Source organism: Macrosteles quadrilineatus, unplaced genomic scaffold (assembly GCF_028750875.1).
Source record: "Macrosteles quadrilineatus isolate MER2022 unplaced genomic scaffold, UCM_ALF_1.0 Scaffold_5__1_contigs__length_97177068, whole genome shotgun sequence".
NCBI lineage: Eukaryota > Metazoa > Arthropoda > Insecta > Hemiptera > Cicadellidae > Macrosteles > Macrosteles quadrilineatus.
Genome location: NW_026542598.1, coordinates 54348991 through 54493169, shown reverse-complemented (window position 1 = coordinate 54493169; position 144179 = coordinate 54348991). Strand labels below are relative to the sequence as shown.

The 144179-nt window shown below is 33.0% G+C and overlaps 3 protein-coding genes across 3 annotated transcripts; 1 reads left to right on the top strand and 2 right to left on the bottom strand.

Moving 5' to 3' along the window:
- Positions 1–32991: 32991 nt before the first annotated feature.
- LOC128993774 (uncharacterized) lies at positions 32992–35727 on the bottom strand. Its single transcript, XM_054417757.1, has 3 exons — positions 35678–35727; positions 34638–34868; positions 32992–33380 (listed from the first exon to the last, which is right to left on the bottom strand). The coding sequence occupies exons 1-3, from the start codon at positions 35717–35719 to the stop codon at positions 33066–33068; spliced, it is 588 nt and encodes a 195-aa protein (XP_054273732.1). The 5' UTR covers positions 35720–35727; the 3' UTR covers positions 32992–33065.
- A 6094-nt stretch (positions 35728–41821) lies between these two features.
- LOC128994930 (uncharacterized) lies at positions 41822–90659 on the top strand. The gene is made up of 13 exons (XM_054419764.1): positions 41822–41882; positions 45044–45073; positions 46128–46238; positions 48573–48608; positions 49430–49453; positions 62033–62062; positions 65146–65172; positions 72292–72390; positions 73046–73186; positions 76713–76739; positions 78004–78123; positions 79107–79265; positions 90494–90659. Exons 1-13 carry the CDS (start codon positions 41844–41846, stop codon positions 90572–90574), a joined length of 924 nt encoding a protein of 307 aa, XP_054275739.1. The 5' UTR covers positions 41822–41843; the 3' UTR covers positions 90575–90659.
- A 21680-nt stretch (positions 90660–112339) lies between these two features.
- Positions 112340–113086, bottom strand: LOC128995615 (proline-rich protein 36-like). Its single transcript, XM_054420633.1, has one exon. It carries the CDS (start codon positions 113084–113086, stop codon positions 112340–112342), a length of 747 nt encoding a protein of 248 aa, XP_054276608.1.
- Between the last annotated feature and the right edge of the window lie 31093 nt (positions 113087–144179).

Here is a 144179-nt window from a genome sequence, read left to right as displayed (position 1 = left end):
AAAATGGGCAATTTCCGAAAGAACTGATCGTTGTAGTTTGCATTAAATACAAAGTTTCGTAGTTAATAAAAATAAGTTAATATTGATAAAATAAGCTATTAATACAACTCATTAATACAAAACATAATTGTTATGATTTGTTTTCACGCAGAATCGTTTTACTTACTCTAAGAAGTTAAGGAGCATTTATAAGGAAGCTAACTAAGTTTTTTTTTTTTTTTTTTTTTTACATTTAGTCAACAGTTAAATTATATAATATAAGGTGGTCTCATCATATAATTTTCCTTTTGGACTATCATTTTTCAAAACGTTTAAAGAATTCGATCTAGAACGAAAACAACGTGTAGATGGTATTGATAACATTTATAATACTAGCATACACTACTAAAATATGTGTTAATTGTGTTTAATAACATTGAATGCTTTTTTCAAGACTTTGAGATAAGTAACGTAAGTATCAGTATAAAATTCAGTTCTTAATCTATAAAATTCTAAAATAAAACCTATCTAGTTAGACACTACGAAAATCGTGACTCATTCGAGAATGAAAGTGGATTTATTTTACCAAGGAATGTTCTACTTAATTACATTACATGGGCAATTGAACGAAGCACTTTAGTAATAACTCAAATGATTCTTATAAAATGGCCTTCGTTAGTAACGACAGACATAGTTAAGGAAGTTCATTAGTCATTTGACATTTTTAATTGAATCTCTTTGTGTTTACATTTGAATCAAACTTTTAAGCTTGACTTTTAAAAACCTATTAGCTTTTTTCAAAGTTAGTTTACGAAATCATCAATTGATGACTATATTTTGGCAAATTAACATGGAGTAAAAGTAATATAACTAAGTACTAAGTAAAGAAGTAAAAGTATGATTATTTAAAAACAATTTTTGAAACAATAGGTTTATGTGAAGGAAACTAAAAGAAATATACTACAATGTAGGCTATATGCATATTATATTTTTTACTATCAACAATGATATTTTGGTTATTTTCGTGATTTCACGCAGAGATATGCCAGAGTCTTGATCGCTTTTGCTAAACCGTTCTATTATTGTGTGAGTCCTGGAAGGACATATTTTATTCAGTAGGCCTGCGTTCCTAATAGTTTCTTGGATGTAGCAGAGGTGCAATAAATACTTAGGTTGTCTTATGTTTTACGTATTGTTTTGGTATGTAATTTTGCACTCCATTTGTTGGTTGTGGTGAAGTCAAATATGATTGTATCATAATCATTAGCAGGAAGTTGCGGTAGGAAAGCTGAGGGCTAGTTCTCTTGACATCTAATGCTGTCTTAATCCTTCCTCTCTAATGGGCTGGTTCTACTAAATCCAAGGAGGCTGCTTAGTGGTAAGCCAATACTGGCATAGAGGGCCAGGTACAAATCTAGCACACATTATACACACGTGATGGTACACACGTGATATGCCTCTACAAAATGTAGTTAGATGAAAGTTAAATAGCGGTTTCCCGAGCTGTCAAAAAAGTAATACTGGAGAAAACCAATGAAACTGTAAAAAACTAAATATATAAACCCAACTATGTTTTTTTCTTAAAGTCTCCATCTATATATTGTCAAATATCGTTACAAGAAAGAACACAATTAATTACTACAATCTGTCCGACACTTCAAAACTATCATAGAGCAATTACAGCTAAGACAGTTTATGCTGTATTATGATAAATGTCCAGTAACGTTATTAATTCTAAGCTTATACCATTGACGATAGTCAAAGTTTATACCTTTTACTCTGAACAAGGGTAATATCTTACGATTCATTAAGTTCTCAAAATCTGGCCTCAATGAGCTGAGAAATCCATCTTGAAACAAGAGCCAACTTGGTTAATTACAACTTTCACAAACTTACACATTCAATATTTAAATTAAATATGCACTACCAAAATATGGTTCTTTTTTTATTCGACGCACTTTTTCCTCTAATTAAAACACATAAATTATCCTTGCTATAGGATATAAATATTTAAAAGTGTAGTTATTTACCTTTATATGTTGATTTAAACTCAATCCTACAAATTAATCTTTCTTTAAGCTAAGGAGATATTTTCAAAATATTTTAATAAACACCATTTAAGATAAGTTTTACAGTTTTAAATTTGTTGCCTTATTGTACAAATAAACTCAATAACACAAAAATCTAATGCTTTTCACCGACGACAATGTTTGAAATAGATTTATTTGACTCTTTGCAGCTCTTATCTTTCGATTCATTAGGTTCTCAGGCTCCTGCTTCAATGAACTGAGACATCCATCTTCATACAGCAGCCAACTTGGCCAATTACAACTTTCACAAGCCTATTTGTGCCGTATTAAACTTAGGCCCAGCTACTTTGATACACTCTTTATTACAAAAAAAAAATCTTCGCTACAAGTAGGCATTAGTTGTAATGTTTGTACATAATTAATACAGTTATTATAATAAACACGAACTCTATTAGTAGACACAATTTTAATTCATTAGCTAATCTTAAATACAAACGTCACTTTATAAGTAAAATAAAAAAAATAAATAGAAAATATTTTACAATGCCAGCTGAGCTTTTTTCTCTCTAGTATAGTTATAGGTGGAGTTATGGTGTAATGACTTTCTTTATATATATTAACAAGATTATAGACTATGTCTATAACCATAAAATCACTTATCTTTTCTAGTATATTGTTGTAAGATAGCCATTACTACACCTAATGGTATACATCTACGATCATCACCTATCCCTTGAGGTAGTACAGTTCACAGAGACTGATGTAGATGTGATGCTTAGTGCTAAGTATGAATTAAGAGCAGTTACCTTACACAATCATCGAGTGCTTCAATCGGGAAAGACAAAAAATTCCTAGGCTTTTGTATCTTCCATGATCCGTTAAGTGTATGACAGATCTAAGCCTGAAATTATCCGACAAAATCTCTGTCTGGTTCCCTCCAACCCTGTAGGATTTCAGTGAATGTGATTAGCACTCTTTCCATCTACATTTGTGCATTGTGCACTTTTGCTATGAAAAACGTTTTATATACGCTGTAAAATTTTTATGACTTCATAATTATGTAAACTTGTTTTACCTCAATGCGATCGTTGAAAAATGTCAAAGCATCTCTTGAAGAGTAATGTATATTTAACTTTCAATTTGTTTATTTACCTTGTCTTGAATGCCACTTTTTATGTTTGTTCACAAAACACTTAATATTTTGTGACTACAGAACCTCATAATTTGATTTTATCAAAGGTTCTTTTCCATGCAAAGTCTGCGCTCACACTTCATGAAATTCTAAACCTATTTGAATTGATAAAAGTGTCCGTCTATGTAGCAAACAATTTCCCAAGAAAATATCCGTTTCTCAATATTTTTATATTTACACCTGAAGTGTAAATATAAACATATTTTTACACCTGAAGTTAAAAGCCGGTAGGATGTTTTCAAGTCAGGAGCCTGAAGTGTCAAGCAAACCACCCAAGTTTTGATTACCTCTTTACAGCTCTTTTGACAATGCTCACAAAATACAAGGAGTTGCTTTTACTCTAATGGACAAATATTTGACTGTACTTTGAATGTTTACTTTGTAATGGGTAATTTCTTTAATTTTTTTTTATTGAACGTTAAGCTTCTTTTATGTTTTGTTTCCCAAATTGACTTTTAAGGTATATTAGCCATCTGTTTACGTACCTTTATTTTTTGTAGTGTTGAAATCAAGCATGGATTTAATCCACAAGTAGTCTAAATACCCCCGCTGCAGCAAACCTGCAGACTAAGCGAATTTCCATTTGCCTGATTGGATTTACACTAAAATGTCTCCTTAAAAATATCACATTTATCCCTATTTAAATAGAATCAGTTTAACACATACTTAGGTTTGCTGCAACAGGGAGGGTAAAAGTGTTTTTTATGTAAAATGTTAATTGTTAGTAAGGAATAAAAACATTTTCCAAATTTGGGCAAAATATGTTAATAAACAAGCAAACTACAAGTTTGCTTATTCTCCATAAGAATAACATGGTAATTTTAAATTTACAATTTTTTTGAATTTTCTCCGTAACCATTAGGAGCATTATAACGCTTCAATATACTAAATTATTTGTTTTTTTAAGCTCTACAAAATAGTTTAGAAAGAAATTGCTAAATTTGATGTTTTTTGGGTCAAAAATGGGAAAAACCCATTTTTACCCCATAAAACCCCCCATAAACCCCCGTTCCCATGGTTCGATCATGCTGGTTCGCGAACTCGTTCGAATAAACGTAGGTTTACACGTTTGTACCAAATTTCATCAAAATCGGATCATTTTTACTCGAGTTATCGCGCTAACGGACACACATATATATAAATATATATATATATATATATGTATATATATGAATATGAACGGATGGTGTTTTTGGCCTCTAGGGACCTCAAAACGAAAAAAAAATCGGTCCCGGGTCCAGGTCTTACCATGAGTACTACGGTAATAGCTTATTCCCTATGTGGGGAATTCGCTAAAACAAGTTTCGGACAATTCATTCAGGTTTATTAACTATAGATTAATTTGTATCCAACCAGCCATGAGACTATTTTAGTTAAGTATGGTATAATGTTCTGTATAATCAACACAGAAAACTAAATATAAGTACAGACATTTTTTTTTTAATTGACTGTAAAATTTGAAATTATTCCGACAATTTTAGCACACGTTACCAAAGATGAAAAACACATAAAAGTGGGGCTCATATTTTACAATATGACGAAAGTCTACTTAACTATTTAAATTCAAGGTTTCAACATAATTCAGCATGAGTATTCAAACTACGTGTTTAGTAACGTAAGCTAAGACTTAAAAATCATTATAAAATTGTTTTTTTTTTCAATGGTGATTTAAAGTTTACTAACTAAAAAACACTTAAGTTTTTGGCAGTAATTTGAAATATCCTTTTTAAAAAGTTGAAGATAATTTAACAACTTTATGTAATAAGTTACTCAGCTACCATATAAAACTACCATTTAAAGGTGTAAAAACATCCATGGATGGACCACACGAAAGAAAGTGCCATTTTTACAGATTTTGCAAAATTTTGATTACCTTACTGATTTATACTTTTTTAACAGAAAAAAAACACTTTATTGTATTATTTTATTAAACATTATTGCAGCTAATACTAGTTAAGAAATCATTTTATTTCAATAAATATAATAAGTTTGGATACAAAAGTTCCAAGCAAACAAAGTATTTCACCGAATGCAAAGGAACTTATCCGTCCACAAAGTGCATAGCAACTTGCTCCATTGAACAGAAATGTTGATATAAGATCCAACTAAACCAATCAAAACTCTCTACAAACCTGAATTAAATTCATCTCTTCTTTAGTTAAAGTACTGCATTGATACCTTGAGCGTTTTGTGTATTTCAGCTTTTAACGATACGGAATTCTTATTCAAGTCATTCAAACTACTATACTAAAGACTACTTAAGGGGGAATCTTAAACTTGGAGCACTTAGGTTATAACTTCCTTTGAAATAAAAAAATGTGTAAACCGTTAAATTCATGAAGAAGAAAAATGAATATAGTATATGATGTACCAAAAATATTTCTTAGAGGAATATTACTAACGGCCCTATTGTTTATTTGTAATTAGTAATTACCTTGCAGCCAGCAGTAGTGGACTTTTAATTTAACACTGTAGTTTGTGGCTTAAGAAGTCAGTCACAGAGTGCTACTGTAAAGAATTACAGTTATCTTTGTGGTTAAGTTCAAACATAAATTCTAATTGCTTTAATTGACATTTTGATAACTAGTGTAATAGAAAATACTAATATAGCCTACATTGAACATTCCTTTCAGTTTCCATTGATTAAAAATTCCAAGGATACAACAAAAGTCCGTAATTTACAGCAGCTAACTCTGTTAGTGACTCGTTTTAACTACATTTGATTTTGTTTTAAACAGACTACAATATGGAAATGAGAAGAGCATTTATTTCACACAGCTGACCAAACAAACAGTGTAATTTTTCCCATTCAATATTAAACAAAAATCATATGACTCTTTACGTGCTTATCTACTAAATTTTTTTTCTCGACAACTTCAAAAGGTAAAAGAAATTGATAGGTTTTTAATACCTAACTTTTGCCTCATTCAGTGGTATCCTAAAAGAATTTGTTCAAAGTTTTTTTTTAGTAGCCTCCCTTGGTAACTGCTCTACTAAGATCAACTATAGTACTGTATAGGTATTAAATGGGTTTTTTTTGTTAAATTTAGTTTTAGTAAGGGGACATTTGAGTGCATATATAACTAATAAGTAAGAAATATTTTTAAGCGCAGACATATATTAAATTTTTTTATTGTATACTAAAAATATTGGATGGAATAGCAACTTCCTAGGCAGTTTTTTTTCACGTCCAACGAAAATGTTGTTCTGTTAGGTTTAGTGTGCATTTCATTCGTTTGTAAAAAGGTTTAAACTATTTTTTGTGAATAAAGAGTTTTTATCGTCTGGTGGATATATTGTATGATTTACAAATTATATACCTTGGTCATCAGAATGATTCGTGCACTGCTTCATTTTAAAGAATGTGTATATACAATTATCAAATACAAGTTTGTGCAAACAAATTGTATTGCATGTTATAATATAAAACAACCTTTTAATACAGAAAGCAATTTGTGAAAATGTTTACCTTCAAAATATACGTATATCTAAATCAACCCTTGAATGTTGGTTTAGTTGTAAATATTGCACTACTGAAAATTTTTTTAGGACCATTTTAAACCCGAAACGTGTTAGTGAAAACAAACACAAGAAGAAACAAAGATATTTCGATGTTAAAGGTATAAAGCCCATGTCTGAGTCAGCTCGGCCAGCCATGATGTGTCGAAACATCATCTGACGTGTTCACTTCCATTATGGATGTTTCCTTTATTTTGTATATATATCTTGTATTCGCTAAATTTGTACCACTGTTTTTATACGTTTAAACAAACCTTTCCTTAAATAATTGCTTAATTTACTAACGTCATTTACTCTTCGCTTTGATGAATGGAACCCGAAGCAAAAGATGAATCCTTTGAAGCTACCGTGGTAAAATAAGTGTATTTTATATTTAAAATGTTTACATAAATACTGACGCTCTTATTTCATTAAAATAAAAGTTGTAGTTTTATAAAATATTTAATGTATTGATTTTGGTATTAAATTTTTAAGCGTATTATGCTTATGTAAATAATTATGAGTTCTCATTTCGCGAAAAATAAAACCTCCAGTCATTATGCCTTATTGTGTTTAACTAAAAAATACTCAGTACAGGATACAGTATAAACTTCATCATTTAAACTATTCTTAATAAAATAATATCTACGAGTAAAAGAAAATACACTTGAATACTTAGTCTGTACATACCTTTTTGAAGATCTGTGGCCATTCTCCAGATTACATTAATTGGTAAGTTATGGTTATAGTTTTGTTTCTATTGTAATATGCACACTTATATTAAAGATGTTCCCTATACCAATCTTAATTTTTAAGCTAACCTAACAAAAAATAAATAAATCCCTTTCGACAAACCTGCAGACTAGGTTCACGTCTCTGATCCGATTTTAACTTAAATCTTTTCTTAATCCTGTCAGATTTGTTCGCTATTTTAGTAAAATTATATTTTACGAGTTCTTAGGATTGCTGTTACAAAAAAAAATCTTAATCTTAAATGTTTTTAAAATATTTAAAAAGAAAATTTGCAAATTTTGATAAATTTATACAAACACAAACAAACAAACTGCTACTGACTACACGCAAGAACATCATGAGAATTTAAAATATACAGTTTTATTAACTTTTTAACCATAGCGATATGCTTGTGAAGTAACGGTTTAATACTCAAGACTTTGATTCAAGTTGTGTTCAAGAGTGTTTTAAGTTGTTTGTGTTCAATACTATGGCTGTAAGAATAAGAATAATAATAGTATTGATAAATGCCATTTATATAATGACAGAGTTGTTGCTATAAGGTATTGTCTTAATGTTTTATTGACAATCTAACTGGATTTTGGGGTATGTAATATTTAAAATTGTTTTTAATACGAATTAGAAAATATTTTATTGTATACAAAATTACAACTCTCCACATGTGAAAATAAAAAATTCCGTTTTGTCTTAATTAAGAACTTAATAATATAATAATATGGTGAGTGCAAAAGATAGGCATTGTGCAGTGGAACTATTTGGCTTCAGATGCTAACAAATATAATACATATTGAATATAGAAAAAATACACAAACACATAGAATTGCACTGTTACGATATGTATAATAGTTTTTTCGTCATTATTTGCATTATTTAAAGGATAATGAGCAACACTAATCTATGCATATTTTAATTTCTAACACAATTCACACAAAATATTGGAGCTTTTAAGTCTCTAAAAATAGTAAATAAGTGTCATTTATGTAATTACAACTAATACTGCGTTTTCAAATGGAAATTGTATTATGTGTTATGCTTATTAATAAAACGTTTGTAAACTAAATATTAAATATACTTTTAAAACGAAAATTTGTATCTTCCATTTTAACATTGGTAACTATTGCTAGATACGTGTATTTGGTACACTATACTTGACGAAACATATCATTTGCTATATTTTACTGCAAGTATTCCTTTAGTAAGGCTTGAATATAAAGCTGGTTGATACACTGGCTAGTTTTTACGTGGGATGGGATGTCTACTTCAATTAATACCACAAGGTTCGACTAATAACAATCAACGTGTTAAGTAAACATATAAGATATATGTTAGTGTTTATATTTTATACAATCAATGCATAAACTATGACATTCGCAGACCATATTCAATGTGTGTCATTGATCTAGTCACATGTTTGCATGTAGACGATTTATTTGGGATAGTGACAATAATTAAAATCCGTAGTTTGCTTTATTTTCTTTCAGTTCTACAATTACATGCATGGAAATGAGTTCACGCCACGCTTGTTGTTGTTGTAAATGGATAAGGTATGTGTTGTTGCTACTGATTTAATTCCCTTGCAGTTAATAAATAAAACATAAACATCACACAATGATAATGGTTTTCATTGACCTGGAAACCCTAATCTAGAGCTTGCGTGTAGACTATCTGTTGCGAATGAGGCTAGCAGATTTTAACTTTTATTATGATTGAAAAGTAATTGTGGGCATTTTGTCCCTAATATAATATTTTTTAATATGGCAATTACATGATTAATTGCATGATTAAGATATGGCAGCCGTTTATAAGATTTTAGTTAGTTTAGAATTGTTTGGACTTGTAATTTGGGAATGCGATGGTCTAGTGGTATAGTCGTAGTACTTTGGTCCACATGTACCTTGTTCAAATCCAGCCAATCACTAATATAATTTTCAAAAACTCAAAGGTATCAAATAGCTGTTTGTTACACCAATGGAAGCATGTGTCTATAAGTTTGGGAGTGTTGCTGAAGGTCTAAGTCCCGGAAGGTCTAATTAGACCTTCGACACACATTTTGCAGTTTGTACTTGTTGCTGAGGGTCTAATCTGGTAGTATGTCGAAGGTCTAAGTCCCTGAAGGTCTAAGAGTACAGTCAATGCAAAAAACTCATCCACTGATACTGTTTTAGACCTTGCGGGATTAGACCTTTCTTTTATTCTTTATTAGACCACTTTAATTCTTCCCAATTAAATGTCATTGACAATCTATACAGATCTTAATTAGTAATATGTTCACGTCATTATTATTTATTAATTACAAGGGTTTATTAATTAATTCATAAATTTATTCACAGGGAACTTATATGCCCTAAGTTTAACCTCTATTTTTTTGGTATTATATATTTTACTAATTGAGATGTCGCAATCCCTAATTAGACCGAATCCAATGTCTAGATCTAATTTCATGGTGGACTGTCTTAAACAAGGAACTTCTTTGTTTGGTCATGGGTTATACTTATCAAATTTTGAAGTTGAATAAAAAAAAAGTCATTTTCATGGAACAGACAAACGATAAATTGAAAGATAGACTTTCTACTTCGGTACTCTTAAACAGTCATTTGATCGTAAAAATATTTTCCCCGTGGAATAGAAACGTTATTCATAATTTCAAATCATATACTGAAGTTGTTACTAAATGTGTGTCTCCTGAATTTACTGTTAATCAATATATTCAAAGAAAAATACGTCTTTCAAGATACAGGATGAACTTTTGTTTTATTAGTGGTGATGTATGTTTAGTTTTACAATCACTGAACCTGAAGGCCTTTCGACCTTTAGATGGTTGCTAATGAATAATCAAAATCAAATATTCTAAAGAAAAAGAAAAATGTCTTTTAGAATTTTAAAACCTTTAAAATAAAAATATAGTTTAGGAAAGGTTGTAATTTCAATGTAAATTAGAGACCTAAACATCAGATAAATTCAGTAGGCCTACCAAACAGACTAACATCATTTGTAGGCCTAGGAAACAGAGTTGAATTTGGTTTGTTAATGCTGTATATTCCCGACGTTTTAAAACCAATTATAGTCTTTAAAAGTACAAAACAAATTCACCAATTCCAAAATTAACATTCCTTAGTAAATATTGCAACACTAGTATACTAAATTCAATTTAATACATCGCACATTTGTTTGTTCATTTGAATGACAAACTAAGACATCTCATGAAAAACATAAATATATCATTTGCAATCAAAGAAGTTATTTGCCAATGCCAAAGGCCATACCATAACCGCTTCTAGTTATAACAATTCAACTGCAATGTGCAGCATTTAGTGGACAGTTTGATCAGTTAATCTTTCCTGTGGACGACATAATCTCCTCTTAACTGTCAAATGATGGTTTATACAGTGGTATTATGGCTAGCCTAATAAGGTAAATTTAAACAACAAAAAAACGAGCGTAAAATCTTTTAGAGGGATTCAATCTATCAATACCATTGATACAAAGTAGTCTATACTTTAGCATGACGTTAGAAATAGGACATTTGCAATGTGTGTGATAAACCAATTAAAATATTGCAATATTTGCTCGATTTTACTTAAAAAAAAAATTCCAACATAAAAAAAATAAAATGCCGAAACGTTGAATCAGCTAAAACGGTTCATTTCTAACATTTAATCTAAAATATCCGGATGAAAATTCAATTTTTATGGGTAAACAGATAAACCATTTACATTAGATTGAAAAATAATGTTAACATAGTCATAATAATAATAACTATTTAAATAATAAGCAAATTGTGTTAAAGAGTTTGTAAAGAACAATTGTATCAAAACGTACCCAACCAAACATAGTATATTGTTAACAAATAATAAGTTTTTGTACTCAATTACTACTATATTGTAATCATAATATATATCAGTATTTAAAAACCAAAATCTGTTCATAAACTAACTCGTTTTGAAGAATTCGGAAAAAACATTATTTCACTAAAAATTTATTTTACTACCCTGAGAGTTGGTTTTGGTTTATTTTACCATAAATAGTCCCCTTAAAAGGATAAAAAGTGGTGAAAAACGGTTTGCTAACTCAACTGTTTTTAAAAATTAACTCATACTCTTCAGACATTTCATGTAGATTAAAATTAAAAAGAACGCATTAACTTCAAATGTGTATAATATAAGTTAACTATTTTATACGATGAAAGGTCGTTTGATAGAGATCATTTAGGTCTTCTGTTTAATAGAATATATTTTATTACAAAAAGAACGTTAGATTATTACAGCACCATCAGACCACGATATAGGGTTACTAAAGCCAATCAATAGTTTAAATAATCAATCCTCAAAGAAGCTTAAACGATTAAACCACTTAGATCAGCAGACTATGAATGGACATGACGTCGTGTCTAACAAGGGACAAAGCGGGTGGGCCGCTTTTCAAATTATAATCTCAAAATACGAAGTTCTGCTATAATTACTCTTAAGTTTTTTTTTATTTATAGTATAAACTCAGTTAAAATATGTGTTTTTAGTATGCAAAATGCATTTAAATACTCTTAAGATACAAGCAATATGGATTTATATTTAGCTAAACAACTTTCCATAATTTCTTTTTTATGTCTACGAAATTAAGAAACGCTTGGGTCGTCAGTGTAATCAAATTTAAATATAATTCAACTATCACGCACATGTTGTTCAAAGGTTTATTGTGGACATTTTCCATCACGATTGTAAAAAAAAATACACAACGTTTCGGGATCTGTAATCTGATCCCGTCCTCAGGTGAAAAACTTAACTAACACATTACAACTAACAATACACAAAGGCCCAACCTAAATTGGAATACACTACAGATGGTAGCAGTCAAAAATATGCACCGTATAGCAGTCCATGATACATCACGCAAAAACTGCATGTTGTTTTTTTGTTTTGTTTTTTTTGCATGTTGTATCATGACTTGATTGCTATATTTTTTGACTGCTACCCTCTGTAGTGTATTCCAACTTAGGTTAGCGTTTGTGTATTGTTAGTTGTAATGTGTTAGTTAAGTTTTTCACCTGAGGACGGTATCAGATTCCAGATCACGAAACGTTGTGTATTGTTTTTTACATTCGTGATGGAAAATGTCCGCAATAAACCTTTGAACAGCATTAACTCACCATCACCAACAATGAACTTCAAACAAAGTATTACGTACAAACCTTTTAGAATAGTTGTGTATATTCGTATGAGAAGTAAAATTAATTAACATAATATATGTTTTTTCACATTGTATATATAATATATTTGGATTTAGAATCATCAAGAAATAAAAGCAATACTGTGTTGAATATATGTCACAAGTTGAGGAGGAAACGATTTGATGGTAGAATCAGGGAAATCATAAAAGACTCAGCATTACATCCGCCAGTGTGTGGAAATGTTTTTCCAACTCGAAAACTAAGAAATATGGTCTTCGTGTGTCAAACGTAACATATTGCAGCATATTGAATTATTGTTTTTAAGGAAACCAGTGAGAGGAAAAATAATAATTTCGTTGTACTGTAAATATGTATAAACTGTTATATATTTCTTTTTTATTTTAAGCCAGTTTGTTTGATACTTGATGATTATGCTATTATCACTTAAATAAAATATGACCAAGCTATACAAAATGTATCGTGTTTCTACTAAACATGTGATGTTTCATCATCTAATAGATTATTTCGAACATTTTAATAAAAAATGGTAAAAAACAAACAAAAGAACAAAGATTTCAAGACTTATCAAAATCTACAATGTTATTCCATCCTCAGGTAAGAAAGTATAAAAAACAACCCAAAAATGTACTTTTGAAGCAATAATTAATTTATCATCAAGTTTAAACATTACATTCAAACATAAATAGTTTTTGTGCACTTATTTACTAAATTCATTCTTCGTAGAGTTTTAAGAAATACCTGCCACCTTTTATAATAACAAATATTAAGACAAGATTATTACCTATACAGTTTTAATAACAATCTGCCACCTTACCTTTTATGGCTAATATTCAAGACAAGACTATTGCATTTCTTAGGTTTAAAATGCTGTTTTATTTTTTTTATGAATCGCGGATGGAACACTATTTAATGTACTAGCTTAACAGAACCAATATTTTCTCTCCCGTGTCCCCTACCAATACAAAGTACGGTTGTAGTGAGTTACATGAATAACACGAAATAAGAAAAAACTTATTTTATGTAATAACTACACATGCAAAGAAATATGCCACGTATCTTCTAACAAGCAAATAAACATCAAATCAAATCAGATATACTAAAAAATATAACATAAAAGTGCTATTAAATACAAGGAAATTGAGATTACATTAAAAATTCACAATTTCGTCACGTCATAAATGCAGAAGTTCGTCCATTTCACTCTAAATGACTGTAGCATCTTTCTATTCATTAGGTTCTCAAAAGCCTGCTTCAATGAGCTGAAAAATCTATCTTGATACAAGAGCAAACTTGGCCAATTACAACTTTCTCAAACTTACTTATTCAATCTCAGCTTGAATTCAACTACTTTCATACACTTCTTACTTTGAGTAAGAATAGACCGACTGATTTTATTTGTCAATTTAAATAGATGTTCTTCTAGTTATAACTGTGAATTATATAAATATTTATTAGGTAGATATGTATACAAAAATACTTATAAAACACAGTATATAAAGCAAAAAAGTTTACTTACGCTTTCAAATAAATTGGGTTATGTAGTTTTTAAAAATGTTTAGTTTTTTATTTAATATAGTTTATTTATTTACTTTACTTCATTATTGGTGTAGTTGTATAGTTCATTTAATTCGAATTTACAATATTTATGTAATGGTTTTATAAACGTTTAATAAACTAAAATTCAATTTAATCCTTGTTAAAACAGTTAAAACCATGATTACAAGACAACACTTTTATCTTAGTCTTATACAACCAAACTCAACAAGCTTTCTAACATCAGTTTTAAGATCTCTGTTTATAAATATTATGCGTATTTTTTTATTAATATTTTCTCCAATTTACTTTATGAATAAAGTGATTACATGTCATTACAACGGTTAAAATAAAAATAAAATTAAACAATATATTTTAGTCATTAAAGAAAACTATCACGCTTCATAGGATTACATTAAAGCACAATAAGTTTCACTAAATCCTTTGATAAAATAAATTCGAAACATTTTTTTGTTCCTCGTTTAAAAAAGAACCTGTAAACTCTATAAAAATTTACTTCCATCTTACCTTAGTGTCCATGTATATTTATTGGGTGCTTTTCAAAGGTCACTTTATTTTTATGAATAAAATTCAGGTAGGCGTTTTACTAAACTTGTTTTTTTATTACCGAGTTTCAGTAATATATTGACCAAGAGCTCAACAAATACGACACCTGAAAAATTTTGTTTTAAACAAAATCAAAGCTGGTGAAAAACTGCTTTATAAAAAGCAGAGGCGCATGTTCATGTAAATGATATGTCCTGAACATGTAATGCTAGTCAACACGACAAAACGTTTCTTATGAACGTTTTTCAGGGCAACATTTTTTCCCTTTATTAATTTAAACGTTCTAAATTATTATCATGTTACTATTTCAAGTTTTTATTTTGTTAAATATAATTTATAATAGGCCACTTACCAAATTATATCTAGGTTCATAGTCAAATTAGAATGAGAAAAATGACCTGTAGATTTTAATATTAGGGCTGCACATATTATTACTTGTAAAGCTACAATTCACACTTACTTTCCTATAATTTTAGTTAACTAATAAATATTATATGGCTCTCATAAGCCACCAAAATTTAATTAGGTATGCATTTTTTATTGATCAATCGAGTATAAAAAGTAGAGTCTGTGTCAAAAGTTTTTTGAGCCAATGCAAGATATTTAAAGTATTTCTCTTTATTCTTCTGGCGTTTACAGAAAATCTTTCAATCAAGTTCCAAAGATTAATCCTACCTAAAGTTTTCCACTGTTTCCAACTCACCATCCTTAAGTGTCAAGCAAGCCACAAAAGTTTTGATTACCTCTTTGCAGCTCTTTCAACAATGCTCATATAGCGCGAACGATGCTTTTACTCCAAGAGACGGATAGGTATCACACGTAATTATCTCTTTAAAAAAGGGAATGCATTACTCTTTAATAAATTAGTTGAACGCTCTACAACATTGAGCACAACGATTAAAATTCAATTATAAATTTTCCAATGGCAGAATTAAATTATTACTAAAACACATTCAAGGTTTTTCGTAATTTAGAATCCTATGTAAAAAATAAATGGAATAGTATTAAAACATTTCGTGATTTGTTTCCTACTGCTTCAATTAAAGTGATAATGTGTGGGTATCTAATGATCGGATCCATTTGTAATTTAAGTTAAACTAAACAATCATCGCATTCAGGTCAGAATAGTAGACATCTGATCTGAAAATGTACCATTCCTTTCGGCTTAAAATGTTTTATTTTTGGGTTTTATTGTAAAGCTTCGCAACAATTGTGTAATCAATCTCAAATGATTGTCTAAAATATTCGTTCACACGATTATTAAATACGTTATGTTACACTATAATGTATTACCTTACCCTAAAACATAATATAATAAACTATGGAAAATATATAAGTTTAAATTGAGATCAAAGTAATGTTGGTTCTTATTGCTTAAAATTTACCAAAAAGTTTCATAGGAAAGATTTGAAATCGGAAAACAACATTTGGCCAAATGTTTTTTATTCGAAGGAACAAAGAAATGTTGGATTTGAAAGGTGCAAAGCCCTTGTCTGTCTGTGTCGTATCGGCCAGGCGTGGTGTGTAAAACAATCATCTTACGTGTTTTTCTGTAATCTTTACCGATTTTTCCTGATGCAGATATTTTGTAGAACGACTTTTTCACTACTTATTTGCATACTGAACTTTAATTTAAACATTTTCAAAGCATATAATATGTTTACTTTACTTATAAACAGCGAATTACAAATGAAATGTGTCCGATGATGAATTATTTATTACTTGTTAGTTAAAACCGACTACTAAAGATCCATTGCATTTTGTTTTTATGTTAAATTAATTATCAAACTACTTGCTATTTCTGATAAAAACCAGTCAATTAGCTTAATACTCTTTTATTTTGGAAAGCTAGAAACCCTTTATAATGAAAACCAAGAATTATTTCGTACTGCAATACAAAATTTACATCTTTTAATATGACCGCACAATATAAACGAAGAGGATAAGCCATGTTGTTACTGACGATTAAAGATTCTACGAAAAACCATTCCTACTTTTAAATATTGGTATACAATGAAAATATTTACTGAGAAAATAATATTTACAAGTACAAGTACTTATCAGGAAGTACAATATACAACCAATAGTCTGCAATCTACACCTCGTCTGCAAATGATTGAGAGCGCAAATGAATGGTAATTGCGTCGGCAATGCTCTTCACAGTCAACCGGTTGAGGAAATATTGTTAAAACAAAAACATATACTGCAATTGAGCATGCTTCACATTAATTACAGCTATGGACCCCAAATATTACTAATAAAAAAACTTATGGGTTTTTACTTATTTTTATTTACTATTAACGATAACAGAAATCTAAAAGGTTTTTTGTATAAAAAAGTAAATAACCTCTTGATAGTAGTGCATATTTTACATCACCGCATCATTATCATTGATTTCATTTTAGGTTTAGTTTATATATTGTGCATAATACATCGCTGAAAGCTATTATCGATTGTAAATTTAAATCACTGTTTTAACACTATAACTTACAGACTATTTTATGATTATATACAATCATGTAGTGCATATGTAGCGTGTACCCCTGTGACAGTTCCTCTGTCTGATTAATCATATATCTCTCCGATTAAGTGTTCTATTGTTACAAATATTCAGTTGATCATTTTGTTCAATACATGAATATATTTATGTACAGGTTAAGTGTAAGAAAGGGCCATGTGGCCCTAACTAGTATAAAAAATAATTGTTATTTCATTTCAAAATACCATACAGCTTTACCTTCAAATATTGGCATCATATTTCTTGCAGTTAATATTTTGATACTTCTACTGTACGTTTTAGACGCCCAAAATTTTTCTAATTAATAAATCAATTTGATTAAAATTCTAGTTTATAAGAAATGTTCATCAGTTTTTCCTTACAAAATCAATCATATATTTTCAATGACCAGGTTTGTAGCTTTTTTCTAAAAGCCAAAGCTTTACAAACCTAAAAATGCATTAGTATTCTTAAAGAAAAATGTATGAATATTATCCTTTAAATTTTAGGATTACTATATCCAACAAACAGTAAAAATAAGGTTTTATTCAACTGTCTAAGTTTTTTACTAATGTAATCTTAGTTTTTATATATGATGCTCAGCTAGAAAACAGGCCAATTAATAAAAACCTCTTTCTACAAATAATTGACACTGGTGGTACAGTCACTGGTTTTCACTACGTCCATGTTCATCACAGTCTACCGATCGAGTGGATATCGTTTCCAACAAAAACAGTTGCTTGTTAAAATGGTTGGAATTTCCAACATCAATAAAAAACCTCTTGACTTTGACGGGAGTTTAAAGATCCTTCAGCTTATCAACTAAGATATTTCCGTTGCTGGTCTCATAATGATATTAATATGGTGAGGGACAATCATGTGTATAAAAACTGAACGATAAATATTAGGGATTCATCAATAAAGATGATAAAAGGTACTGTGTATTTATTGTCCTTTATTATTTCAACATTCCAAAAAACAATTCTACTCAATAATTTTACACTTAATTGTTTATTGATAATTTATTCTACCAAACATGCAGTAGTACTTAACTTATTGTACTATTTTTAGACACTCCTTCATTGAAACCCACTCAAAAGATGTGTTTTAAATCAAACAACTAAAAGAATCGCAAGGTTACAATATAATTTAAATTTGTATAAAGAGAGTTAGTAAATATACATTTGAGTATGTCTTATGAGGATATTAAGACATAAACATAAATAAGATATCCATATGAGTTGAGAAACTCAATATCAGACGTTACGATGGAACCTACCTGCCTCAGTGAAAGATTGCCAAAACTTCATTCTATAAGGTGTACAGGATCATAAAAGCATTAGAGGGTACACATTATACATTTAACACATTAAACTGCAAATTATCACATAACTTTCTGTTATTCATACAGTAAGAAGTAATTCCTTAATATATGTATAGCCTACAAAAGTTGATAAGACATTACTAATTATTAAAATAGAAATCTAGATAATTTCAATGTTATAAACATGATAACATTTGTTTTACTATTAATTTCTTTTATAGTAATTCTTCAAGCCTCACTGCGTCTTACGTTAGTGCATTACTATAATGTAACGAATTAATATAAAAGTATTAAATACAAATTTGGTAATAGTACAATAGCCTAAATTGTCATGAATACTTACTGTATCTCAAATCGTTCCCTCCTTTTTCAAGTAGGTATGCTCCTAAAAACTATCCAGTAATTGTCTCGTAGTAATTTACTATAATACACAATAATACATAATACATGTATGACTACAGGTTCAAGTAAAGTAAATAGGCTATTACTAATAGTAATAAACTTAGGTTAAGTTTTATACTATAATAATTAACCACTATAGTTAATTGATTTGTTACTATTGTCCACTACATTGGCCATTAGGATACATTGGGGGTATAAATAAGCTATAAAGGTCTGATTTACCAGTTTAGTAAGCCTTAAGGTAAACAATTATTGAACAACTTAAGCCCAACCTTAACAAGTCTCTAGAGCGTTGTTTGTCTTAGAAATTAACAGCGAGGCTTTAGAGTCCAATACCCTTGCTTTAGCAATACGCAAACTTTTAAGTTAATTGTAAGTTAGTTATGGGCTATTATTCGTGCAGGTATATTAAAAGTTTTTATTTTGAAATATGAATAAATATACAGTAGAACATTTCACAAGCTCCTATCTATATTAACATGTAAAGCTGGCGTGTTCCTCTAGAAAATGGGCAATTCTGAAAGAACTGTTCGTTGTAGTTTGCATTAAATACATTAATTTAGTAGTTAATAATAAAAATAAGTTAATATTGATAAAATAAGCTATTAATAAAACTCATTAATACAAAACATAATTGTTATGATGTGTTTTCACGCAGAATCGTTTTACTTACTCTAAGAAGTTAAGGAGCATTTTTTTTAGCAAGTGAAGGTAACTAAGTTTTTTTACATTTAGTTAACAGTTAAGTTACATAATGTAAGGTGGCCTTATTATATAATTTTCCTTTTGGACTATAATTTTTCAAAAAGTTTAAAGAATTTGATCTGGAAAGAAGACAACATGTACATGGTAGTGATGATATTTATAATACCATCATAGCATTATTAATTTCGTTGACTAAAATATGTGTTAATTGTGTTTAATAACATTGAATGCTTTTTTTCAAGACTTTGAAATAAGTAACGTAATTATTATTATAAAATTCAGTTTTTAATCTATAAAATTCTAAAATAAAACCTATCTAGTTAACACTACGAAAATCGTGACTCATTCGAGAATGAAAGTGGATTTATTTTACCAAGGAATGGTCTACTTAATTACATTACATGGGCAATTGAACGAAGCACTTCAGTAATAACTCAAATGATCCTTATGAAATGGCCTTCGTTAGTAACGACAGACATAGTTAAGGAATTTCATTAGTCATTTGACATTTTTAATTGAATCTCTTTGTGTTTACATTTGAATCAAACTTTTAAGCTTGACTTTTATAAATCTATTAGCTTTTTTTCGAAGGTAGTCTATGAAATCATCAATTAATGACTATATTTTGGCAAATTAAACATGGAGTAAAAGCAATAAGACTAAGTACTAAGTAAAGAAGTAAAATTATGATTATTTAAAAATAATTTTTGAAACAATTGGTTTATATGAAGGAAACTAAAAGAAATATACTACAATATCAGCTATATGCATTCTATATTTTTTACTATCAACAATGCTATTTTGGTTATTTTCGTGTTTTGATGCTAAGATATGTCAGAGTCTTATATTGCCAAACCGTTCTATTACTGCGGGACTCCTGGATGGACATATTTTTTCTGTAGGTTTTAGAGGTGCAAAAAATACTTAGGTTGTCTTATGTTTTACGTAATGTTAGGCTATGTAATTTTGCACTCCCTTTGTTGGTTGTGGTGAAGTCAAATATGATTGTATCATAATCATCAGCAGGAGGCTGCGGTAGGAAAGCTGAGGGCTAGTTCTCTTGACATGTAATGCTGTCTTAATCCTTCCTGTCTAATGGGCTGGTTCTACTAAATCAAAGGAGGCTGCTTAGTGATACGCCAATCCTGTCATAGAAGGCTAGGTACAAATCTAGAGTAACACACGTGATATGCCTCTACAAATTTTTGTCAGATGCAAGTTAAATAAAGGTTCCCCGAGCTTTCTAAAAAGAAATACTGAAGAAATCAAATAAAACTTTTTTTTTAATTTTAAACATATAAATCAAACTATATTTGTTTTTTAAAGACTCCGTCTATATATTGTTGAATATCATTACAGGAAAGTTAAAAGTTACTACAATCTGTCCGACACTCCTCAAAATATCATAGAGCAATTACAGCTAAGAAGGTTTATGCTGTATTATGATAAATGTCCAGTAACGTTATTTATCCTAAGCTTATACATTTTACTCTAAGCAAGGGTAATATCTTACGATTCATTAAGTTCTCAAAATCTTGCCTCAATGAGCTGAGAAATCCATCTTGACACAAGAGCAAACTTGGTTAATTACAAAATCACAAACTTACTCATATAATATTCAACTTAAATTTAACACTACCTAAATATCCAATTTTTTTTGTTAAATCTAAACGCATTTTTTCCTCTAATTAAAACAAATCAACTATCCTTGCTATGTAACATAAATATTTTGAAGTATAGTTATATACCTTTATAATATGTTGATTTAAACTCAATCCTACAAATTAATCTTTTTTTAAGCTAAGGAGATACTAAAAAAATATATTTTAATAATTAATATAATAAGTTAAGTTTTCAGTTTTAAATTTGTTGCCTTATTAAACAAAAACACTCAATAACACAAAAATCTAATGCTTTTCACCGACGACAATGTTTGAAATAGATTTACTTGACTCTTTGCAGCTCTTATCTTTCGATTCATTAGGTTCTCAGGCTCCTGCTTCAATGAACTGAGGCATCCATCTTCATACAGCAGCCAACTTGGCCAATTACAACTTTCACAAGCCTATTTGTGCCGTATTAAACTTGGGCCCAGCTACTTAAATACACTTTTTATTGAAAAAAAAATATCTACTGATATAATGTATCACTCTCAATACATCAATTCCCTCGTTATAGGATATGCCTGTTGCAAACTGTTACTGGTATAGTAGTGTAAATACTTAGAACAATAATATTTTTTATAATTAAATAGGTATTGATATATTTATGGATTTCTCTTAATAGTCAATCAAGAATGCAACAAAAGACAATCATTATGTTGCATTTTTGTGTTAAAAATCTTGGCTACACGTAGGCATTAGTTGTAATATTTGTACATAATTAAAAAAGTTATTATAATAAACACGAACACTATTAGTATGTTTGTCTTCAGAAAATATTTTACAACGCCAGCTGAGCTTTTTTCTCTCTAGTATAGTTATAGGTGGAGTTATGGTGTAATGACTTTCTTTATATATATGAACAAGATTATAGACTATGTCTTTAACCATAAAACCACTTATCTATCCTAGGATATTGTTGTAAAATAGCCATTACTACACCTAATGGTATGTAATACACTAATTGTATACATCTACGATCATCACATATTCCTTGAGGTAGTACAGTTCACAGAGACTGATGTAGATGTGATGCTTAGTGCTAAGTATGGATTAAAAGCAGTTACCTTCCACAATCATAGAGTGCTTCAATCGGGAAAGACAAAAAATTCTTAGATGATTAGGCTTTTGTATCTTCCATGATCCGTTAAGTGTATGACAGGACTAAGCCTAAAATTATCCGACATAAGCTCTGTCTGGTTTCCTTCAACCTTATAGGATTTCAGTGAATGTGATTAGCACTCTTTCCATCTACAATTGTGTATTGTGCACTTTTGCTATGAAAAACGTTTTATTTTCGCTGTAAATTTTTATGACTTCATAATTATGTAAACTTGTTTGACCTCAATGCGATCGTTGAAAAATGTCAAAGCATCTCTTGAAGGGTAATGTATATTAAACTTTCAATTTGTTTATTTACCTTTTCTTGAATGACATTTTTTTATGTTTGTTCACAAAACACTTAATATTTTGTGACTACAGAACCTCATAATTTGATTTTACCAAAGGTTCTTTTTCCGAGCAAAGTCTGTGCTCACTCTTCATAATATTCTAAGCCTATTGATTAAAGTGTCCGTGTATGTAGCAAACAATTTCCCAAGAAAATATCCGTTTCTCAATATTTTTATATTCACACCTGAAGTGTAAATATAAACATATTTTTACACCTGAAGTTAAAAGCCGGTAGGATGTTTTCAAGTCAGGAGCCCGAAGTGTCAAGCAAACCACCCAAGTTTTGATTACCTCTTTACAGCTCTTTTGACAATACTCACGAAATACAAGGAGTTGCTTTTACTCTAATGGACAAATATTTGACTGTACTTTGAATGTTTACTTTGTAATGGGTAATTTTTTATTTTTTTTTATTGAACGTTAAGCTTCTTTTATGCTTTGTTTTCCAAATTGACTTTGGTGGTATATTAGCCATTTGTTTACATACCTTTATTTTTTGTAGTGTTGAAATCAAGCATGGATTTTATCCACAAGTAGTCTGAAAACGGGTTTCGGATAATTTATTCATGTTTATTAACTATAGATTAATTTGTATCCAACCAGCCATGAGACTATTTTAGTTAAGTATAATGTTCTGTATAATCAACACAGAAAATTAAATATAAGTACAGACATTTTTTAGAAATTGACTGTAAAATTTGAAATATTCCGACAATATTAGCACACGTTACCAATATGAAAAACACATTAAAGTGGGGCTTATATTTTACAATATGTCCACTTAACTATTTAAATTCAAGGTTTCAACATAATGCAGCATGAGTATTCAAACTACGTGTTTAGTAACGTAAGCTAACACTTAAAAATCATTATAAAATTGTTTTTTTTTTCAATGTTGATTTAAAGTTTACTAACTAAAAAACACTTAAGTTTTTGGCAGTTATGTGAAATATCCTTTTTTTAAAGTTGAAGATAATTTAACAACTTTATGTATTAAGTTACTCAGCTACCATATAAAACTACCATTTAAATTTGTAAAAACATCCATGGATGGACCACACTTAAGAAAGTGCCATTTTTGCAGTCTTTGCAAAATATGGATTACCTTATCAACTAATTTATACTTTTTTAACAGGAACAAAATACACTTTATTGTATTATTATATTGAACATTATTGCAGCTAATACTAGTTAAGAAATTATTAATAAATCATTTTATTTCAATAAATATAATAAGTTTGGATACAAAAGTTCCAAGCAAACAAAGTATTTCACCGAATGCAAAGGAACTTATCCGTCCACAAAGTGCATAGCAACTTGCTCCATTGAACAGAAATGTTGATATAAGATCCAACTTAACCAATCAAAACTGATCTACAAACCTGAATTAAATTTATCTCTTCTTTAGTTAAAGAACTCCATTGATACCTTGAGCGCTTTGTGTATTTCAGTTTTTAACGATACGGAATTTGTATTAACGTCATTCAAACTATTTTACTAAAGACTATGTAAGGGGGGATCTTTAACTTGGAGCACTTAGTTTGTCCTTCCTTTGAAATAAAAAAAGTGTAAAGCGTTAAATTCATAAAGAAAAAGAAATATATAGTATATGATGTAGTATTTGACCATGGATATTTCTTAGAGGCATATTACTAACAAACATTAAAAAAATATTGCTTAGTTGTAATCAGGAATTACTTTGTTTTGCAAACCAGCAGTAGTTGACTTTTAATTTAATACTGTAGTTTGTGGTTTAATAAGTCAGTCACAGATTGCTACTGTAAAGAATTACAGTTATCTCTGTGGTTATTAAGTTCAAACATAAATCTAATTGCTTTAATTGACATTTTGATAACGGGTTTAATAAAAAATAATACTATAGCATACATTGAACATTCCTTTCAGTTTCCATTGATTAAAAATTCCAAGGATACAACAAAAGTCCGTAATTTACAGCAGCTAACTCTGTTAGTGACTCATTTTATCTACATTTGATTTTGTTGAAAACCGACTACAATATGGAAATGAGAAGAGCATTTATGTCCATAGGCAAAGACACAGCTGACTAAACAAACGGGGTAATTTCTTCCCCTTAAATATATATATTTTTTATCATGTGACTCTTTACGTGCTTATCAAAAAAAATTTTGTTCTCAACACCTTTAAAAGGTAAAGAAAATTGATAGGTTTTTTAATACGTAACTTTTGCCTCATTCGGGGCTATCCTAAAAAAAAATTTTCAACATTTTTCATTAGTAGCCTCCTTTGGTAACTGCTCTACTAAGATCAACTATAGTACTGTAAAGGTATTAAATGGTTTTTTGATAAATTTCGTTTTAGTAAGTGGCCATTTGAGTGCATATATAACTAATAAGTAACAAATATTTTTAAGCGCAGACATATATTAACTGTTTAATACTAAAAATATTGGATAGAATAGCAACTTCCTAGGCAGTTTATTTCTCGTCCAACGAAAATATTGTTCTGTTAGGTTTAGTGTGCATTTTATTCGTTTGTAAAAAGGTTTAAACTATTTTTTATGAATAAAGAGTTTTTATCGTCTGGTGGATATAAAAATTATATACCTTGGTCATCAGAACGATTCGTGTACTGTTTCGTTTTGAAGAAAGTTTATATACAATTACCCAATACATGTTTGTGTAAACAAATTGTATCACATGTTATAATATAAAAACATACTTTTCAATACGGTACATAAAGCAATTTTTTTTTAATTTTTACCTTAAAATATACGTAAAACTAAATCAACCCTTAAATGTTGGTTTCGATGTAAATATTGCACCACTAAAGATTTTTGGGCCATTTCAAACCCGAAACGCGTTAGTGAATACAAACACAAGAAGAAACAAAGATATTTTGATGTTACAGCCCTTGTCTGAGTCAGCTCGGCCAGCCATGATGTGTCGAAACATCATCTGACGTGTTCACTTCCATAATGGATGTTTCCTTTATTTTGTATTTATATCTTGTTGCTAACTTTTACGACTATTTTTATACTTTTAAACAAAATACTCCTAAAGTGAACCTAGTGTTGGTAGGCTGCATAATTTAGTTACTGTAAAAAGCTTTTTTATCGACTAGATAACTAAATCAGCTATGCTTTTAAAACAAAATACCTGCGAGAGGCGTGATAAAAATGGGTACGCTTGTTATGGTGAGTGCAAAAGCCAGTGTGCAGTCGAAAAATTCGGCTTCAGATGCTAACAAATATGATACATATTGAATATAGAAAAAACACACATATAGAATTGAACTTTTTAACCTACATACAATACATAGTATATAGTATGTACATAGTATAGTAGTTTTTTCGTCAGTATTTGCATTTATTTAAAGGATAATGCGCTACACTAATCTATGCATATTTTAATTTCTAACACAATTCACACAAAACATATTGGAGCTTTTAAGTTTCTAAAAATAGTAAATTAGTGTAATCTAGAATCTAGGCAATCACGATCAATACTGCTTCTTCAAATGTATATTTTATTTCGTTTTATCCTTATTAATAAAACGTTTGTAAATTAAATATCAATGATACTTTTTAAATGAAACTTTTTATCCTCCATTTTAACTTTTGGTAACTATTGCTAGATACGTGTATTTGGTACACTTCATGAAACATAACATTTATTATGTTTTAACTGTAAGTATTCCTTTCGTTAGGCTTAGATATAAAGCTGGTTGATGATACACTGGCTAGAGTTTTTACGTGGAATAGGATGTCTACTTAATTAATACCAGAAGGTTCGACTAATGACATTCAACTTGTTAAGTAAACATATAAGATATATGTTAGTGTTTATATTTTATACAATCAATGCATAAACTATGACATTCACAGACCATATTCAATGCGTGTCATTGGCCTAGTCACATGTTTGCATGTAGACGATTCATTTGGTATAGTGACAATAAATTCTTATCCGTAGTTTGCTTTATTTTCTTTCAGTTCTACATGCATGGAAATGAGTTCACGCCACGCTGTTGTTGTTGTTGTAAATGGATAAGGTATGTGTTGTTGCTACTGATTTAATTCCCATGCAGTTTATAAATAAAACATAAACATCACACAATGATAATGGTTTTCATTGACCTGGAAACCCTAATCTAGAGCTTGCGTGTAGACGACCTGTTGCGAATGAGGCTAGCAGATTTTAACTTTAGTTATGATTGAAAAGTGATTGTGGGCATTTTGTCCCCAATATAATTTGTTCAATATGGCAATTACATGATTTTACCTGCCAATAAAATGTTAGAATATCAACAAGAGTCAAAGCTATCGTAGCAAAAATCTGTGTTCTGTCTTGTCATTAAGCTTCAATGCTTGTAATAACTACAGTTTTACTGGTTTTGTCTCAAACGCTTGCGTAAAATCGTGCAATGCGGTATGTGAAGTCCCATACCAACTTTGACTAACGGGGTTCGATTCTCATTACATGATATGACGAAGTCTGAGGACGGCCCGAACTCTTCCCGTTTTCTTGAGTTGTCTTGAATTGCCTCGGCCAACGAGCTAGGCAGTTCCGATGAATAACAAAATACCATATAAATACCACATGGATCATAAACATAAACAAATGAAGTTTTTTGTCCATATCTAAAAATAATTTTACATTGCTTAAACTGAACTGCCAAAACATATGTTCAATGCTATTAGTATAGGATTCGTTTCAACAACGTCATATTTTGTTTATGTTTACGGTCCATACCGGGTTTTATTCTAGTATTCGTTACATATACTGAATACTAAATTTGGTCCGAAAGTTTTGCTAAAAAAACAACAATAGCATTAGCACTAGCAAATTCTTAAACATTAAATGCGTATTTCCGTGATTTCAAACAGCTGAGTGTTACACCAATGAAAGGGTGTGTTTATAAGTTTGTTTAGACAAGGTTTGACTTGTCCTAGTTGCTTATTTTTTGAATTCGTCTCATTTATTATTTCATTGTGAGTTTCATACATGGCCTAATACATATAGACCCTAGTTTGAAAGGCTGAATCACGCCTTATAAGGTATACGATCATTATTTTCCTAAATCTTTAAACGCAGTTTAACTAAGCAAAATACCTAGTTTGAGGTACTTAATTTACAATTAACAATCTTATACAATCGATTACTAACTATGATAATGTGTAATCAGTGATTTAGGTTTGTTTAGCGAAAATTATTATTGACTTTTTTGAATTTGAATATTAACTACTCTACATATTGCATTGTTGATTATTGTAAGATTGATTATTGACTTGCTAAGCTATCTTCACCTAAACTCTTAAAACCTTACAATGTATATGTGTTTTTCGAAAATATGGATATCATATATTATGGTGTGAAAAACTAGTTCTAGAGTAAATGTGCTGGAAACTCTAAAAGCATAACCATGTTACGAATAAATTGCAAGTTATGAAGCTGGACGAGATGGTATTGTATAATAAACAACGGTCCGGCCCTTTTACGTATTTTTGTCCTAATTAAAAATAATGGTGCTCTCCTCAAGAGGATTTTTAGCACATGCACTCTTCAATAAGTAAAAAATCTTGTCTTACTTTTACCATGTCTTTGTGTGTGTGTGTGTTTGTGTGTCTGTTAACGCGGTAACTTGAGTGAATCTTTGTAGGGAGGGTTCAACATAGCGGTGTTTTGTGGGTCAAAAATTAGTTTTTCCGATTTTTAACTCTAAAGTCATACAATATCTCTATTTATTTCCAAACAATTTTGTAGAGTTTAATTTAAAATCAAATCAGGCAAATTGAAATCCGCTTATTCTGCAGGTTTGCTGCGGTGGGGGTATTTTTTATAAGGATCTTGGTTAAAACACAAACTACCTATTTCGAATTGTGTTTGTAGAGGCAAATAACGGTGTTCAAGTGGCTATTTAGTCATTCAGCAGAACGTTACCCGAGAAGGATTCTGTACATAACTAATATAGGTTCATATTATTTGTTTATGGGTTATTGAGTAGTTGTAGTACTCCCTTGTTTAAAACAGAAGGTTGCTGGTTTGATTCTGAGTCGGTAGCTTTTGGTAACCTTAAACCTTACGCTGAGTATTTTGCATTTAACTAGTTGTTACATAGATGTTAAGACCAAATAGGTGACTTAATCCGTAGCACTTATGTTATTGATGATTAAAAACACGTCTTAAAATCAACTTGGCATTAATACGTACTTTGGTGTGAACCATGTGGGCTTGTTACTTCGTGTTTAAGAAGAAATATGATCTAAACCATCTAAGAACTGTTATTAATTATACTGGTTTCCTTTACTAATTAATTTATGTATACCTAATTTTTTCTAAACACTACCTAACTTTTGTCTAAATGTACCTACCACTACAGAAAAATATATAAAAAAGGTAATATAAATTAAGTTTTGAATCAATTAAAGATACAATAATGTGGATTACAAAATGAAATAATATATAATATCGGTAAAAAAAATACTACATTAACCATAAAGACCAACCATATGTTTAACGGTCTACACGATAGTAGGGGTTTTCAAACATGTCATGCAATATTTTTTTCAGGCGCAACGTATCCCGTCTCACGACTGGTTCTATTGAATTGTCTACATCGATGGCTTCGTCATTTCACCCTCCATGACTTCTCATCTCTTTTTACCTGGGATGTCGTAGGAATAATAGTCTCTTACTTAGAAATTGAAACCTCTACAAGTATAAGACATCGTTATAGTATATAAAACCTCTGTGAGCATTATTATTTTTTTAATAAGCTGGTTTTACATGATGTTGCATGCACATTAAATCAGAATTGTGTGTAATCAGTTGATCAATGTAAAAAGAAAAAGTTTTAAAACATCGTCTTTTAGCTTAGATAAGGACCCTGTACAAGTTTATTTAAATTTATAAACATGACTGATTAATTTGGGTTCGATCTTGTTTACTAATAAAATTTGCATACTCTCGTAGTCCATTTATTTTTCAGCATTCAAAGCTTCGAATTCCAAAGGCAAATAAATTAGATAAATTTATTAATAATAGTATTAGGCGTTTCAATTATTTTAATAAACAATAGTTTAAAGTTTATTATAATTAATTAAGTTTATTATTAATTAGTTTATTATTTTCATTTATCTTAACAAAATAGTTTATGGATACTAATTCACTATAATATACATTACATAACTACTAGAATATATGGATAATCATATATAGAATATAGAATAATCACTTGAATATATGGATATACATTGCAGCTGATTAACATACACTAGTATATGCTAATACCTTGTTTGTACGCTTGTCTATCTCCATGTTACATTATGCACTCTAGTAATTCAATATACCATCTTTATAGTGATTGGAAGAATATCACTTTTAGCTCAAGGTTCAACACAAGTGTTTTAGAATGTATAACAAAACTGAATTTTGTAACTAAAGCACAACTTTGTGTTCGATGAGAAAACAAATCGTTAGTAAATTTTTATCGGAATAATATATTTTATGTGTAAATTGACTTTGTAGCCTTTTGTTATGATATTAATCCGGCTTTAAAATTTACTAGCTCTTACCCCGTTTGACTTAAAGGTATTAATAAACCTATTGATTGGTTAAGTTAATCTGCAATAACAGAATACAGTAGTACGAACAAATAATAACACCTGATTTTAATAAGGTAATAAATTGAAAGAATAACATACAAATAACTACACAGCTGAGGTACTTTTAACATTAGGTATATGGAAAGTTCCCTTTAGAAAGAAATTACGACCTTAAAGGGCAATTTATGAAAAAATGGATGGTTTTGCGCAAGGTTTCTCGTCATGACGAACATTTTAAGTGTATGGGGGTGTGACTTGTAGTTTTCTCAAAAGTGCATGGGTACTTTGGGCTTTATATATATGGATATTAATGTGAACTGTATCATTTCAATATACTTGCCTTAGCCTTACTAGGGACTCCACCGCGAATCCCCATAAATCCCCCTAGCTTGCTAGGGTAACAAAAATATTTATAACTTCGTATTTTGTTTTTTATAAATAAATTACTTTAATAGAGTTATAGCATTTTAGAAAGGTTAGGGTATCAAGGAGTAGTAGTTAGTTTGCTTTTACGTAGAGCATTGTTAAGGAGGTTTCTACAATCTACAAACCTTTGCTAACTTGACAGCTTAGCTGGACACCAAAATTAGTCATAGACTCTTGCAGTGCCATTCCATTTGCTCTAAGCTCATATTAAGCTATTGTTTAGCCAAAGATATTTTTTTAGAATTTTGGTTCACGTGAAATAGTTCATTTGGCAAGGGGGTTTCATGCAAAGACATAGTTAGGACGATTCTGTATCATCAGCCTCATTATAACCTGACGAATGTGTTTAGTATAACCCGCAGATATTTTTCAGCGTAACTTGAATGTTTCTATGTGGTGGAAGAGTCCTCGAGGGAGCCTTTGGGTAGTTTAGTTGGGAGGGGGTGTTGTGATTGTCATCCACCTCAAAAGAGACAAAATACCCCTCCATAATTAACCCTAAATATATCTTGGTGATGGCAACGTTTAAATCATATTTATTTTATATTTTTTTGTTAAAATGTCTGGAGAAATGGCTTTGGACAAGAGCTTTTCCATTGGAGAAGAGCGATGAGCGTTTTTAGAGAGGGGAGAGGTTTTCTCTCCACTGTATCGAATGCCTGTTAGTCTGCGTTGAAACTATGATTTAATCCTGGCTTTGATGAGTTTGACAGGTCTGAGCGCTTAACTAACTACTGGGATCAGTGAGGGGATTGTGTGATTTGAAAGTGAGAAACGTGGCTCGAATAAACTAATACCGGTACCTGAACTGCAGACTATCCAGATATAGTGAATATTCCTGAAAGCCCAGCACACAAGGATGTTTTAATGTGAGGTTAAGTAATTCACTAGGTGACCGATAAGTGAAATAATTTCAAGAGCTCATTTGTTTTTAAGTATAAAACTAATTAAAACATTGGAACCAAATCCAAGGCAAAGTTTAGCTATTCAAAATTCAATCTAAATTATCTTTCTCAAAGGTGTGTTGTAATACAGGAACACCATTACGTTTACAAACTAAATTTTCAAACTAAAGTTGTGGTACACAACTAACTGGTACGAACAGCTATTAACAGATTTAATGCTTTAAATATTTTACCTAAGATCGTTTTTTAAAGTAACTGTTTCATTACAGTTTTTACCTACGACCGTTTTTTAAAGTAGCCATTTCAGTACAGTTCTTAGAATTGAAAAATATCTCATAACAGCATTGTTTACATTCATAACAGCATAGTTTTACTCATAACATCACGGGTAACGGACCAATGAGGTTCGAGGATTGATAGAGAAGAAGTAAAATTATAATGATTCGAACTTCAACTTATCAGCTATTCAGGCCGATTTAATTGTTGGGTGGTGCAATTTATGTTTGGTACAATGTTTCGTTGCATCACGGTCAGTGGCAATAAGAGGTAAAAGTAAACGAAATTATCAGTTACACTAACAACAGGGCAATATCCCTGCTCAGTCAACACTGAGTAGGTAACAATCAGTAAACGAAAACATAACCTCTCTTAGAAGTTATGAGTAGTGATTTTCAGTAATTAAAACACTATCGTAGTTAAAGTAGTGTACTCAATTTGATTAAATAGTGTTAACGACACTCGTAGAAGTTTTTAAGGCACTTGTGTCGTCAACACCATCTTTACGCAATCGTTGCGTAAACTTTTGTTTAAAGTATCTAATCGTAGGATGTTATTCACAAGTGTTAAAAAAACTTTTTAAATTGACATAATGAAAATAGACTAAATTATTAAAAGGTTTCAAAAACAAGAGACGTGGTACATAGTACAAAACCACCACCTGTTTATTACCTGGATATCTGGCTCGTCATAGGGCCCTAGTAGTCAGAAGGTCCAGTTTATATTTTTGGGGAAATCAGTGTATTTGAATATCGAAAATGATATACAGTGTTTCATAATTGGGCTACTACTGTAATAATGGTTATTACTAATGAAACACTTAATCTACACAATGCTATACTCTAATCCATAGAACTATAATATTGAATAAACTTTTCCGTTAAAAATAATTGAGGTATGAAGTGTCAAAATGTCTATTAGATAAATTTAGATTAATTTTAACGCATTTATAATATATCAATAGACAAGAAACGAGTATATTTTAGTCAAGCTTTAATCACAACAAACAGTAAAACCTCAATAGTTTAAGAAAATATGCATCCGACGCCTGCTCTGTGTTTCACTCGAGCATTTTTCAAATCCACAGATGCATACTTCTCATGGTCCCTGGGTGGTGGCTGAGGGAGCCACTGGGGTGGTGGTTGAGGGAGCCACTGGGGTGGTGGTTGAGGGAGCCACTGGGGTAGTGGTTGAGGGAGCCACTGGGGTGGAGCCACCCACCAGCCCAGACCTAGCCGTGGCGACCACCTTGGCCAGTTGTTGCTCAGTGTTGTTGATCAGTCGCTTGACTGTCTCCTCTATGTTGTTGTTGTGGGTTCTCAGCGAAGACTCGACGCGGGTGTAGATGTTGTCCACTTGTTTCATGGCCTCCTCTACTTGCTTGGTAAGGTTGGTTTGGAAAGTCGTTCCGATCTAGGAAGTTTGGATAAGGATTAGCACTATAGAAATTAGACAATAGTTTATAACTCGTGCCAAAACGTTTGATGCATGCAACAATTCATTAGGTACTACGTGGTGATGCAATAGGTCTGTCCTAAATCTGCTAGACATGTGTTTTGTTTGACATAAGAAAAAAATATTTTAAGGTTATGAAATTAATTGAGCAAATTGAACATTCATAGATGGCTTGGGTGAGATTGGTTCAAACATCAATAATGAGAATGTAGTTAGATTTGTAAGGGTTGACAACTGTATATAGTTTCTAATCAAGGTTGGATGTTAAAAAAATCCAAAGTTGAAAATGGAATGCACATTTAACGCAGTCTTGTTCAGTTTTTGACCGTAAGTATTAATTTAAGTTAGATTGGACAGGACAGGAAAGAAGCCCAGTCTCTAAGAATAGATTGTCTATAAATCAACAGGACATGCTGTTTCTTTGAGAGGGAATAGCTAAATGTCAGGGGATACGCCTCCTCTTGAACATTTCTTTCCTATTTTTTTTTTTTTTTTATTTAAACCATAAATAGTATTTTATTTTACTTTGTTATAATGAAATATGAAAAAAAATAATCGAAAAAATAATTTCCTAACCTTGGTGTTTATAGCATTTAACTATTTCATCTCTTTTATAGGTTTAAAAAAAAATTTAATAACTTGTATGTTTTTTTTTACAGTTTTGCCTAAAATTAAAAATACTAATTCTACATATATATAATACAGGTTTTCAACTATGGAAATAGTCTAGCTATTATGTTACTTAAATTATTTTTTTTCAAATCTTTTAAAAGTTTAAATTTTAAAATTTTCATTTAACAACTTTTATAAAAAAATAATATACATGTAAAACGATTCCCATGATTAAAAAAAGCTACTAAATGTTATAAAGATAAAGTAGTAAAAATGTCATCACTCTCTCTTATATGGGTCAAAAGCTATTCAAAGTCTTGTGTTCGAAAACGGGAAACATTATAAGCGGCAAATGGCGTTTAAAATGTTATTATGAACAACTATCACGATTCGCGCGAGCGTACTAGAACAACAACAAAATAGGAAATAATTTTCAAAATGGTTTGAAATTTCACCCAAATATTTTTAAGAACATGTACATTAATTTAAAATTAAAAAAAAATATTCAAAACTAAACAAAACTAACCATTGCAGGAGGCGTATCCCCCTATTATCATAACGTAACTTTGAACTCAGTAAGCATTATTTTCAGAATCAACATACCTGACTGGCTTTGATCTGGGCATCGGATATACCCTTATTGATGTCATTTTTCAGATTTGTCAACAACAAACTCGCATTTCTTTCTGCATTCTGTGTCAAGATAGTAGCATTTGTCATCAGCTGATTAGTCAGAATCGCCAGCTGAACCCGCGCCTCTTGCACAACTCCGCTCGCCTTCGAGTCAAACTCTTGCAGTCTGGCGTTGTGTTGACCTGCGGCCGTGCTGATAGCCTGTCAGTGATGCAGTGGACACAATAAGAAACTAGGAAATGCTAACCTCTTCTAAAAGCATCCAATTTAGAATTTGCTATTCGAAAATAAAATCAAGGATAAAGTTAGCTGGTTTGATGGTCAAGAATGATTGTCTACGCAACATTTTTGAATTGGAAGATAATGATTTTTACCAAGCTATTCAAAGCACTTTATTTTATCAAAGCATGTCATAAGACTTTTACTGAACCACAAAAAGGAACCAGCTAGATTTTCAAGTGATGAATTTTGCATGCTGTAAAGTATTATCAATGTACGACATTACATTTTAAAAATAAAATTTGATTAGATTACTCTAAAAGGAAACGAGACGCGTTCAAAGACATCGACTTTCTTAGTCATATTACATAAAAAAGCAAATAATTACAAATTCAATTCGGCGTTTCACATTTTATTGCCTTTTGGATTTTCAATTCATTTTCTTTAGATTTAATTGAAATACTAAAGTTTTTTTTTAGTTTGTAACTGCATTTATTATACAATACAAAGTACGTTTCGTTATAGGACACTCAACATTGGATCTCTGTGACAATATTGCGGGTTACATAAATGCAGTTACTCACATCAATATGTTTGTAATTAATTATATTTCCCGACTAATACACACACAATGTAAACAGACACATTGTGTGGATTAATTACTGAGCTATGATTTAACTGTGTGTTTGTTAGGCCATCGTTAGTTAAAAAATGGACCTCGAGTTTTAATAGTTTGTTAAAAAATTCAAACATTTTAGCAAATACTAAATTACAATATGAAATACAAATACCTGGAGTATACAGGTGAGCATTAAGAGCGAAGCTATCGCCATCGCAGCTACTGTGTTACTACGTTGACAACATAGACCTCAACATTAAATCACCCATATCGATTTCCTCTTGTCCTTCGTGTTTCCATTGATTGTCTGTACACAATTATTCTCGATACCTATTAGGATAATCTGATTGAATAATACGTAAAGATATTCTGATCAAAAAATTTAGGTGGTTTGAGTGGACGTTCTCTCACTACATTTTTTGCTTAATGTACATGGTGCAACTGATCGACGTTTTGAAAAACCTCAGCTTTATTATTTTTAAGGGTCAAGTGAAATGGATAGATTTCCTACCACTAAACAGTTTAATTTGTTTAGATTCATGCGTATTATTATTTGTTAATCTAATATACCCTAATCAAAATTCAGAATTGATCTAAGGATAGTGTAATTTCGTATTAAGTCATATAGTCATAACGATTGAGATTACAGGGAAAACCTTATAATAAGCTATCGAGTATCAACAATATTTTTTATATACTCCTAAAAAAAACAGGTAAAGAACGTTTACTCTAGTACCAACCAATATTATCAGTAAAACGTGAACCAAAATTTTAAAAGGTGTAAAAATTGTTTTTGCAATAATGGTTGTCCAAACCAAAGAATCCTTTAATTAATGGTACCACGGTAGCAACACAAATATAATCTGACATTTGCTTTAATTTCTTGAAACCCCATCCAATGATTTAACTTTGGAAAAGCCTTGACAAAACATTCTTAGAAAAATAAAGACCTATGATTTTAGCCAAGTCACATATCGTATATTGCTAGCTTGATTTTTTTCAAACATTTTTAAAATCCCTTTTACTTTCTCCCCCTATACCATAGTATATGGAGAAAGTATTGTTTTCGTCAAAATTTTCGAGTTTGGGTTTTGAGTAGATATATTCGTTTTGGGTCCCACTGGACCCAAAAAAGTGGTTTTCGAAGTGATGTCTGTGCGTGTGTGTGTGTGCGTGGGTGTGTGTGTGTGTGGTTGTGTGAGAAAGTATATGTCAGAATGCTGATTCCGTTTATTTTCGTATTGATGTCCCCAGAGGCCAATAACACCATCCGTTTAAATTCATATATATACAGTGTGATTGGTACTCAGTGCGACAAAATTTGTTTTGGTGTACAGTAAGTACAAAGTAAATGAAGTGTGATGATACATATAAGAGGTTCCAAGTCTATAAATTAGCTTCTTAAAGAATTGTTATATGTTATTAAAAATAACTATAATAATACAGCGGTTGCTCAATTACCTGTATATGGATTTGAGTAGATAATGTCATTTTCTTGTTCTATATTAAATTTCAAAAAAAGAATAATAGAAAACAACGGAGGATCAGTAGTAAATACTCCATTGTAAATAGACTCAAAGAAAAAAAATTAGGTGTTTGATAACAATTTAAAAAACATTGGTCTATTGCATTTTTCTACACCCTGTATACAATAAGGTGGCCAAATATGTTAAAAACTGTACCATGTTATAAGCTTTCCAACCATATGCTACACTCTTGAGGTTTAGATATGCTTTTGTTTGTTATAGTGGTTTGAATACCAGAAAACAAGGAACCTTTTTGTTTTCACTGTTCAATCTGAAACAAAAATACAATTTATGTTTTAACTGTTAAAGACACCTTGTTTTGTAGTCTTCAAACCCCTAAAGCGTACATTAACAGAAATAAAGACCGATAGCACAGACAATATAATGCCGATAGTGTGGCATACGGTTGGAAAGCTTATAAAATGGCGCAGTTTTTTAACATATTCGGCCACCTTCTTGTATACAAGGTGTAGAAAAATGCAATAGACCAATGTTTTTTAAAATCTTTTATCAAACATCTTAATTTTTATCTTTGAATCTATTTACAATGGGGTTTTTAATACTGATCCTACGTCATTTCCTATTATTTATATTCGAAATTTAATGTAGAAGACGAAAATGACATTATCTACTCGAATTCATTTACAGGTAATTGATAAATTGCTTTATTAAGTTGAAAAACATGGTTATTTTCGAAAAGCTTAAAATAATTCATTAGGAAGCTAATTTTTAGACTTGGAACCTCTTATATGCATTATCCCACTTAATTTACTTTGTACTTACACGAAAAAAAATTTGTCACACTTAGTACCAATCACCCTGTATACAGGGTGTCCATAAAAAACGTTTCAGGACTTTGGGAAATGAATCCTCATACTAAAAGGAAGAAAAAAGTTTGTCTGGAGGTATGTCCGAAAATGCATATTTACCCAGTTATCCGCCATGTTGTTTTTTATACATAAATATTTTTATCTGTGAAGTTTTTCATTCGATGATTATGAAATTTGGCAACCATGTTAACATACATAAGACCTATTATAGAAAAAATAATAAAGTTGTTCCGATTGCAAATATTTTAAATGGCGGCCGTTTGAATTTTTATAACTTAAATAACTGAAAAACGGCTAATTCTATAAAAGAATTTTAAGATTAATTTTTTTAGAATTTTTAATTCCCTATCAAATGATACCAAAGTTAAAAAAAATCGGACAAAAGATAACTGAAATATAACGTTTTTTGTATAAAAATAAGGCAAAGTTAGTCGGGGAACCCTTAATTTTGCCTTATTTTTACACGAAAAACATTATATTTCAGTTATCTTTTGTCTGATATTTTTTATCTTGTTATCGTTTGATAGGGAATTAAACGTGCTAAAAGAAAGTATCATTGGCATTATTTTATGGAATTAGCCGTTTTTGAGTAATTTATGTCATAAAAACTCAAACGGCCGCCATTTTGAAATTTACAATCGAAACAACTTTATTATTTTTTCTATAATAGGTCTTGTGTATTTTAACATGGTTAATAAATTTCATAATCATCAAATGAGAAACTTCACAGATAAAATTATTTTTTTATAAAAACAAAATGGCAAATAACTGGGTAAATATGCATTTTGGACATACCTTTACGTAAACTTTTTCTTCCTTTTAGTATGAGGATTCATTTCCCAAAGTCCTGAAACGTTTTTTTTATGGACACCCTTTAAAAGCTATCTGTCTTCGGTTACTAAGATATGCCTTCAGCAGTTTTAAAGCAATAATTTGAACAGCATAAAACTCCAACTTATGGAGAAGGACATCATGATCGACACAGTCAAACGCTTTGCTGAGATCAATGAAGAGAGATGTAGAAGATGTTAGAGAAAGAAAAACTTTTTGAAATAAGATAAAAAGTGGGTAGTTTTGTCAGAGAAAGAAGCACCAAAGAAAAGAAGCCAGGAAATAAATGGACAGAAGAGAGGAAAAGAAGTCATGGAGAAATTATGAAAGAAGTATGGAAGAAACGATGTCAGAGTGCTTTGCGGGATCCGTCTGGGTCCATTCGCGATAAATAAATAAATAATATAGGAATTTGAATGGATGGTGTTTTTGTCCTCTGGGGACCTCAAAACGCAAAAGCAAATCGATCCCGGGTCCAGGTCATGCCATGAGTACTACGGTAATAGTTTATTCTCTATAAGGGAAATTTGCTATAACGGCCGCCATTTTGAATCGAAAAAAATATTTCTTGGTAATATTTTTTTTGAAACAACTTACTTTATTTCAAAAGCACACATTAAATTGAATATGGATTTTATAAATAGTTTTAATTAATGATTTAAAAATACCTTAACGAAATGGTGGATATCTCCCTAACTAAAAGTTTTTGGAAAAAACTTAATTCTTCATTTTCGTTTTATGTGTTAAAAGTTTAACTTGTTATAAAAGTTATTTTACTTACCTACGGGACATTCTGTGTATTTAGTAAATATATTTATGAAAAATACAATTAATTTTTCCAATCGTACCAGTAAATTTGCTTTTAGCGAATTTCCCATATAGGGAATAAGCTATTACCGTAGGTCTCATGGTAAGTCCTGGACCCGGGACCGATTTCCTTTCCATTTTGAGGTCCCCAGAGGCCATAAACACCATCAGTTCTAATCCATATATATATATATATATATATATATATATATATACAGGGTGGTGCAGAGAAACGGGAAATTTTGAAATAATCATAATAAACCAAGAAAAGTGTCCAAAAAAATCTTCAAAGGGGAAAATGTGTTGGTCAAGTGTGGAAAATTTATAAGAAATGTTGGAGGTAGGAATAATGTTAAAAATCTAATTTTAAAAATCACATCAGTTAAGTGCTGTCTTTTGGGCCTATTCGTTCAATCGATTTTGAAGACTTAGACAAACGTGTTACGTGTTCTTCGATCTGAGTCTTAAGCTCAATAAGATATCTTGGCCTAGTCAGGTACACCACGCTCTTTAGATGTCCCCATAGAAAGAAGTCGCACACTGAGAGGTCTGGAGACCGTGGAGGCCAAATGACGTTAGCGTTCTTTGAAAAGATGCGCTCCCCAAACGTCTCCATGCAGCCATTGACAGATTGGCAGTGTATGAGGTGGCTCCGTCTGGTTGAAACCTGGTTTGCTGGATTTCAATATCTGGAAAAGCATGAAGCCGTGGAGCAAAAAATGTCTCCAGCATATGAATGTAACGTTGAGATGTAACAGTTACAGTGGAAAATTAGGTTTTTTGTTATTTACGCAAAAACTAAAAGAGATACAAAGCAAGTGTATATTACAAAGTTGTTAGGAATTAAAAAACCGATAAAATGATGTGCCACTTGACATATGTTGCTATTTGACATTTTTGAAAAATGAGCATTTGCAAATTTTCAAAAATAAACATTTTTGGAATTTTTATAATTTCAAAAAACCGTTACTTGTAGCATATCAAAGTAAAGCTAATTTCATAACGAGTAAGAAAATTCAACCGTAGAAGGGATAAATGCATTGGTATAGGAAACACAGAGTATTAAAAAAATATAGATTTAAAAAAAAAAACTGCCGCCATTTTGAAACGGAAAAAGATAACTTATTTCTGTTTTCGCCAAAATGTTTGTCTATCAAATGCCTTTAAAATGATGTTTAACATAACATATGTTTACATTTGATAATTCCGAGATTTGAACTAGTGACCCTCAGTTTTCGGCACACCCTGTATTGCGAAAAAGTTAAAAATATTTTTACGTTATTCCTTGGGGTCAATTTAGCGGGAAATAATTTTATTTCATCCTTGTACGTTAAGCCGTTTTTCCGTAATCAATTTGAGACACCTCTCCTGAGACACCCTGTATATATATATGTGTGTGTGTGTGTGTGTGCCCGTTAGCACAATAACTCGAACAAAAATAATCCGATTTTGATGAAAATTTGTATAAACGTGTTAAACTACATTTATTCGAACGAGTTCGCGAACCAGCATGATCGGACCATGGGAACGGGGGTTTATGGGGGGTTTTATGGGATAAAAATGCTTTTTTTCCATTTTTGACCCTAAAAACACACAATTTTGGAATTTCTTTCCCAAACCATTTTGTAGAGCTTAAAAAAAGAAATAATTTAGTATGTTGAAGCATGATTGTATGCCTAATGGTTACGGAGAAAATTCAAAAAAGTGCAAATTTTACATTCCCATGTTATTCTTATGGAGAAATAAAAACTGTTGTAGTTTATTTGTTTATAGATACTGTATATTTTGATAAAATTTGGCAAATTTATTTATTTCATCCTATACTATTGACGTTTGATCAAAAAACACTGTTCACCTTCCCCGTAGCAGCAAACCTAAGCACTCATTAAATCTAATGTTATTTAAATTGGGAATAAATATGTCTTATTTATGGAAATATTTTGTAATCAGACAAGTTGAAATTCGCTTAGTCTGCAGGTTTGCTGCGGCGGGGTTATTATTATTTTCTATCTAATAAAATAATTGGATTTGCAATTTAAATTGTCGGTAGCAAATCCATGACGGGTTGTGCTCTGTGTTTTAAAAGCAGAAGAAAATTTTCAGATTTCATTATTATATATTTTGCGCATGTTTTACACCATGTTTTTCAACACCAACACCATGTTTTCAAGCACACTTGTCGACTTGTTTACTGCTAAGCTGATGGCGTCGATCATTAAATGGAATCATTAACTCATCAATCATGCATTTAAAGTTATTTGCGAGTGTGATAAATCGAAAATTGTCAATAATTCTAACGGGTATAAATTCGCGTGCAACTCAGTCAAGTTCCACTGTCTTCAACATGAGGGTCTTCCATCATGTTCTCGGGGTGACTGTACTGGTAAGTTTGGCCATTCTCATGCTTTATATTGCTCAACTTATGAAGACTGCTGTAAAGTATCTTTATCCCCGTGATTTATTTTATAATAACATAAAACATATCTTGAAGTCATTAGGCCAAATCTGCTCGAATACGATTAATAATATGACTTGTAAAAAATAATAAACTTACCAGACCTTATTTGTAAAGGCTAAACTCCAACAGTTATTTGCTAACAGGTGTTTGTATTATTCTGAAAATTATATTGTAGAAAACAAATTTTATTTTATTATCAATATTGCAGCTTAGAAGTAGAAGTGATAAAAGGTTATTGATATAATAAAAAGTTATATAGTTGACCCCCCCCCATTCTTCTAATCCAGTAAAGTTGAAAGATTCCAAATATTTGTCATATCTTTTAAATCTTTAAAATACATATTTGATTGTTTAAAAACCTTGCACAGAAATGGTGGAATTGTCATCACCTACAATTAGGGCTAATTGTTTATATTGTTATCAATAGTATTCACATATCGTTAATATTTTGTTCACTGGCTCTTATAATGCATACTACATTCTATACAAAACATACTATTGCTTTAGTGGTTTGTTCAAGTCACCTTGTATTACAAAATAACACTGCTTTTGTTGTATAGGAAATTATGTGTTTCCACGGAGTATTTTCATGGTATCTATTTTACACGAATACTCTAATATTACTTCAGGTTAGATACAACAAATTTTTCAAAGGTGGTTTGTAGCGTTGCGTTGTGCGCTTTGTAATTTAATATACTGGGAAGCAGATATTTATCACTTTACAATTTTTAAATTTACAGTAAAGTTTTTCAACTAGGTCTTATGATTCCGGCTGACTCAAATTCACCGTGACAAGATAAAATAGCATGATTCAACTCAATGATACATTGAATGTAATGGAACCTCTAAATGAAAATTATTACAATTTGGAAAAAAACATATCTATAACAATGGTTGTAAAACAAAAATAATAGAAAAACGAACCAATAAATTGAAAAAAGCCAGATTTTAGACAAACCAACAAAAGATTATAGGCTATGTTTTCTCTTCTGTGCTGTTCAGTGTGTGTGTGTGTGTGTGTTTGTGCGTGTGTTTGTGTGTGTCTAAATAAGAATTTTTTATTGTCGATACAAACAACAGTACAATGGATAACGAAAGAATGAATATTTACAGAACGGATCTTTTATATAAAAGCGAATTTCCGACTGTCGTAAAAGATTGTGATAAATAAAACATGAAACTACGTACCAGGTTTCAGACATAAAATGAAAGTTCTTCCACAGAACAAAATATCTGTCAAGAAGCCTCTCAGCCAAACATTTTTTTTATTTGACAAAGTGTTACTCTTTAAACAATCTTAAGCTTTGATGATCTTGCAATTGGAATATCTAGTTAGTGGTATTTTCCAGTATTTTAACTGAAATTTGTTACGTTTTGTCAATGGGAAAGGATTTACTTTAGAATATAACATTTTGTAAAATAAATGCATGGTAAGCTCATTATTCTATGGCTGATAAAAAGAGTCTTGATAGCCATTCATTCTACTTGGCATATCAAATAGTATTCTCAGTGTATTTCTCATTCACGTAAAAATCTTATTGGTACGCATTAATTTCTCCTTACATTTGTGGTAGAATTAGATTGTTCACAAAGTCTGGTACGCTGCTCAGTAAATAAATTTGTATACTTATAAACGAGGGAAAACTTTAGATGCAGTGTTAATATTATATAGCACATCAGAAAATATTTTTAAAATTAGAAATTTTATATAAATAGGCTATTTTAAATCTTAAAATATAATTAATAATATTACATAATGCCATTTAAAAAATATTAATCTCAATTTAAAACTTTTAATTTTAAACGCATTGACATTAAACCATAAATCTTTGACGGTCTCTATTGTTTAAAGGTACATCAATCAAATCATTGATTGTAACTTTTAAAAATTTAGAAAACTCAGACGTGTTTTCGAAAATAATTTAGAGGAGGCGTCCTTAGTCCTTCATATTTTCTAAATTGAACTAATACGCAAAAGTCTTATCTCACTGTCTAGCAATACATAGTTAACCATTGCTAAGCCCTCTTAAGTAAAGGACTAATATTATATGACCATCAATAATGTATAAGTCAAAAAATGGTTTGATAACATGGCAATTGGCTATTGGTTTTAAGGTGATTATGTCATCGAAAAGAGTTTGAGGTTAGATCTTAAGAGACCAAAGTCTAAATATATTTTTTAAAGAGCTAAAATAATTAGCATACATACATAACATTAAAAATATATATACAGGGTGTTTTTTTAAAAAACTTGCATCTTTATTTATGTAAAAACCGCAATAGATAGAAATATGCAGTTTGCAGGAATCATCTATTGACGTAGGGGGCCCAATTGTTTTGAATTCAACGTTACATTCACATTCCCCCCCTGCCCCCAACTATTTTTTTTAATACCGAGGTACCCCTTGTGACATATCAAATGAAAGAGCATGAAAAAAGAAAATGTTTTATGAAAAAAATGTTTAATCGGTTCATAAATTTGCGAGATATTTCCCCCCCCCCCTCCCCGGAACTTGATTTTTTTAAATAGCAAGTTACCCCTTGTGACATATCAAATGAAAGAGCATGAAAAAAGAAAATGTTTGGTGAAATTTATTTTTCATTTGATATGTCACAAGGGTGGGTACCTTGCTATTAAAAAACAAGTTATGGGTAGGGGAAAAGGGAGGTGATTATCTCACAAATTCATGAGCCGATTTTAAATTTTTTTCACAAAATATTTTCTTTTTCATACTCTTTTATTTGATATGTCACAAGGGGTACCTTGCTATTAATAAAAAATTATTTTTTTACATCAGACATTTTATTTTTTCATGCTCTTTTATTTGATATGTCACAAGGGGTACCTTGCTATTTAAAAAAATTAAGTTGGGGGCAGGGGGGGGGGAAAAGGGGGGAATGTGAATGTAACGTTGAATTCAAAACAATTGGGCCCCCTACGTCAATAGATGATTCCCGCAAACTGCATATTTCTATCTATTGCGGTTTTTACATAAATGAAGATGCAAGTTTTTTAAAAAAAACACCCTGTATATTGTTTTCACCGAACAAAATTTTTTTTCTTCTAAAACAATTATTTTTTCCAGGCATTTCTAGTATGTGAGACAGCTGCAGAGGTAAGGCACATTAGGATAATTATACTTGGTATAATATATAATTGGTAGTTGGTCCAATTAAGTTTTGTTCAACATTTTTTTGTATTAATTGATTTGTAATTTTCAAGATGGGTAAAAGTTTGGATTATGGTAAATGCAAGGGTTTTAACCAAGCATTTGTAAAGAAAACCCCCTTTATCAGGGTAACAGGAGGTTTTTTTTATCTCCAAGTCTTACATCTGTGGACCCCTTGGGCCTTAAGCAGGTTTGCTCCACACAGAAGTCCGATATCTATACAACGCACCATTCAGTCCAGTATATTGAAGCGTTGTTGTACAAAAACATGAAAGATTTCCGTGTTAGTCATTAGGTTATAGGCTAGATATATTTTTAACAAACTTGGCAAATTTATTTATTTCGTAAAATAGCCATTAACATTTCACTAAAACACGGTTTATTAACTTTACATGTAGTAGCATAACTAAGTTCTTATTAGACTTAATGTTATTTAAATTCACTTTCAAGCAAGAAAATTTTTTAAAATTTAGAATTATACGAATTATTTTTTGTTTTCCTATACATTTTTTTACCTCCCATCTAAATTAACCTTTTTCGCAACTCGAGTCTGCGCACAGGCCCTGTCTATGTAGACTTTTTCCTTTGTTATAGAAGGTATTTTTTTTGCACATTTTTCGTTTTATTTCTACAGAATATAATTTTTCTTTTGTTATCTAGTTAGTAATGTTTGCTGTATTATATTTAAGTAAAAAAAAATACAATGTAATTATATGTATATAATTTATGGGAAATAAAATATTATTTCATTTCATTTCATTTCATTATTATAAAAATATTTTAGTAAAAATCCAATAGGCAAACATAAATTCACTTAGTCTGCAGGTATGTGGAGATGGGGTATTTACCATGTAGCTTTAATAGAGTAGAAGGTTTATTGACTGTTTTGAATTACGTGCTTATTTTGTTTGGATCTGTGGATCATTTTTAGGACACTTCGTATTCAATTTGGTTCCTTTGGATAATTTTAATGTCTGTTTACTACCTCAGTTTTTTACAGCCTTCTTCAATCTGGGAAAGCGTTGTCAATTATTGTTGGGGGAAAGTTTGGCCAGGCCGGACCGATGACACATCGCAGGCAGATAGCCCCCCCATCCAAATAACCCAAAAGGTAATTTTCTAATTAGGAGCTCAGCGGTGATTTTTTTTTTTTTTAACTATCTTCCTGAATTGTTATTTACTTTTATATTACTTTTTATACTTGTTGACTAATTTGTCATAACATAAGTAGCCTTATGATTATTCAAATTCCCAATAAATTGAATATTAATTAATTTTACAGTATATTTATGACTATGATTCATCTATATAATTAATACGAGAACACGAAGTTTGTCTATTGAACTCCTCCGCCATTTCTTAACCGATTTTATCGAATGACGTCTCATTGAAAAGAGCGTGTCGCGTAGATTTGCAAACTGGCCTTACATCTTTGAAAAAGTCCCTCGGGCTCTGCCCCAGTGGCTTTGAAAGTTCCCATGTTATCCTTATGAAAAACATAATTGTTTACATTTTGATCAGCTGTATAATTTATTTTTCAATTCGATGAAATGCAATTGAGTATATTTATTTACTAGGCCGGTGGGGCACACGGAAGATTTCTCAGGTGCCGTTTGACGTCACTAACTGCTGACGTCACTAACTGCTGCGTCTGAAGAAACAGACAAATTTTATAATTTTTCTATTATTAAATTAAACTATCATAACCTAACCAAACGTGCTGATAAAGGAAAAATCGAATGAAGGTTTACTAATCTAAAAAATAGTTTTGTTCATAAAATAAAATTATAAATGCCTAAAATTCAATTTGTATATATTTTTTTTATTATAAAATTAAACTGTCATAACCTAACCAAACCAACCAAACTTGCTGATAGGAAAAAAAATTGTTGACAAAAAGTTAGTGCCACCGGCGGGATTCGAACCCAGTACGTCTGGATTATCAGCCCGCCACGCTTTCCACTACACCACAGAGGCCGATGGCTCAGATCCGTATCGTTGCGGTATTGGTGTTCCCTCAAAGTGACGTCAGCAGTTAGTGACGTCAAACGGCACCTGAGAAATCTTCCGTGTGCCGTTTCGTTTACTAGGCTATTTGAGTTTGTGTAAACATAACCCCCAAGACGGATCGTGTTAGTATGGTTGTATCTTAAATTTGTGTATTTATCGTAGTTTTGTGTCGCTATGACGGATCGTGTTAACATGATTGTAACTTAAATTTGTGCATTTATCGTTGTTTTGTGTAGCTATAATTATTTTATTTGTTGTTTTTTCTTTTAAATGCCTCCGACGCGACGACAACGAAACATAGACAGGAGGCGTTATCGTGATAACGACCGCAGCTACAGAACAGTGGCTTAACTCATCACAGTCAGCACCTGACCCTGGACAATCTCAACTATTAGGTTACAAATGCGCCCTAGCACTCCCCAAAACGAAAACAAAATTTTTTCCATTGGCCCTCTATCAATGACCTTTGTTGCCTGTACAGCGAGGCATTTTGATAAGGAGAAAACCGGCCGGAATGCTTTAGGTTTATCAATAACGAAGATAAACATAGACAACCTTATATGGCTATAAGTCAGGAAATGTTTGTAGAAAACATTAAAAAGCAATACCAGGCTATGAAATATGATACAATATTTACAGGAAATGTTGATTACTGTTATATACATCGTGAGTGTCTCCATGAGTTACACACCGGTAATCTTTGAGTTGACTCTTTTCCACTCATTGTAAATATGACTGTTATTCGTTTTGAAATAACTCCTGTAATACTTTGCAATTGCTTGAATTTGAGCAAAATGTACTCTAGTATGATATTATATTAGTTCTGTAATTTGAGTTTTTAAGTACGATTGATGAAAACATAGAAAGAAATAATATCTTGTAAGTTGATAGCTATACAGATCATTTCTCAACATTCTTCACTCACCCGTTATTCATTTGTTGGTTATAATACGCACCTAGGTGGCGTTCCCACTCAATGATTAATAATCGATTGATAATGGAATGGCGATGAAAAAACTGGAAAATGAGTTTAATAGGAGTGTGAATCTAAATAGAACAGTAATTTTCTTTAGATCATTTCGAAACTATCACATCATGACCTGAGAGGAGTATATAAGCACTTCAACAATGGACGTGTTGTTGGCTAAATGTATATTTACAACCCTAGGGAAAATAGCTCGTTAATCTGCAACAAACATTCCATGCATATTAAATATATAAATTTTAGACTATATAAGTAATAAGAATTTACTATGATCTGACAATGGAAAAGATTTTGATCCATTCCAATAACAATTTGAAGAATACATTTTTATATTTAAGGATCTAGGATTTTCTATGTCGTAATTTACAAACTCTTTTACTAGGTTGAACTTGTTTATAGGCTACTAACTACAGATATAAAATACCTATCTTATTAATATTTTTTTTACAGACGGAAGATATTGATTTATTACTGTATGCAAAAACTGTAAGTTATTAAAACCCATGAGTTGATATAATACGTTTAAGCATGTGTAAATACGTTATTAAGTTATTTTATTAAAAGTGGTGCACTAATAAATAAAAACTGATTATAGGTATCTAAGCTATCAAGAACTTTTTGAGGAGATATGGTGCCGCTGATGGCCATTTTGTAGTGTCCTGCCATGGATTATGCCAAAATGAACAAAATTTGTGAGAACAAATTTGTACTGTATAGTTTCCATATTTCCAACCATATGAAACTGGCTAAATTATATGTTTTATGTATTTCTTTCTTTACAAACAAAATTGGTTCTACTTAAAGTAAAAAAAAAACAACAACAAAAAACAATAGCTGAATTCATTAGTATGGAGCTGATGGCAAAACTAAATAAGCTGCACCACTGACTAGACTAGGACACCTTATCAACCTTGCTCTAAATTCAGATATCTAGCTCATTGTTAGTAGTTAACCTATCATTTAAGTTACTTAACTACTAAATGTTTTTAGAGTGATTTTAATCTAATTGGACCAAATTGTCATTTTAAATTCACTTACAACAGTGCGTCATTACAAATTTAAACAATGAATGCAATTCCTCCAATGGTCACATGATATAATGGCTTGATATAATTGAAAAAATACATGTCATAATTAGATATCATAGACGCTAACACAAAAAGGAGTAAAATATGAAATAGCTTTGTGACTGATGGAAATCAAAAACGAATTTAAGGTTCATTTCATGGATAATCTGTTTTGAGTAGCGCTATAATTGTTGCATGAAATGCAAAAACAATTCAAATATGTTTGAAAATCTGTTTCAGGTGTACGAAAAACAAGACATTAAGGTGAGTATAATCCTCTAGTCTTTAGTTTCCCACCTCTTCTTATACAAAGAAACTGTGGGGGGAATCTGATCTATACAATATAGTCTTTAGTCACACACCTTATCATGTACAACAGAGATTCTGTTAAGGGGAGTCTCGTCCTTACAATCTATAGTCTTTAGTTTAAACATCTCTTCATATACAGAGACTCTGAGAAGGGGAGTCTAATCCTTACAATCTATAGTCTTTAGTCTACACACCTCTTTATATACAGAGATTATGTGAAGGGGAGTCTCATCCTTACAATCTATAGTCTTTAGTTTACACACCTCTTTATATACTGCGAGTCCCATGCCTCACTTTAAGTTTAAGTTTCCTAAATGTTACACTCGCTTAGCTTAGTCAAGAGGTGTTAGGTTAATGAGACATAAGACTGCTTAAGGGTGTTACTCAACGTGTAATGAACAAAAATTTAAATTTAGAAAAACAACAAAAGTAACAAAGTGTACAACAGCAAAAGAAAACTTAGAAAAGGCAAATATCAACAATAATAAGATAAATTAAATTACAACGTTAAATTTACAAGAAAAGAAAATCAATTGAAAATATAAAAGAATTAGTTACTGACAAATTATATGACTTTTATGTTTGACAAAGTTTTAGTTAGATATTTTATTCTTTCTACATACTGTCTATTGTCCCAGAAGCACACACACCGATACACGCACTCGCAAACTCCCGATCTTCTTTCTCCGGTGGCCCGTGGTGATCTCCTCGATGTTTTCCTTCAGATCCTCCAGCTCCAAGAGTCGTCACCCCTCCATCTTCTTCATTAGCCCTTCTCATTGGCTGATTACCGATAGGGTGTGTGGCTTATAGGTTAACGGTGTTTCTTGGAAGTCAGCCCTACCGGTCATCGCCTAGCTCACATCAGCTGGGAAAGGAATTTGTAAATCGATGCTCATGCTACTGTTCAACTCTGTTCACACCAACTGGTCGACTAAGTGTAATGTGAACAGAGTGTCTGCATAGATGAGCACCGTGGGTACGGGGTTAATCCCCTTTCTTACACCCCCCTGGTTAAAACGTCAACCTACCACCGGTTGACAATAAAAAGAAAAAAAAAACAACTTAAGGAGATACGCGGAAACATCAATCGCGAAGGTGGGAATCGAACGGATATCTTGATGTGCGTTCCGACTCTTCTTCCCCCCTTCCTGCGACGCGACGCGATCTTGAGGATCGGCGCATTTTCTTGTTTCGCGACCCTTCCAGCGACGCGGTAGAATGAGCTGGTGGTGTATAGCTCATAGTCGCTCACGTCTTCTTTCGCCCCATCGAGTCTCCTTAAGTTAATTGATTGTTTCATTAATTTTGAACTATTTAAATATTAGCTGTTTGTTAAGATGTTTTTATTTTTTTAAATTATTATTATAAATTATTTTTTTGATGTTGAGATTATAAATGAATTATTCTGGGTAACACTTTGTTATATTAATAATCTTTTTGAGGGGTATGAGGTTTTGTGATTAGATTCGTTTTAATATTGAGTATGTGGATGAAATATGCTGAAATAATGAGTAAGATTGTTAATATTATTTTCCAGACTAATAAAATGTGTGATGAGATTCAGGGATCGATTGGGTTATTTTAGTGGCGCGACAGAATGATATGGAGTTACGAATGACGAGACCTCGTTAAATGTTACGCCGGTCACGATATGCGTTGGAATTTCCGCGCCAGCTGACTGAGTAGGTTGCCATATGAGAAGGATAGCGGCGAGCAGGGCTGGGACGGCGACATGTGCAGCATCACGGCGTCGGGGTTGAATGGACTGCGAGTGCTGACTATGCGATGGCGATGAAGTCATGTCGTGTTGCGGTGACCTTGTACTTGCTGTTGGCTTCAGGGACTCTTTTACTGCTGAAACTTACTTAACAGTGGAATTATTACATGTTGTAATAGTTTTTTTCACAAATGTTGGTACTTGGTAACATACAATTTTAATCGATTCATATGCTTTCCCTACTAAGACTATCTATCTACTTATTGTAATGAATATTTAGTTGTTTGAAATTTATGTTACATGGAACTTAAAATATGACACTTGAATGATACCTGATGTTGTTAGACACATAATGTTCAAAATGGTATTTGGTTCACAATTACTTTATGACGACACTTTGTTATAGGAGTTTTGAACATAAATGTTTTATTTTAATTATTTATGAATTCTTGCGTGAAAGTCCTTTCTTTCCTTAATAATCTAGAGAGTTGTAAAGAAAATTGTTTGAGTGAATAATTAAGGGTGATCAATCCTTAATTACATCTCGTTGAGTGGAGTTTGTCCTTGGGCTGTACACCAAACCAACTTGTATGTCACTGAATGTCACTAATTATCATTCATCTTACGCGCACTAGTCAAATCACTAAGTGTCCAACGTGTAAGTAAGTTGCTCGTTACAAGAACTAAAAATACAGTTACAATGGTAAACTTGATTGCGATTGTCTGTGTGTGTCTGCGTGGCCACGCGATATCTTTGTATTAAAAGTCGACTTAACACTTGAGTTTTGTGTAGCTACACATTATTTACATAATATTTACACGAGTTTGCGGGAGTGCGTGTGCTTCGGGAATAGACGTACTAATTGTTTCTTAGAATACACATTGCTTACGTATGACTAATTAAACCTAAGTGAATACTAGGTAAGGTCAAAGCATATGAATCATATATGTATTGTGGTTAATCATTTTGTGTAGCAATAAATTAAAATAAGTTAAATGGCTAACTTGTGAAATATATTTATGAATAATTATTGTATGTTACCAAAATTATCTTATAAAATAAACATAGTATCTATTGACCTAACGTAACTAAATATTTTTATTTTACAAGTCTTGTTTGAAAAACTTTCATTCGGGAGACATGAATTACTTCTTTGACAAGTTTTCCATTTTTTAAGATTTCCACTAGATATGAGACTGGTGTAACTTGTTTTAATACAGTATAAGGACCTTTGTAGCGGTAAGAAAATTTGGTTTGATTTTCCCGCAAATTTTTAGGGTACCATATGAGAACTTGGTCTCCTGGGTGTAAGATTAAGTCTCTCCTATTCCTATCGAAATACATTTTTTGTTTCTTTTGTTCACTAGCTATGATAGAAGGTATTGTGTCCCTAATTTCATTTACAATTCTTAAGTTTTCTAACAGATCTTTTTCTACATTTGGATTTACAAACAAAGTATCACTTGGAAAACTTGGCTCAAAGCCTAAAAATAAGTACGAAGGTTTGTACTTGGTTGTCTGGTGTTTACTGTTATTGTAAGCAAAAAGTACATAGTCAATGTATTGTGACCATGCGTTTGGTTTTTCAGCTACATAATGAGAAATCATATTTATCAACGTGTTATTAAAGTTTTCTACTTGTCCATTTACTTGTGGTGTGAAAGCACTACTTAGAATTTGGCATGTACCTATTGCTGTGGTTAAGTCACGAATCAAATTGTTGTTAAATTCAGTACCTCTATCTGATAGTATAATAGAAGGTGTTCCATAAGTACAAATTAGTTTTAAGAGACATTTTACAATTGATTTACCATCTGCAACTACAAGTGGGAAAGCAAATGCAAATCGACTACAGGCATCAGTTACTGTTAAAATGTATTTATATCTATTGCTAGGATTTAATGGACCAATTATGTCAAGTTGGATTCGTTCAAATATTTTGTTAGTGGGAGGGATAGGATTAAGGAAGCCATACTTCTTCTTCGGAGAGTTCTTTCTTTTCTGACAACTTTCGCAGGTTTTCACGTAGTTTTCGACATCTGTTGACATACCAATCCAATGATATCTTTCTTTGATTTTTCCGAGAGTCTTGAATGTACTTAGATGTCCTCCTGATAACGGTGAATTGTGGTACTCCTGAAGGATGTTGTTGACGAGTTTTCGTGGTATTGCTATAACATGTCTGTGAGGATCAGAATCGTTGTACATTCGGTAGAGTACACCATTCTCCGTCTTGTAATACGTGGCCATTTTCCTGTACTTTTGTTCCACAAGATCAGGATTTTCCAAAGCAAGTAAGATGCATTTTAGATCATCGTCCTGAGCTTGCAATTTCTTCAAGTCCACGAGATGAAGGGCATTTACTGAAGTAAGGTTGAAAGTGAAATCCTCTTCTATAGTCTTGTCAACCGGATTTCTGCTTAAGAAGTCAGGCAAGACTAAGGATTTACCTGCCTTGTGAGTAATTTCCAGGTCGTAGTCACATATTAAATTCGAGAGTCTGGTGAGTCTAGATGAAGCTCCTTTAAATGATTTATAATATTGCAATGCAGAATGATCAGTGAAAACCTTTACTTTTCTTCCGAATAAAAATTCTCTCCATTTTACCAATGCATAGACTAAGGATAAGAATTCTTTTTCTGAAACGCTGTAGTTAACTTCATTTGGTTTTAGTTTTCTACTTAAATACTGAATAGGATGTTCTGTAGATGTTTCTGGATCATACTGGGTCATTACTGCTCCAATAGCATAATTTGATGCGTCTGTGTACACTATGGTCTCTCTGTGTTCTACGAAGTGGCTGAGAAGTGGCGGTGAGGTGAGAATCGTCTTGAGTTCCTGGAATGAAGTCTCACAGTCGTTTGTCCATTGAAACTTCTTCGTTGCGTTGAATTCCTTTATGAGTGTTGTTAAGGGCATGGCTATTTTTGCAAAGTTTTTAACAAATCTACGGAAGTAATTTGCAGCTCCAAGAAATGATCTTACTTGTTTAATGGTAGTTGGGGTTTTAAATTTAATTATGGATTCTATATTTGTTTTTAATGGCAAACAGCCTTTAGAACTTACTTCATGTCCAAGTATGTTTATTTTATCGTACATGAATTGACACTTTTTTGAGTTAAGCTTTAGGTTAACATTGTTTAGCTCTTGTAAAATAATTTCTATGTTTTCCAACTGTTCGTCAAATGTTTTTCCTAACACGGTGATGTCATCAATGAATGGTATGCATCTGCTATACAAATGTTTTGATAAAATTCTAGTTATGGCTCTTTGGAAAGCTACTGTAGCAATGGATAGCCCTTGTGGCATTCTTCTAAACTGATACTTTCCCGTTTGTGTGATAACGGTTAAATATTTTCTGTCTTCTGGGGCTATCTCTAACTGAAAGAAAGCGTTTTTCAAATCTAAGTGGGTAAAATAAGTCATTTCAGATAAACAAGACAAGACCAAATCTACTGAGACTATGGGGAAATTTTGTTGTTCTAAACATTTGTTAACTGATCTCAAATCAGATATTACACGCGATGAGCTGTCAGAGTTGGTTATTACGAACATTGGGCTGGCGAACTCTGTGTATTCGGGCGATTCTTCCAGTATACCTGCCTTTGTTAGTTTTTCGATTTCTTCTTGAAGGATTTTGCGTTCTTTTAGGCTTTGCCTATAAGGAGGATGATATACTGGTTTAGCATCTGATTTTAGGTTGAGTTTAACTGGTGGTAGTTTAGCTGGACCTAAATCTTCTGTCTTGTTGGTAAACATGTGGCTAAATTTAAATAATATTGCTGCTAACTTATTATGCTGATTGACTGTCAGTTTTGGATTTATGTCAAGTGGGTTGCCATTTCTGTCAAGTGCAATTGTTTTAGAAGGATGAAGTGGTTTTATTTTAGGTGGATGTGTGCATGTTCTTGTTTTTACTTCGGCATTTGGTTTTAAATAACCTAATATTACGTTTTGTTTTAACCATTTTGGAGATTTACTTGCATTGTAAGCGTAAATAAACTTTTGTGAATTTTCGTTTTCTGATGAGATATAAAAGTGGAGGTTCTTTTTGTCTCGGAAATTTAAATCTATATCAAGTTCATATTGATGATGTTCTGGCAAGATTTCCATTAATTTGTAGTGTTGTTGGGGAGCAATAACTGTGTCCGTATGAACTTTAATTTCAATCATGTCATTACTAGACTCCGCTATAGTTGTTAGAACAAACGGTTTTAAATTAAGTAACCAAGATTTGTCCATTGTGATGCAATGAACTTTATCTTTATTCGTTAGTCTGATTTCCTGTTTCTTAAAATCCAATTCCATGCAGTTTTGGAATAAAAACCAATTTCCCAAGATTACGTCAGTTGCCAAATCTTCAATTACGTAAAAGTCAGTTGGATACACAGTGCCATTAATTGTTATTGGTAGTAAAAGTTTTCCTAATACTTTGACTGGTTGGTCGTTAGCAGCTACAATTAAGGGTAAGTTATCTGTTTGAAAGGATAGGTTATTTACAATTGATGATTTTATCAGGCAATAGTTGCAACCAGTATCTAAGGTAGCTGAATAAGTCTGTCCATTTTCTGGTATATCAATATTTAGTGTCAATGTAGGGAATGTTTTTGTTTGCTTAACATTAAAAATTAAGTCATAAATATCCGATAGTGTGCATTTAGATTGTCTTTTATCACATTTAATTAGGGTTCTCAAATTTAGGTGTTTAGAACTTTGTTGGAAAACTTCTTTGTCGATTTGATTCTGGAGGGTTGTTGCTTCACTAGCTGTTAAACAAACTCCTGCAGTTGATGAATCCACATGTCTATCCGTAGAGGTTCCTGGAAGTGATGTACTCGTACTGAAGCTGTTGTTGTCATCCGACGTTGAAGGTCGTGAAGAGTTAACAGATGTACGTGCCATATCTTGAGTCTTGGGCTGATCAGCTGTGCGGTGCTGTGACGTCAGTTGCTGGGTCGGTGTTCCTAGGCAGCAGTGGGTCGACGCTTGTGACGTAGGCGTTTGTTGTGGTGCGTTATCTTCTCCATCAGCTGGCTGCAAGGTCGTCTTAGGTTCAGCCGTAGCTGTAGGAATGATGTTGGTCTGGTTCTCGAGTTGTGTGTGTTGAATATTTCTTGATGTTATTGTGGTTCTTGGAGGAAGTGATTTAGTTATTGGGGTTACTTTAACTTTATGTTTTACACGAAACGAATCCTCAATTGTTGGAAAGTTGTATTGGTATTGAGGGCTTAATGGTGAAAATATATTACATTTTGAATTATTGGATGCTTCTAAAATTGATGATTGGTTGAAATGTGGGAAACGTTTAGTTGTGTTCCAGAAATATCTCGTGTGTGTTTGTTTATTTTGGGAAGCCAAATATCTATTTTGTGGTAGTTGACTTCCCTGCTTTAGAAGTTTTTTGGAAACTGTTCCCTCTTAGCAGGACGCCTAAAGCACTGGTCAATGGTGTGGTTATTTCTTTTGCAATATGCACAAAATTTGGAAGGTGTATTTGAGTATTTTGGATTCCTACGGTTAGCTCTAGCATTGTACCAACAATTTTCTGTGGCGTGATTGTGTTTGTTACATATGTGACAAAAGAGTGGAGTGTTTTGTGATCGGTGTGGTGATCTATAATCTAGTCTGGTTCTTGGGATATGTTGTCTGTTGGAGTGATGTGAATTGTGAAGTGAAGAGCTTCTCGATAAATTTTGTGAGTTTCGAGAAGTGCTTCTGGGCCTATATTTTTCAGCTGACCTGTCATATCTGGGATGAGGGGAAATGTCTCTTCTTTGTGTGGATCTTGAACGATGATAAGTTTCTTTGTGTGGGTTGTCCCTAGGGTAGTTTGTTTCATCAGGTTTGACCTTGAGGCTTAATAATGTATCTTTTATGTCCCTAAGTTCTAATTTTAAGTTGTCTAATTCGTCAGTTTCATACGTTACCGATTTTGGTTTAGGTTTTATTAAGGTAACGCGTTCAGCTGAGGTTTGGTATTTTCTCTGATTTTTATTCCTAATAGCTCTTTGAGATTCAATTTTTAGCAGATTTTCGTTTAGCTGTTTAAGTGAGTTGTTTTCCATTCTCACTAGGTCATTACAAATTTCCGGTTTTATTCCCTGAATTACGAATTTTATTATTTTTGCATCATTCATATTGGGATCTATTCTGTGGGAAAGGTGAATGATTTCGTATAGGAATTGCATTGGAGATTCATTTTCTCCTTGTGTTCGATTTTCAAGGACCGTCTGTAAGTCATCAATTAATGCAACTGGGCTGAATGCTTTAATAAATTCAGACTCTAGGTTTGCCCAACTAGTTTCATTGTTTTCATGTTTGTAGAGTGCAAACCATTTATACGGGGTAGACGTTAAGTGTGTGGGGAAAAGTTCAATTTTAGTTTTTTCGGACCAATGGTTGCACCTTGATGCAATATTGAATTTTTGAATAAATTCATGTACATCTTCTGAAGGAAGACCTGAGTATGTGCCTGCTTTTATTAGGGGAAGTTTCTCTTTTGACTCATCAGCCATGTTTTTGTTGGTTATATAATATGATTTAGGGTGAGATGCTATTTGTGTTGATGTGTTAGGGGTTCCTAGTTGGTTGTGATTTTGATGGGTTTCTTGATTTAAGTTTAACGAATTAAAGCTATGTAACAATTGTTCGTGTTCTATTATTGACCTGTTTTCATAAAGGTTTTGTGAATGTTCAGGTTTAGGTTGTGTTAGGTCGTCAGAAGTGTTTATAGTATCATATGTTGGTTCTTGAAGTATTTTCTTGAATTTTAGCAAATCTCTAAACTGTTCTTTTGTTTTGTCTTCTAGTTTGTTGTTAAAGAACAAGTCTGTTAATGCCTCAGAAAAACTTGGATGTCTAAATGCAGTCTTGAAAACATCTTTGGTGAAAGCTAATTTTGTTCTTAGGTTGGCTAGGGTTTCGGTTTCAGGGATGGGTGGGAGTTGTATTTTATATTGACAAGCTAGTTGTAAAGCCTCAGTTTTGTTTAAGCTATATATGTCAATGTTAACAATTTCAAAATCTAAATCCATAAATTATCTTTTAAGTTTTAGTAATGTGACAAACCTACATAAACTATTGTTACATTTGGTGGTTTTATTAAGGTTATGGGCCTAGCTAAGATACGTGTTTTTATTTGAGTTAGTGGCCTATATTGTTTTGTTCATAATCTTTAACTAACACCCTATACATTTTACGATACGTGAGTCTGATATTAACTTAAGTGACTATAATTGACTATAAATAAACTAAAATAATTCACAAGTCATATAATTTGTTTCAAAATAATTTATTAAAATAAATGTAGGATCGTTACTGTTTAGTTAAAATGCAAAGACAGCCTTCGCCGTGCGGCTGCCTCCACCATGCGAGTCCCATGCCTCACTTTAAGTTTAAGTTTCCTAAATGTTACACTCGCTTAGCTTAGTCAAGAGGTGTTAGGTTAATGAGACATAAGACTGCTTAAGGGTGTTACTCAACGTGTAATGAACAAAAATTTAAATTTAGAAAAACAACAAAAGTAACAAAGTGTACAACAGCAAAAGAAAACTTAGAAAAGGCAAATATCAACAATAATAAGATAAATTAAATTACAACGTTAAATTTACAAGAAAAGAAAATCAATTGAAAATATAAAAGAATTAGTTACTGACAAATTATATGACTTTTATGTTTGACAAAGTTTTAGTTAGATATTTTATTCTTTCTACATACTGTCTATTGTCCCAGAAGCACACACACCGATACACGCACTCGCAAACTCCCGATCTTCTTTCTCCGGTGGCCCGTGGTGATCTCCTCGATGTTTTCCTTCAGATCCTCCAGCTCCAAGAGTCGTCACCCCTCCATCTTCTTCATTAGCCCTTCTCATTGGCTGATTACCGATAGGGTGTGTGGCTTATAGGTTAACGGTGTTTCTTGGAAGTCAGCCCTACCGGTCATCGCCTAGCTCACATCAGCTGGGAAAGGAATTTGTAAATCGATGCTCATGCTACTGTTCAACTCTGTTCACACCAACTGGTCGACTAAGTGTAATGTGAACAGAGTGTCTGCATAGATGAGCACCGTGGGTACGGGGTTAATCCCCTTTCTTACAGCAATACATAGACTCTGTGAAGGTGGGTCTCATCCATTATAGTCTTTAGTCTACACACATCACCATACACAGAGACTCTGTTAAGAAGAGTCTCATCCATACAATCTCTAGTCTTTAGTCACACACATCTTCATATACAGAGGCTCTGTTAAGAAGAGTCTCATCCATACAATCTCTAGTCTTTAGTCACACACATCTTCATATACAGAGGCTCTGTTAAGAAGAGTCTCATCCATACAATCTCTAGTCTTTAGTCACACACATCTTCATATACAGAGTCTCTGTGAAGGGGAGTGTTATCCTTACAATCTATAGTCTTTAGTCTACACACCTCACCATACACAGAGGCTCTGTGAAGGGGAGTCTCATCCTTACAATCTCTAGTCTTTATTCTACACACCTCACCATACACAGAGACTCTGTGAAGGGGAGTGTCATCCTTACAATCTATAGTCTTTAGTCTACACACCTCACCATACACAGAGGCTCTGTGAAGGGGAGTGTCACCCTCTAGTCTTTAGTCAAACACATCTTCATATACAGAGGCTCTGTTAAGAAGAGTCTCATCCATACAATCTCTAGTCTTTAGTCATACACATCTTCATATACAGAGGCTCTGTTAAGAAGAGTCTCATCCATACAATCTCTAGTCTTTAGTCACACACATCTTCATATACAGAGTCTCTGTGAAGGGGAGTGTTATCCTTACAATCTCTAGTCTTTAGTCTACACACCTCACCATACACAGAGGCTCTGTGAAGGGGAGTGTCACCCTTACAATCTCTAGTCTTTAGTCACACACATCTTCATATACAGAGTCTCTGTGAAGGGGAGTGTTATCCTTACAATCTATAGTCTTTAGTCTACACACCTCACCATACACAGAGGCTCTGTGAAGGGGAGTGTCACCCTTACAATCTCTAGTCTTTAGTCACACACATCTTCATATACAGAGTCTCTGTGAAGGGGAGTGTTATCCTTACAATCTATAGTCTTTAGTCTACACACCTCACCATACACAGAGGCTCTGTGAAGGGGAGTGTTATCCTTACAATCTCTAGTCTTTAGTCTACACACCTCACCATACACAGAGTCTCTGTGAAGGGGAGTGTTATCCTTACAATCTCTAGTCTTTAGTCTACACACCTCACCATACACAGAGTCTCTGTGAAGGGGAGTGTTATCCTTACAATCTCTAGTCTTTAGTCTACACACCTCACCATACACAGAGTCTCTGTGAAGGGGAGTGTTATCCTTACAATCTCTAGTCTTTAGTCTACACACCTCACCATACACAGAGTCTCTGTGAAGGGGAGTGTTATCCTTACAATCTCTAGTCTTTATTCTACACACATCACCATACACAGAGTCTCTGTGAAGGGGAGTGTTATCCTTACAATCTCTAGTCTTTAGTCTACACACATCACCATATACAGATGATCTGTGAAGGGGAGTGTCACCCTTACAATCTCTAGTCTTTAGTCTACACACCTCACCATACACAGAGTCTCTGTGAAGGGGAGTGTTATCCTTACAATCTCTAGTCTTTAGTCTACACACCTCACCATACACAGAGTCTCTGTGAAGGGGAGTGTTATCCTTACAATCTCTAGTCTTTAGTCTACACACCTCACCATACACAGAGTCTCTGTGAAGGGGAGTGTTATCCTTACAATCTCTAGTCTTTAGTCTACACACCTCACCATACACAGAGTCTCTGTGAAGGGGAGTGTTATCCTTACAATCTCTAGTCTTTAGTCTACACACCTCACCATACACAGAGTCTCTGTGAAGGGGAGTGTTATCCTTACAATCTCTAGTCTTTATTCTACACACATCACCATATACAGATGATCTGTGAAACAGATTCTAATCCTTACAATCTCTAATCTTTAGTGAACACACCTCTTCATATACTGGGAGTCATGTGTAAACTATATGTTCATGTACATAGAGTCTGTGATGGGTAGTCTAATTCTTACAATCTATAGTCTTTCATTTACACACCTCACCATACACAGAGACTCTGTAAAGGGGATTCTCATCCTTACAATCTCTAGTCTTTAGTTTACACGACTCTTCATATACATAGAGTCAGTAAATGGGAGTCTCATCTTTAAGTCCTTCAGTTTACACACCTTTTCATGTACAGATAATTCTGTGAAGGAGAGTATGATACTTACATCATTTAGTCCATGCATTCCTTTACATATCATTCACTCGTCCTACTTTCTACTAGGCTTTATTAATATTCTGCGTTCTTTCTTGACCTGTCCAAATATATAACCATCCAAAATATCGTAGGCCGTAGGCCCTACTACATGCACGCTATTCCAACCGTTTGTATTTTAGTTAAATTAGCTTTATTTTGATTTCCGAGAATTTAACTAAACCTAACGAACGTTAATAACAATAAATGCAATTTTATATTCTTTACAAGTATGGATTTTGATCGTTAAGATTATTTATTGCAATTCTTTTTTATCAAGTTCGTGCTATCTTTATAGTGACTTAATTGGTTAATTTTAATAATAATATTTATATTTAATTTAACAATTAATGTATCAAGTGAATGACATATATTGTTATAGTTTCATCTATAATAACTTTTATTCAATTTTTAATACCTTCGGTATAGTCACTTTATTTTGAGTTATTTTATTATAGGTACATGTGCTTTTTTAGACATTTAATAGAATGAGCATTTATTTTCAGAGCGATGTTGGAGACAAAACCACTTGGCCTGTGAGTTAAATACTTACAGTATAAATTAATATAAAATAAATTCAGTAGAATTTTCTCTCTTTCTGTTCATATGTAAATCTCACTCTACCTATATCTACTAGGCTTATTGATACATAACAAACTCCTTTTAAATTATATTGCAATACGAAAAGACGGCCATTCATTACATTTAACAAATCGTATAAAAAATCTTTTATTTGTTTTACGAACAATTGCAAATTAGTTTGATAAATATTTATTCATTCTTATTCATTCAGTACTTGCGCCATATTTATTTTGGCTAGACTGGTAAGTTGTAATATTAACTTAACTAATCACTCATGAAACTCATCAAGTGAACACTAGCAAAAAAATGTGTACCAAACTAATGCGATCTGACATTTTTTATCCACGGTTAAGGATTTCATTCGAATTTAGATTTTTGAACAACAAAAATTAAGTTTATTTTACTTCACACTACAGTAAAACCGAATATGTTTTTAATAAATGCGTTGAGGGTATAAAAAACAGTGTTTTTTTTTCCTTTGGCAAAAGAGAACCAGCTGAAGTAGAGCATATTGGATGCACAGCATTCTTACTTGTAAACGTGGATTGTTGTTGCTACTCGTATTTTCACCGACCATTTTTGTTTGTTTAACAAAAGATTGTGGCCCAATCATCGAAGTATATAACACAACTGGAATGCTAGGTGTGTGTTCACGAAAGCGCGCCGTTGTGGCAGCCTTCCCACACCACCATGGGGGACCCAGCGGATTTTAGCCAATTCATCGAATAGTGCGCGAAGTTGTTTACTCGCTCCTAGCCTTCAATAACAAAGATTAAGCACAATAATGTTTATATATTCGTAATCTGCATTAAATGCAGAATCTAATGGTGTAAATAAATTTTACTTTTGATTTAAAATATAATTTCCATAGTTAAAAAGAGTTAACAATTTTTTCATTGTGACATGAAAAAGTTTGTATGCGAGGAAGTATTTTATTTTTGGGCCAAAAGAAAACTGTAAGCGACAAAGTTGTAGTTTAAGAGATGATTTTTAACATGTGATCGAGCAATTTACAATTAAGTTTGTAGTTTGTTTGTAGTATAGTGATTAATAGCGCGACGAGGTTGATTTTATGTCGCACCAACCTCCTCAGTCCAACAACTCTTTATGTTTTTGCTACTCGATCATTGTAAAGCTAAATAAATTTTAACCTTTTTTAATAGTTGATACAAGTTAAAGAATACAACTAACTATTCTATGGATATGATCATATATTTCATTTATTTGCAGATAAATATCAATACCGGTGCCGGGCTGCCGCCCAAACCGTTTATTTCTCCAATGCTAGGGACATTATGAATGAATGTAACAAAAATAAGTTAGGTGTAAGGCAGAGATTGAAGATATTGGTTTTGTTTCACAACATTTAATGAAACTTTTGTACTATATTTAAGCACGATTGGGGGCAGTAAAACATATTCTTAAAAGTACTGTTTAGTATTATTAACCAAACCCTTTTCTCTTATTTGCGATGATATGAATTTTAAAACATATACAGAATAACAATGACACTCAAAACACTTTTTTACTACTTTTTACTTTACTTTTTATCGTGCCTTTGGAACATTATACTCATATTGTCAAAGGAACACGACTAACAATTTGATTTTGTAAATTTATTATTAATTTTTTGTTATTGCCTGTACGTTAAATACTTCCTAGGTTTAGTATTTATTACCTTTGTTCTGAGCCTTAATATTTGAAATGTATCATTAATTACCAAACAAAGCAGATAATACACGATTCATTGTTACATTTAAACAAAAGGGGATTACCAGTCCCTGTCCCTGTATATATAGTCTACATTTTTTTATTTTAATTTACGGTAACATTGTATGTAAATAGTTTACCTAGAAGGTGATAATTCAGTATTTAGTTAGGTGTTATCTGTAATAAAAATGTATTTAATACAACTATTGGTTGTACTCAAAACGTTTCTGGGAGTACCTAAACGTAAAGATTAGCTGAACCAGGGAGAACGGCCCGCGGCGCGATTTATAAATAACCTCTTTGCGTTACTAATTACTCCATTACACACGGCTAGAAAATTTTATTTAAAATTGCTTGGTTATATGCTGAAGATCATCTCATTAGCTACAATTTTGTCGCTTGAAGTTTTCTTCTGACCAAAAAAATAAAAAAATCCTCGCTAGTAACTTTTTCATGTCAAGGTGTGATATTTGTTTAACATTTTTAGTTGTTAAAAATCGAGTTACGATTTAAATAAGATTATTTTTATACTGTCAGATTCTGCAGTTAATGCAGATTCCTAATATATAACCTTAATTGCAGTCAACCTTTTGTATGCACGGTCAGGAGCGTATTAACAACCACGTGCACGGCTTGAGGAACTGACATATCCTGCGTTGGGTCCCCCATAGTGGTGGAGGAAGGTTGCTGAAACGGCGCGCTTTTTATCCCACATCTCCTATCTACCCGGTGTTCCAGTTGTGTTATATACTTCGATGGGCCTAACAGACTAACAAAATGTGACCAAAATTTCCGCTTCGCCCTTTGCTCACTGTCCCTGCACGGTATCTTAAAGATTTTATATTTTTCAATTTTGATTAGTAAATGAATTGAAAACTCTGATAAGAAACTAGTCCAAACAACATTGCACTTTATTTTAATGTACATATTCTTAACAATTGTGCTTTGTCCAATACTTTTATTCATCAATTCTTTTACCTAGTTGGATGTCTAGAATAATTAGTTTTATATCATACTTTCATAAAAGTTTTCAAACAATACTTGGAGTTTTAAAGCCAAAAAGAGCGAAGTAAACGAATTAGTCAATATTTCTACCTCACGACCAATAGCATTCATTAAACAAGTATGTAAATAATTTATAGGGATTTAGACGAAAAGTTGAGTAAGTCATCATCCACTTTTAACATTGCGTACCACTTGTGGTGATGGACCTGATAAGTTGATTGACGTATTCTTTTGTATGTTTATTTTTTTCAAATTAAAATATATTTATTCGTTATATTACATATGCATGGCGTCTTATTAATTTTATAATGTTTATTTTCAGCTTGAAACGGGTGTTTTGAAATCGGATGTGAGTATTAGATAACTCATTGGTTGTAAAAACTGGAGACATCTCTTTTTGGACAGAAATGTATGTGGGTTTATCATTAAATAACATAGGGAACCATTCGAATAATTATTGAGTTCTAATTGTATTGACATATACACGGTACCAGCCAGCTTTGTTATGCAAAGCATAGGCACTTTGTTTTCAAAGTATACTAGCGGTGCACTAAACTATTGTCCATTAGGTTAATAGCAATTACAGGATATTGTGTTAAAAATTAAAAATAGTTTATATAATTTTAAATTGATAGTGTATATTTGTCATGGAAACAAGTAATTTTGGCATAATTATTACACTTAAGGAAAAATGTATTTTTGTAGCTATATTTTAGCATTTGTACTTCAGTAGTATAGTATTTGTAGTATAGTATTGTATATATTTGCACTTGGGACGAGAGGGTCCGACTTCATACACACCTATTCAAAAACTGGCGTCATCTGGAACCGAGAATCGCCAACGTAGTCATCTCCATCATCCAATTCTTGTTCATTAGACTCAATATTGGCTCTTGATGTGAGAGTGCGGTGTATATATTCTTCATCTTTCTCATTCATCAGAACTGGCATTTCATTTAAACAGTTCCCTTAGCAATTATAGCAAAACGGGGAACAATTAATGGACATTTTCTTGCATGTACATCTTGCTCTGCTACAATCTTTAGTACATTTGCAAAAAGCTTGGTTAGACATTAACTTTACCTGGTTTACTATAATTTCCGTGTCTGTTCAAATGAATAACTACTGACTTCTTCAATCTGTAGTATCTTTATTGTTCTGCCATCTAGGTGCTGTTTTCGGAATAATTGCTATATTCGTCAAAAACAACAATGCATTGCCTCCCAGGATAATGGGTTTTCACGTACCTCACATATCCATCACATATCGCAGACACTAAACACCCCCTTTGCTAGACAACCTTATTCATGACAAATCCCCCCATCGATAACCAAATTATAAGTCGTTAAAACTGTTGGTTGGTTCCAAAGGACTTTAACAGTGCAGCCTTGTTGGTCTGTTTGATACCACCCTCATTAAATAAAGCAGAGAAAATGGAGCAAGTTCAAATCGTTAATAATTCTTTAAGTTTTGATAACTTTTTTCACTTATACAAATCCTTTGAATCAGAATTAAAGATTTTCATCATTGATACTGATGGTTGAACTCTGAGAGGGCAAAGGGAGAGCCCTATTTTTCCGTGACAGTTTGATCTCTGAAAATTATTACCATTTTTTTATTAATTGCTTGCTGACCACGTAATACAGCATTGTAACAGTTAACGGATTCATCTCCTACAACCCCAGAGGCTACTGACATGATGTCTTGAGTTTCAGGGAAGAGTGGGTGGTTTTCAAACACAGTTATCAGTTTAGAAATATCTGACATTTCTTAATTGTATCATTTCATCAAGTACAACCTTGGTTGGAAAACCAACTACCCTCATAAATGTGGGATTGGAAGCGCAAGAGAGGTAATCTTGTCCCAGTTTTAACCAATGAACCACGTGCCTCACGATAAATTCTGGACTTGATTCTTTGCAAATGTACTAAATATTGTAGCAATGCAAGATGTATATGCAAGAAAATGTCCATTCTGATCAATGATGAAGATGAAGAATATATACACCGCACTATCACATCAATAGCCGATAGTGAGTCTAATGGACAAGAAGTGGATGTGTGAGATGCCCTCGATGATGATTCTCGGTTCCAGATGACACCAGTTTTTTAGACAGAAGTCGGACCCTCTCGTCCCAAGTGAACCAGACCATGAACAATAGTATTAAGTCTGTGTTTTGGTAATTTTTATAAATACAACTGAATATATACAGCTACAAAAATAATTTTTTTCTTAAGTGTAAAAATTATGCTAAAATTACTTCAATTCATGACAAATATACACAATAAATTTAAATTTATATAAACTTTTTTTATTTTTTACAAAATATATACGATTGCAATACTATACTATATAGGATAGTGCTCTAAAACCTGTGTTCTATCCTGATTAATGCAAAACAACAACAGGCTAATGGATGATAATATGAACTTATTCAACGAAAAACGCGTGAAAAATCAATTTATAAAAGAAAGTATATATTAATTTGAGAACATCTGTGAAACTAATGCATATACAGAAGAAATGAATATAACCTTTATTGTAGAGAATTTTTTCGTCTTTATTTTTATTATTTACATCTTTTCCGTACGCTGCACAGTTTTCAATGTAGAAGTACAAAAGTAAAAAATGGTGTCTTTCCCCCCTTCCCTCCACTGAAGCATCAAGGCTAGCGGTGGGGACTTTTAGTATTTTTATCTTCTAGCTACCCCAAAACAAACAACTCATTCTACACATTCAAACACATTCCCACAAACAAATTACCACCCCTCCATTCTTCTACACCACTCTTTTAAGCATTCATTCACTGGACTATATAGTTTATAAGTATATCAGTAACGTACGAAATTTAAGAAACCCGTATGAATACAATAACTATTCCTCTTTTCACTAAGCAGGATCACAACTTTTTATTGTTCTCACAATATTTTGAGATCCTCCTAGAATACCAATTTGTTGCCCAGGCCCCTTGAATGAAACTCAATTTTGATAAGCTAATGTAAAGGTCCTCTTCAACACATTTCTGCCCAGCCTCTGATGCTAGTGACTAGATATCTGGCCTCAAAACTGATTTGTGAAGTTTGATGCGTGGACTCAAAATTGTTACTGTTAACTCTGCACTGCATGTCTCGTGCCAGGTGTAGCAGGAATATTTTCTTAATATCCAGCACATCAAGATTAATATACCGGTCAACTGTCATATGATCTTTCAAGATTCTCAAGGTCGCAAGAAGATGCAAGGTTTGATTTGATTTGTTTTCACGCCCAAGTGCCTTTCGGTCATGGCGTGTGCTCTGTTGTTTCGACCTTGTTTAGTCTCTTCAGTCGTAGATAGGTCCGAAGACCACTACAAGACAACAGTAATGTGGTCATCATGCTTGTGACATCTAAATTGATGATCGTAACATTCACTGTGTGATACGAGTGTTCGACTCGCTTTTACAAACTCTGCGACAGTGGGAAAAATTAGGAATCCACAATTTCTAGAGTGCACAACTTTCGAAATTCAGAGAGACTAAGAACATATTTATAATACCTCGATTTTATTTCAAATGACTTTGATTAGTCATATCTAAATTGAGAAATTTCTACCATAGACTGCTGGAATTGGGTTCCATATTCCAGGAACCAATCAGCAAGCGATGACAGATTTCAGTCATCCCAAGGGCACTGGACGTGAAAACAAATAACATCAAACTAAATTACTATTCCGTCCACAATAATTCAAAATCTCATGAAGATACAAGGGTTGTGTTTCGAATGTTTCCACTCATTTCGAGGCACTAGAAAGTCCCGGAGCCCTCGGAAACTTATTCGTAGTATTTTTATTACTACTTTGTTACTTAGATTCTATGAAATAAAGGTTTGAAGCCCAGGTCTCTTCAGCCAGGTTAAAATCCAGTTAAACGCCCTCCTAGACACATGTCTGCGCAGTCTCTGGTGCTAGGTGAAAGGTATCTAGCACTCAAAATTAATATGCGTAGTTTCTGATGTCAGTGGAATATAATGATTGATTAATAGCCATTCCTGGGCTTCTAAAAGTGTGTACATGTGTTTACCGTTTTGCTGAATGTTTACCGTTACCTCTGCATGTCTGCGTGTAAGAATTCCTCCTACACATGGCTCAGGTGAATTATTTCCACCACCGTGAATTACTTTCATGTTCAGTTATTTCCAGCGGGGCCCGCCAAAATCAGGTATTTGAGTTATTTCCTCCAGTTGATTGAAGAGAATGCACCGGCCAAATGTAATGTAATCCTTCAAGACTCTAGTTGAAGCGACCCTTGAATGTAAGGACTGAGATCTAGTGTTGAACTCCCTGACCGTTCCCTTCATTTTGGGGTGCTAGAAAGTCGGCCAAGTCCAGGATGTAGTTCCTTCCGGAACATGTGAGGGATATTTCCCACATAAAAGTACAAGGTTTAAATTCCTGTGCCATGATCCCGTTACCTGTGGTTTTACGCATGCTATCTGCAAGGTGTTTAACCTTCAGAATTCAAGGATGGTCACATTGGGGTCGAAATACACTTAAATTCTATATATTTAGTATAGGATTCAAAAGAATATTTGTCCCATTTTATTATCATGATTTTTATCAAGACATTGGAATGTTTTACGTTTTGAAAGGGAACGGTCCTGTACTTGTTACTATGTAACCGACCTTTTTGTTACATAGCTTTATTAGTTCATAGCCCAATGACATAATTTGGGTCTGGAAACGAATTTGCTAGTGAGCCGTGTCAGTCGGCTCAGTTTGAGAGAGGAGAGTATTTTTTATAGTACATATTGCGGCAGAAGCACTGTACGCCGACGCTCGCCAAAGGCTGTGGGCGAGTCCACTTTGTCTTTACTCCCCTTCTTCTCCGATTTGCTTGGAGACGCACTCTCTCCTTGAAATCTTCCTCCGACATTGACGTATTTTGTTACTGGTACTATGGAGACTCAAGAAAGAAGTTTTTCTAAGTTAATATTGTTCGACTTCCTTATTATGTGAGATTAAAACGTTTTTGACACCAAGCCAGGGCTCCTGTACTGGACCGACATCAGCGGACACATCATGCCTCCTGACCTAGTTCGGAGCAAGACGACGGAGTCGCCCCCGGACTTAACTAGGCCTAACCTCAACCAACTCGCAGCGGAAGGACTTCACCCGGAAACATTCTACGAGAACTTTGGTCTACATCATCTCTACAAACCAGGTGATATCTACTCCATGTTATTATTACTCCATCCAACGTTGGCTATCAGCCTACCTTCAAGAACAGTTATTTTACATCAAGTTTTTTTCCAAATTAAAGTTTTACCGTTTCTACCTTTTAAATTCTGTAGCCTAGAAAACTTGAACTTAGTGTTTCCCTAACTAGGCCTACTTCTTATTTCTGGACTAAACTACAGACTATAAATCCCCTAGTGTTTTACTGATTCAAATTAAATGATTTTATTTCTCTATCGCTGCGAGTTGAGTTGTGGAACTGGAACAAACTAAAAGTTTAAAAGGATACTGTATATTACGGGTCTACGAGTGTTTCAATGTTACAAGAATTCATGTATTTTGTAGGGTGTCACATTTCCTTGTTTAACTTAATTATTTTGTGTAGGTACCATGTTATGTTAGTAAAAGGCTAAATATTTCTGTTCTAACGGGGAAACTTTCGGCCCAATTGTTCTAAATTCAATTTCGGTTAACGCCAGTACTAAATTTCTTCCCCACAACTTTTGTCATTAAAAAAAATCTATTCCTTACTGTTTAAATTCAATTCTATTCTGATGTATATTTGTGTATAACTTAATAGTCTTATGTTGCTATTTAAATATTTTCATGTCCATGTTGGGTATAATTTTGAGCTGTAAAGTTTTGTTCGATCGTACTTTCTTAAAGGTTACCTTTGTTATTGATAATTTGATAAAATACTAATTTAATCGATTTCATGGTAGGCCATTTCACAATTCAATGTTTGTTTCATGTCATATTTTCAATTTCTTGCCTTTTAAGATTCATATTTTTAAATTTTTCATCATCGTAAAACCTTTTATTCCGAGTGGGCCTAACCTAACTTATACTCAGGAATTTATTTTAAGTCACCAACTTGGTCCTTAACCTTGAACTTTAATTTTGGTTAAGTTTATATACATAAATGTTTTGTTAAAGGTATTAGGCCTAACACTGGTATCGATTTACATTTCTAAGCCTTGTACCAAATTGTATATATATTTTTGCTGTTGTTTAAGGGCGCATATTTGTTAATATTTAAATTGAGTTGGTAATAAAGGATGTTAATCATATTTTAGTTGTATTTTTTTGAACACCTGCAGATCTCTCATGAGCACAGATATTTTGGTAAAAGTTCCACGTACCCATTTTGGGGTCTGGGTACTCAGTCATGTTTCACTAGGAATCCAATCAGTGACCTGCAACCATTCGGTGACTCAAACATTTTATACCTCTATGGGTTTCCCTTGACGATATGTTGTACTGGTGGACGGGATTTTTGCTAATGTTAGTACAGAATTGAATGTACTGCACAGCCCAGACCCAAGACTTAACTTATATAGGCATACGTCAGTTCTTTCTTCTGTAAGGCCCCTACAGTAGAAAGAAGTTACCAAGTCTGACACACTAAAGATGAACCAGAAGTTTGTGTAAAATTTGTATTTATAGTGCAGACTCATTTGTAATGAAATAAAGATTCGTTTTATTCCAGGCTAATACTTAATATATTTTGAAAGAATAAATAGTAATACAAAAATTAGGTTGTAATTTGTTCTAATCCAAGATAGCGTCTAAAATGGCAGTTTTTTTCGAATAAATCATTATTCATCTCGGTTGATTTCGCTTGACATTCGCTGTCATTAGTAAGTGGTGTATAGTTAGCTATATAGTATGGGTAGCTATACAGTTTTCCCTTTAACATAGATTTTGTTTCCTGTTTGAAGAAGTGTCTTCATCACTTATACAACCATAGATGTTTAACCTATGGTAAAAGATTTTGCCAACCTGGCATCTAAAAACCCTCACCTAAAAAGGATATATCTTTCCATACATGTCTTAAACTTAAAATGGTAACCAACCATACACCCCTTACCTAGTTAAGTATTAATTACGGTATCGTATTGTCAGTGGAGGTAGATGATGAACCAACAACTGTTGGAATATTAAGGAATATTTTTTTTACTTTGGGTAAAATAAACAGTAAAAAAAAACATTATTTGGACCCCTTATTATTGTATGCGGTAGAACCAGGTATGACTGAACTTAGGTAATGTAAGGTCTCATAGCTAATTATCTAGCTTTATGAAGATACATTGTTCGAGAATAACAGACCCTGTTATAGAAAGGGGTATGTATAATCCACGCTAATAAATTGACGGGTAATCAAACTGTCTTGTGAAATGATAAGACTTCTCAGTGACTATGAATGTGTCCCAGCTTAAATTGCAATTAAGTAATAATTTTACAAGTGTGTTTCAGTCGGATTTTATAGCAAGGCATAAAATACACAAGGACAAAGTACTTGCGATTTACTTTGGCACCGATAAGGAAACTGAGGATTCGATCCGACGACAAAAGGTAAATAACCTGCATGGTTTGCAATATGTTAGGATTTATTGTTATTCAAATTGAATTTTAGATGTCCGTTCTAACTACGTACCTTGTGGCTTTAAATATTTGTAAACTTTCAGCAAGTCAACTACTACGCGCTTATTCATGTTTAATATAATATCACTAAAAACGAAGTTAACATAGAATTGTCACATGTTAAACATAGTTCAACAAATCACGATTGAATATGGTAACAGATTTTATTCTTAAATTATTTCGAGGGTTTTAAAATTATATTTAAACATTCCGCATTCTTTTTTATCAATCCTTATAAAGAATCTTTGTGAAGGCTCATTGTTGGATTAACCTTCGGGCCTAATATATTGTGCCAACGATCCATCACCTTTTGTCGGATCTTTAGGTTTGAACAGTTATACATATCGAAGCCCTCAAAGATTTTTACGGTTCGTATTAGAGGTGTCGGTTCAAAATAACACTTATTGAGTGTTTTAATGTCATTTACTGAAAAATTCAACAACAACAAATGCGGAGAAAAGTGTCGGTCCTAAGGGCATCTCTTTGGGTTGTGCTAACTTCAGTATGTAGCAAAGGTATCACCGCTTTCCATCCTACATCGCTAAGGGTGTCTTGTTTTAAATAAAGATATATCATGGATTTTCAGGTCAAAGCTGCGATGGAATTCGCAAAATACAATTTAGAAAATGGAATTTTCTTATATGTCCGATACGGATCTATCACTGAAAATTTGCTAAAAGAAAATGAAATAGATATCGGTGATCTTTGGTTGGACTTGAAAGATAAGGTGAGCCTAGTTTCTGGTCTACTGTAACCTGGTCTGCTTTAGTAACATTTGGAACTGCTATAGCACTCAAAGAATTAAGATACACGTAGTACGTATTGATTCACACCGTGTGTTTGACACAGCCTTGCTCTATTTTAATTTGGCTGGAAAACAAAAATTAAATGTTTTTCTTAAAAGCTGTTTCAGATGAACCACTCTCTTGCCTATTAAGTTAGTTTTCGCTTAAGCAAAGTTTTTACTAGCATGCATCTGTCTTTACTGAATAAGCATATGGTTTATGCGTTAAAAGCTTAGGCTCAGCTTTAAGTTCAGAAGCCTCTGATAGAAATATACACAAAATACTAGGTACCTTTTGGTCTCTTAGTCAATTTCAACCACAAATACTGGATGTGTTTCAGTCTCTTACTCAATTCAAACCACAAATACTAGCTGCATACCAGTCTCTTAGTCAAGTCAAACCACTTAGTCGATTCAAACCGAAAATTCTGGCTGCGTGCCAGGCTCTCAGTCCATTGAAACCACAAATACTAGACGCGTTCCAGTCTTTAAGTCAATTTCAACCACAAATACTAGACGCGTTCCAGGCTTTAAGTCAATTTCAACTACAAATTCTGGCTGCGTTCAAGTCTTTTAGTCAGTTTCAACCACAAATACTGGCTGCGTTATAGTCTTTTAGTCAATTTCAACCACAAATTTTAGGTACGTTTTATATTAGTCTATTAGTCGGTTTAAGCCACAAATAAAATAGCTCTCCAGTCTCGTATTCAATTTTAAAATCACCAATGCTAGGTGCATGGCACAAAAAATGCGTTTTGTGATACTTCTGGTAAAATTCTTAGTATATTAATCTAGTTGCTGTACCTATGCTTTGCAATAGGTAGAGGGTACAAGAGGAAATATGTTTCTTTAAATTTGTCAAATAAAATATTTACACATTTGACATTGGGTTTTGAAAAAAAGTTCAACTCCAACACTTCATTTCTTAAAATTGTATTTCCTTTGAATCAGATAAGAAGTGGAGACGTGTTTGGTTACATATTACACAGTAAAAAGAGGTGCTGGAGCACCATGAACTTAATGACCTATTAAATCCAAGTTTTAAAAGATGTTATTTTTTTGTATAATAACCCTGCCTATATTTAAATCCAATAAACAAATTAATTTGGGTAATGCAGTGAAGCTGCGAATAAATTATATGATATGGATGTAAAAATTTTCTATTTTAGCCAGGCATCTTTACATAAAGGCCTGCGTAAAATAAATATCACAGTAAGCAGAAAATAATAGAAAGCCTTTATTCCCTCTAGGTTAGTAAAATAAAACTCTGTTTCGTTAGTCAAGATATAAATGTCATTGATGTTTTTAAATAAGAAATTATTATTTTCACTGTTGTGGTTAGTATTTACATATTACAATGAATAAATATAATCAATTCCATAAATTGAAAATTCAAATTTAATTGGTTGGTATGGAATTGTTTTTCAAGGCGAGGTTATTGGATTGGTCCTTTGAGCTATTCAATTATTACCTAAAATTTAAATTTACATTTGAATTTTTATAAAGTTGCCAATGGATATGTTTTTGGACGCTCAATAATCAAAATTCACACATATATATATTTATTTATTTATAAAAGAGGAACTATGTATGTATTTATGTACGTATGTATGTACCTTATGGACTCCAAAACCTCACGTTCGCTGCTGAGCGCTAGATGCCGGGACGGCGCCAGGCTGAACTAGCGTTCGCCGCTGCGTAACATTACATTACATTATTACATTTGTTGTCATGAGAGCCGAAGCCCCCTGACTGCTTACCCGGTACCTATCCTTCAGGACATACCCGGGCCCCATGATGTAGGCCGAAGCTTACGCATCAACCTTTAGCACATCATGGGCGGATGACTTAAGGTCATCAGGCTCGCCGGCTGCCGAAGCAGACCCTTCGGAAAGAGGGTTGCCCCTCAATCCTAACCAGGGATTCCGGCTGCTTGTTTAAGCGTCACTCCACCTGGGTTCCACTAGGTCGGAACCTAGAGGTCCATAGTAGAGCGCCCCGACGCATTTAGTGCAAGCAACACTCGGGACCTATCTAATCCCTGACAGACAGAACCCGCCATCAATAGCCAGGAGGAAGGGGACCATCAGCACGCTGACGGGGGGAACCCCAACCTCCCATTTACACCGCTGCCCGATCGAGGCCTTACCCATTGCTGGGAAACCAGAGATAACCAGAGCGATAGATCCCCAGATACCCCTGGCGGGCTCGGACCCAGCACCCGATCTACTTCGTTTGCCCGTCAGACCCAACATCACTGCCAGGCCATCAGGGTTTCCCAAAAGGAGGCAGGTATAGAAGTGGGACCCACCCGGATGAACCTATCCACCAGAGGTGGCGACACCCTTGACTCAATTGAGGTTCCGGGAAGAACCCCCCACACTCAAGATAACCATACCGTCCGTGCTCAGAGACAGGGATTGGTTTGCATAAGTACCTACAAACCGTTGCCCTCACACTGCGGAAAGTTACGTTGCCCTTGAGTGTCCCCGTGAGCTGCGGGTACTTGCCCGTTTTCACCTCCAGGAAAGGTTACTTCCAAAGTCGAGGATTTGCCCACTGAATGCTGGTCGCACACAACAAGCAGGCCGAAGCCCAAAGAACCACAGACACAGGTAGGTTAGAGATTATGATGTACTTCCATCTCTCCTAGAGCTAAACACCCCTCCATCCTGGATAAAGGAATGTCACTGGGACCCGATGCCCAGTCGTCCATGTCTGTGGCCAACTTGAAAATGCCGATACCAACACGGAGCATTTACCTCCCCTCTGGGGGCTACGTAACATTGCCGCTAAACACTGAATTGCAGTAAAAACAACAGTAGTTATCCTGGATAGCAATGTTCTGCAATAAAACTGGCTTTGGACATTGGGCCAAGCGATTCTGATAGATAGCAGCACTACCCAGGTTTCAGTGGGTAAAGTCGTGTCGCTATCTAGCAGGAAAGAGGTGAGACAAAGCCCTGTTCTATACGACCCTGCTGTTGATCTTGGGAAACTATATTTTTTATTGTCAAAAAAGTACGTCCCCACGAGCTGCAAAGAAATATAGGACGCTCGGGACGAGCTGGCTGATCCATGGAAACGTTAAACAACAATTAACCGTGACGTTCCGGAACGTTCCTAGCTCCTGGCACCGTTGCCCCGCTGACGTTCCGGAACGTTCCTAGCTCCTGGCGCCGTGGCCCCGCTGACGTTCCGGAACGTCCGTAGCAGCGAACGTGTTAATGGGGAATGTGAGCTATCATCACACAGAATTTCAGTCCAATTCAACCAGTATTTAATGGGTGATTGAACTTCAAACAAACAAACACACAAACTTTCACATTTATAATATTAGTATGATAATCACCTTGAGAAAACCACTACAAAAGTAATTGCAAACATCTGCTCTTGTTTAATTTGGGTACTACTGTATCTGTCTCTTTAACTTACTTAACTTTAATAATAATTGAAACTCATTTTACAGTTCCTAGAAGTCGTCGTTACTTCCAAAGTAAGTAGATACTTACTTACCATTACTGATATTACAAATCTATTGATTTCCTCAACTACTCAACTATGATAACAAAACAAAGTATTTTGCAAGCCAATATTTCAGAGCCTGAAGCTGCAAAAGGACAAGGTTAAACAACCTACAACCTTTTTTCATACCAACATCACCATACCAAGCGATGAATGTTCATCAGAATAAAATGTTTAAAATCCTTTAAATATCTTATCTTCAGTTCCTTTTTAATGTTTTTGATATACCAACGAAGCTAAAACTATTAAATCCAATAACAGATAAATGGTGTAAGAAAGCTACAAAAGGTCTGGATTAAAACGTATTAATACCTTACGTAAATTTAAATATATAAACATCTACTCCAGTAATGTAGTGATGTCATAATTAATTATGTATACAAAATTGCACACATATACATGGTGGTAGAAAAGTCAGTACCTAATTTTAAAATGTTTAACAACAAAACCCCAAATGGCTCTCTCAGATTATATTCTCAGCTGATTGAAGCTAATTTAATAAAAAAATTTTGTGGTTCATACTGTAAACTGATTGAAGTTTTTTTTTTATTTAAGCCTGCTATTATGCCTGTTGTTTAAGCATTGACGAAAAGACGTTAATGCTTCACGATATGAAGTGTAAAAAAACTAAATATAAATAAGTGTAGCAGTCTTTTTAGGACCAGAGGTGGTTAAGAGCGTAGAATGGAATAAGTTTCTCTCTTTAAGAAAGAACAAAAAATGTCATAAGGAAATGTTTGAAAGTGAAAGTGTGAATTGTGAAAATCCTGTTCGAGATTAGTTCAATGTAACTTTCCCCGGGAAATGGATTGGACGAGGTAGTCCACATCACTGGCCTGCGCGTAGCCCAGTCTTTACGCCCTGTCGTTTATTTTGTAGGATAGGTTTACAGAAGGAGTCTTAAGAGTCTCAATGAATTTAAAGTTTCCATTTTAGTGGTTCTTGGTAATGTTTCACAGGATTTTATTTAAAAGTCTGTTAAAAAATATCTGTTAGATTACAAAATGTGTTGACAATGCAGGTGCGTCGATGTTTGACATCTTTAATAATAAATGGTGTGAATAAAAGTTTAAATGTACATTTGTTTGTTATACAGCACCATAAAAAGTCATTACAATTATTAATTTAAAATAGGTAGGGACTTTTCAACCAACATGTAGTAACTTAGCATAGCACTTCGTACACCTTTAACCATTGTTGAATTAACCTGTTACTTTGCATATTTGGGATTCTAGGGTGAATATGAAAAGAGACATAACACCTATAAAGGCAGAACTATTTTTATTGTTTTAAAAGACTCGGATCAAAAGGTGCCAATACTCACATGTGAAGAGTCTGGTATAACACAAGCAAAGGTAAGTTAAAAGTAATAAATACTTTATGTTTTAACAGGACCAAACTGTTGGACTGCTTTTTTGATGCGAGCAGTGTTGATGATCAGCCTACCTTGATTACAAACCGAGTAATATAAAAAAATATGATCACTTTAATCATCATTTATATAATTTAGCCTATAATAAAATAATAACCTTTGTAAACTTATATCGGTAAAAGATAAAATAGGAAATTCTGTAAATTGACTTGATTTGAATTGATGACATACACACAAAAAATCCACACATATATTTCAAATATTTAAGTTGCTATTCACCTATGCGTTGGATTATTATTTAGACTTACTATTACAGTGTAAACTTTCAATTCCTTGTTGTTATGTGACTTGCTATTAATGAACCTGTGTTTTTCGTATTTTATATTTTTCATTCATCCATTTTTATTTTTGTAAGTACTTTTCCATTTCGGATTAACAGAGTGTCTAGATGTTTTCATTTCGCAATGTTATTTTAACACGTTCACTGCGTTGTATATTTTCTTGCATTAATCCAATGGTGCGTTACAAGATCTATAGTCTCGTCCTCTATGATTACCCAGGTGCGATACGAGACCCCGAGATTACGTTGCGCAGTAATCTTATGCGCATCATAACCTAGCAAAGAAAGGAGAGAGAGAGAGAGAGAGAGCGCTGATTGTTTGTTTATGTGAACCCGTGTATCCATAGCTTTAAGAAGTTCATTCATACTAAGACCTTTAAAATAATCTACATATCATGAGCTTCATTTTGTCATAATTATTTGATTTTGATGTGCCGTATCTCTATATTTTTATTTAGATAATGGTCTGAAGTGATGGCTACACATTTAAATGTGTCGCTTATAGATATATGATATGATAGATTTATGATAGATTGTTTATCCGTGATCAAATGTTGTGCTACAAAGTTTCAGACCTTGGATTTACTATAGTACTGAGAGTTTAAAATGTTATTTATGTTTGCCAGGATACGTTGAAGTGCAATAATTATAAAAGTAAATACATTCGCGTCGTCTGGCTCGAGGTTGATGTGAAGATCCTGGGCAAGGATTATGTAGACAGCCTCTGTCCTAACCGAAGAATGCCAGATTGCTACCCTAGGATGTACCGCGAAGTATCTGGAAGGGTAAGTGTAAAACTTAAGATTTATTGTCGAAATTGTAAGGTACCGGTACCAAGTTTTTAGGGGGGTAAAAACGTGTCAGGATTAAATAAACATCAGAACTTACCGTTCTTCATCCACAATACCCAAATCTTGGGCCTATGTGTTGGTCGTAGCTTGTGCTTTAGGCCAAAGAACGTAGGCCTAGTTCTAATCACAGTGAAGTACATGCAGACACTCACACGCCATATTTATCAGTAATAGCACGCTAATTTGTCAAATAAAGTTAAACCAACCGATTTCACCAATCTTTAACACCGACGATACAACATTACCCCAAACTGTCGTTTCCAATCAATTATTTTTTCATACATAAATTCAAATTGACACATTCTTATTCCTAAACATAAAACATTTTAAATAAACTCTTTCTTTCGAAATTGGCATCTATTTAAGTGATCTTACACTATTAAAACACCGACGCTTGACTTCAACACTTCCACTGGCGGTCGCTGACCTCTCCACTGATAAAACCCAACTACAACTTTCACTTTTCAGCCGTTTTAGTTTTTCATGTTGTGTTTTTTATGTTGCGTGTCTTTTTTATGTTTCCTTTAGTTTTTTCCTCCCAGTGTGTTATATACCCTGTGTTAATGTCCCCTCGGGTGTGTCGTGTAAATGTTTTGCGTTCTGTGTTATTTTTGTGTTTAGAAGTGCAAATTACTTAAAATGTTACTGTGTGTTAGTGAAAACCCCCCCTCATACAACTATACCCACACTCCCATTTTAGATTCACACAGATTCACTCTACCTTTCGCTTCCACAAATACTCACAAATTCACCTATACATACGCATTTATACACCCTATTTACTAAAACTAGATTCTAATTTCAACTCCCACTTTACTTTTAAAAAATTTTCATTTTCCATCATAGCTTGATTAAATCACTTAAATAATCAATATTACAATTAAACATTTCTAACTCATATTTTACAAACGTTTTATAATTACCGTTTCGCTTCAGTCGTTCCGTAGTCTTCCATACAATTCAAATTTTCATAATTCCTCTACCGTCAATACATACTTTACTCTTGATCCTCTTTACTATTTAACTCTTCTTTAAATAATAATAATAATAATAATAAAACGTCTTTTATTTAAAGCGGTTTTCAGTAACAATACTGTTTTTCAAAACTACTCAAGTCAATACAAACAAAAGAAATATTACAATACCAATAAATGACTTATTAACTAACAATACCTTAAATTATATTTACAAAAGACATTTTTTGGAGTTCAGTCGAAAAGCTTTATAACTAAGTTTTTTTACATTTTCTGGCAGTTGATTGTACTTCTGAGGAGCAAAAAAATAGCCTATATCAATCCTAATTCAAATCTTTTCTGAACCAAATCAATCAATTCTGAATCAAATCTAATTCAATTCTTTTAATAGCCCAAATCAATTAGCCTATATGATTTTTTTCATGTCTTTCCACTTGCTCGGATTTTGTACTAGTACAGTTGAATCACTCAGAAAGTAGCGAATTACCTAAGATCCCATGTACCTTGGCACCAACTTCTTGCTGAATTTATTTGCTGTATTACTTAAATTTGGGTCTTGATGTATACTTCATATTCAACTGTAATGGATGATTCCTCCTAGGATAGCTATATCTTTCCCTTATTTGATTATTGGCAATACTCATCCTGAGTATTAAGCTCTTTCCAAATTTCCCCTCCTTTGGTCAGAAGTTAACTTCTCCGAAACAATTTCATTTACATTCCATAAGTTCGTCGATGCGTTGTTGCAAGGATGAGCAAACATTAAATTAAATGCAGTCGATTTTATTGTACCATTTACAGCAGTATTCAAACTTGTGGCAATCAGTCCAAGGTTCGGATCCCATTTATCGTGTTCCTTACAATAAAAACTCCGTAAAGCGTTCTTCGTCTCCCTAAAATATCGTTAAGATAATTTCCTGGTATGCTGATAGTTTCCTGTGCTCCACATAGTTATTGAACATAAATTTCTTGAATTCTTTAGAGGTAAAATAACTGGCATTATTGCATACAAGTATTCGTGGTATAAAGGAGGTATAAAAAATTATCGTAAATTTTTCAATTATGCATTTTTTCTTGCAACCCTTCAAAGGTTACAACCACACAAAACGGGTAAAATCATCGACCACAATTAAAATAAACTGATTGAGGTTGTTTGATCTGGAAAAGGGTCCAGCTAGGTCAATAAACACAGTGTTTAGAGCTTGAGTTACAGGGACAGATATTAATATACCTTCGAACTTTCGTTGTGCGGACTTAGACATCAGACGGATCTTACATTCACGGACTTTACTTTTAATAAATTAATTTAATTCAGGACGATGAAAACATTCGTTTACTTTGATTTGCGTCCTAAAAATCCCCAAATGTCCTCCTATTATTGAGTTGTGATAGAATGCAAATATTACACCAAACAGTTTGGGAAAATAAATATTGTTTTTAAACAATACAACTGTATTTTTTAGGGTATAGTTTTCATTGTCAGTCTTGTTCTTGATAGTTTCAATAATTTTTTACACTCTTCGTCGCTCTCTTGATGAATTTTGATGTTATACCCCCACCAAGATTGCCAATTAGGTGGTATACTTTAATTTCAGATTAATCTAATTTGAGCTGGTAGTAGAAGTGAGATAATTAATAAAACAACTTAGGCCAAAATATATATATATATATATATATATTCTATCAAAATATATATTCTTCAAACTTCGGAAATTGGTACAAAACTCTTTTTTATAAGCAACATACTATCCCTCTTCATTACTCCTATAGTTTATATCAAACAATAAAATGGACAGATCTTACTTTAAATTTATGAGGTCTTGTTCTACTGGTCAGATCAGTGGCTGTACCAAGAAGTGGTACAAAGAAGTGGTACAAAGAATAAGGTATTGGTCAAAAAAGAAGTGGTCGATATCTGTAATGCCTACAGCAAACCACTTTCATTAGATCACCATTTCCAGTAAACTTAACTGACAAAAACTTGAATTTCTTATCTAGTACCACTACCAACCTACAAAACTAAATCTTTTAAATGCTGAACACTATTTCTTAAGCTTGTCATGCCCAATGATTAAATGATTTAATTTTGGTTTAGTAATTTTAATTAAACCTGAATATTTATTTACCTCGGTACAGAATTTCCCCTCCTTGACTTGAAATTACTTAACCAAAATTACAAACTACTTCGACACAACTATTTATAAACAACATTAAAAACAACTGTTTCAACTCTACTCTACAAATAATACAAACCTTTCAAAAATCAAATCAATCATAAAAATCTATTCCTGTTTGAAAATTCAACATTGACTCTACCTAGCTATACCTACTCTCCGCTACCTATCAACAAATTCCCTAACTCTAACTCCTAGTTCAAGAAACGTCCGCTTGCTACAGTACTTAACGGAACCTCACATCAAAACAACAACTTCCATTCAACAACTTTACGATTTAAATCAACTCACTTTCTTATAAAAATTCCAATATTAACATTCTTATTTATAAACATACTACTGTACATCAAAATAAAAACCTTTCTTTTACAATTTCCAATTATTTAAGTGATCGTATTCTATTTACAACTCATTTGATTCCCCCATTTCCGCTAATGGTCACTGACCTCTCCCAACAGCTCCACTACAAACAAACTTTCACTTTTCAACAGTTTTAGCGAATTTCCCTATAGGGAAGTAGCTATAAAGACTTACATCTTATCAAATCTATTTCTAATAAATTAAAAGAAGATAATTCAATGATCACAAAAGTAGACACTTTTTTGAAAGATAACAAATTTCAAGTCCTAACCAAAGATCAAAGATCCAACCAATGAATATTCAAAAACAATTAATAGTAAAATAATGAAATGTAAAAGTCTAGCCAAACTAGAACAAAACATGCTAAAATCAAATAACTCAAAAGCCCCAATACTAAGAGGACAACCAAAAACACACAAAATTAATATACCTATACGACCTGTAGTAAATTTTCAAAATGCTCCTTCATAAACTATCAACATTTTTGGACAACAAAATAAAAAAATAGTATCAATATGGATAATGGGTAGGCTACAATATTAAAAATACTTGCGATTTCATTGGAAAAATAAAAGATATAGACATTCCAGAGAACTCTTTACTGATCTCAATTGATGTTTGTAACATTTACACAAATATCCCATCAAAAGAAACATTAACCATTCTGAGAAAAGAACTAATTGAAAAAAATATATTAAACAAAAAAGAAATTGAAGATATTATCCAGCTTACACAATTGACACTGAAACAAAACTATTTCAGCTACAATTCCTCTTTCTATTTACAAGAAGGTGTAGTGTTATTTAAAAAATTCCCACTTAGGGCCAACCAAGTGGGCAACGGTCCGTAATATCATACATAGGTAATATGCTACTGCAAACCATCTGTCAAGATATAGGTACTACTGTAATTCAAAGTTTCTGTGTTTGGGTGTTATTAGACACGATAAGAGCACAACGAACTTCTTCTGCAGATGAACAATCTATTGGTTACGAGAAATATAAGCCGAATTAATAAATGCCACAATTCAAACGCATTAAATTGACTCTGGTCTGAACTTTTTATAGTATGGAGTTTGGGCCTTTTTTATGTCACCATCTGGGTAAGTTACTTTGAGAGATCAATGGTTTTTGTTGCTAAGTAGCGCCAGTAAACATGTACAACACTTCTTTAGTTGAATAACATTCATTGGCTATATTGTTTATTCTTTCACTAAGCTGAATGAATACTTTAAAGTAAACTCTCTAAAAATCTATAATAAATTTAAATTTAGGATTAATGACTTTCAATAACTTATCATGCATTTATTCATAAAATTATTAAAAACGAGGTGTTAGCCCGTCCTACGTACTAGTCGGGGGGCAAACTGTATTCCGTGGGATTTTTTGTGAAGGGAATGTGTGACTATGTGGAATCTCTTTATTATATGTCACATAATGGTGTAGTACCGGGTGTTTACCCTCAAATTGCGGGGTTTGGTTTTATGACGTCTTAAATCCAAGATGGCCGCCATGTGTGACATCTATTCATTAAATTGATAATAACTCTTTTCAGAGTAAAATAATCGAATTTTAATTTATACCATTGAATTCAGCTCAAAAAATCAAACAATTTGGTGTTTTGAATCATTGCTCTATGACCCTTAGTTACCGAGATATTGAAGGCGGAAAACACAGAACATTGTCCCCAAGCAAGACCCCACTACCCCCATGTTATCCTTATGGGAAAAAATAAAATTGTATATCTAGCTTATTACTCAGCATATCTTAATAATAATTGGTATGTGGCTTCATTTAGTAGAGATCTACTTGATTATGGCCAAAAATCCCCCATTTTTACATTTCCGTGGCAGCAAACCTGCATACTCACTTCCCATGTTAATCTTATGGAAATTTTTTTGCATGCTTGTTTATGAACATACGTGTTGAGAAATGTTAATGTGTGGCTCCATTTTAATTAGTTAATGAAGCATTTGCAATTCGTTGAGTATACAGGTCTGCTGCTACGGGGTTATAGTAGCTATAAACAAATTACAGGTCTAAAATAGGTAGAAAATAAAATAAATTAGACCATAGTTGTGAGGCATATGTAATTTTGTAGGATTTTGAATTAAGCAATTGTATGATTGTTGGCAATAGATAGGTAATGATATGTCTGTAAGTGTGGCCAAGCTGGTGTTTTCGGCCGCCATCTTGGATCCGCCATATTGGATATTAATAACATTTTCTATGCAATGCTAGTGTTGTGACACATCATTATGAACTAAGTTTTCACGCTGATTTCAATGCTGAAATATGTTTTTAAATATCTTTTTTCGTTTGGAAGATATTCAAATAAAAACTCTCCTTCATACATTTCTTAAGGACGTTTCGTAAGGTCATCAGTGTTACGATTTTTAGACGTGGAACCTCTTATATGCCTTATATGTCTTATATGTATCATCACACATAATTTACTTTGTACTTACACCAAACAAATGATGTAACCCTGATGACCAGCCCTGTATGTCTTTAATTGCTTTAACCAAAGACAAATTTCAAAATAAAGATAATTATTCATGTTAAATAAAGGTCCATAATTAATTTTCAATTAGTCAGATTTCATTTAGTGATTAATAAAATTTTAAACCAAACATTTACTGAGTAATTTGAGGCTAGAATGAACCCTTTGACGTATTAACAACCCGAGATATAAATCTAAAAAAAAAAAAACTGATTTGGAAAAAGTTAAATTTAATATTGTGTTGTGGTTCATAGCTCAACTCTAACTCGTCCGATTTTAATGATCGATAGCTTAAATAAAAGCTCTTACATCACTGAATACTTTAAGACTAGAACAAATTACAAGCGATAATAATAACTGGATATATGAGAAAAATAATCTGAAAAATAATTAAAGTACGAAACGTCCGTAAGAAATGTATGGGGGGGGGAGTTTTCATTTCAATATATCTTCGAAACGAAAAACGATATTTACAAACGGTTTTCGGAATTGAAATTAGCGTAAACATCTAGTTTATAATAATGAGTCACAACACCAGCATTAGATTTAAAAATTTGTATTAATATCCAATATGGTGGATCCAAGACGGCGGGCCAAAAACACTAGCTAGGCCACACTTTCAGACAAAACACCCGGTATTACACGATTCTATATGACATTACCTATCTATCACCACCAATCATACAATTGCTTAATACAAAAACACAAGAAATTACATATGACCCAGAACTATAGTTTATTTTATTTTATTTTATACCTATCATTTGTTAGATTTTTTTATTGCTACAATACCCCCGTAGCAGCAGACCTGTATACTCAACGAATTGCAAATGATTCAATAAATAATTAAAATGGAGCCACACATCATCATTTCTCAAAGTATGTTCATGGACAAGCATGCAAAAATATTGACCATAAGAATACCACGGGAAGTGAGTATGCAGGTTTGCTGCCACGGAAATGAAAAAAATGGAGGATTTTAGGCCATAATCAAGTAGATCTCTACTAAATTAAGCCACATACCAATTATTATTAAGATATGCTGAGTAATAAGCTAGATATACAATTTTATTTTTTCCCATAAGGATAACATGGGGGTAGTGGGGTCTTGCTTGGGGACAATGTTTTGTGTTTTCCGCCTTCAATATCTCGGTAACTAATGGTCATAGAGCAATGATTTAAAACACCAAATTGTTTGATTTTTTGAGCTGAATTCAATGGTATAAATTAAAATTCGATTATTTTACTCTGAAAAGAGTTATTATCAATTTAATGAATAGATGTCACACATGGCGGCCATCTTGGATTTAAGACGTCATAAAAACCAAACCCCGCAATTTGAGGGTAAACACCCGGTACTACACCATTATGTGACATATAATAAAGAGATTCTACATAGTCACACATTCCCTTCACAAAAAATCCCACGGAAGCTAGATATGTGCAGTTTGCTCCTGGACTATACGGGAATTCAGTAGTCAGTTGAAACCGTGTACAATTCAGATCAGCTAGTTTACACTTATAAAGACAAAGTTTCTTGCTTAATCCAGTTACTGTAAACCACTATTATTTTGAAAAAAAATATGGGCACGGCTCATATGGGCAACGTGCCAGAATGTTTGTCTCAGACAATATCGCCTATCACAAATAGTAGACCTATAATTTATGTACCTTAATGATGTGTCAGAGTGGGCAAAGGCAGTGTCCACGGTTGCGTCTATTGCTTGTCTCTACCAACGAAGTGAAACACACTTTCTGACTAATTATGGTAAAAACGTACCTTGTCATACAATCCTTGATAAGTTTTTTTAGTATCGAAAATAACTTTCTACATGTTTCGGTGGTTCTTCAATTCCACCATCGTCAGGCACACAAAAGGATCCACTTCTTGAGGTGTCGTCAGAGGTGTTACACACATTTTACACAAACACAAAACACGAAACGATTAAATACGGTAACAGATAGGCCTATCAACTTATGTAGGTACATTGCCGCGGGCAGGACTGGAAGTTGACTGAACCAGGTTATGAGCTGATATTGGACTATTGTAGTGACGAAGTAGAGTGTTAGAAAATATAATGGGATTCATAATTGAGTTTTTCATTAAAAATTTGTGTGCTGTCCCTGGTTTTTATGTTCTTATGTATTTCAAACTCCTCCAAGGTATTTAATAAGTTTCCTTTCCCACAGTAATGTAGAATGTCGAGACCGTCATTTATATCCAGCATATCATGGTTATTCTCAATAATAAGTTGAGCGAAATTGGATTTCTGCAAATTAATTGTAGGGGCTGGTCGATGCTCTTTGTATCTTATTTTAAAAGCTCTCCCACTTTGTCCTACACAGGTGCTCGGGCAATCAGCACATTTTAGGCGGTATACACCTGTCTTTTCGTATTTATCAACATGTGGGCGCTTGCCTTTAGATATGTTCTGCAGCCGATTTGTAGTTTTAAACGCTAGTTTAACACCATTTTTATTGAGATCTTTCTTTAAATAGTTGTTTATTTGATGGTTGTATTCAACGCAGCAATACACTAATTTGTTATTATCATTATTTGCTGGCATGCGGCATGTATTTTCCTTTTTCTTTGCAACGATTTTGTCCACCATCTCAGATTTGTATCCATTGGCCACGGCAATGTGTTTTATCATGTTAAGCTCTTTATTGTAGTTTTCTGGCCTTAGTGGGACATTTAGTAGTCTGTAGACCATTGAGTTATAGGCTGCCAGTTTTTGAGAATATGGATGGTAAGATGTGCTATGGATGGTTTGGTCAGATGTCGTGGGTTTACGGTATATGCTATACTCCAATGTATTGTTGCGTTTTTCAAGAGTGAGGTCGAGAAAATTTATTTTGTTGTCTACTTCCTTTTCCACAGTAAATTTTAGGTTCGGCGACACAGAGTTTAAATGTTGGTGTAGTAAATCAAGTTGACGATTGTTGCCATCAAATATTATAATAGTGTCGTCTACATATCTAAAGTATTTCAGTATTCTAATTACATGTTTGTTTTTGTCTGAAAAAATGAATTCATTTTCCATGTTATTTAAATAGATTTCTGACAAGATGCCTGAGAGAGGGGAGCCCATGGCAAGACCTTCATTTTGCTTGTAGAATCTTCCATTGAACGAAAAATAATTTTGGCCTAATATTTCCTTTAGGAGACATATTATTTCTTCTATGGCTTCAGGTAGGAGGCTTGAATTTTCTTCGAGGCTTGAAAAACTAATTCGACGGTTTTGTCTATTGGAATGTTGGTATATAGGTTTGTAATGTCAAACGATGCTAAAATATGGCGTTGTTGAATGTTGAGATTTTTAGTTTGTTCAATGAATAGGACAGTTTGTGTCCTAAGAATTTTCTCTAGGCGTTTAGCAAGTTTATAAGTTGGGGCAGTGGTGTAATTGACAAGAGGCCTGACAGGGACATTATCTTTGTGGATCTTAGGTTGTCCACTGAGTTTTGGAGCAGCAGGATTTATAGCTCTTAATAGTGAAATGTCTTTATCAGTAAACAACACTTTACTCTGGTTCATTATCTTCTTGATACGCCTCTGATAAGTAGTTGTAGGATCCTTAGATAACGAGGTAATATTGTTGTTAATAATGAACTCTACTACTTTATCATTATATTGAGCCTCGTACATTACAATCGTTGTGTTTCCTGTATCAGCCTTACACAGGATTGCATTATTGGCTTTTAGTTTATTTTTCAGACTTTTTAAAGCAACAATATCTTTCTTTTGAGACAAACTTAGTTTTGGTGTACATTGGTTATTTTTATTTAATTTTTCAGACATTTTAAACCTAATGACATTCCTATCCTCCTCTTTGAATGAATTATAACACACTTTCTTCCGATGCCTATATTGGGATAGGCCTCTCTTGGACGCTTGAGATCTTAGTACTGTTGACGGTTGATACGGTTATCCCAATGATGACCGAAGTTGAGATAATAAGAGCTCAGAGTCCCAGTTTTACCAGGGTATGTTCTGCGCCAAGAAGCTCGAACATGACCGGTATGCGGACGAGATCGTAAAAGGCTGAAACTGTGTAAGAGCTGATGGCTAAGGTAACACTCTGGCCTTCTCTAAAGAAATGTGAGAAACAATCCCAGGTCTGTTTTCAACAGAGTATAGTGGGTTTTAAGGGAATGGGCTGATGAATTCAGGAAACTCGTTGTACAGTTTGTACACCTGTACACCTGGTACCCGTGGTATGCCACACTCTAAAAATAAAGCTTAATCCCATCCATGGGTATTTCCTTTGTCCATAATAGATTTGAAATATTTATAATCATATCCAAATATGAGAAAAAAGAGAATTAATTCAGCTTCAACAGTGAAGATTTATGAATAAAATGACAACTGGAAAACAAGATACAGTACACTTGATATTTGTCACTGAAATTTCTTGTCCCACGATAGTTGTCCTGAAATATCAAATTCCTCTCAACAGGGAAGTTTTCGATAACGTTTGTTGAGTTCGGGAAAGAAAATAAAAATCACCATGGCCTCTTCCATTGAAATAACCTCTAACCCTGGCGTTGATCATGAATGCTTTATTGTAGACTAGCTTTTTTTTGATTATTCAGAAATAATTAGATGTCATTGAGTGAGATTTAATCAAACCTTTTCTAAAAAATACAAGCTCCTACATCAATGCTTCTATGTTCACCCGTGAGGGAAACGTTAATTCCCTTTCCTCCCATCAACCAAGCTCGCAGTCGTTGCTTTTTGGGACAACTTAGAGGGATAAAAACATTAGTGGCATTAGGTACGCACCCATAGATGTATATAGTCTATCAGCAAATATTCTGGTCTTGTAATATTTGTAGAAACCTATAAGAGCCATCAGGTGGTAGTAATCCATAGTGTCCATAGTTGTACGTTTTAAAGATGTGACCGTAGGCCTAACGGCCCGGACACAGACAAAGTAATTGCTCCTGCTTATACATATACTTGCATGTGATATTTTTATTCTACTGAATCAATAGTTGCTTAGCTTTTAAGGATTATAGCAATTTTAACAATTGGTAATAAGGGGAGAACAAAATTCAGTGCTCAGTGTTTTAAAAGTTAATTTATTACCAGACATATGACTATGTTTTTATTGGCTTGTCATTAATAAATTCATCCGTTAATTTTTAGGTGACAGAAATATTTAGAGGATATAAGGATATGTACCGTGGAGATCAAACCAATTGGCCATGTCACAAGAAGAAAGTTTAATGACCCTAGGAGGGTAAAATAATTTGGAAGACCAAATGCTGTAACTTACAAACATTTCAATTACAAAAACATGTTATTATTCGTACATTTTAAAATCTTCTTGTTTCCTGTTCCAAAACACCTCCAATTTTCACAATATTTATACTTGTATATTTATACTTTTTACTAGCTGACCCATGCGAAGCAATCATACAGTATTCTTAACACAACATATACATTGCGCCATTGATGTATGTGTTCATTGAAGTAAGGATTATGCGTTTTTAAATGTTAGATTATGTATTTTCTAATTGTAAGATTAAGTTTTTTCCATATTTTACATCATTCTACAGGTTTACAGGATCTATTAGACACTATTTTGGAAGTAAAGATATTGTCGTCTGTAAATATTTGTAAATAGGTTAATGACGAAATTTCGGGTGGAGAAACAAAATTTGATTTTAAAAAACGTAATCGTCGTCTCACCTGAAATTTGTCACACCTTAAAATTGTTCCACATCGCCTAGCCTACTATGAGATAGTCCAGGATTCTAACATGTTCGTTAATTAATTAACGGTTCGAGTTTATTGGCTCAGACTCGGAATATAATTACAACAAACTATATTAGCATAACTTAACAAGTGATCATCACAGCCACTCAAAATATACGTTGACATCGAATTTGGAAATTAATGCCGCGCGAATATAACGAAATAATTTAACGAGGTTTAATAAAACGTGAATCGGTACTTGGTTTACACCTAAGTTACTTGCTATTACTATTTATTATCACTTTGTTATTACTATTGTTATTACTCTTCTAGTTAGTACTATTGCAAATGCCATCTCATATTGTATACACATATTTTGTAAAAAGGTGCAATCCGTTGGGGAAATAAATAAATAAATAAATAAGTAAAACGTGTCGTAATACTAACTCGGTCAATCCCCAGAGTCGTTCGTAACTAATTTTGGGACCGAAGTCCCAACTCCATTGATCAAAAGGGTGAAGCCCTTGGAAGCGCAAAATAAATGGTGGGATTCCGGCACAATATTGCTGAGGTGGAGGACCAACAATAACAACACAAGAGCTGGCTTCACACAAATATAAATTTATTCATTCTAAATATATATATATATATATAGATATAACAATACAACAATAAATAACAAAAATTAATAAGCATTGTCCTAGCCAAGATAATAATTAAAGCCTTTAAAATATTTAAAAATTTCTCCAATAAAAATAAAATTTAATTTAAAAATAGAAACGCTATATTTTAGTTAGGCCTAAAATTACCATAAAGCGAAAACATTTAATTGTACTATTTCAAACAAATTTAACTTAAGTTAGGTAAGGTGGCCACCTTATAAAAGTCATTTAAAAACAATTAAATTAAGACCTTTAGTCCTAGGCCTACATTTAAAAATATAATTTTTACTTTTAACAACATGAAAAACATTTACACTATCAGCAAATGTGGTCCCTTCACAAAGCCTTTAAAATATATACCAAGCGGTAAAATAACCGTCAAGGGGAAAAAAAGCTTTTACCCTCAATCAAGGGGTGTGAAGCAGAATTAAAAGAATGGAATTAAAATTTGAATAAAAAATTAAAGTTAAATTAAATTTAGAGATGAAAGCCTAATTAATTAATTTGCAGGTAAAAAGATTACAGGGGTTATTATGTAAGTTAAATCAAAACCGATGTTGAGTCAGATTTCTTCAGGGTGGACGAGACTCTCCAAATGGGCTGGACTGACCTGACCGTTATTATTATTTCATTATTATTATTAAATTTCACACAACTCGAAAATTTGTTATAGGTACAAAGCCAATAACGTCGAGACAATGTATTACGCGTCTGTTTATTCACCTACTAGATAATTTAATTTTTAACAATAGTTAGTCCATTATACAGATAGACTTTAACCCTTGTTGACTTCCAGTTGTTTTAGTTATTTTCACCAAATGTTTGGACGAAAAAAATCAATACCTGGGCTGGTTTGGAAATTTGCATTTAAAAGAGATCTAGAAGAGGCTTGTAAACGGATTTCCTTTGCTTCAATGCACGCTCATTATAACGAAGATAATATCATACTATGTCTAGGGTTAATTCTGTATTTTAGAAAGATTGTTTAGTACGATTAACACATAAGGTAAGAAATCTAAGGCAACTTTACTAAGACATCCATACAGTAGTTTAGCTATAAGGATGGCGTAACAAATAAACTACTTTATTACGCAGCCATAAATTTTAACAATACTTGAAATTAATTAAGCCTTTTTTCGTGTTTAAAGCAGAAAAATCGTCCAGATGTAGAATGATCTATTATTGTGTTGATAATATTACTTGTTTTTTTTATCTTACTAGCTTTATGATCAGTCATACTAATGTGCGTATGTGTTAGCAAGTGTAAAGAGTGATATGGCACTAGAAGACGTACATTTCGAAATTACATTGAAATAAACATAGGCATTCCCGGCTTGTATAAATGATTCCATATTTTTACATTACATGTGTTCAACAAAGCGTAATTCAATGAAACGTTGTCTTGGATCTAAATCCCTTTTAGACTATGAAAATCCTAAGTCAAGAACTCCGACATATTAAATTTTGACGTCAGCCTGGATGCATGTAACATCCGTTACATCGTTGTTCGTGTACATGGTCTGAAAATTTTTGTTTGTTATATATACTGTCGTCATAAAATTGAAAAGTCAACGATTTAAAATTGTATTGCTGGAGTAAATGTTTATCATCATAAGTGTTTAGGGGCTTTACATTATAAAGGACTCGTAGAGATGGGTACATTTGTTTATTTTCTATGCGCAAAATATTCGTGAGAAATTTTTAGTTCACTTGCACAAGTTTTTATTATTATCTTGACCAGCCCAGGCATTGATTTTTTTCGTCCAAACATTTGGTGAAAATAACAAAAAAACTGGAAGTCAACAAGGGTTAAAGTCTATATTATTATCAGGACGAGGAAAAATTAATGTTATTGTATAATGCGTATAATGGACTAACTATTGTTAAAAATTAAATTATCTAGTAGGTGAATAAACAGACGCGTAATACATTGTCTCGACGTTATTGGCTTTGTACATGTTTCATCTATGCTATAACAAATTTTCGAGTTGTGTGAAATTTAATAATGATAATGAAATAATAATAATAATTAAATAATAATATAATTGAACAATAATAATTAAATAATAATAATTATTAAATAATAATAATTATTAAATAATAATAGTTAAATAATACTAATAATAATAACTAATTATGTTCAAAATGTTTTATCGCCACTTGAAATTATTCAAAAATCTAATATCATGATAGTATTACAAAAAATCGCTGTTATCCCTCAAATATTTTTTTCAACGAATTCAAAGTTCTTAATATACCCCAACTCTTTATAAAAAATATAATTCTGTATATTCATAAAAATGAAACGTTCTTGTTCCAACATTTTACACATCAATACCATACTAGATCAACAACTAACCATGGAATTATTACTCCTAGATTAACAAAATCAATAAACAGCACTTCGTCTTTTTATCTTGCAAACATAATTTATTCCCAACTTCCACTAATTATTAAATGCCCCCCTCCTTGCAGTCTACTTACATACAAAAAAATTATTGACAAATGGCTACTAGAAGTTGGCCGTCATAGAATAAAAAAACTATTTCACCTCCATGTACATATAGATACTACTATCATTTCATCAACAACTGCAGTATATCTATGCCGTTGCGTGCGTGTATTTTGTGCATGTTGTGTGTGTTGTGTGTGTGCGTGTGTGTGTGTGCGTGTGTCTGGATGTGTACAGAGCTAGGGACTACACCTGTGGTCCGATTTCGATGAATTTTGGTATGTATGTTCTAATCCATGGTATCTCCAAGCGTTTTTTCGTTCTTTTGAAATTTTGATTTTTAATGAGGATTTTCCAATAAAAACCGGAAAAATCTGATTTTTTCAAATATTTTCCGAACGATTTTGACAAAAAATTTGTATGTTGTAGCCCTTTAAATTCTGAACAAAATGGTACAAATCCCATTTCTGTAAAAAATACGGTTCAAAAGTTATTGTAAATTATGTTATTTCCCATAAAAACCCCATAAAATAACGGAAAAATCGGATTTTCCCAAAAATGGTCCAAACGATTTGGATAAAAATGTATTATTTTATAGTCCTTAATTCTGAACAAAATTGTACTAATCCCATTTCCGTATATTTACTCTCACTGCTTACACACGATGAAGGTTGTTGACAAACTTACGGGAGAAAGTATGCGTCAGAATGCTGATACCGTTTATTTTAATTGTGTGGGATGTGTTGAAAAATGTGTGAATTATAACAGGTTACGTACCTTGACGTCCACAATTCCTTAGTCGGTATTCGTTGACTATAGTTTCGACTACTGCGTAGTCATTATCAAAACGGAACGTTAAAATATTACATTCGTTGAATGTCGTCAGATCTTAAATACATTGAATACACAAACAAACATAACACGAACACGGTAGACATTTAACATAATTTGCCGGCCGGCACACGTCACTGAACTGGTCGACGACGACTGACTATTTACCCCACTCCATTTCGTTTATCAGCTGTGCCTCCAGGACTCGTGTTGCCAACATAATTGTTACCAAAGTGATCTAAGACTGTGTTGAATAATTTGTTTGAACCATAATTAAGTTTTTCATTGAGCATGTTGTACGGGTCGGATTTAGTGGCTTTGTATATTTCAAACTCTTCGAGGGTGTCTAGCATGAAGCCTTTCTTACAAACATGTAGAATTTCTGCATTATCATTAAAACTACTAACAGTATGGTTTGAATTTAATAAATGTTCAGCGAACTTGGATTTTTGTTCTGTTTGTTTTGGTTTATGTAAATGTTCAGAAAAGCGTTTCTTAAATGATCTGCCGGTCTGACCTATGTAATAGTTTGGACAGTCAGAACATTTAATTTTATAAGTACCAGTTGCTAATTCCTTAGGTTTACTGTTGTTCGGCAACCTTTTATTTAGTTTCGCCCCAAGTTTGTTAGACGTTCTATAGGCCAGAGTTAAGCCGTGAGGGTTCAATTCTTTCTTTAGTGTGTATTGTAGGCTATTGCTGTATTCCACAGAGACAAAACGTTTATTAACTGTTGTAGTATTACTAGGAGAGGGTTTTCGGTTTTGTTTATTAATTATCCTATCAACGATGGAACTTCTATAACCATTTGCGACAGCGATATATTTGATTATATTTATTTCCTTTTGGTAATCCTCGTCAGATAGTGGCATAGATATTAGACGATGAACCATACTGTTATAAGCAGCCATTTTGTGGGTTTCAGGGTGGTATGAAGTATAGTGGATAGTATGGTCGGTTGCTGTAGGCTTTCTGTAAATATTGTAGTGGAGTTTGCCAGAGTTTTTGGTAATAGTTGTATCTAAAAAATTAATACTTTTTTCACTGTTTTCTTCAATTTCCAGAGTAAATTTGAGGTTTTTTGTTATGTTGTTCAAATAATTTTTAAGGAGTTCCAACTGTCTTTTGTTTCCAGCGAAGATTAAAAAAGTGTCGTCAACATATCGGAAGTAGGCTTTTATCTTCGGGGCATACTTGTTCTTATCAGAGAAAATGTGGGTGTTCTCGATGTGGTTCAGATAAACCTCTGATAATATGCTTGACAAAGGTGACCCCATAGCTAAGCCATTAGTTTGTTTGTAGTATTTGCCGTCAAAATGGAAATAGTTCTGTTCTAAGACCAGTTCTAGTAGAGAGATTAATTCATTAATTTGGTCAGATGTTAAGTTAGGATTCAGTGACAGATTTTCTTTAATTACATTCAATGTCGTATTTACAGGCACATTAGTAAACAAATTAACGATGTCGAAAGATGCCATCATCATATGGTTGTCAATTTGGAGTTCTTTGGTATTTTCTACAAATTCAATGCTATTTTTAATACTATGGGTATTATTTACAACTAAATGCTGTCTCAATAATTTATCTAGTTTTTTAGCCAATTTATAAGATGGAGCTGGCATAAAATTGACTAGTGGTCTAATTGGCATTCCTTCTTTGTGAACTTTTGGGAGTCCCTTGAGTGAGGGGGCATGTGGGTTCATCATTTTTAATGAATTTGCCTCATTTTTGGTTAAAATATGCTGACACTTATTCAGCCTGGTTTTTAATAAATTGTGAAATTTCATTGTTGGGTCAGTATCGATTTGTTCGATATTATTTTCGGAAATAAAAGTATTTACTTTTTCTTTGTAATCAGTCGATTTTAAAACTACTAGGGACTGACCTTTGTCGGCTTTTATGATAAGGCAGTCGTTACTAGACAGCTTGTCATTTATGTCATTTAAGATTTTGCTTTCTTTTTTATGCAAATGGCTATACTTATAGTTAGGTTTATGTACAAGATTACTCTTTATTTTTCTATTTACATTATGTCTAATAACAGATCTTTCTTCATGGTTAACGACACATTTTATAGCGGTTTCGGCATTCATAATTTCGGAGAAAACATTGTTTTTACCAAGTTTAGATAGATTGTACTTGGACCCTTTGTTAAGCAAGTTAATTTCATCTTGATTAAAATTAATATCAGTTTGGTTGACAATTCTAGGGAAGAATTTATGAGTGGTTTCAAAGTTTTCTGTAGGATCCTGTTGTTTAAGGAGTAAGCTTAGTTTTTTATCTTGGGTTTTCTTTTTAGCGAATGTCTTCTTGTTGATCTGACTTTCTACAACTCCGAATACTTTATCAATTTCTGATGGGTGTAAACAATTTGCTAATTTTAAGTGTTTTTGGAGGACGAGTTTGTTTAACATGTCTTTCTTGGCATATAGGCTTTTAATTTCCTGCTTGATCCACGTTGTTTCGGCGATGGATTTAGCTCGTTTAGCTGCAAAACTTCTATTTTTAATTTTTACTTGTACATAGTTGGGGACGATTTGGTGTTGTAGACATGTCTTATTGAATGTTATGTTATGAATGGTGTTCAATAGTTTCAATTTAACGTTCTTATATTCAAAGGCAGATTTTGCTTGACTAGCGTTCAATTTATTCATGTTGAAGCCTTCCGGAATTGGTAATCAATTATAACAGGTTACGTACCTTGACGTCCACAATTCCTTAGTCGGTATTCGTTGACTATAGTTTCGACTACTGCGTAGTCATTATCAAAACGGAACGTTAAAATATTACATTCGTTGAATGTCGTCAGATCTTAAATACATTGAATACACAAACAAACATAACACGAACACGGTAGACATTTAACATAATTTGCCGGCCGGCACACGTCACTGAACTGGTCGACGACGACTGACTATTTACCCCACTCCATTTCGTTTATCAGCTGTGCCTCCAGGACTCGTGTTGCCAACATAATTGTTACCAAAGTGATCTAAGACTGTGTTGAATAATTTGTTTGAACCATAATTAAGTTTTTCATTGAGCATGTTGTACGGGTCGGATTTAGTGGCTTTGTATATTTCAAACTCCTCCAATTTAATAAGTTTCCTTTCCCACAGTAATGTAGAATGTCGAGACCGTCATTTATATCCAGCATATCATGGTTATTCTCAATAATGTGTTAAGCGAATTTGGATTTCTGCAAATTAAGTGTAGGGGCTGGTCGATGCTCTTTGTATCTTATTTTAAAAGCTCTCCCACTTTGTCCTACATAGGTGCTCGGGCAATCAGCACATTTTAGGCGGTATACACCGGGAGACGGTCAGAGGGTCCCAGCCTCAAAATCTACCTAAAGATCCTTTGCCTGCTTTGGTGAGCGTTGCCACAGGGTCCCAGGCCGACCCTTCATTAATCCTGGGACCCTCAGACCGCAGTCGCCTAGAAAGGATTAAGTTCGGGTTTGATAAATGTTGACAAGGGGCAGCGTATTTCTATCTTTCACAATCAACTTAGTAAATTTAGTCAATATTTAACAAAGCATTGTCACTTAAAAGTTTAAAACGTTCCATATCTGTTGTTTGCACTCGTTATGTTCTCATTCCTCCCTAATTCTGCCATGCCGAATCCAATACAATTACAGTATTTTCAATACCGAAAAATTCATCAAAAAGGCCCAATTCGTAGAAGCGCTTTTTGAAAGATTTTCAAATGCATACCTATGGGTAGTATGATATATTCATTTAAATTTATAATCACCCCGATCATTTTGGTGCTAATAAAAATAAATTGTCTCTAACAGTATTTACAGGGTGGGCCAAAACGTTTATAAAAGGACTTTGAAGTCAAATACCGTATAACTACTGAGCGGAACAGCGCCAAATTTATTTTCAAGACTCTTTCAGACAGCTTGCATTAAGGGAATTTTGTGTTAATTTGGAAAAATCACCAATTTTAAGATTAAAAAGTAGTTGAACTCTACATTCTCAAATACCAAGGTGTGTCAAATTTTATATTTAAAGGCCTTTAAAAAATATTTTTATTCAACTCGTGTACAGAGCCTCAATTTGTACTGTGGTTTAATTAATTTTGGTTAAAACCGTGGTTTAAACTGTGGTCTAATTATCTCTACTAATCTTACTTATTTTCTATAATCAATGACAAAAATAAAATAACCTCATAGTTCCGTAGTTTATATTTAACCAGCTGTTAGTTAAAACAAAATTATATTGCTCTAAAACAAATCGAAGATTACAAAGATTGCTTTGAAAAATAATTTGAAAATCCTAGTATTTTACTATGTATATTTAATTAATCTGTCATCCTCTTACAGAAGAATTGAACGTATCAATGATTAGCATTACACATAGTATAAAAAAGTCAACCCTAAGTATGTCTTTACATTTTTATCCAAATGCTGAATTTGTGACACAAAAACTGAATGTTTACAGCTGTTATGTTAAGCAAATTATTTTATGCCAAAAGCTAGTTTAGAATCTTAGCGTCGGCTGCTAGACTTAAAAAAAATTAAAACATAATTTCTAAAAAACTGGAACCCTAAACTAAAATTATGGCTTCGACATTCTCTAGTTCTCAAAATTATCTTTCTTTCAACTCAAAAATCATAAAAATCCGTCGAGTGGTTGATTCACAATCGTGAAATAAAAAAAAACTGTTTCGTTTTAATATTATAGATTTTTATTCAAGTATGCTTTGTAATATTAACTACTAGGCCTACCTAATTTACTTATAATATATCTACCCTATGTAAGCAAGCTAAGTTGTAGGCCTACCTTTAGGCTATAGACATTATAACTTTTAACACTTCTTTACAATATTATTTACTATACGAACATTGAAAAATAACTGAATTATTTCTCTTGATTGTATTCAAACAATGAATCCGGTAGCCTTAATGTTTATTCAGGAAAATGTCATCAATAGCTAGTTCTGGGAAAGGTGATGGAAATACATATTGTAGAATGTTGTTTGGTCCGTTTATAACAAAGTATTCGACTTATTGTTGAATTCAAGCTAATTCAGAAACATAGGTCAGTATGTACTTGGAAAGGTAAATGGAATATGAGTGAACAATGCAAAAACATGATCCGTTAATCCGTTAGAATTTTTTAGATTGCAGTTATTGGGTGACAAGCATAAGTCACTCGGCGAGTCGGCCTTCACATTTGTAAGGCATATGATCGTGTTTCATCTCAAAATATAGAAGTGTACTATTCATTTATCAGAAACAAAAAAAAACTATAAAACTATGTTAATTTAACTATGTTTAAAGAATTCAATAAATCTATCTGTATATCTATTCTATATGTATAATATGTGAGGCAGTTTTTTGTGAACATTATTCCTCCCTCATCTGTACCTGTGGACCAATTTCAACGTTTGAGGTGTCAAAAGATTCGTCTGTCTGTTTATAGTTGTTTATTTTTAATTTTAATGTTTAACGTCTTTTTATGTGTAAGTGGTACTATTCATCCACTAACTAAACTTATGTAATCATTATATATTTGTTTATAAATTATTCTTTTTCATGATTTTATTATTGTATATGACCTAAACGTTTCATACATAATAGCGTCTACCAGAACATTAGTATTTTAGAGAGATAGATAAATAAATATTTCATTAACAATAAGCAAGCAAAGCCCTCGGTCAGTATTGAAGGATGAACCGTCCTAAACAGATCCGAGGTATGGTAACTACATGTTTGTTAGTTTTTACGTGGTTGAGTAGCATACTCACAGCAGATCCCTTTAGATCTTTGTATAATATTATTGGGTAGATATACAGTACGTTGTGTCAGTAGTTACATTGGTCTTTTATTTATGGTTGATTGTTTACCTTTTTCTTTTGCCTTTTTCCATTAGTTTAACAGATTTTCATTGTCCAAATCTCAATGAAGTTATTAATTCTGATATTTCAACAAGTGTGATTAAAATACATAAACCAAATGTATATTCCTTGAAACTAGTAGTACATCGAGTTTTACCTCCATAGTAAATTGTGCATAAAGTAAAGGTTGTAATGCAACTGAAACGCAAAATAATTTAATTCCAACAGTAACCCCACATTTGGGGTATTTCAGTGACCTGCGCGGTAATCCTCTCTTGGCTGGCGTTGCCAGAGAGTCCCAGCGCTAATGAGGGGTAACCATGGGACCCTCTGACCGCGCTCGCTCAAATATTTTACGACCGACCCTTGTCTGGGTTGCCCTGGGACCCTCTGACCTACAACCGTATACACCTGTCTTTTCGTATTTATCAACATGTGGGCGCTTGCCCTTAGATATGTTCTGCAGCCGATTTGTAGTTTTAAACGCTAGTTTAACACCATGTTTATTGAGATCTTTCTTCAAATAGTTGTTTATTTGGTGGTTGTATTCAACGCAGCAATACACTACTTTGTTATTATTATTATTTGCTGGCATGCGGCATGTATTTTCCTTTTTCTTTGCAACGATTTTGTCCACCATCTCAGATTTGTATCGATTGACCACGGCAATGTGTTTTATTATGTTCAGCTCTTTATTGTAGTTTTCTGGCCTTAGTGGGACACTTAGTAGTCTGTAGACCATTGAGTTATAGGCTGCCAGTTTTTGAGAATATGGATGGTAAGATGTGCTATGGATGGTTTGGTCGGATGTCGTGGGTTTACGGTATATGCTATACTCCAATGTATTGTTGCGTTTTTCAAGAGTGAGGTTGAGAAAATTTATTTTGTTGTCTACTTCTTTTCCACAGTAAATTTTAGGTTCGGCGACATAGAGTTTAAATATTGGTGTAGTAAATCAAGTTGACGGTTGTTGCCATCAAATATTATAATAGTGTCGTCTACATATCTAAAGTATTTCAGTATTCTAATTACATGTTTGTTTTTGTCTGAAAAAATGAATTCATTTTCTATAATATTTAAATAGATTTCTGACAAGATGCCTGAGAGAGGGGAGCCCATGGCAAGACCTTCATTTTGCTTATAGAATTTTCCATTGAACGAAAAATAATTTTGGCCTAATATTTCCTTTAGGAGACATATTATTTCTTCTATGGCTTCAGGTAGGAGGCTTGAATTTTCTTGTAAGTTTTTAAAAACTAATTCGACGGTTTTGTCTATTGGAATGTTGGTATATAGGTTTGTAATGTCAAACGATGCTAAAATATGGCGTTGTTGAATGTTGAGATTTTTAGTTTTTTCAATGAAATTGTATGAATTTCTTAAGCTATAGTCATTTTTTAGGACAGTGTGTGTCCTAAGAATTTTCTCTAGGCGTTTAGCAAGTTTATAAGTTGGGGCAGTGGTGTAATTGACAAGAGGCCTGATAGGGACATTATCTTTGTGGATCTTAGGTAGTCCACTGAGTTTTGGAGCAGCAGGATTTATAGCTCTTAATTGTGAAATGTCTTTATCAGTAAACAACACTTTACTCTGGTTCATTATCTTCTTGATACGCCTCTGATAAGTAGTTGTAGGATCCTTAGATAACGAGGTAATATTGTTGTTAATAATGAACTCTACTACTTTATCATTATATTGAGCCTCGTACATTACAATCGTTGTGTTTCCTGTATCAGCCTTACACAGGATTGCATTGTTGGGTTTTGGATTATTGTTCAGACTTTTTAAAGCAACAATATCTTTCTTTTGAGACAAACTTAGTTTTGGTGTACATTGGTTATTTTTATTATTATTTAATTTTTCAGACATTTTAAACCTAATGACATTCCTATCCTCCTCTTTGAATGAATTATAACACACTTTCTTCCGATGCCTATATTGGGATAGGCCTCTCTTGGACGCTTGAGATCTTAGTACTGTTGACGGTTGATACGGTTATCCCAATGATGACCGAAGTTGAGATAATAAGAGCTCAGAGTCCCAGTTTTACCAGGGTATGTTCTGCGCCAAGAAGCTCGAAAATGACCGGTATGCGGACGAGATCGTAAAAGGCTGACACTGTGTAAGAGCTGATGGCTAAGGTAACACTCTGGCCTTCTCTAAAGAAATGTGAGAAACAATCCCAGGTCTGTTTTCAACCGAGTATAGTGGGTTTTAAGGGAATGGGCTGATGAATTCAGGAAACTCGTTGTACAGTTTGTACACCTGTACACCTGGTACCCCTGGTATGCCACACTCTAAAAATAAAGCTTAATCCCGTCCATGGGTATTTCCTTTGTCCTGTGTCCTTTGTTGTGTAGATTTGAAATATTTATAATCATATCCAAATATGGGAAAATAGAGAATTAATTCAGCTTCAACATTGGAGATTTATGAATAAAATGACAACTGGTAAACAAGATACAGTACACTTGATATTTGTCACTGAAATTTCTTGTCCCACGATAGTTGTCCTGAAATATCAAATTCCTCTCAACAGGGAAGTTTTCGATAACGTTTGTTGAGTTCGCGAAAGAAAAAAAAAATCACCATGGCCTCTTCCATTGAAATAACCTCTAACCCTGGCGTTGATCATGAATGCTTTATTGTACACTAGCTTTTTTTGATTATTCAGAAATAATTAGATGTCGTTGAGTGAGATTTAATCAAACCTTTCCTAAAAAATATAAGCTCCTACATCAATGCTTCTATGTTCACCTAGAACCTACGTGGTATAACTAGAACCTAGAATCTATATTTCAAACTCTTCGAGGGTGTCTAGCATTAAGCCTTTAAATTCAAATCTAAATTCGGATGTAAATTCAAACCATACTGTTAGTAGTTTTAATGATAATGCAGAAATTCTACATGTTTGTAAGAAAGGCTTCATGCTAGACACCCTCGAAGAGTTTGAAATATACAAAGCCACTAAATCCGACCCGTACAACATGCTCAATGAAAAACTTAATTATGGTTCAAACAAATTATTCAACACAGTCTTAGATCACTTTGGTAACAATTATGTTGGCAACACGAGTCCTGGAGGCACAGCTGATAAACGAAATGGAGTGGGGTAAATAGTCAGTCGTCGTCGACCAGTTCAGTGACGTGTGCCGGCCGGCAAATTATGTTAAATGTCTACCGTGTTCGTGTTATGTTTGTTTGTGTATTCAATGTATTTAAGATCTGACGACATTCAACGAATGTAATATTTTAACGTTCCGTTTTGATAATGACTACGCAGTAGTCGAAACTATAGTCAACGAATACCGACTAAGGAATTGTGGACGTCAAGGTACGTAACCTGTTATAATTGATTACCAATTCCGGAAGGCTTCAACATGAATAAAATGTGTGAGGTACCACATTTTAAGGGGGGTAAATCGTATTGCTAGTCAACAAACGCCATAACTCACCCGATTTTTATCCACAACATCCTACTCCTAGGCCTATGTGTTGGCCATAGCTTGGGCTATGGGCCAAAGAACGTAGGCCTACTTTTAATAACATTGAAGTACACAAACACACCCACAACTGAATATTTATTCATAATATCACTCCGTTTCACCAAACAAAGTTAAACCGACCGATTTTACAAGTATTTATCACCGACAACGACGACATAACCTCAAACTAGTGTTTGTTGATTGACGATGACAGACGATAACTAGACCGAATCCCCGATCAGCTGTTGGCTAGTTTCCAAAATCACCACTGTAGCGCCGCGGCCGAGGAAATCGGGATTTGAGCCGGACAAGATTTATTCGCTGTTTGGCCACCGACTAGCTCGCTAGAAGCCTCTTCACGAATTACGGATACGACTACACGACGCTACGATTTTACTACGAAGGTTAGCTAGCGTACTAGTTAGGCCCTTTTCACGTTTTACGTTATTTTCATTTCACGCAATTCTTAATCTATTATTCATATTCGCTTTATTAAAGTCCCGATTCGAATTGTCTGAATTTAATAACTTAACTTGAGTCTTGACCCGACTAGCGCTGGCTATCGTTTATTTAATTTTAATCAATTAGTTTCGAAATTATGATTTATCCGTTCGCTTCACAACTAATTATATCACGTCTAAATTATATCTCGTTTTTACCGTTTTAATACCCTGAGACTTGTCGTCTAAGTTCTAAACCCCGTCTTTGGCGGGTGAAAGAATCAAGTCTGGGAGTAGGCTGATTTGACAATCAGCTACGAATATTAATATTAAATCATATCACGCCAAATTATCCGTTTAGTATACTTATTTAGGCCCCGGCGACTCTGTAGGAATTGTTTTTCCACCTTTTATTCGATTTTATCTTATTTACCAACGTCTTTAGCCAGATAGTTTACAGCTTAATACGAGTGTTTATATCAAATTGGCCTAAGATTGGATACTCGTCTGCCCTACAGAGTCATTCTAAAAGTTGGGCAAAATTCTCCAAACACTTTTACGAAGGTTGAGATGATATAGCTGCAACTGGGCGTCTGCAGGATTTCCTGAGCGCTTCTAGAGCTCTGAGCCTTCGATTAAATTTAAATAAATTGATCAGTCAAAGCCGTGAGAACTTCGTATCGACCCCTGAATTTTTCTCGGCTCCTTCTGAGCACTCCGGGGAAGAAATTTGAGTGTGGCCGGTTCTAGGGGTAGGCCTAGCCTGACTTAGGTGAATACTAGGTTAAACCCCCCCCCCCCTATCATTTTGCGTCACAACTGTACGTACTGTTTACCATATGTTTTACTGGGGGAACAGCTGGAGCTGGTCTAGTGGTTAGAGCCGGGTTCAAATCCCACCAAATCAACAATGAACAATGGATTTTATTTATATGCTTATATATATATATATAGGTTTTACTTCTTATAAACTCTTTCCATTCACATGAACAGTTTGTCAGATAAAACAAGACACACATAAGTTGTTAAAAATAACGATTAAAAGAATATTGTTAAGTTAATTAAATAATTAATCCTATTACTTATGGTTTTACTTAATAGTAAACCTAAGTGAGAGTAGTGTGGAGCAGACTGTTATATTGGTTGACTAATACTAATCAATAAACCATCTTAGGCTAGGTATGACATGCCTCAGGCAGCACAAACTTAATTAGCAACTTACTCATTTACAGCAAGTCTCCATAGATGTAGATGTTTAGAGGGCGTAGTAATAGTAAGGTGTTGTAGTATACCATACTTGGTGTTTTCCAACATTTTAGAAGCTTTACTTTCAAGATAATATGATTTAAGGGTTAAGTTGTTAAACTTATTTTTATAAATGACCTTGATAGTTTCCTAAAAATTAACAATATTGGTTACAACCAGTGGATTGAATCAACCGAGTTACCAAATACCATTTTTTCTGTATTGAGCCCAAATCTCTCACATTTACTCAAGTACGTCGTGATCTCCCATCTCATCTTGAGCATCTTATATTTAATAGAATACTTCCAGCATCATCACCGGACACTTTTTTAAAATAGTTTGTTTCGATCTGGCTCCAACGACGCCTCTTCAGTCTTCATGCTCCTAATTCTAGCTTATAATATTCGACACGCCTTTATTCTTGCTGTTTAAGCATATTAACAATGTTGATTAAATTTTAAAATTGGCCTTTAACATGTTATTTATACGCCTAATTTCAACTACATTTGTACTGTTTACTTTCAGTAAATTATGTTACAGTGAACCAGTTAATTAGTATATAACAAACCTACGTTGAATAACTTAGGTGAACAAATAATTACCTCTTCAAAGTCCTAAACAGCATATAATTGAGAGATTATAAACTAAAAAAGACACGGTTTATTTGTAGCGTGACTTCGTTGCCGCAAGTAATTGCTGAACAGAGATCGATTAAAACTTTTTAACTTGATAATTTCTCCCAGTTTTTTTTTTTTTCATTAGTAAAATGTTTATTATTGATATAATTATATAATCACCTAACTCGTTATATATATATGGATTTTACGAGAGTTTATCATACAGGATATTCAAGTGGATTAATCTGCGTTTGACATTCAAATAATAACGATTGAATCCTCTCAGAGTATAATGATTGATTCCCTTGACAGTCAAACTCATCTCACACAACTGATGGAGTGGAAACTGATGAGAACAAAATCAGCTGATTGTTGAAAGGTTTTGCAAAGCCAATGAATAGACTCTTGACTGGGACTGCAGCTCAAGGGTTCTTCAACCTGCAATCAAAATATGAATAGGGACATTTTTTCGTGGGTGAATGTGGTATACCAATATTATATTTTCGTTTATTGTTTGTTTTCATTACAACGATTAACGCCTTTAAGAAATTATTTTTTTACATACTATTATTTACATAAACAATTATTATTTTTAATAATAATAGAGAATTAGATTTTGTTTTACAAGAAAGAACTACTAACAGTTGCGGTTTTACAATAAAAAAATAATCAATACAATCCAAAATACCATCCGTATTGGTATTCATATCTATCTATATAAATAAAATTAGAGTTTTGTCTGTACATTGCTCAGAATTATATATTTTTAGGTTATTTTTACGTCTTATACATTAAATAAGCAGAAACGAGTCTTATCTCAATTTCTGTCTGTCTGTCTGTCTGTCTGTCTTTCCCTTTGTCTGTAACACTCAAGATGGCATTTTACGCAATCTTCTCCTGGAAAACGAGAGTACCTATCAAGATCCAAGTCATTTTAATGTATTCACTGGATTGGTGAGATTGTCTTTAGCCATTAAAATATGGCCTCACTACTTTGTAAATAATATTACGAACGTTCAAAAATGCAGTTTTGTGCGATTTATGTCAAGTTTTCGTCCAATTTTTATTGCATAATCATCTATGAAATAACGAACAGCTGTTCGGATCAAGATTATTTTTCCTAGCTGTCACTGATATGTTTACAAATGTTGTTTACAAATACCGCAACCTTTTTCAATCACGTTTTGAATGCAAATCCCAACCAAGTGAGATTAAAAACGTTTTTCTTACATAACGGATTTAATTAATCGAAAGTGCAATAATATAGTGTAATAGTGTAACCGTAAATGAAATTAAATAACTATGCATCATCCAGTTCAGGAACCAGAGATTCTTTGTGTATAAATTGTTCTTGAGTTTTGATAACCAGAAAAGAAGACCTTGAATCAGTGTTGTATACGGCTGGGAAACTTCAATTTAATAATGATCGTCGCCAATAGCTTAGAAACATGGTTTCCACTCATTGACGGCGCTTCAATGGCGGTTGTGTAAAGTGTAAAGTAAAAAATCACAACCGCAGTGGGTGATTGTAACAGAGGTTTACGGATGATGCTAAGCTCGCTTTTCTAATGTGTTATTTTCTGTTCCTACCATTGACTATATATATATAGTCAATAGTACCTACTCACCGTGTGATGCAATCGCTGGACCATACAGCCAATAGGCCCATATCCCATCTCTTGGGTACGTACGCCTACCCAATTATTCATAACAACCTTTTCCACGACGATCCTTGATACCGGTACTTTTCCCTAGAATACACGGCCTACCTACTTAAGAAATAAAATTGCAAACGTCCAAAAACCCAACGTTGTGTGATTTTTGTCACATTTCCTTCTAATGTTAATAGATAGCCTTTACCAATCATTGTTTAGAGGATACGTAATCTATTAAATAACAAAAAGTTGTTTGTATGAGGTTGTTTTTTTTTTCAAACTGACACCGATAAATTACATTAAAAGTTGTTTACAAATAAAGCAATTAATGGGAAATAACTTTGATTGCCGTTTTAAAACGTTTTACGAGACAATCCAAAACCAAGAGATCAATAACCTCGGGACTTGATTAAGTCATATAATTGGTCGGCTGTACTATAGTTCTCAACTGTGAACGTTGGTTTTTGGTACCGGTTCTATTCCTTAGAACCGTTGGTACTGTTGGTAGCAGCAAGAATCATTTTTAAGTTCCAACACATCACTGTACTTTACAAATTAGTTATCGTTGGTGTTGCACCTTATTTATTATTACAGGCGTATTCAATTTAATTGATGTCTTAACTGTACAATTTTTGCTTTTTCTTTCTTGATTCCAAACTGTTAGTTTATGTTAAGAAAACGATAAAACTTAACGCATTTTAGTAAATCATTCATTCAGCAAACCATCATGAATTGTTTAAACGCTTTACGTTGTTTATGTATCAATAGTTCGTGGCCTATTTTGATAATTTGTATTATAAATTACCAATCTAAATCGTCTATAGTACTTCATTTCATATAGTAAGCCGTCATTTCGGGTCATCGTCGGTCCAAGCAAATATAAATTGTTATGATGAAATTTGATGACATTAACAAAGATTTCAGATACTAATTTTATAAGTACTTTGTTATGCTTAAAACGTAGCAAATTCCCTAATTAAGATCTGTATTTTTGTGTGTATGTCTGTTGGTAACGCATTAATGTCCTTATTTCTCAGTGTTTCACGGAAAGGACAAAAGCACCTTTATAATAAAAATGTCAACCCGAATAAAGTGTTAAATTGTGAGGTTGAGGTAGTACCTTAAATACTTTTAATCATTGTGGAAGGTAACTTTCAATTATAGGCCTACATTAGGGCTATGCCTCATAGATCTATAAAGCATTTTTTAGTTTAATCATTGGATTTAACATACGGACCAACACGACCCAGGCTAAATTTAATTTCAAAGCATTTGTTTTGGCTTGAAACTGTCAGATACTGTATTTGCGAAGGTTTATTTATAATAGTTTTGCTAGCATATCTGAAAATATGCAAACCCAACTTCTGTTCTTAATAATAAGGTTTCAACTGACTACAATAAGATCCCCGTGCGTAGAACGGGCACATAGCTAGTCATTAGTAAAGTCACATTTTATTTTGTAATACGAAAATTAAACACACTACACGTAAGTATAAGGAACATATGCATATCTCATTCCCCTGAAGGCGTCGCCCTCCTGAACTCCATTCAATTCTTCTCTGTCATTGGTCAACAGATCCTCCTTTAGGGTTCCCTTGTGGAACGCTCATGATGACCTCTCTTAAATCAACCGTTGCTTAGCGCATTAATAGCATTCGTTGTGACCACACAATTATTGAACGCAATCCTAGCTCATTAACTTTTCAAGGATATGATTAAGGTGCATACAGTATATAACATTTTGCATCCGATTTGAATAGGTCTGTACGTAACGATCATGTACTCCGAATAAAATATGCCATAAAATAAGATAGGGAACAGGTTACGCACCGTTGATACAACCGTAAAATCGAAGCATCACCTTCAGTCATGTCATTACAGGCTGTGGGGGATCAGAAGATCTCACTTGAGTCTTGATTTTACGTGGATTTGTAAAAGTAAAAACCTTGAACATTCCTCGCTACCATCAGTTGTCTTAATACGTTTTTAGTACTATAGGTACTGTAAGAATACAGATTATAACTTGAATATACAATGGTAAAATAATTACATCATATCATAAGGTTGAAGATTTGAATAAAAATACCTATCAAATAATCATTTTATGTCCATAATTAAATTTGATAAATATAAATGCTTAAATAACTTGCGAGAACATTAGTTCCTTCATAGTGCTTAGATCGTTTTAACATAACAGCTTCATGATAACGTAATTAATACTTAAGCGGAAAGACTTATTGTCAATTAAGAAAGTGTTTACTTTATTATGCTTAAAGAAAGAAAACGGCCAATTATAACGAGATTAATTTATTCCTTGGTAATAATAAAAGTAAAAGACTTTCAGCTAAATACTATAGTATTTTGGCAATTATACAACAGCGATGTATTAATTTAAAGTCCCAAGCAATATTCTATTTTAATTGCTACTGTGAACTAAAATGTTATTTATTACTGATATATTTATCTTATATGAGTACATATCATGAGAGATAGTGTTATACGATAATTAACTAATCACAATCTATAAAAAATAAGTTTTCACACACTTGTACTTTAAATGACCACTGCATATTGTTTTTACATGGAATTATTTACAGTAATCTTTATTCTTTCAAACAATTCAGCCATACCAATCAATCAATTAATTAACAATCATTGAGATGGGGACGCCGCCAAGGTGCGTACCCAAATATGTGTGAAGGATGAGTGTAGAATGGTGTGTGATGACCTGTGTAGCTTTGTTACTAAGATCAGCGGTTTCATTGGCCAGGATCATTTATTTAAAGCCCAATGATCAGGAAAAACTGGGTCCAGTTTCGAACCATCAAAAAGCTACTGACTTTTCTCAGGATCGAACCGGCGACCTTTTCATTACTAGGCGAGCACTATAACCACTCAGCTACCCTAATTGGTGTTGTGACGAACTTTCGGAACGGAGCGGATTTGCAGCTTGCACACTTGTCCTTGATAGCAAAGTCGTAGCTGGGTTTTTGATTCCAGGGGTCGATGTTTAAAAGGGGTTGGAATTGGCTCAGAATATTGGCAATGAATCACAAGATTCCCAAATGGCCCTGACTCATCACAGCCAAAGGATAAACTTGGATTGCTGGGATTTCTCTAGCACGTGGGACGGGTTGCTCGGATTGCTCTAGCACTCAGGAACGGATTGCTTTGATTGCTCTAGCAATAAGGACGGATTGCTTGGATTTCTCTAGCAATAGGAACGGATTGCTCGGATTGCTCTAGCAATGGGGACGGATTGCTTGGATTTCTCTAGCAATAGGAATGGATTGCTCAGATTTCTCTAGCAATAGGAACGGATTGCTTGGATTGCTCTAGCAATAAGGACAGATTGCTCGGATTGCTCTAGCAATAAGGACGGATTGCTCGGATTTCTCTAGCAATAGGGACGGATTGCTCGGATTGCTCTAGCAATAAGGACGGATTGCTCGGATTGCTCCAGCAATAAGGACGGATTGCTTGGATTGCTCTAGCAATGGGGACGGATTGCTCGGATTGCTCTAGCAATAAGGACGGATTGCTCGGATTGCTCTAGCAATGGGGGCGGATTGCTCTAGCAATAAGGACGGATTGCTCGGATTGCTCTAGCAATAGGGACGGATTGCTCGGATTGCTCTAGCAATAGGGACGGATTGCTCGGATTGCTCTAGCAATAGGGACGGAATGCTCGGATTGCTCTAGCAATAAGGACGGATTGCTCGGATTGCTCTAGCAATAAGGACGGATTGCTCGGATTGCTCTAGCAATAAGGACGGATTGCTCGGATTGCTCTAGCAATAAGGACGGATTGCTCGGATCGCTCTAGCAATAAGGACGGATTGCTCGGATTGCTCTAGCAATAGGGACGGATTTTAGGAGAGTGCACCTCCCATGAAGTGTCCTGGGCCACTGCCCGGGAGCGAAAGAGACTGAGGTCCCCAGCTGCCACGGTTTTATGCGAAAATCTGGTCCACCTGGAGGGGGAAAGTCGCGCATGCGCAGAAGTGCGTTTTTGCTCAGTTGCAACCCAGCTGTCATGGAGAGCTGAACGGTTCCTAAGTTAACATAGAAACAAATGGGGATTGAAATTGAGGTTATGTTCGGCGGATAGGATCAGGAACTGGCATAATGGTATTGGTATCGATGGTTTCGGGCGGCGGAAGGAGATGTGGAGCGGCGGAAGTGCTCTTGGGCGGCGGAAAGGAGTCGTAAGGTAAGGAGATGGGTGGAAGTCGTGGCGGAAGGATAGGTAGGGCCACGGAATGCGATGTGGGGCGGCGGAAAGGAGACGTAAGGTAAGGATATGGGCGGAAGTCGTGGCGGAAGGATCGGTAGGGCAGCGGAAGGCGATGTAGGGCGGCGGACGTTGACTAGGGGCGGCGGAAAGGAGACGTGGGGTAGGGAGATTGTCGGAGATCGTGGCGGAAGGATCGGTAGGGCAGCAGAAGGCGATGTAGGGCGGCGGAAAGGAGACGTGAGGTAGGGAGATGGGTGGAGATCGTGGCGGAAGGATCGGTAGGGCAGCGGAAGGCGATGTAGGGTGGCGGACGTTGACTAGGGGCGGTGGAAAGGAGACGTGAGGTAGGGAGATGGGCGGAGATCGTGGCGGAAGGATCGGTAGGGCAGCGGAAGGCGATGTAGGGCGGCGGAGGTTGACTAGGGGCGGCGGAAAGGAGACGTGAGGTAGGGAGATGGGCGGAGATCGTGGCGGAAGGATCGGTAGGGCAGCGGAAGGCGATGTAGGGCGGCGGAAGTTGATTGGAGCGGCGGAAAGGAGACGTAAGGTAAGGAGATGGGCGGAGGTCATGGCGGAAGGATAGGTAGGGCAGCGGAAGGCGATGTAGGGCGGCGGAGGTTGACTAGGGGCGGCGGAAAGGAGACGTGAGGTAGGGAAATGGGCGGAGGCCGTGGCGAAAGGATGTATGGGGCGGCGGAAGGTGGTGTGGTGCGGCGGAAGTTGACTGGGGACGGCGGAAAGGAGTCGTAAGGTTTAAGGAGGCAGGAAAAAAGTATCTTGAAAAAATTGGCTCGTTACAGTGTACGGTTGTTATGATTTGATACTTTATATCAAAACCTTATATAACTGCTATAGTAAGCCGCGTTTTGAAAAAATGTGCAAAGTACGTAAAAAAATATATATTTTAAGTAGGTATAGAACATTTGAAAACAAACTGTTAGAAGTGTAATTTTGAAACAAATGAATTCATATTACCGTTTTCCCAAAGTATTATTGAGCAAACCTCATGAAGGAATATTAATTTATTATTCAGCTGAAACATTCCCATAAATGTATAAAAGTACGTATTATATTGTAATTCGTTTATATGTTGAAGGCATTCGTTTAACAAACATTTAATATTTGGTTGGAGGTTCCTAAATTATGCTAAGCATAATAAAACAATGTTTTAGTATTTTTATTGTGGTTTCCAATAAAAATAAGTTAGCATCCAGTTCACATAAAATATTTATTGCTTGTGTTAAACTGAAAGAATTTATATATTTCTTTATTTATTTAAAAATTGCTATGGGAAGGATGTTACATAATTTTATTTTGTCTTATGATCTAAAAAGGTGTTTTAACACCTTTAAGTCTTATGGTTAATACTGTAACTGCTCTTATAATTTTTAATGTAAAATATGAAGCAGTTTTAAACATATTCTATAGTAAATTACAATGTATGGACTAATCGAAACTCTATACACTTAAAGCTGTAACATTATAAAAGGAAATAATCATAATATAGTTGTAGCTAAATATTTGATTTGGAAATTGTAAACAAACGTGTAATGATTTTGTATAATATGTAAATTAAAGCCAAAACTACAAAAAACATTAAGTCTACATAAATTCGTCATAAAACTATTCATTTTGATGAAAAGACAGCTATCACAAACTACCTAGGTTTTTCCATTCTAGCTTTAAAGTTCACAACTTAATTATAGGTCTAAAATACAGTATTTCAAATTATTTTTGCACACTGAAACTACATCATTTTTACAACCTGAGAATAAAAACTGAAACCATTGTTGTAATTGATACAACAACATCATTCTTTGACAATCTCCGATATGTATAATTTTGTATTGTATTTTTGGCCAGTGGTTAAAAAAGGGAAGTAAAAAAGATCGGAAAAGGGAATAAAAAAGCGGGGAACTGAAACATGGCCAGTAATCATCAAACATGTCCAGAAGCTAGACATTTACATGAACATGCGTCAAACATAATCTGTTCTAAATGTACGTTCCATGTAGTTACCGCGAGAATGTGAGATATTTTAGAATTACTTGCTCTCCTTGTTGTAGACTCAATGCAAGATGCTTTGTGGAAAATAAGGACAAAGTTATTAAAGTTTATTTCTATTATGTTACCTTAATTTGGTAATTTCTCTCTATGATACATTAGGAGCTTCGTAATTATCTGTCATAAAATAGATTTCTGTAAAACATAGTCGTATTGTTTCATTTGTTTGCATTTTTTACGTTGACAACTGTTGTAATGAAAATAAAGTTTGAAAATTACCTATATCAGTGCTGCTGAAAGTTAATGTTTTTTTTTTTTTTTTTTTTTAGAACAGTGCTTTACATGAAATCATTGACTATTTGATGAAATGTTCATCATCAAGCCACATTTTATCTTATATCTTCTTGTCCATATCGTTGATGGTTATTGTGATGACGCTCCAAAATCTCAGGGCTAAGTAAGGGATTTTCTAACAACTGAGTATTCTGCTTTTTAAAAATAACTTAAGATTTAAAACTGTGGTTTCTTAACCAAAATAACACACTCGAACCAAACTCAAGATAGCGTATGATTACTGTATGATATGTTTAACCATTTGTTTCCCAAATGTAAAAAAGGAAATGTATTGCTTTCGACTTTCGTTTTAACTAGCTAACATATGTTTTAACATATGGTGGACAATATTGTTTGTCTAAATACATTAAATTAATTAGCTTTGTCTAGAAGAAGACATAGAACAAATCTAAATTAGGAATTAGCTTAATCAAAACCAGCATTAAGACTACGAATCAAGCTTAAAGAAAGAATGTTGCAATCTCAGATGAATAAGATGGAGCGTCTCTTGGTACTTTCAACTATTAATAATTACTGAAGAATAATCTTTAATGTAACAAATATAAGTTAACCAGAGGAATTATGAAATATAATATTCGAATACATGGTACAAATGAAATAAAGCGTACATGGTCCATAAAAAGTATAACTTATATGTATTTTAATTTTAAGGTTTATTTTTGCGATTGTAGTTTTTGTAGTTTGTACAATTGTATTGTAGCTGCACAACACTAAGGGCTTCATATTTAATGTTCAAAATACAAAGCTCCTCTTAGGAAAATAAAAAGCACATTGGGGATTCTATGTTTTTTATGGACATATCCGATTCTCCTCACTTTAAACTATTTTTTTCTATCTGTAGATCATTACAAAATTTTCGAGTGTAGGAGTTTTGCCAACGGGTATCAGGTAGAGAGGGTCCCCATCCGTGAATTCCTCATACTGCGGAGTTTTGCCAACGGTTGTGGGTTGCGCGAGAGGGGGAGGGGGAGAGAGAGAGATTACACGTCACCGTGAGGGTGGCTTCCGCTAGGGGTGGTTAAACCAGGCAGGATGCTGACTGTGTTCAAAGTAATGCAGTTATGCACCTCTGACTGTGAAAGGAAATGTATTGAATTTTTAACCTAACCTAACCTAACCTAACCTAACCTAACCTAACCTAACCTAACCTAACCTAACCTAACCTAACCTAACCTAACCCACTGCGACAAGCGCATAACTGCCAAGCGTAGACAACCCTGACAATCGCTCTCCCTCCCTCCCTCACACCCTTTCTCCCACCACCACCGTTGGCAAATCTCCGCACCAAGAGGTGGCCGAAGGCATCCCCCCATCTACCTGACACCCGTTGGCAAAACTCCGGTACCCAAAATTTTCGCCCGCTTAGAATCATCGAGAGAAAGTGCCGTAATCTGACCACTAGATAATCTTCTTCTTAAAACTAGATCTTACACCGCACATAGTATTAAATGTTATCCAATGGCGTATATAAAACACTTCCATTTCAAGTATCTGCTTATAAATTGTTCAAAAAACAAAAAAAATAACTCTGATAGTAAAATCCATTACAGATTCCTAACAGGGTTGATTGTTTGCAATTGCAAATCGGTGGAAATTGCTTTATTTCCCGTAAAATCGTTTGTTCTACGGTAAATTGAAGCTTTTCGATTACCGGATTGCATTTACGCACCATTGCATTGCAATTAAATGCATGTTTTTTAAAGAATTAAAAATATTCGAGATCCCTGGTAGATGTGGAAAATGGATGGAAAATGGATGGCTGATTTCTTCATCCGTTTCTACTATCCATTGATGTTTGTTTTTATGAGTCACAAGTTGGTTTTAGCTATTGATTTTCATTTTGTTTTATTTTCTGGCAAGAATGTTTCTCTGTCCTGTTATTAACTAATTACTTATGCAAATTTAGTATACGTTTTGCTGTAAGGTTATTGTGGTGACAATAATAATAACATTTACCCAAATAACCCATATCTATGTTTTGTTACGTATATTGAATAATAATGTTTCTTAAGGCATATTACTGTATATTTAGCTTTATATGCTTCATAATCTAGGCCTACTCAATATATTCTTGTCCCTGCTATCTGAAGAGGAAAATCACATCAATGTAGAACAAACAATGCTAATTAATGTTACAATGCTATCTTTATTATGCAATCGTTCATTTAACTGCCACAATGGAATAGCACGGTTTTTGTTGGCATATTTTAATAAATCTTTGAGCGATTGCCAAATAAAACTCATTTATACAACTAGTATGAAAACTAGTATGTAACGAAATGAAGGTAAATTAAATATATATTAAGTTAATCTATAAACAAAGGAGGTTTTAAACCATAGGACGTGTGGTGTAATTACCAAGACAAATAACGCTCTAGAGACTTGTTTAGGTTAATCCTAAGTTATGTATTATTAAGTTAGCTTCCAGCTTACCTATGTGATAAATTAACCTTTGCGGGGATTTAATTTTACGAAACTACGATAATCCTTTTACTGTGATTAAATTTTACGTGAAAAGTTTTTTGCATCAAACAAGTAATTGCAATTTTGTTGAAATCCCTAAGTTTTATGTAACATGACTCCCCTACCTCTGTACATAATATAAATTAAAAGCAAATATTAACGATTGTTAAGTACTTTCCTAATTAGAAACACAATCCATTATTATCTTTTTTTATATAATAAATAGAAAAGTACCTGAAGCTATAACATTTATCTATAGTGATCATACTTAACGTCGCCTGAAGCTGTATCTAGGTTAAATTCAAGACAATATGAACAAACTAAAAATTAAGAATTTCCAACACCTTTCATGACTGTTTTTGTTATACCACATAATAATGCTATGATATAATTTTCTCCTTATCTGTTCTGAGTATTTACAAATTATTCAGTGTCGTACAATGAGTCAAACAGTGACGTTTGAGAAGAGTTGAACTTCAGGAATTAATAATGCTTAACTTACTTGATGGTATTGCTTGGCAGGAGTCGATATTTTACTCTTCGTACTTGTATATTGTTTTAACAATTAATTCAGAACATCTTTGAATTCTTATAACATATGTAACACTATTCATTAACTAGCATTACTTACTACTAAAGGATCATCAGTAATATAATAGAACTGGCTGCTTCCATAGTATCCTATGTTCTAGTTTAGTTTTAAACAAGTACCTATTTATGTTAGGTGTTTAAGCTTGATTAGCTTTGTAACTATTTTAAGCTAGTTACTTTATTTGTTTCAACTGTATAATTTTTCAAGTTTATCCTAAGATCACTTGAACAATAAAATACTAAAATATTCATTACGTATAGTCCTGTAATTATTATTCTCGTACTTTTAAGTTACTTAAACAATCTGGGTATGCTGTATATGAATGGTAGGTTAAATATAAAGATGTTACCTTTTAGAATGACCGTAGAAGATTTTTACTGACTTATATTTTGTTTCTGTATCCAAGAAAGAATCTGAATTGTGGATATTTATAGGCATGCGCTGTGGGTGCGATACTCCCTGGTGTGGATTAATGTCCGCACGAGTGAGTACTACGACTATCCGCAGTACTATCCTGATAATTGGACCAATTCCTATATACCAAGGCAAAAATGTGGTTCGGATTCCACTATAAATTGTAGGTCCCTTGGTTGCCATCAAGATGCATGGAGTAAAAGCATACTTTTACTCCATACATCTTGGGTTGCCATTAGCTGTATGGGCTATTAATTAACAGCTGTGTCTAAGGAATGTCGGCCTTAGTCACTTACAAGACTACAAGTTCGCGCCACTCATCCCACACTCATCTCCAAGCATACTTGGCTTAAAATACCTACTTTGTATGGTCGCAATTTAATAAGAAAGTATTTAAGTATTAAAGAAAGTATTAAGACCATTTTTTAAAACCCCAAAATATATAATAGAACACACTTTTGAACCATCACAAAGCTACTGACTTTTCTCAGGCTCGAACCAGAACCCTTCTTCTAGGTTAACCATGTAATAACTTAGTTACCTAGCAAAACACTAACACATAAAAAACAGAAATTTTATTGTAAGTTCAGATCATATGATTACATTATTGTCCAAGTTAAAAAGAAGTCACATTATTGTCCAAATTAAGTTACTGAAAGAAACTAAGAAAAACTAAGCGTGATACAATTTTAAAATAATACATAAATCATGATTTGAACTGTTTAATCTACTATACAGACGTAAACCTTTTTAAAATGCAACTAAAGCAGCCATAATGTGTTTTATCCAGTTCCAAATAGAAATCTTGATCATACTCAAGACCTGATCTCGATCATCTTGTAACGACATGCCTCCAGGTGGTGCTTTGATTTTATGACTATGTCAACGGCGAGTAACCTGCTCAACTTTCGTGTTTAGGACATGCCGTATTTGGAAAAACTTTTCCTCGTTTTAAATGTATTCCCGAAGTATTAAGGACATCATACATCAATGAAATGACTTGTAGGTTCAAAACTGTAGTGAAAGGCCAGTACGCACAAGATTAGATCTAAATATAGTACTTCCATTTATTAAATTTTAGTTCCATAATTGTCTCAGGACATGTTGAAGGTAACACCTGGTGCAAAAAAATAATTTTTTTGTCGTAACTAAGTTGATTCAAGGTGATTTAAAATAAATATCCGACATACATTCATATGACAATGCAGATTTAAGTGTGTGGTTCTTTTACTTTTACATATAACAAAAATCCTGGGTATGTAATATCAGAGGCGTTTACTGATCTACTGAAACCAACTCGAATTACTTAAAAGTGGATAAATAAACTTTTACGTGTATAAAAAACATTGTAGAGTTAGAAATGTTTGTGACATGCACATTAATCTACTAAACTTTCCCAATCATGAGCTCAAAAGGTTAACTACTTGATCAACCACTAAAGCTGACATGCGGGATGTGATGATTATTGCAGTGAACAAGTTTATCAAAACCTTATGTTGACACTGAGGGGCTTTCAGTCATTCGTTGAGTATTTTTGCCGGCTATTTTTTTTTTTAAACAAATCAACTGGCATAAAGGTCAGCAATCTGTTTGTGTAATCAACAACAGGTTTTATCCGTTACCGAATTCAATAAGTGGGATCACAAAAGCATGCCGAGGACTGTTGTCCCTTTGTTGATACTGCATTTCAAAAGCATAAAGTCTGACAATAGCTTCTGTTGACTTAAAAAGAGGAACCTGCGTTTAGTGTTTCGAAAATGTTATTTATGATTCTTAATTGTGTTCCATGCATTTGCTGAAATTATATTTATTATTTTTACTTATTTTTTTATGGAAACAAGAAAAATTTGGTGCTGGTAAAAATCAAGGTAATTCCATTAAATGTTGTATTAGCGAATTATCCATATAGTGCTTTAATACTTTTCATTTAATGGTGACCATACAAAGTAGGTAATGCGTATGAATGGAGATGAGTGTAGGAAGAGTGGTGCGATCTTCTAGTCTTGTTAGTAACTGAGGCCGATATATTACTTAGACACAACTGTAATTAGCCCATACAGCTGATGGCAACTAAGGGACCTACAGTTTATAGTGGAATCCGAACCACATGTTTGCCTTCGGTATTAACGAATTGGTCTAATTACCAGGAGAGTACTGTGGATAGTCGTAGTACTCACCCGTGCGGACGTTAATCCACACCAGGGAGTATCGCATCCACAGTGTATGCCTATAAATATCCACAATTCGTGACCTCCTGGTAGCTGGATTACAGGTGAATAAGCTGTTGCCGTAGTAATCATGGTAGGACCTTGGCCCAGGATCAATTTACTTTTTCGTTTTGATGACCCTAGAGACCAAAAACACAATTTATATATATGTGTGTCCGTTAGCACGATAAGTCAAACAAAAATGATTTATAGCCTTTTCATACAAATATTTTCAATGGAACAGTTCCAAGACTGTCGTATTACTATAAACCGTCATTCTGATAAATGAAAGCAATCGTAACTTGCATTACGTATAGTTAGTTTGCGTGATTTTATTTAAATATATCATTCATCAAATTATTGTGAAAAAAAGTAATCCGGACACTTGCACTTTAAATAATATTTTTGAGCTGGTAGGTTAACAATAGGATTTTTCCTATTGTTGGTTTTACTGGACCATAAAAAAGGGATCTGAATAGTATTTTTAGATCGAGTACATCTTTAAAAAGCCAAAATAATTCTGGGTATTCCGAATAACAGGTAATTTTTTAGGAACAATTTGAGTCTAAGAATTTTAAACTGTGTCCATTTATATTAAAATAAGGTAATGTTATTCACTTCAGTGAGTTATTGTCGCAGTTGGTACTCCTGTCGCCATCGGCTCTGCTGTTAAATGTAAAGAGGAAAGTTCTGTTATGACAAATGTTACTCTTGTACTAGTCAAAGAAAAGTAGATAAAGTTATTTGCATGATTTTTTTGTGATTTACACAGACATTAGTTTGTAAATAATTTTAATATTACTTCGGGGAAAATATTATAGAAACTCAATAATCTAAAGAGGTTAAATGGATATGCAGTTCAGAGTTTGGTTTTAAATTGACTATTACATAAATCTAAACCTGTCTGAGTATGTAAACTACTAGAGTATTTCGTTGCAATAATATACCTGTTCTTATATCTTCTTTTTTGTATAGTTTCAATACTTTCCGTCACTTAAGATAATTGAGAATGTTACGTAAAAACGTATTAGGTCAAAATCAACCTTGTTAAATTAGTTGTTCATTTCGTTTGAAGTTAAAATATAGGTCTGTTCACCAGTTTAACACTTAACTTTAAACTTAAGGTGAAATTTTCATTGAAAACGTTTGGTATAAAATAGTCGTATATGACATATTTTTTTATTCTTAAGATCAGCATAATCTGACATTTGTGTTCACTTTTGGCACTCCCAAAAATCAGTGTTTTCTTTTAAGGCGTATAAGGAAATTGGGGAAGGACGAATAGAAGAGAAGACAATCTACTACTACAAGCGAACAGAGGATGTTTCAGTCCGAGGATTTCTACTGAGCCCCAGAGACGTTATATCGCTGATCTTCAATACTGATTCTGTGTGTGCCAGGCGTGACGTATTTTATTGTGGTGAGTTTACATGTATAGGAATTTTCCTGTAGTTATTCATTTACTATAAATTAATTAGTGTGTTATCAATATTTTGAGAGGTTTATACTTCTAGTTGGATTTGATGATGTAAATTGTATTTTTAAATAATATAAAGTTAAGAAGAATCAACCTGTCTGGTTAAAGTTTTTCATAAAACACTTTTCGATTTCCCGGTCTAAAATAACAAGGACTCGTTAACGATAAATCAATTATGTGGAAAAAATAAGGGTTTGTAGTTTATGGACCGAAGACCATTTCTAATCAATAGTGATTAAGTTTAAGCCACTTTTTTAATAACACCAAGTAATAATTTATTTGAAAATAATAATTAAGCCCTACAACATTATGTTTGTCAGAACTTTTTCTCACATTTGACCCCTCGAAGTTAAAACCAAGCATTGCTGAACAGTCTTTAGATAACTTCACGAAATTAACACACACTCGGAAGTTTCTTCACAATGTGCCAACAATAATGCACATAAAGTATATTGAAACTTTTATATTTATATTTTTCCTATACCATCATGAAAATAATTGAACGGTTCACTAACATTATACGACTGATACATTTTTGTTCTTAAGATTTTTGTGACTACGATATCTGAAGCATCGAAACGTCGTTCGATAGTAAACTAAGCCTGTGGTAAATAAGACTTTAAAATACGAACGCTTTATGTATTTGTTTTATCAGACAAACCATCCATCTAAATGGACAGATTTTGTGAATTTTTATCACCAATAATTACTCTAACCAGCACAAGGTTTGTTTGTCATAGATTTAGTCACGATACGTTATCAATATTCAGTTACTTTTGACATCACTTAAACAAACTAGTACCGTTGCATTAATTTTACAGCTTTGCGTATTCAATTAGTTCAAATGGTTAGGAATTGTAAATTTCATCAGTTTCCAAAAATATAACTATATCGGTTATAACCAATAGAATAAACAAAGTTACCAAATACCGTTTTATCTGTATTGAGCTCAAGTCTATCACATTTACTCAAGTACCTACGTTGTGATCTCCCATCTCATCTTCGACATCTTAATACTTCCAGCTTCATCAGTTGTTACTGTTTTAATAGTGTGTATCGATCTAGCTCCGACGACGCCTCTTCATGTCCCTTTTCCTAGCTTATTATGTTGGACACACTTTTATTCTTGCTTTTTTAAGCATATTAACAATTTTGATTAAATTTTAAAATAGACCTTTGACATGTTATGTTATACGCCAAATTTCAACTACATTTGTACTGTTTACTTTCAGTAAATTATGTTACAGTGAACCAGTTTATTAGTATATAACAAACCTACGTTGAATAACTTAGCTAACTAAACAGCATATAATTGAGAGTTACTAAGCTAAAAAAGACACAGTTTATTTGTAGCGTGACTTCGTGGCCGCCAGTAATTGCTGAACAGAGATTAAAACTTGTTAACTTGATAATTTCTCAAAGTGTTTTCCCTTAGTAAAGTGGTTATTATTAGTATAATTATATAATCATCTAAATCGTTATATATATGGACTTAACGATTGTTTATCATACAGGATATTCAAGTGGATCAACCTGCGTTTGACATTCAAATAATAAGGGTTCAATCCTCTCAGAATATATTGATTGATTCCCTTAACAGTCAAACTCATCTCACACAACTGATGGAGTGGAAACTGATGAGAACAAAATCAGCTGATTGTTGAAAGGTTTTGCAAAGCCAATGAATAGACTCTTGACTGGGACAGCAGCTCAAGTGTTCTTCAACCTGCAATCAAAATATGAATAGGGACATTTTTTCGTGGGATAATGTGGTATACTACTATTATATTTTCGTTTATTGTTTGCTTTCATTACAACGATTAACGCCTTTAGGAAATGATTTTCGTACATACTATTATTTACATAAATAATTATTGTTTTTAATAATAGAGAATTATATTTTTTCTTTAATAAAGAACTACTTACAGTTGCAATGTTACAATAAAATACCCCCGCCGCAGCAAACCTGCCGTCTAAGCGAATTTCCATTTGGCCAAATTGATTTTCAATTGATCTATTTAAATAACATTAGGTTTAACGATTACCTAGGTTTGCTGCTACAAGGAAACTAATAAAGTAGTGTGTTTTTAGTAAAATATTGATAGCTTACTATAAAATAAATAAATTTGCCAAGTTTGATCAAAATATATCCATAAACAAGCAAACTACAACATTTTACAATATTCTCCATAAGAATAACATGGGAATTTTAAATTTACAATTTTTTTAGTTTTCTCCGTAACCAATAACCGTACAAAAACACTTTGATATACTGAATTGTTTGTTTTTTTAAGCTCTTTAAGAAGGTTTAGAGAAAAATTGGGAAATTTTGTGTTTTGAGGGTAAAAAGTGAGAAAAACCAATTTTTACCCCATAAAACCCCCCATAAAACCCTGTTCCCATGGTCCGATCATGCTGGATCGCGAACTCATTCAAGTTTATCCTGCCTTACACCTTCAAACCAAATTTCATCAAAATCGGATAAAAATTACTCAAGTTATCGTGTTCACGGACACGTATATATATATATAAATCTATATATATATATATATATATACATATATAAAAATTTGAACGAATGGTGTTTTTGGCCTCTGGGGACATTAAAATGAAAAAGTAAATCGGTCCCGGGCCTAAGTCTTACCATGAGACCTACGGTAATAGCTACTTCCCTATAGGGAAATTCGCTAAAAATCAATACAATCCGAAATATTATACGTATCAGTATCCATATAATTAGTGTAGTCAAATTCGTTTCGCAATACAATAATTAAACACAATACAATGTACAAATAAAGAGCCTATGCCTATTTCATTCCTCTGAAGGCGTCGCCCTCCTGAACTCCATTCGAACTCTTCTCTGTCATTGATCACCAGAATATCCTCTTTTCGGGTTCCCTCGTAAAACGCTCATGATAAGACCTCTCTTAAATCAACCGTTACTTAGCACTTTAATAGCATTCCTTGTGACCGCACAATTGTTAAAAGTAATCCTAGCTCATTAACTTTTCAAGGTCATAATAAGGGGGAATGCAGTATACAACATTTTGCATCCGGTTTGAATAGGTCTGTACGTAAAGATCATGTACTCCAAATAAAATATGCCATAAAATAATATAGGGAACAGGTTACGCACCGTTGATACAACCGTAAAATCGAAGCATCACCTTCAGTCATGTCATTACAGGATGTGGGGATCAGAAGATCTCACTTGAGTCTTGGTTTTACGTGGATTTGTAAAAGTAAAAACCTTGTTTAACATTTCTCGCTTTAATTAGTTGTCATAATACGCTTTTAGTATAAGTAGTGTAAGAATAGCAGATTAGAACTTGAATACACAATGGTAAAATAATTACATCATATCATAAGGTTGAAGATTTGAATAAAAATACCTATCAAATAATCATTTTATGTCCATATTTAAATTTGAGAAATATAAATGCTTAAATAACTTGCGAGAACATTAGTTCCTTCATAGTGCTTAGATCGTTTTAAAATAACAGCTTCATTATAACGTAATTAATACTTAAGCGGAAAGACTTATTGTCAATTAAGAAAGTGTTTACTTTATTATGTTTAAGAAAGAAAACGGCCAATTATAACGAGATTAATTTTTTCCTTGGCAATAATAAAAGTAAAAGACTTTCAGCTAAATACTATCGTATTTTGGCAATTATACAACAGCGACGTATTGATATAACGTCCAGAGCAATATTTTTTTTTTATTAATACTGTAATCTAAAGTGTTATTTATTACTCATATCTTATATGAGTGCATACAATGAGAGATAGCGTAATACAATAATTAACAAATCAAAATCAATAACAAATTATTTTTCGCCTATTGGGTCTGATGATGATTGGAGTGTCAAATCGAAATCGATCACCACTTACCATCGTTTTTGTATATTTACCGTCTTGTGAGTAACAGTATAAGCGTAAATATATGTTTTAAGTGTTATAAGACGTTTCTTTTATTTACTTTCCGTAAATTATTTTTGACATAGGCCCTACTTGTACTTTAAATGGCCATATTTTTTATGGAATTATTTACAGTAATCTTTAAATTTGCTTTAGTACTTTTATCATGGTTTCTAAAAAAATATCAAATTTAATTTTAAAATGTTTTATCAATGTCAATGTCGTTTGTGTAAAATATATGTTTACTTTTCACAACCGAGTAGCTCATTCGTAATTAAATTTGTTCCAAAAGCTCCTGTAGGTTTTAGGAAAATCCAACATACCTGATGGCTTATTAATATTTTATCACATTATCAGTATTCCTTCAAATGCAAATAATTTGTTCAAAAGCCAGCCATAACAAACTACCAAGGTTTTTTCCATTCTAGCTTTAAAGTTCACAACTTAATTTTAGCTCTAAAATACAATATTTCAAATAATCGGTTTAAAATATTTCAAATCATTTTTACAACCTGAAAACTAAATCACTTTTACGAACTGAGAATAAAAGCTGAAACCATTGTTGTTATTGATATGACAACAGCATTCTTTGACAATCTTCGATATGTATAATTTTGTATTGTATTTTTGGCCAGTGGTTAAAAAAGGGAAGTTAAAAAAAGTGGAAAAGGGAATAAAAAATCGGGAAAACATGGCCAGTAATCATCAAACATGTCCAGAAGCTAGACATTTACATGAACATGTGTCAAACATAATCTGTTCTACATGTACGTTCCATGTAGTTACCGCGAGTATGTGACATATTTTAGAATTACTTGCTCTCCTCGTTGTAGACTCAATGCAAGATGCTTTGTGGAAAGTAAGGACAGACATTTATTAAAGTGTAGTTCTATTATGTTATATTTGTCTATCTTACGAATTTGGTAATTTCTCTCTATAATACGTTAAGAGCTTTATAATTATCTGTCATAAAATAGATTTCTGTAAAACCTATAAGTCGTATTGTTTTATTTGTTTGTATTTTTTAGGTTGACAACTGTTGTAATGAAAATAAATTTTGAAAATTATCTATATCAGTGCTGCTGAAAGATAATGTTTTTTTTTAGAACACTGCTTTACATGAAACCATTGACTATTTGATGAAATGTTCATCATCAAGCCACATTTTATCTTATATCTTCTTGTTCGTATCGTTGATGGTTATTTTGATGACGCTCCAAAATATCAGGGCTAAATAAGGGATTTTCTAACAACTGAGTATTCTGCTTTTTAAAAATAACTTAAGATTTGAAACTGTGGTTTCTTAACCAAAATAACAAGATCAATCGAACTAAACTCAAGATAGCTTATGATTACTGTATGATATTTTCAACCATGCGTTTCCCAAATGTAAAAAAAGGAAATGTATTGTTTTAGACTTTAATTTTAACTAGCTATGTTGATATTATAGTGGACAGTATTGTTTGTCTAGATACATGAAATTAATTAGCTTTGTCTAGAAGAAGACATAGAACAAATCTAAATTAGGAATTAGCTTAATCAAAACCAGCATTAAGACAACGAATCAAGCTTAAAGAAAGAATCACTATTTTAATGTTATAATCTCAGATGAATAAGATGAAGCGTCTCCTGCTACTTTAAACTTTTTATATTTACTGAAGAACGATATTTTTTCATAACAAATATAAGTTCACAAAAGGAATTCTGAAATATAATATTCGAATACATGGTAAAAATTAAGTAAAGAGTACATGTTTCATAAAAAGTATATATTTATTTCAATTTTAAAGTTTATTTTCGCGATTGTTGTTTTTCGTAATTTGTACAATTGTATTGTAGCTGCACAACACTAAGGGCTTCATATTCTATGTTTAAAATAAAAGCTCCTCTTTAAAAAAACAATGGCATATTGTAAGTTCCCTGTGAACTTTTTATAATTTTACAGAATTGATTAACTTACATTTCAAGTTTATCGGATATTTGTTTTAGAAGTGGTTGGTTTAGAAAGTTTATAGCAAAGGGCATTCATTGCATTTCTCTGTAAATGACGTATCGTGTGCAAATTATTCACTGCTGCTAAATAGAATCCTTAGACATACAGAGTGTCCCGTAAGTAAACAGCCAAACTCCGGGAAATGGTTCCATGGGTCAAAATAAAGAGAAAATCAAGAAAAACATTTTTCCAAAATCGCTTTGTTGACCAGATATCCACCATTTTGTATTTTTTACATAAAACAATTTATTTTTGAATGATTTCAACCGATCTTTATAACACTTGATATGTAGGTTAAGGTAGAAAAGACAAATGTTAGAAAAAGTTTAATCTCGATTCAACTTACAATTTCAAAATGGTGGTGATATTTAATTATTAAACTCAAAAAACTCAAAATGGTTAATTAAAAAAATTCTAAGAACACTTTTATTTCACACTAGCTGTTTGCCCGTTCTACGTACGGGAATCTTGTAGTAAGCTGAAACCTTATATTCAGAACAGGAGTTGGTTTGCATATTTAGTGTGCATTTTTCCAGATATGCTGCCAAAACTACTACTGTATAGGAATACATATTAACCTTCGCAAATACAATATCTGACAGTTTCAAAGCCAAAACGAATGCTTCGCAATTAAATGTCACCCGATCGTGTTAGTCCATATATTATATCTAATGATAAAAGGACTTGCTTTATAGATATATGAGGCATAGCCCTAAGGTAGGCCTGTAATTGAAAGTTACTTTTCATACTGAAAATACCACCTCAACCTCACTACTGCACACTTTATTCGGGTTGAAATTTTCATTAACAAAGGTGATCTTGTCTTTTCCACGAAACTTTGAGAAATAAAGACATTAATGCGTTACCAACAGACATACACACACAAATACAGAATTGAAGAATTGAATACAAAATAATTATTTGAAAGTTTTGATATTGTCATCAAATTGTATGATAATGGATTTTTCAAACTGTAAAATTGGTGTAAATCCTTTGGCAAATATATAAATAAGTAAATAAGTACACATTCTACAAAACATTTATACGTTAACAACGCCAAGCTTAAAAAAATCATGATGGTTTGCTAAAAAAATCTTTCACTATTGTTTGATCATTTTCATAGGATAAACTAACATTTTGGAGTCCAGACAGAAAACGCAAAAATTATACAGTAAGACATCAATTAAATCTAATAAGAAATAAGGTGCAGCACTAACGATAACTATAATTGTAAATAGTGATGTGTTTGTACGTAAAAATGATTCTTACTGCTACCACCAGTTCTAAGGAAAAGTAGCAGTGCCATAAACCAACGTTTACATTTATGAAAAGAACTATAGTATTTAAGAACAATTCAAACCGTCCATGTAATCAACCTGTATTATTTGTGTTAATCCGTTGGCAAATATATAAATAAATAAATAAATACACAGGCCACAAAACATATAACATTTATGTTAACAACGTAAAGCTTTAAAAACTCCCTGTGGTTTTCTCAAAAAAAAATTTCACTTGATGTGGTGCAGTACCGTAGTTATTATAATCTCACTTGGTTTTATTTTTTTTAAGTTTTCGAAAATCAAAGTTATGTCCCATTAATAGCATTATTTGTAATTAACTTTTAATGTTAACATATTAATGACAGTTTGAAGAAACCACCTTTTTCCAAACAAAGGTTTCTTATAAAATATTAAGTAATCTCTAATCGATAATCGATTCATATATCTAGCAAACATTCGGAGGAAATGTGACAGAAAACTCACAAATCTGGGGTTTTGGACGTTTGTAGTTTTACTTCCTAAGTAGAAAAAATGTACCGATATCGTTGTCGAAATGTAAGTAAGTAGAAACAAAAAATGACACTTTGGAAAAGCGAGTTTAGCTACATCTGTAAGTTAAACCTCTGTTACGATCACAGTGAAATCAGAAAGTTCTTCCAAGATCGCAGCAACATCCACGACCACCCACTGCAGTTGTGATCATTTTACTTTGTACAACTGTCCTTGAAGGGCCATAAATGAGTGTGGAAACCTTTTTGTAAGCATTGGTGACGACGATTTAAAAAATTTCAGTTTCCCAGCACTAATACAACACTGATTCACGGTATTTTCCCCGGTTATAAAAACTCAAGAACACTCGTTGCACTTGCGATTAATTAAACAGGTTAAGTAAGGCACAACGTTTCTAATCTCACTTGCTTTGGATGTGCTAACAAAACTTGATAGGAAATGCTTGCGGTATTTGTAAACAACTTTTAATGTAAACATATCAGTGACAGCTAGAAGTAAGAACTAATCCAAACAGCTGATCTTTATTTCATAAAATGTAATAGGAAACATTGGGAGAATGTTTGACAAAAATCAAACGAAATTGGGTTTTTGATGGTTCGTTATTTTGTTTTCAAAGAAGCGAGGCCATGTTTTTATAGCCCAAGACACTCTCACCAATCCAGTAAATACAGAAAAATGATTAGATCCTTGAACGGTACTCTAGTTTCCTAGGAGTAGGCCGCGTAAAATGACAATTTGGCGTTACAGACAGAGTCACAGAATGGACAGACAGATATACAGACAGAAATTGAGATAAGACTCGTTTCGGCTTTCTTAGGCTATGAAACGTAAAAATAACCAAAAACTGCATGATTCTAAGCAATGTACAGACAAAACTGTAATTTTATTTATATAGATTTTTAATTCCCCATCAAACGATACCAAGTTCAAAAAGATCGCATAAGAAATAGATGAAATATTACGGGTTTTTGTTGTAAAATGGGGTAGAATAAGGTAGAAGCTAGTCAGGTTTGCCCCATTTTACAACTAAAAATCGTAATATTACAGCTATTTCTTATTCTATTTTTTTTAAATTCGGTATTGTTTGATAGGGAATTTAAAATACTAAATAAAAGTGTACGTGAAATCTTTTCATAAAGTTAACCGTTTTCGAGTAGGCCTAATTTAAGTTTAACAATTTAAATGGCCGCCATTTTGAAATATTAAATTGAATCAAGATGATTTTTTTTTCAAAATTTTGTCTTTTCTACCTTTATCTACATTTCAAGTTTTATAAAGACGGTTGAAAAAATCCAAAAATAAAAATGCTTATTTAAAAAATACAAAATGGCGAATATCTGGTAAACGAAGCGATTTTGGAAAAAAATTTTATTCTTGATTTTCTTTATTTTACCCATAGAACCATTTCCTGGAGTTTGACTGTTTACTTACCCTGTATATTTTATGCCAAATAAAATGTTTTAAGTTACTTCAACATGCTAATCCCAAAATCAATCCATATAGAAATTTGGGTTTCCAAAGCAATCTTTTATGCTAAACACGAGACTCTTATTCTATATAATTCTCTCTATTCTTAGAAACATATTTTTAATCAATACATATAAGACTAAATCCTTTAATCAATTTTAATTAGTTCATAATTGATTAGTTACCAGCACATAGGGGTTCTATGTTTTTTTATGGAGTTATCCGATTTCCTCAGTTGTAATTTTTTTCTATCTGTAGATCATTACAAAAAATTTGCCCGCTTAGAATCATCGAGAGAAAGTGCCGTAATCTGACCACTAGATAATCTTACCCTTAAAACTAGATCTTACACCACACATAGTATGTTATCCAATGTCGTCTATAAAAACACTCCCATTTCAAGTATCTGCTTATAAATTGTTCAAAGAACACAACAATTACTCTCATAGTAAAATCCATTACAGATTCCTAACAGGGTTGATTGTTTGCAATTGCAAATCGGTGGAAATTGCTTGATTTCCCGTAAAATCGTTTGTTCTACGGTAAATTGAAGCTTTTCGATTACCGGATTGCATTTACGCACCGTTGCATTTCCATTAAATGCATGTTTTTTAAAGAATTAAAAATATTCGAGATCCCTGGTAGATGTGGAAAATGGATGGCTGATTTCTTCATCCGTTTCTGCCATCCATTGATGTTTGTTTTTATTCGTCACAAGTTGGTTTTAGCTATTGATTTTCATTTTGTTTAATTTTCTGGCCAAAACGTTTCTCTGACCTGTTATTAACTAATTACTTATGCAAATTTAGTATACGTTTTGCTGTAAGGGTATTGTGGTGACAATAATAATAACATTTACCCAAATAACCCATATGTTTTGTTACGTATATTGAACCATAACTTAAGGCGTATTACTGTATATTTTGCTTTGTCTACTTCATAATCTAGGCCTACTCAATATATTCTTGTCCCTGCTATCTGAAGAGGTCACGTCAATGTAGAACAAACAATACTATCTAGTTACAACTATATAGGCCTAGTTACTATAGTTCTAGTGTTACAATGCTATCTTTATTACAAAATTGTTAATTTAACTGCCACAATGGAATAGTGCGGTTTTTGTTGGGATATTTTAATTAGTCTTCGAGAAATTGCCAGATAGAACTCATTTATACAACTAGTATGTTAAACTTTACGTAGCGAAATGCATTTAAATTGAATATATTTTAAGTTCATCCATAAACAAAGGTGGTTTAAACCAGAGGACGTGTGGTGTTATTACCAAGACAAATAACGCTCTAGAGACTTGTTTAGGTTAATCCTAAGTTATGTATTATTATGTTAGCTTCCAGCTTACCTATGTGATAAATTAACCTTTGCGGGGATTTAATTTTACGAAACTACAATACAGTAATACTTTTACTGTGGTTAAATTTCGCTTGAAAAGCTTTGTTGCATCATACAAGTAATTGTATGACTCCCCTACCTTTGTACATAATATTTATCTAAAGCAAATATAAACGATTGTTAAGTACTTCCCTACTTAAAAACACAATCCATAATTATCTTTTTTTATAATAAATAGAAAAGTACCTAGAGCTATAACATTTATCTATAGTGATAATACTTAACGTCGCCTGAAGCTGTATCTAGGTTAAATTCAAGACAATATAAACAAATTAGAAATTAAGAATTTCCTTCATTATATTGAATTTTAGCCTCCTGATCACAGTTAAATAATAAATAATGGTGTAAATACCTGCATTCTCTCAAATGCACAAATTCTACACCTCTCAAATGACAGATTTAATACAAACACCTTGGAAGAATTCGAAATATATAGGGCCGTTAAATTTGACAGCCAAAACATCATCAATGACAAGATTTCATTTCAATCAAATTACATTTACGACACTGCAATCAAGATACTAGCGCAAGGGACAGTTTTGAATGAAGTTATCAGCTGATCGGGAAATCCAGGCACGACGTCATCACTGACCACGCTGATCCTGACCGGCAGTCTAGACATAACCCACGCCCGATCATGTCGTGTCCCGTTACCGTATTGTATCATCTTTCGTTTTTAGCCCTAAATGTTTGTTTTTATGTTCGTGTACGTGTGCGTGCTTAATGTATTTATTTATCATGAATTGACGACCTTCAAATGAAGCGAGAAGACATCTGTACTGGCCCGACGATGACTCCTTTGTGAGTCGAAACCGGTTGCAATTTAGCAACAAATTGATCACATGAATGCAGGTATTTACACCATTATTTAGTAAGAATTTCCAACTCCCTTCATAATTGTTTTTGTTATACCACATAATAATGCTATGATATAATTTTCTCCTTATCTGTTCTGAGTATTTACAAATTATTCAGTGTCGTTATGAGTCAAACAGTGACGTTTGAGAAGAGTTGAACTTCAGGAATTAATAATGCTTAACTTTACTTTATGGAATTGCTTGGCAGGAGTCGATATTTTACTCTTCGTACTTGTATATTGTTTTATTTCAAAATGTAATAGTGGCATTATTGCTTTTTATGAAATACGAGTATAACATGAACTGTATAAAACTCGATTTAATAATTTCATAATGTAAACATAGAACTGATAGATAATATTGAATTAAATAAACATAATAACAATTAATTCAGAACATCTGTGCATTCAATTCCCAGATTTACTTTATATTTTCCTACTTTGTATTGTCGCCATTAAATAAGAAAGTATTAAAGAAGGTATTAAGACCATTTATTAAAACCCCAAAAATCATATATAATAGAACACAGTTTTGAACCATCAGAAAGCTACTGTCTTTTCTCAGGCTCGAACCAGAAACCTTCTTTGAGTCGAACCCTGTAATCAATTAAATAACTAGCATAACACTAACTCATACATAAAAAGAAATTTTAATTGTAAGTTTAGATCATGTGTTTACATTATTGTCCAAGTTAAAAAGAAGTTACATTATTATCCACATTAAATTCCCGAAAGAAACTAAGAAAAACTAAGAGTGATTTAATTTTAAAATAAAAGATAAAACATGATTTGGTCTGTTTTAGGCTACTATTGAGACGTGAACTGTCTTAAAATACAACGAAAGCAGCGATAATTTGTTTTTTCCAGCTCCGTATAGAAATCTTGATCATACTCAAGACCTGATCTCGATCATCCTGTAACGACATGCCTCCAGGCGGTGCTTTGATTTTATGATTATGTCAACGGCGAGTAACCTGCTCAACTTTCGTTTTTAGGGCATGCCATATTTGGGAAAACTTTTCCTCGTTTTAAATGTATTCCCGAAGTATTAAGGACATCATATCAATGAAATGACTTGAAGGTTTAAAAATGTCGTGAAGAGACAGTACCCACAAGATCATATCTATATATATAATACGTGAAGCCGTTTTTTGTTAACACAACTCCTCCCTTATTGGTGGACCAATTTCAATGTTTAAGGTGTCCAAAGATTCGTCTCAATATGTAGTTTTGCAATAAGGTTTTAGAACTTAAAAATTCCTACCTTTAAGGGCGTGAGACCCTCTCAAAGGTCGGGTTTTCCCCATAAGAAATACATAGAACAAATTTAAAAACAAAAATCAGCTGTTTATAAAAAGAAACTCATTAGCTTTTTGGGAGTAAATATTAATGTTTGTAATATTAGGTTAAGACCATAGTTTTGTTGGAAGAACAGAAAATGCCTCGAGTTCAAAGAAGAAATATTGAAAACGGGAGGAGGAGACAATTAATACTAAGATATCTTATGCGAATGAGGAGAGTAGAAAAAGAGAGGCCTGGTCTAACAGAAACACATTCACTTGGTGAGATGAATACTGTTTGCCAGTTCTGCTATGCAACTTACTTTGGAAGTGAAAAAATATATGAAAGCACATAGTGTTGTCACGATGGTAAAGTAAACTTGCATAATGTCAGATCAAATGAATACATGCAAGAAATGTTTACTTCTTCACTGACAGATCGAGATATTTCAAAACATGTAGTAAAACTATAATAATGCCTTGGCTATGTTAAGTTCAAGTAGTAAGATTATTCCAAATCTTGGCGGACCTTATGTTTTATTGTAAACGTGTGTTCTACTTCAATTTAATTGAGAAAAAACGCAAATGGATTGTTTACTTCTAGGTTTTGTTGCCAGTTCCTCGGACAAACTTAAATACAAAGTTTTTTGACTGAATTGACCAACACAATCCAGGCATTTCAAGTAAAAAATAAGCTTATTTCGGCAAATGAATCCACACTTTAAAAACTTTGGTACAGGTATTAAGAAAAACTCCACTGAACAACGTGAGTATGTTCTGATGCGGGGCATATACTGTGACTGACAGACATCATGTTAACCAACTTTCAATGGTGTTGCTGCTTTAGCCTATTCAAGGCAGATTATGGCTGTCCAGTTGGTAACCCAGAGTTTGTGGGTAAAAAAATGGAGCACATGAAGAAATGGCTGATATCACCCCACTTTTGAGGATTCTCTACGGGGAAAATTTGTTGGTTTAGGGGGATGTCTCAAATCAAAGAAATAAAATGACCCAACGTAAATTGCTTAACACAGGTTATCAGTAAGACAACAGTTTTCTTCAGTTCTAAATACTGGAAAAACTATATATTTAAAATTAGTTTCTAACAAGTTTTCATACAACTCTAAGATGTAACTAGAATTACTCAAATTTAAGCATAACGTTTTCCGTTTATGTTTCATACAATATGCGGCTTATTGAGCCGCACGGGTTCTCTAGTATAAATATATTACTTTTATTTATAACATTTTAGTTTCATAATTGTCTCAGGACATGTTGAAGGTAACACCTGGTGCAGAAAAATAATTGTTTTGTCGTACGGTAACTAAGATGAATCAGGTGATTTAAAATAATTATCCGACATACATTCATATGACAACGCAGATTTAAGTTTGTGTGGTTCTTTTTCTTTTACATATAACAAAATCACTGGGTATGTGATCTGACTCAATGGCAGATAACAATCGTTCTATGTTAATTTTCTTAGATTTAAAAAAAGCATTCGACTCAATTAACAGAAACTTGTTGATAACAAGGTTGGAACAGATCGGTCTCAGAGGCACTGCTCTCGCCTGGTTCAAAAACTATTTATCTGACAGACATCAAGTATTTTCCATTTGTGGTGTGAATAGTGATGCAAATTCAATTGAGTATGGGGTTATTCAGGGAAGTACTCTGGGGCCTATACTTTTTCTAATCTATATAAATAACATTTCAAAACTGAACCTGGATGGTGAACTATTTTTATTTGCTGACGACACATTAGTTTTGTCAAAGGGTCGTTCTTGAGAGGATGTCAGGTCTAAAGCTCTCCGTGACCTCTCACTTCTAAAAAAATGGCTAGATCAAAATGTGCTCTCACTTAATGTGAACAAGACCAAATTTCTTCCGATATCACTCAGTACAAGCACTGATTATAGTCTAGACAATTTGAAGATTCATTGTTGCGGCGACCATAACAGTATATCTTGTAATTGTGAATACATTGAAAAAGTAGATTATTACAAATATTTAGGTGTTTATTTTGACTACCGAATGAGGTGGTCAGAGCATGTGGATTTCTTAAAGAAAAGGATTCGTAAATACATATATGCTTTTAATCAACTGAGTGTCATTTTGGACGAGGAGGACGTAAAGAGAGCTTATTTCGCTTATGTACAATCCTTGATTTCATTTGATATTATCTGCTGGGGAGCATGCTATCACACCACCTTGGAACCCTTGAATGTGGTCCAAAGATCAATTTTGAAAGTAGCTTTTAGAAAAAATAAAAGGTACCCCACTGATGCGCTATTCCGTGAGACGGGAGTATTACCAGTCAGACATATTTTCATTCAGTTTCTTCTTAGTCACACATTCAAAAACTCAAACACGATCCTTACAGCAGTCACACATCAACACTACACAAGATATTCACACAATGTTGGAATATCTGTCCCTCAGCTACATAAGTCAGTTCTAACTACCAACTGTTTTTATGTTGCTCAGATTCTATATCGAAATCTAATTCAAAAATATAATATTAAAAACATTTTTAGTTTACCCTCAATACAGAAATTCAAAAAACAGATGCTTGTTTTACTGCACACGATTACCAATGAAGAGGCCGAAACTTTGATCAGACCTAACCTTACTTGACCCTGACTAAACAATCCTTGACGCTTCGACCCCCTCGCCCTCACAATGTCTCCTGTCTTAGATTGCACTGGCTTTGGTTGTCGTCGCCGACATTCTCTTATCCGCTAAACGATCAAGTAAATTAACAAGGCTTAAAAACCTTAACAATTTTAGTGTGTGCCCTCAATTTCCTTAGACTGATAACAGCCAGGCCTACGCACAGGCACCTGCCCATGTAGGCCTATCCCATAAGTAAGGCAAATTTTATTTTATTTTAGAAATATTGTACTGTTAGTTGTATAGCTACTCTCTGTTTTAGTTTATATTCTTGGGATAAATAAAAGTTTTTCATTTCATTTTTTTCATTTCATTTCATTTCATTTTTTCATGTAGTATCACAGGTGTTTACTGATCTACTGAAAACAACTCGAATTACTTAAAGTGGATAAATAAACTTTTACGTGTATAAAAAACATTGTAGAGTTAGAAATGTTTGTGACATGCACATTAATCTACTAAACTTTCCCAATCATGAGCACAAAAGGTTAACTACTCGATCAACCACTAAACCTGACATGCGGGATGTGATTATTATTATCGTGATAAGTTGATCAAGAAAGTAAGTTGACACTGAGGCCTTTTCAGTTATTTTCAGCCCTTTCTTAAGTATTTTTACTGGCTACTTTTTTGTGTTTAAACAAATCAACTGGCATAAAGGTCAGCAATCTGTTTGTGTAATCAACAACAGGGTTTTCACACATTAAGGTTTATTTATTAATAAATAGAACACATGACACTGACGTTCTATTCTTGTTGACGTATTACAATTCTTATTTTACCTATTACAACTCTTAATAATGGTTTTGCCAATTCCATCCTCTTATCACATCAAAAACGCTGCAGATGATTGTTCACGCAAAAAAGGACTCACTTCAGTCAGCTGGTTGAATAGATTCTGATGAAAATAAAGTTAGCTGATTATTAATTATTGACTGGTTAATTCAATAATAGGAATCACAAATGAATGCCGAGGATTGTAGTTCCTTTGTTGTTACTTCAAAAACATAAAGTCTGACAATAGCTTCTGATGACTTATAAGAGTGGAACCTGCGTTTAGTGTCTCGAAAATGTTATTTGTGATTCTTAATTGTATTCCATGCATTTACTTAAATTATGCTTATTATTTTGACGTAAGAAAATAAGGTGATGGTAAAAATCAAGGTAATTCCATTTAATTGTTGTATTAGCGAATTTCCCATATAGTACTATAATACTTTTCATTGAAATGGCGTACCATAAAAGTAGGTATTTTAGGCCCAGTATGAATGGATATGAGTGTAGGATGAGTGGCGTGCGATGATGTAGTCTTGTTAGTATCTAAGGCCGACATATTCCTTAGACACAACTGTTAATTAATAGCCCATACAGCTAATAGCAACTAAGGGACCTTCAAATTTATAGTGGAATCCTAACCACATTTTTGCCTTGGTATTAACGAATTGGTCGAATTATCAGGAGAGTACTGCGATAGTCGTAGTATACTCACTAGTGCGGACGTTAATCCACACCTGGGCACAGACAATATAATACTTTAATGGCAGTTGCCATAGTAATCATGGTATGACCTTGGCCCAGAATCGATTTACTTTTTTCGTTTTGATGTCCCTAGAGACAAAAAACACAATTTATATATACAGTATGTGTGTCCGTTAGCACGATAACTCAAACAAAAATGATACGATTTTGATGAAATTTGGTACAAACATGTAAAACTACATTTATTCGAACGAGTTTGCAAACCTGCATGATCGGACTATGGGAACGGTGTTATATGGGGGGTTTTATGGGGTAAATTTTAGTTTTCCTATTTTCGACCCTAAAAACATAAAATTTTTCAATTTGCTTCCAAACCATTTTGTAGATCTCAAATAAACAAATAATTTAGTATATTAAAGCGTTGTTATACGCCTTATAGGTACGGAGAAAATTCAAAAAAATTTAAATTTAAAATTCCTATGTTATTCATATGGAGAATAAGTTAACTATTGTAGTTTGCTTCTTTATGAACTTATTTTTATCAAATTTGGCAAAACCCATTAATTTTATACCCAACTATTAACCTTTTACAAAAAACACGTTTTTACCCTCCCTTTTGCAGCAAACCTAAGTACTAGTTAAATTAATGCTATTTAAATAGGGAATAAATGATTCCCCATTTAATTTGCATTGAATTTGATATTTTTAAGGATATATTTTAGTGTAAATCAAATCCGGCAAATGGAAATATGCTTACTTAGGTTGCAAGTTTGCTGCGGCGGGGTAATTTTTTTCCATTTATTCAACATGTAAAAAACACATTTTTTTGCTATTACTATTGTTAAACTTTACAACTAACTCTATTTAAAGATAAAGTTGTTATAGCCTACATCAAACAAACTTTTTTCAGAGTAGCATTAATATTCCTTCAATATATACTAGCTTCATCATTCCTACCTTGTCGTTACTGTTGAAGTTTAACTTTGACAACTGTTGTTAATTGTAGCCTATGATTTTTTTGGTAAATTATAAATTCATATCAATTTATCAACTTATTAATTTACAAATAGGCATTTATAAATGTCTAGCTTCTTAAACTTTTCACTATCTTTCAGTTGATCACCTGAATTCTCCTGGAACTGCAGTCCGAGTCAAGAAAGTTAGTTTCACTGAAGATTTCAATAATCAGCTAGCGTTATTTTCAACAGAATCTATTTAACCAGCTGACTGAAGTGAGTTTATTTTTGCACGACCAATCATCTGCAGCGTTTTTTATGAGATAAGATGATAGAATTGCCAAACCATCCAGATTAAGAGTTGTAATAAGTAAATTAAGAATTGTAATACGTCAATAAGAATAGAACGAATGTGTTACATGTTCTATTTATTAATAAACAAACCCTAATGTGTGAAAAATTATTGATTTAAATTAAATTTGTAATTTGTTTGCATGTAATAAATGTTATAGATATATGAATGTGTTTTATTTAACTAATGAGACCATAGTATCTAATGTCTTATACTGTATACAATATCAAATATTACGTAAGACAACCCCCACAAACCGGTGATATATCTTTATTTCATTTATTTTAATATACGTTCGTAGAAGCACCTAGTTTACCAACCAACGGCAATATAGACCATAATTACAAAAGTTTGAAGTGGTTGAGGTTCTCTTCTAAGCTTACGACTTTGTTCATGTTTATTCATGAACATTAACAGACCCCTTGAAAATGTGTTGTTCAATAATTTGACTTAGGACTGGTTTATGATCAGATTTGTGTAGGGGTTGGAAAGTCCCTAAAATTTGTATTCTAATAATTTTTTTTATGATTGTGATAGATTTTTATTGTGTTCTCATTATAAGGTCTCACCAAATCTAATGGTTTATACCCTTGTTATTAAATAGAAGATTAATTATAGAGTTCTTTCTATAAGTATCAACGGATGTTTTTCACTAATCAAATTTAAAAATATGTTAACAGCTGTAAGACAATCCGCATTGCTTTTTTGCGACCATCATGTAGATATTTTTTTTACATGAGTGTTATAGCCTTAATCTCATATGCCTTTAATATGAATTTTAAATCTTAAGTTAATATTTTCTTTATTTTGATAACATAGCCATTTCATACAAATCTTTTCAATGAAACTGTTCCAAGATTGTCGTATTACTATAAACCGTCATTCTGATAAATGAAAGCCATCGTAGCTTGCATTACATATAGTTAGTTTGCGTGATTTTATTTAAATATATTATTCATCAAATTATTGTAAAGAAAAGTAATCCGGACATTTGCACTTTAAATAATATTTTTGAGCTGGTAAGTTAACAATAGGATTTTTCCTATTTTGGTTTTACTGGACAATAAAAAGGGAATCTGAATAGTATTTTTAGATCGAGTACATCCTTAAAAAGCCAAAATAATTATGGGTATATTCCGAATAACAGGAAATTTTTTAGGAACAATTTGAGTCTAAGAATTTTAAACTGTGTCCATTTATATTCAAATAAGGTAATGTTATAAACTTCAGTGAGTTATTGTCGCACTTGGTACTCCTGTCGCCATCGGCTCTGCTGTTAAATGTAAAGAGGAAAGTTCTGTTATGACAAATGTTACTCTTATCGTAGTCAAAGAAAGGTGGTTAATAGCTATTTACCTTACAAGTGTAGTAAGAGCGTTTTTACATTAGGCAGGTGAATGTTGTGCAACGAGCGGAAGCGAGTTGCATAATTTACCGAAGTGATGTAAACACGCTCTTGCGTAACGTGTAACGTACAAGATTTTACCTGACCCGACAATATACAGGAGGTTACGAACAATATTTTTCATTATCCATTTCACTCATCTTCTAACAGTAACGTTTATTTACAAACAAAAGCTAGGTTATGAAAATTCTTCAAAACATAACAATAAAATTCAAGCGCACAGCTGATTTCTAGCGTTAAACGTCGTTGGCTCCATAGAGGTATAATTTTTAAGTTAAGCACTCAATGTTATTTAAATGGGTTTCATTACATCACCGAGTGAGTTTTTTTCAACTTTACATCACTCGAGAAGTAACGAAGTTATATACATTACGCTTGGGATAGGGAAGTTTAACATGGCGGGTTAGGTAAAGTTATTTGCATGATGTTTTTGTTATTAACACAGACATTAGTTTGTAAATAATTTGGATATTACTTCGGGAAAAATATTATAGAATCTCAATCATAAAAAGAAGTTAAATGGATATGCAGTTCAAAGTTTGGTTTTAAATTGACTATTTCACCAATCTAAACCTGTCTGAGTATGTAAACTACTAGAGTATTTCATTGCAATAATATACCTGTTTTTATATTTTATTTTTTATATGTTTTCTATTCTTTCCTTCACTTAAGATAATTGAGAATATCACGTAAAAACGTATTAGGCCAAAATCAACCTTATTAAATTAGTTGTTTATTTTGTTTGAAGTTGAAATATAGGTCTATTCACCAGTTTAACACTTAACTTTAAACTTAAGGTCCAATTTACATTGAAAGCATTTGGTATAAAATAGTTTTATATGACATATTTTTTATTCTTAAGATCAGCATAATCTGACATTTTGTTCACTTTTGGCATTCCCAAAAACCAGTGTTTTCTTTTAAGGCGTATAAGGAAATAGGGAAAGGACGAATAGAAGAGAAGACAATCTACTTCAACAAGCGAACAGAGGATGTTTCAGTCCGAGGATTTCTACTGAGCCCCAGAGTCGTTATATCGCTGATCTTCAATACTGATTCTGTGTGCCAGGCGTGACCAATTTTATCGTGGTGAGTTTACATGTAGAGGAATTTTCCTGTAGTTATTCATTTACTATAAATTAATTGGTGTGTTATCTATATTTTGAGAGGTTTATACTTCTAGTTGGATTTGATGATGTAAATTGTATTTTTAAATAATATAAAGTTAAGAAGAATCAAACTATTTGGTTACAATTTTTCATAAAACACTTTTTGATTTCCCGGTCTAAAATAGCAAGGACTTGTTAAAAATAAATCAATTATTTGAAAAAATATTTAAGGGTTTGTATTTTATGGACCGAAGACCATTCCTTTCTAATCAAGAGTGCCTCAGTCAAAGCCACTTTTTTAAATAATAATTTTAAACGGTTATAAAACTATTGCTAAGTGTGATATAATGTAGCTTATTTCAAAAGATCGTTTTATATTAAATTAGTGTAGTAGTGTAGTAATGTCTAACTTCAGCTTCTATTATATTTAAAATAGGTTTCCACCGACCTTGTAGATGATGAAAGTTGTTCTCCGCTGGGGTACCCCACCTGATGGCGTCATGTCGTCCTGTCTGGGATTGCACTGCACACTTTTTAAAGTCTTTAGAAATAGTTTATGTACACGATAATCAACTTAAAAATCACTTTTGGTTATAAAAAAGTAAAACAAAACGATCATTTATAACTTATTCAGGGTTGAATTTGATTTTTAAAAGAAATATAGAAGGTTGTATACAGAACGGTGTAGCGGTGAGCGTATTGCTGCATGAAAAAGTGACGTATTGTCGAGAGGAGTAGTAGCGGACTGTGCCGCGGCCGAACATCGTACGATGGAAAAGTACAAAGGTCGGGAAATTCCTTTCTTATCGGCCGGACATTGATTGAAAGATAAATGGTGAAACCAAAGCTCAGGGCAATGGAAAGTATGTGTTTGAAATAAAATATACTAAACAAAATAGATATCTAACACCAAGTAATTATTTATTTGAAAATAATAATTAAGCCCTACAACATTATGTTTGTCAGAACTTTTTCTCTCATTTGACCCCTCGAAATTAAAACCAAGCATTGCTGAACAGTCTTTAGATAACTTCACGAAATCAACACACACTCGGAAGTTTCTTCACAATATGCCAACAATAGTGCACATAAAGTATATTGAAACTTTATATTTATATTTTTCCTATACCATTATGAAAATAATTGAAAGGTTCGCTAACATTATACGACTGATACATTTTTTTTCTTAAGATTTTTGTGACTACGACATCTGAAGCATCGAAACGTCGTTCGATAGTAAACTTAGCCTGTGGTAAATAAGACTTTAAAATACGAACGCTTTATGTATTTGTTTTATATGACAAACCATCCATCTAAATGGACAGATTTTGTGAATTTTTATCACCAATAATTAATCTAACCAGCACAAGGTTTGTTTGTCATAGATTTAGTCACGATACGTTATCAATATTCATTTACTTTTGACATCACTTAACAAACTAGTACCGTTGCATTAATTTTACA

Excerpts from the sequence above, each read along its gene's own strand:
- LOC128993774 (XM_054417757.1), bottom strand. The coding sequence starts at position 35,719 with ATGGCGATAGCTTCGCTCTTAATGCTCACCTGTATACTCCAG. Across the intron at positions 34,869-35,677 it reads TGCTCACCTGTATACTCCAG|GCTATCAGCACGGCCGCAGG; the intron begins GTATTTGTATTT and ends CATCACTGACAG. Across the intron at positions 33,381-34,637 it reads CCCAGATCAAAGCCAGTCAG|ATCGGAACGACTTTCCAAAC; the intron begins GTATGTTGATTC and ends CAAACTTCCTAG.
- LOC128994930 (XM_054419764.1), top strand. The coding sequence starts at position 41,844 with ATGAGGGTCTTCCATCATGTTCTCGGGGTGACTGTACTG. Across the intron at positions 78,124-79,106 it reads CTGGTATAACACAAGCAAAG|GATACGTTGAAGTGCAATAA; the intron begins GTAAGTTAAAAG and ends TATGTTTGCCAG. Across the intron at positions 79,266-90,493 it reads ACCGCGAAGTATCTGGAAGG|GTGACAGAAATATTTAGAGG; the intron begins GTAAGTGTAAAA and ends GTTAATTTTTAG.
- LOC128995615 (XM_054420633.1), bottom strand. The coding sequence starts at position 113,086 with ATGACCTCCGCCCATCTCCTTACCTTACGTCTCCTTTCCGCCGCTCCA.